This window comes from Dunckerocampus dactyliophorus, chromosome 16, assembly GCF_027744805.1.
Source record: "Dunckerocampus dactyliophorus isolate RoL2022-P2 chromosome 16, RoL_Ddac_1.1, whole genome shotgun sequence".
Classification (NCBI taxonomy): domain Eukaryota; kingdom Metazoa; phylum Chordata; class Actinopteri; order Syngnathiformes; family Syngnathidae; genus Dunckerocampus; species Dunckerocampus dactyliophorus.
The window spans coordinates 22,067,814-22,211,992 of NC_072834.1; the positions used below are offsets into that span (position 1 = coordinate 22,067,814).

The 144,179-nt window shown below is 41.9% G+C and overlaps 5 protein-coding genes and 1 pseudogene across 7 annotated transcripts; 1 reads left to right on the forward strand and 5 right to left on the reverse strand.

Moving 5' to 3' along the window:
• Nucleotides 1-4,544: 4,544 nt before the first annotated feature.
• On the reverse strand, nt 4,545-18,587 carry LOC129169184 (potassium channel subfamily K member 4). Its single transcript, XM_054755343.1, has 7 exons — nt 18,468-18,587; nt 17,987-18,263; nt 9,712-9,826; nt 9,483-9,643; nt 9,208-9,394; nt 7,639-7,781; nt 4,545-7,203 (listed from the first exon to the last, which is right to left on the reverse strand). The coding sequence occupies exons 2-7, from the start codon at nt 18,173-18,175 to the stop codon at nt 6,622-6,624; spliced, it is 1,377 nt and encodes a 458-aa protein (XP_054611318.1). The 5' UTR covers nt 18,176-18,263; nt 18,468-18,587; the 3' UTR covers nt 4,545-6,621.
• An 8,358-nt stretch (nt 18,588-26,945) lies between these two features.
• adssl (adenylosuccinate synthase, like) lies at nt 26,946-33,010 on the reverse strand. The gene is made up of 13 exons (XM_054756043.1): nt 32,717-33,010; nt 32,228-32,330; nt 32,094-32,162; nt 31,974-32,024; nt 31,831-31,897; nt 31,601-31,708; nt 30,011-30,092; nt 29,556-29,682; nt 29,314-29,468; nt 29,064-29,188; nt 28,899-28,996; nt 27,529-27,678; nt 26,946-27,460 (listed from the first exon to the last, which is right to left on the reverse strand). The coding sequence occupies exons 1-13, from the start codon at nt 32,936-32,938 to the stop codon at nt 27,408-27,410; spliced, it is 1,410 nt and encodes a 469-aa protein (XP_054612018.1). The 5' UTR covers nt 32,939-33,010; the 3' UTR covers nt 26,946-27,407.
• A 9,742-nt stretch (nt 33,011-42,752) lies between these two features.
• On the reverse strand, nt 42,753-63,078 carry kif4 (kinesin family member 4). 3 transcript variants are annotated; one of them, XM_054755045.1, is made up of 31 exons: nt 62,937-63,078; nt 62,020-62,167; nt 61,757-61,871; nt 59,965-60,155; nt 59,768-59,857; nt 58,508-58,674; nt 58,300-58,394; nt 58,060-58,179; nt 57,584-57,759; nt 56,486-56,547; nt 56,263-56,395; nt 56,132-56,190; nt 55,913-56,018; nt 53,720-53,827; nt 53,181-53,363; nt 52,957-53,060; nt 52,688-52,832; nt 50,454-50,564; nt 50,279-50,362; nt 50,066-50,179; nt 48,406-48,561; nt 48,222-48,319; nt 47,931-48,060; nt 47,645-47,815; nt 46,518-46,637; nt 46,355-46,432; nt 45,590-45,703; nt 44,553-44,720; nt 44,294-44,410; nt 44,035-44,148; nt 42,753-43,966 (listed from the first exon to the last, which is right to left on the reverse strand). In XM_054755045.1, exons 2-31 carry the CDS (start codon nt 62,140-62,142, stop codon nt 43,763-43,765), a joined length of 3,756 nt encoding a protein of 1,251 aa, XP_054611020.1. In that variant the 5' UTR covers nt 62,143-62,167; nt 62,937-63,078; the 3' UTR covers nt 42,753-43,762. The 3 variants fall into 3 exon arrangements, with proteins under 3 accessions (XP_054611020.1, XP_054611021.1, XP_054611019.1); XM_054755046.1 differs by lacking the exon at nt 62,937-63,078 and adding an exon at nt 62,745-62,930 and having other exon boundaries at nt 52,957-53,048; XM_054755044.1 differs by lacking the exon at nt 62,937-63,078 and adding an exon at nt 62,745-62,930.
• A 5,567-nt stretch (nt 63,079-68,645) lies between these two features.
• Nucleotides 68,646-71,254, reverse strand: LOC129169407 (uncharacterized; annotated as a pseudogene).
• A 2,056-nt stretch (nt 71,255-73,310) lies between these two features.
• Nucleotides 73,311-93,403, forward strand: ammecr1 (AMMECR nuclear protein 1). Its single transcript, XM_054754029.1, has 6 exons — nt 73,311-74,717; nt 80,195-80,305; nt 81,449-81,563; nt 84,781-84,871; nt 85,863-85,959; nt 88,879-93,403. Exons 1-6 carry the CDS (start codon nt 74,236-74,238, stop codon nt 88,991-88,993), a joined length of 1,011 nt encoding a protein of 336 aa, XP_054610004.1. The 5' UTR covers nt 73,311-74,235; the 3' UTR covers nt 88,994-93,403.
• Nucleotides 93,404-100,452: 7,049 nt separating this feature from the next.
• On the reverse strand, nt 100,453-118,472 carry LOC129168607 (transmembrane protein 164). The gene is made up of 6 exons (XM_054754030.1): nt 117,665-118,472; nt 108,429-108,478; nt 106,102-106,168; nt 104,130-104,208; nt 102,141-102,241; nt 100,453-100,782 (listed from the first exon to the last, which is right to left on the reverse strand). Exons 1-6 carry the CDS (start codon nt 118,100-118,102, stop codon nt 100,576-100,578), a joined length of 942 nt encoding a protein of 313 aa, XP_054610005.1. The 5' UTR covers nt 118,103-118,472; the 3' UTR covers nt 100,453-100,575.
• Between the last annotated feature and the right edge of the window lie 25,707 nt (nt 118,473-144,179).

Below are 144,179 nucleotides of genomic sequence, written 5' to 3' on the forward strand. Positions count from 1 at the left end.
GTCAAGTTGAAGTTGCACATGCCCTCGCACTATCACAAAACCTTAATTTATGCATAACTACATAAGCATAAGTCCGCTTTCTTATTCAAACGCATTATAATTTAAATAATATTGTGCTTTTTCTGTGATTTAAATGAGCCTAAGCGATATTGGAGTGCTGCAGAGAGAAAGCAAGAGCGTGCACCTCTATGGAAAATGTATGTCATGCTTATGGTCTTGTGACTGCGGCCCACCTCACCTCAGTGAGTGAGAGATGGGACACACCATGTAACACTAACCCCAAAATGCAACCCATCTCTGCTGTATTACGGCCAATGACGTCATGACAGTCGTGTCCATTTTAAGAACAACACAACAAATATTTCTTTCCAAAGACACATCTATCTATCTATTTGTTTATATTTAGCCCACAGCGCGTCACTGACCGAACCCCCTCCTTGTAAAGCTGCTTTAAAAAGGTGCGCCTCTCTGTGGTCACGCGCGAAGCGGTGCTGTGGGCGCAGGATGGTCGGGAGGAAAAACTGACGGCAGTGTCACTGCGACCTTGAAGCAAGGTCACTGAGTCTCTGCTGCAGACGCTGCAATTCTGCGGGACTGCGTCGCGCTGGTGCAGTGTGCATGAGCAACCTGGCTTTGCAGGCCTGAGAACGACTTTGAATTTGCATATAAATCAAACAATGTGATTTACTGTTACACGCTTTTTAGTGCATTCCAAGATTGGACATGTCATAAAGGACGTGCTTGAACTAACTATATTGAATGGGGGGAGGGGTTAAAAACATACCGTGAATGCCAGCTGGGCTCTTTGGACGGCTTCTTAAAGCAGGCCTTGACCTTAGACAGGTGTCAGCTGATAGACTACATATAAATAAGAGGCCTTTGTGCTTGCTGTACATGCAGGAAAAGCACATTACCGCATCAATGAGTCATACTTAACACACTTAACACACTTTCTGCTCTATACATCGTCGTGATTTTGACGGGAAAACGAACTATTACTATGTTAGCAGGGTGCACCAGTGCAGGTTTACGGCGTTCCCGGCTGTATAACGAAGATGAATGGAAACAGAAGATAAGCAATGTGAATGCAATGCGACTGACAAGGCGATATGTTTGAGATTGTTGCAAACTGCGGATTTGCTGCAGTCAGAAAGTTTCATTCATAACAGAAATGTGACAAAGTAACTGCAACTGGAGTCCTATGGTAGAAATAAGAGTCACAATCCTCCCTCTGGTGGCAGCAGTAGGAAAAGAGCAGCAGCCGTCTTCATGACATTCTAGCAGCTGAGTGTTTGTCAGCGTGTGTGCGTGTGTGTGTCTGTGTGTGTGTGTCCTCCAGTAAAAGGTCACTCACTGCCAGCGCACATCATCACAGCCTGCTGACTTCCTGATTGTCATGCCAGAAGGCTGCCTGTCATCTTTATACATGCTACAGTAAACTGTCCATTTGCCAGGGGATGGGGCTGGGGGGGCTTTTAATACTCACTTGGTTTGTACTACTCGTCATGCATGCATACATGTGACATCCCGCCTCATTTGCAAATGCAGGTCAAAGTGTGCAGACCTGAGATGTGTTTGAGACAGGGGTGTCCAAAGTCCAGCCCGGGCGCCATTTGCGGGCCGCGGCTCATCTTTTATAGCAAAATACAGTTCCAATCCGCCTGTTTGCGATTCGCAAGTCTACAGCCACGCTCCTCATACATTCAAGAGAACCCCACATGAACAAACACAAAACTCCCTCAAGGGAAGAAACCTCGAACAGAACCCAAAATACAGTTGTCCCTCGCTATATTGCGGTTCCAATATTGCTCCTTCACTAGATTGCGTTTTTTTTAAATAATGAATGAATGATTAGGTGATGACTAGTTATATGTAGTATTGTGGCAGCAGTAATGTTATGAGAGATGGTGTTAGATTACATTACCCTTCACACTGCATGCAGACTGGCTACAGAGCCAGCACAGCACAGAAAAAAAGGTTCTTCTCTCATTCCGTGTGGAAGTGGTAAGTTTTTGGCTTCTTTGTCCTTCTTACCCAGTCCGTTTGAAACACTTTCTTAAATTTAGAATAAGTAAACTGGAGAGGCTAAGAAGTTAGCTCAGTAGTTTGCTATGCGAGCAGCGGCCGTCTGTTATGACCCTGCAGTGATCGGGAAGCCTGCGCAATGTGATGTAAACAAAGAATAACTGGAGTGTAAAAGTGACTATTGGGGCTGTGGTTGTGTTAATGTTAAAACCCGTATTTAGAAAGAAAAGTCTGAAAATATTCAGTTTATTAATATTAAATCCTACTTTGCGGAAATTCATTTCAATTAACCGAGATAAAGGAGGGACAGCTGTACATTTTATTTGTGGGAAAACCTGCGCATTTGTGCTTTTTCTCTACAAAAATAGGCATTCCCATTCACCCCTTGATTGGTAATAATTTATAATAAATACAGGGGAACCTCGGTTAGCGTCATTAATCCGCTCCAGAAGGTCCGACCCAAACCGATACATACTGTCACCAAAATCAATTTATCCTATAAGAAATCAGGAAAATGTTTTACATTTGTTGCGTAATTTTAATTTCTTTTTTTTTGAATGTGTTACCCATTGCAGAAACCTGACTTCCTGTCATTGTGTATCACCTGTCTGCAGTCATCATCGCACCTCTTGTGTATATTTAGTATGTTTAATCCAGCTTCCATGTGCCACTCATCTCTCATGTACTCTCATGTACTATGTGTTTAAGACATGTCTTCTTTTAGCTTTTCTGTCTTGTTTGCTTGTTTCTGGCTGCCTGACAGTGCCAACCTGTTTCATATGAAATGGTATTCTGATTTCTACCGCATAGTCTTTTGAGTCCACCAAGGCATGAGTGGTTCTTGTCAGCATGCGTGCTATTCCAGACTTGCAGCCTGAGCTTAATTTGTCCTCACCAGCATACACGATGTAGACAGATGTATTGGGACACCTGGCCATCCATACTAAGCGATAATGAAAGAAAATATGGATTTACTGCTATAAAGGCTTCCACTGTACCGGGAAGACTTTCTGCAAGTTTTGCAGCATGTGGGAATGTCACTGACGCCAGTTCATCCCCAAGGTGTTAGATGGGGTTGAGGTCAGGGCTCTTCTTCCATACCAAATTCATCCAAACATGCCTTTTGGGGACCAAGAACTGGGGAACAAAAAAAGTCCCCCCTTCCCTTGCACTTTTTCAAAAGGCCATTTTGTTCCCCTGCACTTTTTATTGTCCAAAAACTATATTCAATGGAAACTGGTCAAGCACTAGGACCAAGCAGAGAATGGCCACTGAAGCGGAAGCCTGTTTCCCTTTAGACAGCCCACAAGCTCATCGGTTGGCCCTGCCTTTTCTTGCTCACGTGTGATTGGCCGTCCCTAATTTTTCTCCCCTACTGTGATCTTCCTGGGTCAGTGTGACCCGCCCACCACTGGGTGGTGCTGGATAGGGGTCCATTTGGAAATTGATTCATTTCATTTTCATGTATACAGTCATCCCTTTTTTGTTATGTTTTTTGATTAATTATATTTAATTAACATTTGATGTAATTAATTATTAAATTAATTCATGGTCTAATTGTATTTTAATGCTTTATTTATATATTTATTTATCAATGATAATATATGCTAAGTAGTTAAACACATGTTGATAATTATTATTGTGAGTGTGGTTCAAATATTCAATAGATAAGCTTTTTCTGTTTTCAATATGGCGCTAATCCTCTTTCATACGATTTCATGTTTAATTTTATGAATATAATACTCCCTCCGGGCCAATAAAAACTGAGCTGTGTCACCGAAATGTACTTATCACTGTCTAGAACTGATTAACCGAGATAAACCAGTGATGACTGCACTACCAGTCCCAATGCTAACACGTATGAGTCCATACCATGTGTTATTTATGTCTTATATGTGTTATTTTCTCCTATTATGTCTATTATATTGGGTAATACGGATGTAAAGGTGAATATAGGGTTGTTATTTCATGCTCTAAGAACGTTTAAAACTGTATTCAGAAGGTCGTAAACGTGTTTTCTGTGCTCTAACTATGAAAATATGGGATTTATAAATAAGGAATCCTATTTGAAACTTCTGTCTGTGAAATTTGTATTTAAAGCCTCCAGGTCGTAGTTTGACACATATTTTGACCTTGTGTTGCTTTGAGGTGTAGGGCAGGTGTCAAGGCACGGTTCAAGCAGTTCAAGGCGGTTATTTGTAATGGTTGCAGTCTCAACTGGTCCAGTACTCGCAGCCCGGATGACATGAATCAGCAATGTCATCATGCACTTTGTTTACATAGTAAACAGTGGACAACACAGTGCTTGCATTTCATTTCTTTATTTTATATATACAGTATATATATACAGTATATGTGGTCCGGTAAGATTACTGCACAAGTCAATCAAAATGCAGCTATTGTCATTCATCATCATATAAAAAGTTGTGTTAAACACCAAAAAAAGTACAAGTTTGACTATTCAAAGATTTGTTGGCAGGCAATTATGTACCAAAACAGCAGCGGTATCATTTCTCCTTTCTGTTTTTTTTTTTATTTTTATTTTTGCATGATCTGGGATGACTAAATGATAATTAAATTAGGGCTGTTAAATGATTAAAAGTTGTAATCATATTAATCAGTTTTCCAATTAATTAATCATAATTAATGTCTGAAGTATGCCCTTTTTTACTGTGTTTTATGAACAGAAAGATAAATGACAGGACACCATTTTATATATTTGTTTGCATTTTTTTCGCATTTTTGTCACACTTAAATGTTTCAGATGATCAAACAAATTGAAATTTTAGTCCGTGACACATCTGAGCACAAAAAGCACTTTTTAAATGAAACTTTTATTATTAACGGAGAAAAAAAATCCAAAGTTACATGTCCCTGTGTGAAAAAGTGATTGCCCCCTAAACCTAATAACTGGTTGGGTCCCCCTTAGCAGCAAAAACTGCAATCAAGCGTTTGTGATAACTTGCAATGAGTCTCTTACAGCGCTGGGGGGGAATTTTGGCCCACTCATCTTTGCAGAATTGTTGTCATTCAGCCACATTGGAGGCTTTTCCAGCATGAAGGCCCTTTTTAAGGTCATGCAACAGCATCTCAATAGGATTCAGGTCAGGACTTTGACTAGACCACTCCAAAGTCTTCAGCCATTCAGAGGTGGACTTGCTGGTGTGTTTTGGATCATTGTCCTGCTGCAGAACCCAAGTTGGTTTCAGCTTGAGGTCACCAACAGATGGCCGGACATTCTCATTCAGCAGAATTCATGGTTCATTTATCACAGCAAGTCTTCCAGGTCCTGAAGCAGCAAAACAGCCCCAGACCATCACACTACCACCACCATATTTTACTGTTGGTATGATGTTCTTTTTCTAATATGCGCCGTTACTTTTACACCAGATGTAATGGGACACACACCTTCCAAAACGTTCAACTTTTGTCTCGTCAGACCACAGAGTATTTTCCCAAAGGTCTTGGGGATCATCAAGATGTTTTCTGGCAAAATTGAGACGAGCCTTAATGTTCTTTTTGTTCAGCAGTGGTTTTGGTCTTGGAACTCTGCAATGCAGGCCGTTTTTGCCCAGTGTCTTTTTTATGGTGGAGTCATGAACACTGACCTTAACTGGGGCAAGTGAGGCCTGCAGTTCTTTGGATGTTGTTGTGGGGTCTTTTGTGACCTCTTGGATGAGCCGTCGCTGCGCCCTTGGGGTCATTTTGGTTGGCCGGTGACTTCTGGGAAGGTTCTCCACTGTTCCATGTTTTCGCCATTTGTGGATAATGGCTCTCACTGTGGTTGGCTGGAGTCCCAAAGCTTTTGAAATGGCTTTATAACCTTTTCCACACTGATAGATCTCAATTAATCTCACTTAAGTTATGTTTTAACGGGGTGGGGGGGGGGCATCACTTTTTCACACATGTAGGTTTAGATTTTTTTCCTCCGTTAGTAATAAAAAGCTTCATTTAAAAACTGTATTTTGTGTTGTCATTGACATTTAAATTAGTTTGATGATCTGAAACATTTAAGTGTGGAAAAACATGCAAAAAAAAGAAATCAGGAAGGGGGCAAACACTTTTTCACACCACTGCATGATGTTGGAAATGCACTGCTGTTGATGTGTTCAGGTCAGAATGAAGTGATAAACGAGTGCCAGACTCTGTGTGACTCTGTGGGGAGGCTACTGTGCCCCCGTCTGCTGTCACATGCTTCAATTACGCTCAAAACCTTCAAATAATTAATGAAATGAATTGGTTACCTCCGATCACGTGTTATTTTTAACAGGCCTAAATTAGAGATACATAATCAAATGTGACGATTCTCTCTCAGTCCAGCAGAGAGCAGCAATTCCTTAGACAGTAAGAGAAGCATAGAAGGCAACACAGAACAGTACCGTCACTACATTAAGGCATACGTGCTAAATTAAAATCATCATCTGCAAAGGCCAACACTTGTGCAACATTTCCATTCCATGTGCCTGCAAATATACAATTCATTCACACAAATACGTTGCTACATTAATCATTCCTGTCAGATAATCCGCTATTTGTCCAGCGGAGGGGGCTTAGTTTTGTTGAGTCATTTCCTGTGCTAACACTGTGGATTTTCTCTCAAACTTGAGGATTCAGCAGTACATTCGGAACCGGATGTGGTGTTCCGTTGTGCTCCTGTTTGCCGGTGCCGGACCCGGACCGTTTGATTCTGTCACTTTTGGGGCTTCTTCGCGGGACAGGCTTCCTATGGCGCCTCCGCTTGTGTGAATGGGTGCGTTTAGGACTCGGTTGGGTTGGATCCAGTTGAGGATCAACGTGTAGTTTAGCACTCTGAGCATCCGAGGACTCGTCGATGAAGGCCAGGTTCTCCCCAAAATAGTCCAGAGGTTGCGAAAGGTGGGGGTCCTTCTTTTCTTCAGGCACCTGCTCTGTTTGGGTGGTTTCTGACTCCGATCCGGACTCCGATCCACTGGAGGAGGTGTAAGAGGAATACGATTCTGAATCAGTTTCACTCTCGTTTTGCTCCCCTTCCCCCTCACGGGCTCCGGGAGCTGAGCCCCCATGGCCGTGCTTGCGAGCACCACGGCGCCGTCTTCGCCGACGCCGTCTGAAGGGATCATCAATTTTTCCCGAGATCCGAAAATCCATATTCTGGATGTTCTGAGTCCAGTCCGTAGCGTGGGCTCGCAGCTCCTCCATCTAGTAGAGAAAGATCAAATCAGCATTCCATCCATCCCTCCATCCGTCTACCGCTTATCGGTCGGGTCGCAGGAGTAGCAGCCTGAGCAGGGTAGCCCAGACTTCCCTCTCCCTGGCTACCTCGTCCAGCTGCTCCCGGTGGATCTCCAGGCGTTCCCAGGCCAGTTGAGAGACATAGTCTCTCCAATGTGTCCTGGGTCTTCCCCGTTCGGGCGTGCCCTGAACACCTCCCCAGGGAGGCGTCCGGGAGGCAGATGCCCGAGCCACCTCGTCTGGCTGCTCTCAATACAGAGCAGCGGTTCACCTCAGTTTCTCCCAGATGACAGTGCTTCTCACCTTATCGCTAAGGGAGAGCCCAGCCACCCAAAGGAGAAAGCTCATTTCGATTCATTCAGCAATGAAGTAATAAAAATGACAGCAAGGGAGAAGAAGTACCTCAGCTCTTGTCTTCTTCGATAAAACTCGAAGCCAGTTCCCAATCATTGACAGGATGGATGCAAAGTAGGCAAGACCCAGCAAGATCCAGAACCACACCAAAGGCTTGTACCAGTGGTCACTGCCCTCCAGTCCTGAATCCCCTTAAGGAGCATGAGTATGTAATGTCAACACTTCCATAGTCCAAATTTAAGACCGAGGGCACCGATCGAGCAGCTGTAACAATCAATGCTTTATCTCTCATACAAAAAAATCATGAATAATTTACTGGGAAAATGAAAACCATCGGAGCGAAGTGAAAGAAAGGCCTGCATGTTTATAGCTGACTTGTTAAGATTTTTACCAGCACATTAGCCTCCAATCAATAATGGATGGATGAAAACATGCAAACTAACAGCTAAAGCAGCCTGCTTTGATCACAGCTAGTTAGTTAGGATTTCGCAAAAAAACGTTAAACTCATTCAGTCTATCTTATTTATTGACACTTTTTGCTGTTACAGTCCACTTACATTGGGGCCAAGCGAGGCTGTGACCAACCTGATCCAGCAGAGGGAGCTGCAGTGAATTACAGTGGTACCTTGGTTAGCGTACGCCCCAGTTAGCGTTGTTTTCTGTCAACATGGAAAATTGACGGCTAAAATTTTGCCTCGGTTTGCGTTCATTTTCCGGTTAGCATACAATATGGCACATGTCATGTCATGCTATTAATTAGTGAGTTAGTGAGTCCAACTGCGTTCTTAATGTGTTTTTATTAGAAGCCTATTGTACGGTGGAACCTCGATTAGCATACGCCCCGGTTAGCATGTTTTTTGGTTAATGTCAAAAATGTACGCCAACCTCTTCTGGTTAGCACACAATATGGCGGGCATCTTGTTATGTTATTAATACACTGCGTGAGTCCAATTGTGTTCTTCATGTGTTTTTATCACAAAACATTGGTTACAATGGCTGGCAGAGATGGCAGAGATGGCAGAGATGGCAGAGACGAAGGCAAAAATGTTGAAAAAGGTATTTCATGGTAACAAAAGGTGCTGACAGAGGAGGAAAAACAAACTGCAACAAAAGTCGTCGGCATACTGTATGCTAACTGGAAAATGTACGCACACCAAGGCAACATTTTAGTGTAAATATTTGACTGAAAACCATGCTAACCGAGCTTCTACTGTATTAGCAAGCTAATAGGCTGCTAACACGGATGTTTTGTGACAAAAACACATTAAGAACACAGTTGCACTCATGTAGTGTATTATTAAACACGACAAGATGTGTGCCAGATTGTACGCTAACCAGAAAATGTACGCAAACAAAATTTGGGGGTACATTTTTTATGTTAACCGTTAAAACACACTAATTGAGGCTCCACTGTAATTGTAAAACTCGTGTTAATGTTTTGGACTTTCTGGAACGGATTCATTGGAGTTACATTTTCTCTTTTGGGAAAAATGCGTTCGGTTAGAGTACGAGTCGGTTAAAGTCGGAACCTGTGGAACGGATTAATGACCATGCTCAACCAAGATTCCACTGTACTGTGTAATGCTCATTACTGCCATCTACGGGACTGGAGTTTACCTGCAACATAGTCACCAAACCCCACTGTGGTCAGGGTGATGACTACAAAGTACGCAGACTCCAGCATGGTCCAGCCTTCTACCTTTTGGAAAACCAGGATGGGCACTGCAACAAACAGCAGGCACCCCAGCAGGATGGACAAGACGGCTGAGATCACACGCACAATGGTGGGACTAACACGCCATTTCTGTAAGTAGAGAGGAAACCACAGTAACACTGGCGCGTCAAGGAAAGCCAACACACAACATTAGCCGAGCTATGTTTGGAACTCTAACCAGGAACAGAGTTTCTATTTTGGCCACCGTTTTCCTCAACCCGGTACCTAGATGGTCTCCAACTCCAGCAAGCAGGATACCAAACAGTGGAATTCCAACCAAGGCGTAGAAAATACAGAACAACTGACCACCTTCCGTCTTGGGGGAGATGTTTCCAAAACCTGCAGAATCAGAGCGAAGAAAGTGTAGCCACGCAGGATGCGCGTACAAGTTGTACTAGCGTACCCACCGATGGTTGTGATGATGGTTCCGGAGAAAAAAAAGGCACTGGCTAGATCCCACTGGCTGACGTATGTGGCGTTACTGTTGGGATCCACACCTGCGCCAATGGCCTCTGCCACCTCCTGGGATGGAATGATGGTAGAATTTAGTACAAGAAAACAGAAATTCATTATGTTTATGTTCCATTCTGAGTAAATGAACAGAAATAAAGGCAATGCCTGACCTAATTATATGTTTTGGGTGACCAAACGTTCTCTTTGCATGTGACGTGATACCTGGGAGGCTGCCGTGTTTGAATTAAGGGTTCCCAAAAAGCCAAAGTAAAAGCAAAGCGTATGCACGGAGTTAATCCTCCGATTCGCCAATTCGAAGTCTCGTAAAATTGGTGACGTCATGCAAAATTCCCAAGTTCTTGCTGCTTTAGAGGGCACATTTTTCCCGAAAATAGTGGTTACCTTCCACAACTTAACAAGTGAGCCGTTTTTAGAATCGTTTTCATGCCATTTTTTTAAACATTTCTGAACGTTCTTCCTGTCGAATTTGTGTTTGGTTATAGGCAGTATTTTGTAACCTTAGCTTTTGTTATGAATTTGTTCCAAAAGGTCAGACCAAAACCAAAACATGAAAATGGAGGCAATTTTTCTCATAGGAGATAATATAAATCCAATCAATCTGTTCTAGACATCCAAAATATTAACAAAATATATTTCATAGAGAACAATGACAGTTTTACATGCAGAAAACAATGCAAAATGATTATAAATGAGGCATGGATGGAACTTATTGTTGATGCGGGCTTCCCAATGACGTTTCTCACCTTTTTTTATCAAATTGCTGGCACTCGCAACTCACTTTGGTCCCTTGGCGGGTTATTTAGAAATTGCTCTTAATGAAAAAATGCACGGACGGTTATTCAGCAATGCGTAGCGTGCTTTGTTTAGGCTAGGGGTGTCCACATTTTTTCCACTGAGGGCCATATACTGAAAAATGAAAGGATGCACGGGCCACTCATATATTTTGTGAAGCAACACATGTCGACACGTGCTAAAAAGTTAGATATATTTCAAGGAAAAACTGCATCTCAGCTTTGTGGTGTAGGTGAAAGAGCCTATTATTAGTATCAGCTTTGCTCTTTGCTATTTTTTAACCCCCATCTATTTTTTTCCCAAATGTTTCAACTTTCCATTTACACAATCTTCTTAAATGTTCTTTTTGTCATATTTTGACTTTATGCCCGTTATATAACTTTTTCCACCAATGTAATTTTCCAGAAATTACAACTTTATTTTGTTTTGTTTCTCATAATGTTAGGACTTTAAACAAATCATCTTTTTTCTTGAATATTTCAACTTTATGCTATACTAAAATTCCGTCATTTCCCCTCATAATACTACAATGTTATTCTCTTAAAACCATTAAATTACATCTTTTTCTTGTTAGATTACAACCTTTTTCCTAATATTTTGACATTATTCTTGTAAAATTACTGCTGATTTTTCAATTTATTTTATTTTATTTATTTTATTTTTTCACTATTTCAACTTTCATATATATTATGGCTATAATATTTTTACTTAATGTGTCTAATATTATAATGTTTCCCCAGGCCTAATTTTCCAAAAATGACAACTTTATTATGTTTTGTTCTTTTAATATTACGACTTTAAACATTGTCGTTTTTCTTTAATATTTCAACTTTATGCTTTATGACGTTATTTCCCCTCATAATATTAGAATGTTATTCTCGTAAAACTATGACTTTTTCTTGTTATGGTACAACTTTTTTTCATATTTTCATATTTTTTTTTTTTTAATTAGGGCTGTATTATGTTTCGTTAGTTTAAAAGAAGTCTTTTTTTTAATATTTCAACTTTTTGCTACTAAAATTATATAATTTTTCCACATAATATTACAATGTTATTGACGTAAAACTTTTTCTGCTGATTTTTCCATTTTTGCTGTTGTATTTTTTTGTAGTTTTCGTATTAAATAATATTTTTAGAATGTGCCACGGGCTGATAAAAACAAAAAAAAATCACAAATGGCCCCTGGGCCTCACTTTGGACACCCCTGGTTTAGGCGCTGGATTTCACGGAGCAAAACATTACAAGGCAAACGGACTAGTTTGTTCTGTGCAATGTTGTACGAAAGCCAAGACAGTGCAGGAAAGCAATACTTTAGCAAAGGTTCTCGACAAAAAGCGAATCATATGCACGAAAACCAAGGCTTTTTTAATCCATACGGCTGAGAGTCCTGGTTTTCTGTAATGAAAATATGGTCATCCTAAGTTGACGAAACACTCATACTCTGAAATCATTACTTGTAATGAACAAGGGGTTTCTCATTACAGCGTGTGAGTGTGTGTTATTGATTCTGACGGTTGTGCTGACTCTACTCTCATGGTGCAAAGTGCTGAAGAGGTTCTCCTGGCACACCGTCACTGCTCGTGTGTATATTCAGAACCGTTCCTGTCTTAGAGAGAGCAGTTGGAAAGAAATCATGTGATAAAATAGCTGTTAACGTCGATGAAGACTATGTACTAATCTAATGGAATGAATACGGCACTGTCCACACAATCACTGCCGGGGGATTTGCAGGCTCTACACATGCAATGGCATGACACTTCTCACGTTACTCAAAGACGAGAAGACCTGTTGAAACCTCAGCTGACACTGTTTGCTGAAACCCAACCCCACAATGCACAGAATAACTGAGGAATGACTTCAGCGGCTGCCCGGCTCACTTGTGAGGTGGACGGCTTCATTTCTGAAGTCAAAGAAATCACTTGATGTGTACATCTTTGTCCAACCTTGTTGGACCGGACTCACTTCAGTACTTAAGTGCTGCTGCAGATGACTTTGCAAGCTGATACAATAATGACAGTAGCATAAATGACAAAGTGCATGTTGGACCACAAGTTGGCCCATAACATTCCGCTTCCTCATGACGGATCACTTTACACGACACTCTTTACACGGCCTTGCATACAGTACATAATTCCGCTGACAGCACATCGTTACTGCGCTGCGCCATACTTAGTACAATAACAGTACAAAGTGTACTGTTTGTACCTCACCAGAAGGCAGGCTCTGTCGCTGGCACTGAGCTGGACAGCCTGACATCTGTGGCAGAGCAAAGGACACTGAGGAGGCTCCCTTCCATCATGGACAACCAGCATCATCCAATGCACAGCTTCATCTCCCGACAGAAGAGCCGTTTTGCTGGCGGATTACTATCACTGTCCTGCTCCAATGAAAGACTGAGCAGATCATTCCTACCCCACGCCATGCGGCTTTTCAACACAACACGGGGAGCGATAAAAACACACACAGGACTGGACTTATTACCTTATTAAGTATTATTATTATGTATTATTATTATTTATTATGTGTTATTGCCTGCAAATTTGACATGATCTGTTCTGTATTTATTTATTCTTATTATATTTTCTTATTTTTCTTATCCCTCCTGTCTTGCCTTGGTTGTTTTATTTTGTGATCGATTAAGTTTATTATGACATTTTTGCAGAGCTGCTGGAAATGTGAATTTCTCTTGGAGATGAATAAAGTATCTATCTATATCTATCAGTCATACGCTGTAAGTAATGTGTCAAATTGTGTTTTCAATCTACAAATTATGTTGATTCATATCGTCAGATATGTTGAAACACTTCTAGTCTAAAACGTTTTCAAATGAATGAAATGAACTATGATTTGCAATGTGCCCATTTTTACTGTACAGTTGTGCCTCGCAATATCTCGGTTCAATTATCGCTCCCTCGCTATATCGCGTTTTTTCAGAAATTAATGAATTAATAAATGATGGCTGTTTCATGGTAGACAAGTAATGTGGTCTTCGGGTCACTAGCCGGCAGCAGTGACACAAAACATTGAGACATTAGCTTACATCAGATTCGAAAAAAAGATTCCTCCCATCCCGTGTGGAAGTGTTATGTTTTTGGCTTTTTACGTTTACAGGAAATAAATTCAACACTAACTGGTTAGTTTGCTAGCTTGCTATAGCGGCTGTCTCGAGTCCCTTCCGCATAACAGTTGCAATGTGGTGTAAACAATGAGCAATCGGAGTGTAAAGGTGCCTAAAGGGGTGTTATTTCATGTCCACAGAGCTCCAATAATGTTAAAAACCATATTTAGACAGTCATAAACAGGTTTTCTATGCTCTAACTACAAAAATATTCAATTTATTAATATTGCATCCCATATCGTAGAAATGTATTTAGTGTGAATGGGTCTGGGAACCAACTAACTGCTATAAACTTTATTTCCAGAACAATAGGTCAGGGTTTTATACATTTGTATGTATTAACAGCTCCAAATCACCTGAAATTTTAAATCAAGCTAAAAGACACACCACACATGTCTATAAATTCATTTGCCCAACACTACTGTCTGTAATACGTAGTAGCATAACATTTGAATCACACATTAAACTGAGCAATGATGGGTTGCGTTCAAAGAAACCACGTCGTTAGAGTGAAGTTCATTTGAGTGTGTTTTCTGGGAGCATACATAAACGCAACAAATTGTACTTCTTCATTAAGAATTACAAAGTGAGTGATAAGAATATTTAATCGTTGTTGTTTTTTTTGTCTTTCTCTTTATTTAGACCAAATAAATATGTTGTTTTGATGGTCGGATTTTGGAGTGACCATGAATACACCTCGCGCCACTGCTGAGAAAATGAGGAAGTGTTGTTGCTACAACGAGGAGAATAGAGACGTGTTTGTAGGTTGTAGGTACACATCTAGTGTTGGAATTGTGCTGCTGTCGATGTGTTCAGGTAAGAATAAGGTTATAAGAGAGTGTCAGAATCTGTGTGGCTGTGTGGGAAGCTACTCTGTACTTATATAAATTAGTTATTGTATTGTGTTATTGCATTATAATAAATTAGTTAACGCTCTCATATACAGTATACAGTCAATCCTCGTTTATAACAGTTAATTGGTTCTTTATAAATGGAATATGTTCGTAGTTAGAACATAAAAAAACTGTTTACAATCTTCTATATACGCTTTTTAACATTATTAGAGCCCTCTAGACATGGAATAACAGCCCTATAGTAACCTTTACACTTGTATTGCCCAATACAGTAGACATAATAACAGAAAATAAGACATACTAGACATAAATAAGACACAACATAGACTTACATGCTAGTATTGGGAGAGTTTATTGGGTTTTTTTTTGAAGGCATGAAATTTGAACCGCAAAGTGCCGAAGGACGACTGTATAGGGATATCCAATAATATTGGCTGACCAATGCTATTGTCAGACATTGGCACTAAAATAAGATATCGGTATCGGTTTTTATTAGGGGTGCATGATAATTATCAGACTAATAATTATAATAATTATTATAATTATGAGGGAATTATGATGTCCCATAACGTTAAAAATAGCTCCGATAACCAATCATTTAAAAAAATGCTCCAGTGAGGCGAGATAACCTGTACTGTGCAGGTGAGCAAATCAAGTGCTCCTTTTTTCTCCTGCCTGTGACATTAACAGGCTGTCGTAATTTCCCATGACCTCACTTGTTTGGTTTGGTTTGGTTTGGTTTAGTTTATTTGAACATGAAGGTTCCAATGGAATACATCTCATGAATCATTCTTTCACGGTTCCACGTGTCCAAAAGGAGTAGGAAGAGGCATAGCTTATTTAATCCTAAACCCCATCCATTCCACATCTAATACAACACTTGTTATTCACTTCCTGCATTCCATGTCATGTTTTCTGTGATAATCAGGATACTAATACATAAAAGATGATGACTAAATCTGCAAATGTTAATACAGTATGTGTGATTTTAAAAATAGAGGGTTTGTGTGTTGTCTATACTTGGCATTATGAACGATCCTCACCATCTTTTTTGTAGTACAGTGAGTGAGTGAAGATTGCTTTTGTAATTATTACCCAATAATATCACACAATACATTAAATATGCTAATACTAAGGAACAGTACAGGTGCGGAGTGATTTTTGATCAAGAACATATTTTGCTTTATTCAATATAGATATATTTCTCGCCACCTTTTGTTGTATATTTTTAATATGAGATTTCCAACTCATTTTTTCGTCTATTATGACCCCCAGGAATTTATATTCTTCTACTATTTCAATGTCCACTCCGTTAATTTGTATTTGGTCGTACATATCCTTTCTGCTATTTCCAAATAGCATTATTTTGGTTTTACTTAAGTTCAATGATAATCTGTTCCTGTCAAACCATGACTCTAATATGACCTTTTCATCCTTGACCTTTTTAATGAGTTCATGTGTGCTGTCGCCAGAACAAAAGGCAGTGGTATCATCCGCAAATAAGACCAACTTTGTCCTTTGTCACTTTACAAATGTCGTTTATATACAAATTGAACAGTTTTGGTCCCAGTATGGACCCCTGGGGTACTCCACACGTGGTGTATAAACTCCCAGATGTATATTCTCCTAGCTTTACAAATTGTTTCCTCTTTGCTAGATAACTTTTAACCCAATTCAAAACTAATCCTCTAATTCCGTACCTTTCTAATTTTGAAAATAAGATATTGTGGTTAATTGTATCGATATTGTATGGTTAATTTGTCAGATCCATGAATACAGCTGCTGCACATCTTCTATTGTCTATAGCAGTAGTGATTTCCTCCGTGATATCGATTAGTGCCATAGAAGTTGAAATGTTGGCTCTGTAACCATATTGACTGCTTGCAAATAATTCATTCTTATTAATAAATTTGTCCAACCTATTATTAAACAACTTCTCCACAATTTTAGAGAATTGAGGTAACAAGAAAACTGGTCGATATTTAGTAAATTGATGTTTGTCTCCTTTTTTAAAAATTGGAACCACCTTGGCTGTTTTCATTTTGCTTGGAAATATTCCAGTCTGAAAAGATAAGATACTGATATATGTTAACGGGTCTGCGATCTCATTGATGACCCTCTTAATTGTTTCCATTTCGATTCCATGACCATCAGTTGATGTCTTGCCTTAAAATGTTTAACAATATCAGTGATCTCCTTTTTGGTTACAGCAGTGAGAAACATTGAATTCAGATTCGTGTCAATAATATCTTTCCAGTCATCCATTGTGTCTTGTTTTGGAATTTCTTCTTCCAGTTTCGGTCCGATATTTACAGAATAATCGTTGAACTGTAGTTTGTTGGATGATGAATGTCCTGTATAAAGTGTTCTTCTTCTTACAGGCGTTTTTTAGTCCTTTTGTCATCCATGGCTGCTTGTTTTTCTTTTGCTTCTTGGACTTTTCTTGCCAGGGACAGTTCTTATCGTAGAGCTCCATATAAGTACCAAGGAAGCTGTCATATGCTTCATCCACATCTGTTGCACTGTAGACCCTCTCCCAGCTTTGTTCTTCTAGATCTTTCCTGAAGGCACAGATGCTGTCCTCTGTACGCAGTCTTTGAAATGTCTTTTTTTCCTCCACCTGTCTTTTAAGGTTTGACCTATGTCTGTAAACGTTGTCTTAATCCAATCCAATCCTCAAAGATTCCAATCTTTGACTTGTAAACAAACACTTTTCGAGGAAGACACTTCGCCTGCAAATTGTACAAATGCTCCGCGATGAGGGCAAAAAAAAATTTGCGCACTCAAAAAACCTGATCAGCCACCTGAAGTGCCGGCGCCACTGTGTGTGAAAAGGGCAAAAGGTTTGCCATCAACCTCCATGGCGCCACACCGAAGGCTCAGAGCATGTGCCCGAATACAGTGCACCTTGCTGGGCTGCGCCAGGTGGCTCCTCCCACTCTACACTGCGGTTCTTCTGGTAGTAGTGAGGTGGTAGTAGTAATGCCATGGTATTTGATTAGGACAAACCAACAGGTACGGTTTGTCAAATCCTAATTTGTTCCAGTCCTTCTTACCTACAGGTGTTAAATCTCAATAAAAAAAGGTTTAGGTATAAAAAAAGTTAGCGGTTATCGGTACCATATTGGTCTTGAGAAGCAGAAAGTTGTATGTACCGGTTTGAAAAAAAAAAGATATCGTGCATCTGTAGTTTTTATATCAGTGCACGAGTGATGACGTCGTGTTCCGCACAAAAACAAGCTTGCGAGCTCGCTATGTCCGTAATCTGGAATTATTTCCAAATTTTGCCTTTGGGTTGTAAATACCGTATTTTCTGGACTATAAATCACTGTGGAGTATAATTTTGCGGATTGTATTAGTCCAGATTTCCATACTTTGCACTTTACTTGATGTGCCACAAAGAAAAGTGCAGAAATGTGAACAAGGTGAGAACACCTGCCGTACCTCTATGAGAGCTTGCAGGTTGTCGGGGCTGACGCAAGTGAAGTTCATCAGAAAGTCGCGACACGTGCCCTGCAGCTGCATGTGCTTGCCTTCTTCTCGCTGCGCCTCCAAGGCCCGGAACACCACGGCGCCCAGCACCAGGTACAAAAGCACCCCGGTGAGGATGGCGAGTAGGGTGGAGCAGCGCATGGCCGCACCTCCGCTCACTTCAAATGTGGGCGGCTGTTTTGTTCTGACGACGTCCGTGCTGTCGTGGCCCGGATCCCAGCTGCTGCGGCTGAAACACCCCGGAAAACACAAATGTGTCACGCACGCACATGTGCACAAACTACACACAAGGCATTATACACCACACAGGCCACACCGCACTGCTGACACACAACATGGAGGCAACAATATCAAACCCATTTGTCATCTGAAAGAGCACAGTCATGCTCAATAACATGCAAACAAGGACAGGTGCCGTTGCAGCTGCACAAACCTGCTCTTGCGGCCACGCCTTCGCCTTTTCCAGTCTTTTTTTTCACCAGGTGTGAGGATGGAGTCCCTGGATCCGTAACCACTGGGGAGCCCATCCACATCACACTCTGTAGGAGGTGACACTGCAGACAGACAGGGATGGGTTTATGCTTCATTAGGCGCATCTCTCGTGAGACCCGATTCAACAGCTGTACCCCAGAAATCTTAGGAGAAAGGTAGTAATGCTCTCAATGCTTTTTCAACGCTTTTTCATCCATTCATATACCGCTACTTCTTCTTATTCCACCTTATTTGTTGTCTGCGAACTCCGCCCAAATTCGATTCCAGCCAATCCAACGTCAACATGTTCCGCTCGTTCAGGACACGTTGGCTATTTAACAGGAAAAAAAATCACACTATTGCTGTAATTTCATATTTTCTGTAGCAATTTTCCAATTGAAAATGAATGACCAATTTGTTTGGGGCCCCCTACTGGTGGAAAATAGTTTTGTATTTTGCATAACTGTAACATTCGGCTCATCCTACAGCGGGGATGGCCAAACTTTTTCCGCCGAGGGACACACAGTGAAAAATGAAAAAGTGAAACTTTGCCACTTTGATATTTTGTAAAGCAACACATGTCGTTAAGCTAAGAAGTTACGTATATTTCAAGAAAAAAGTGCATCTTAGCAATGTAGGATAGGCGAAAAAGCGTATTAGCATCAACTTCTCTCTTTTGCTCTTTTTCCCCCCATTTTTGCTGTTGTTTTTAAAATTTTCCAAATATTTCAACTTTCTTCTTAAATATTCTTCATAAATGTTCTTTTTGTATTCTCATGTTTTAACTTTTCCCCCACCAAATTTTCTAAAAATTACAACTTTATTTTGTTTTGTTTCTTTCTCATCATATTACGACTTTTTTTTAAATAACTTTTTTTTAATATTTCAACTCTACGCTACTAAAATTACATTACTTTTCCTCATAATATTACAAGTTTGTTCTTGTAAAATTTCGACTTTTTTTCTAGTTAGAATATGACTTTTTCTCATAATACTTTGACGTTATACTAAATTACAACAGTTTTTTTCCAACTAATTAAATTTTCTTTTTGTAAATTTTCTTCTCGTAATTAAAAAATGTATTCCTATAATATTTTTACTTTATTCCCGTAATATTATAACTTTTCCATAACCTAATTTTCCAAAAATTACAACTTTATCCCTTTTTTGTTGTTTTTTATAATATTCCGACTTTTAAAAAATACCATCTTTTTATAATATTTTTTACATTTTAACTTTATGCTTCTAAAATGACATTTGTCTTTTTAATACAACATTATTCTTGTAAAATTGTGACTTTTTCTCTTTAGAGTACAACTTGTTTTTGTATTTTAACTTTTACTATTTTTGTAAAATTCCTGCAGATTTTTTTTCTTGATAAATTATATATATATTCTATGTATATTATATAAACAGTTTATGTCTTTACATGTCGTGGGACAAATGGAGGTTCAGGAAGTAAATTGGTTGTCTCCCAACCCGATGTTTGCTGGTTCAATCCTCAGTCCTCACTACTTCAACATATTTATATATTTTAACATTTTGACATTCCAGCATTTCAAATTCTGCCGTTTGTTGTCCGCTAACTGCTTCAACATCAAAATGTTAGCTCACTGAGGACATGTGGGCTGTCTGTCAGGACTTTTCTACAAATTCCCACATTTTCCATCATTGAAAATTTTCCGGGCCATTTCTCCCATTGAAAATGAATGGACAATTGGTGGAATTGCTTCCTGTTTTTATGACATTTCATGTAACGTTCTGCTTTTTCAGAGCACACTGGCATGGCTCAGGTCGTACAGACGTCGTCCCAAAATGATGGTTCGATTCTCAGTCGTTGAGTAGATTTCGTCACGTTCCGGGGATATGTCTACATTTCAAAATTGCTTCATCTAGTTGTAGTTTGTATTGGTGTAGAACTCATCTTTCAGTGTTCTAGAATGCTACTTTCTATACTTAACTGTTCACTGAGTGAGAGGCAAGACTAGAAACTGCAACTATAATAATAAGGGTATTCTTTAAGAGGTCCTATCCTGCTCATTTCAGGGGTTTTTGAAATGATATTGGACCCCGATGGGGCACGATAGTAAGGTTTACTCCATAAGTGTCAAGTTGCGTGCAGGGTAGATCTGCATTCTTCTCCTCTTGGCCGACATGCTCGGCTTCCTCAAACCTCCTCCGCAACTACGCCTACTCTGCTGTGATCGGCCAGGTTGGATATTTGATGTAACTGAATGAATGTTGAAGAATCCGGAGTCAAACTGTGCTTTGATCGTGAGGTAGGTCTCTAGCTCCCCTGAAAACAGCAACAACAAAAAACGTCCATTTGCTGCCTTACTCCGGTGTAGATACGCAATTCTTGCATTCGATAAAAACACTTTCTGGCTGCAATTTTCAGGAAACTTGGGACAAACTGTACTGAGTAGTGCCCGCTTTGCAAATTTTCATGGCCAGACGATTCATGAGATTAAGAAGCGGCATAAAAATGAAACCCGGGATAACATGAAAACCCCCCAACTCATGATATGGCACTTCCACGTCATGTGAAACAAGAGGGCAACAATTTAAACATACACGTACATAAGTTTGAAAAGTTGGTAATGTCGGACGAGGCTCCTTTAAATGAATTTATACAGCAGTGTAGTATTCTAGTTGCCTCCCACCAAAAAGCAGCAGCACTAGAAATCAACTGAACACACACTACAGCCCGATAGTGGACAGACTACGACAATCACACACCAAATAAACGCACGCTCAAACACAGCAAATGCAACGCAGCATCACTACACGCCCCTCCACAACGCAGAGGACCATGTGGCTTGCATTGTGAGCCACTGCAGATGTTGCTGATGCAGCTGCAATCACGCACGGTGGTAGTAATCGTCTCATAATACCTGGGCGGGGGCGTCTGCGGTGTAAGGAGCGTGCTCTTACCTTCAAAAATGAAGAATAACAAGAAACCAGAGTTGCAGTCGCCTCATGCAGTGTGGAGTTCAGGCAGTCACATATGGGGAGTGTGCCTCAGCAGACAGCGTGTGCGTGCGTGTGTGTGTGTGTGTGTGTGTGTGTGTGTGCATTGTGGGTGAGGAGGGAGGCCGTTGCTGAACACACAAGGGAGGAGAAAATCCTCAATCAAGCTAACTTGATGAGGGCACTGAGAGAGAAGGAAGCCAAGCAGCACACGTACTGTGTGCCGGCGCTGTCTGCATGGTTATCAGTGCAAGTGTTTGCGTGGGATCGATGCATGACTTCATTGAGGTCTGATCAGCTCAGCCTCCCTGCTCGCATTCTGCTTGACAGAAGTGCTGCAGCTCCCTTGCTGCCTGTGCATGTGCGTGTGTGTGTTTGTGTGTGTAGACTACACTACTGTGCATTACTACTAGTGGGTGGAGACCAACCATAAATCAGTTCTAAAAAAAAAACAGCTGATCAGTTTAGTGGCGCATTATGTGTGCAACGTCACTAATGGCATTTTTATATGACAAATGATGATGAACCATGAGCACTTGTTGCCAGGCAGCACCTTAGGACAAAAAAAATAAAAAATAAAAACGTACCAAGCCGCCCCTCCCTACAAGCAGAACACGAGCTGTGCATAGGACCCCACAGTCAATGCAGGACCCTATTTTTTGCTTAAGGGGGCTTATTGCCTGCAAATGCAAAGTAGCCCGAGGCAGGGGAGGGGGAAAAAACAGTAATCTGACACTGGCCTCCTTGCCACAATGATTGCCATTGGTGTAATGGTACAGCTGCCGCCTTCCAAAGCAGAGGGTGCCTGTTCAAGCCCAACCCTAATTTATTTTGCACTAAAACAATTTATTGAACAAGTTGTTTCCCCTATATTCATATTAGTCCAAAACATGCATCAAACTAAATTCAGGTTAAAGTCAAACAGTATAAAAATAGCTTTTAAGGGGTCAGTTAAGTCCGAGAGATGTGCTGACCACAGCTGCCCGGGTGTGGGGCGGGCAACGTGACTTTTTTCCTCGCGGTGCCCCTTTTTGTGATGCAGTGGGGGTCATTTTGGCCCCAGTTTGTCGGGGAGCGACCGTGTATATGTACAGTATATGCCAGCCACGCCCAGTCTGCAATCGGAATGGCAGTTAAGGGAACATTTCCGGAAAATCAGGGACATTTTGGTGGAAAGACCAGAATTTTTCATGATTTATTTTCGTGAAAATTAAAATACAGGAAACTATTAAACTATTTGAAAATAAGGGACCATTTCCAGAAAATAAGGGAAAAAATTTTGGTGCAAAGACCGGAATTTTCCATTATTTTTTTTCAAGAAAGTTAAAATACAGGGGACTATTAAACTATTTGAAAATTTCTGGAAAATCAGGGACATTTTGATGGAATGACCAGAATTTTCCATGAATTTTTTGTTCGTGAAAAATGAAATACGGGGAACTATTAAAACACGAAGGAACCAAGAAAGAAGGGCAAAGTACGGGAGTTCCTTGAGGAAAACTGGAGGGTTGACCAGTATGCTCGGGTGGGCTAACAGTGAGGGTCCCCCAGAGCAAAGCAGTAAGAAGAAATCATACAGAAACGCTCTAATTACTCCTGAGACGGGATTATTTGTACACGTATTCTGTATTAAATATAAAAGACATATCAGAAAAAGCCCCAGTGCTTGCTGCAACTTCGCTAATTGCTCCAAAGCATTTATTTGAAGAATACATTTCAGCGTGTTGCGGTGCAGCCTCACACCGGGACACACCCTGGATTGATCACCCGTCAATCACAGGTCGATAGTGAATGGGATATTGACTTCTATTGAGCTCGGGGAGGGGGCTACGTCAACTACTGCACTGCTAAGGACCCACATTGCAAACTGCAACCACAATAATGAATGTATTTTTAAAAGGATACGTCTCAAATTGAGCGTTTTTTGCAAAGCTCATTAGTTTGTACAGCTGTACCTGATATTTGTGCAAATGCATTATTAAGTATTTCAAATAGCATGCATCCATAAGTGAACAGCATGTTATTGGTGCTGAGTGTCAATGTAACGCGTCCTTGTCTCCACAGTACTTACTTTCAATTGGATTTATTCCATGCACTCAGCAGATCAAGTGCTAGCAAATACATTTACCTCCGTCAGTTCAGTCTGAGCGTGAGTGACTGTCTGGATGTTCTCACCATGACTGGCACGGTCCACCCGCAGTGAAACAGCCAGACAGGCTCCATGCAGATTTACCAACTATTCACTCGCCTCCTCAAATGCAAACAGCAAGACATCACACACGTTATTCAAACGAGACAAATTCCTTACTTTTTGCTCATTTGCAGCTTTTCGTTCCACACGCTCACGTCCGCCCAGTGAATAAAAGCAGCAATGCTGAGCAAAGAACACCTTTGAAGGAGCCAGACTGGCATCAAAACCTCCAATTGATGACCCCCGAGCATTAATGTGTTGACATTTACAAAGGAGGATGGTGGTAAATAAAAGAGAGGTAGAGGGAGGGCCGGGCGGCCGTGCAATTATGAGCACTTTATTTTCAATTAAGACGTCATGCGTCTACTGTAAGCTCTGCTTTCTGACATTTTTGATGATGCAGACTTCTTGGACTGGAAATTGATTGGTTAGCAAACGTGTGCATCTTTGCTTATTTAAGTGAAGGTGCACTTTTAGCGAGTAGTGAAGAGACGAAAAACACAGGGAAGATCTGGTTTTCCTTACGGTGTTGTGTTACAACTAACATAATCAGAACTTTTAGCTCTTGGCAAGTCACGTTTCATACCAATTCTACTTGGTTTTATGTGTGAAATGAAAAAAAATCGGAATTATTGGTATATAACATTTGGCACATCTAAAATAAATAATTCAGTTCGGTTTTGATTCCAGACAAGTAGTTGGATGTGCTCAGCACACATACCACCATTCTGTTCATTTCATTCATTTTGTTCCCTTTTATTGTATTGTATATTTATGTTTTATATTTCTTTCTTTTCTTTTTTTATTTCATTTTATTTCACTGTATTGTGTTTAATTTTATTTTTTCATTTAATTTTATTTTCTGTTATTTTTTTTCAATTTTATTGTTTCATTTTATTTTAATTTTTCATTTTATTTTTTTTTATTGAATTTTATTTCACTGTATTTTATTGTTCCATTTTATTGTATTTTGTTTTTTCTTTCCATGTTATTTTTCCATTTAATTAATTTTTTTCATTTTATTTATTTTTTTTAACATAATTTTGTCCATTTTATGTTTTTTTATTTAATTTTATTACACTGTATTTTACTGTTCGATTTTATTGTATTTAAATGTTTGATCATGTTATTTTTCCATTCTATTTCATTTTATTTTGTTTTTTCATTTTGTTTCATGTTTATTGATTTTTTAAATTTAATTTTGTTCTATCTCACTTAATTTTTTCCCATTTTGTTTTATGTTTTCATTTAATTTTTGCATGTTATTTTATTTTTGTCATTTTATTTTAATTTAATGTTGTTTTTTTTTAATCAAATTTGTTATCAAAGAAAAAATACTACCGTTTCCCATCAGCTAATTCTTTTGTGACACAAAATAAGTGGGGACCACTGCTGCACTGTGATATTTCATGATACAGTATCTACAGTATATACAATTGATACTGTCAATGCATCACAGTTTATTACAATACAATATAAATATTTAGAATAATATAATAAAGGTATAATTTATATATCGTGTCACGTTGTGATTCCCACCTCTAGTCTATGAGTCTATGACAAAAAGCAGCGAAGGAGAAGGTAATACTATTAGTTCATTACTATAATTTTGGTCGACAAAATAAGTACAAAATAAGTTAAGTGTGTGTTGGGCCGTGATTGGACTACATTACACCTCGGCATCGATCTCCAGAGGAAAGCACTTTACGATTTAATCTAATTCCTCCAAGCCCTGAAAAGCTTTTACACAAGAGAGACGTTTCACATGATGAGTGAGTGTGTGTGGGTGGGGGGTGTAGGGGTGGGTGTTGCCCGAGGCCGACCCGTTCCAGAGCTTTCTCACGATGATATGATAACGGGCAAAACAGTGACTTTGAAGATGAAATGTGCTGCTTTTTTCCTGATGAATGCAATCACAGTACAACCCAAACAAAGGCAGTAAACCAGAAGTTAGACGGGTCTTTTTCCAAGTTTCCATTTATTCATCCAGTAACAAGTCAAATCATTTGCACCGACTAAAGGAATAAAACATCGGGAACCTGTTGAGATGGACTACTGGTTGTTTATTTTACATTTTGAATCAAAAGTTGTGCTCTATGTTGAGTTATTATATCATTTCGTTTATTTGGAGGATTTCCAAAAGCACAACATTCATTGCAACAATTACTTAGTAAATATTTCTACTAAAAAACGCATAACGATGCGTTTTTACATAATTCGTTTTTGAAACTAAAGCAAAAAAAGGTATTATACACCTATTAATTCAATAATGGATAATAAGCGTGTACTGTGTTGATTTTTGCGATTCCATTTGGGACGCCGAGTCACCCGGAAGTAGTTTTAAGTGGACTTGGGTGTGCCGGTAAACGTTGAACAAGGAGACAGGAGGACCGGGAGACTTACGAATTCACTAAATGGCAAGTTTGGAGGCTTTTGCTGACACAATTACACGTTGTTTTGAAAGCAGCAACACATACGCGGAAATACAAAATATGCACGAGCGTTAGCGACGCATGCTCCCTTGTGAATTCAATGTCTCAACCGCCCTTTTTTCAGTTCATTTGCCAAAAGCAACAAATGAAAAACATTTTGTTTTTCTTATTTCTTATAACATCTGTTAATTACATCAAATATGAAGATAGATGGACAGTAACCGTATAGTTGCACGTGGCCTTGGGTGTGCATGTAAACATACGTAGAAGACGACAGAAGGGGGAATTAAGAATACACAAATGGCAAGTTTGGAGGATGTTGCGTACATAATTGCACGTTGTTTTGAAAGTGGCCAAACGAACTTCGAAATGTAGAATATAGTTATGCAATCGCGTCACAGCGCCAGTTTAAGCAACGCAGGCTGGCTCCTCCCCCCTCAAACCTCTTCTGGACTGATGGGAAACCTGACTCCTTTTACTGACTCGAGTTCTTTTGAGTCACTCAATGAAGTGAATCGGGTATTCGATTAATTCCATTTACCAGTCACAGAGCGCACGAACATAACTCGCACGTTCACACCAAGTTGTCAACCGGGTACTCTATGCACTCGAGTCACCTGTCAGAGTAACAAGTTCCACCCCTACCCCGACTAACGTAGACGAGTACCCAGGAGTCCTGAATTTGAATTAAACTTGCGAGTTTTGAACGATTCGTTCTTGACTCTTCTGGGTGAACTCAGTTTATCAAACAGAATCGCATTTGCTCATTTGATTTAGTTTTAAACAACTATTATGGAAAAAACAACATTTTTTTTAGCATCTGTTTCAAAAGAAACAACAAATGAACGACTGATACACAGATTCAGATGTATTGGTGGATTTAAAATTGTACATGAAAAGTTTCATCATTAATGGCTCCCTCTGCATAGCAAAGCTAGTCAAATATTTCTCTGTTACGACCTTCTAATCAAGAAGGCTGCTTCTTTTAACGACTTTGCAAAAATGTTCAGTGGCACGCAGATTTCTGTAAAGCTTCAAATTCTTAAAAAAAAAAAAAGATAAAAGTGTGCTTCACCGGAATGAGCCCATTTAAAAACCTCACACCCTAAAAATACAGGAAATGTGGAAAAGCTGGAATGCATAAATTAGACTGATTGGCGACTGCGAGGTACAACCAGCGACGACGTTTCACAAAAGATCCTTGCTGGTGAAACATTTCCTTTGAGATGGACTTGACGTGTGACATAACGGGGAGGTGACATCGTGGTCTCGGCCGTGCAGCCTGGAAGACGGCGGCTCTGCTCGCTGCTCAGTACAGTTTGATCATGCTCTCTCTGGACTTGCCCACTCCCACCCACTTCACTGAAAACAAAGCCGGCAGAAAGAGTCAAACGTGACAAAAGAGCAACGCAGAATGTGAATCTACGCACCTGGAACCTGCAGGAAGTCCTCGATGAAGCGGATGTAGCTCTGCGCCTGCGGGGGCAGCTCTGTGAAGCTGCGGGCTGACTCGGTGCTGCGGCACCACCCGGGCAAAGTCTTGTACTCCACCTTGACGCGCGTCAGAATGTCCATGTTTGCTGCAAGACAAAAAAAATATATATATTACAAGCTCGTACTGCGACCCTAGGGACCTTGACATGGGATTGCCAACCTCATGACTTAACGAGTAATCAGAGTCTTCTAGATACACTCGTCCCTCGCCACTGTGAATTTTGCGTTTTTTCAAAATATATGAATAAATCATGGTTGTTTTGTGGTTGACTATAGCCTACTAGTCAAAATGCACATTTTTTTATGTACTTTGTTGTTTAAAGTAAGCATTTTCAAGCATAAAAATGGCCAAATGAACTAAAATACAAAATATAAGGCATTCAAAAGAGATGATATGTAGTATTCTACACTGGTCACTAGGTGTCAGTAGCGTTACACTGATGAGACAATAGCCACTGCAGGAAGTACTGTACAGAACAGAACAACAACAACAAAGAACTATCCCAATGCTAATATGTGTGAGTCTATATTACATCTTATTTTCTCTTATTACATCCACTATATTGGGGAATACGAGTGGAAAGGTGACTAAGGGGGTGTTATTCATTTGCTCTAATCTTGAAAACCAACCAGTCCAGGGTGTACCCCGCCTCTCGTCTGAAGCCAGCTGGGATAGGCTCCAACATACCCCCGCGACCCTAATGAGGATAAGCGGCACAGGAAATGGATGGATGGAATGTTAAAAAGGAAAAAAAGAAATTGACTTCCGGTAGGGTCAGGAACTGATTAACCGCGAGATGACTGCACTCTTTCAAAAAAATCTAGTTAGGAGACTCACAGGCGTCTTTTTTTTTTTACTTTTGTCTAAATCCTCTAGTGACCATCCTCATTTTAACATAATAATGTGATTCTACACTTTTGGTATATGGCTTACAGTATGTCAAGAGCGGGACTTTATGTGGCTTTCTGGAAAAACTTGTGAAAAAAAATGTCTTGGCCAATGGCGAAAGGCCACATTTCCACCACAGATAGATTGTAGTCCTGTGGCCAACACTGCTATATGTTCATGTCTAACATGAAATGCACACACACATCATACTTTGCGGCTGGTAAAATGACAGATTCACATTTCAGATGCTAATCATGCCAAGTAATTGATTGTTTGCACTTAAATCTTAATTTGGACACATCACAGAGTTGCCAGATTATGGTAATATGCCAGAAAGGTCGTTTTCCCACTTTCACAGCTATAACGATGCATCGGCGCGCTAACATCGTATCGCACGTTTCTCGCCCCATCACTTACCAGGGAAACTTGGCAGAGGCTCCCCGTCAACCTTATAGGCCACGCCCACTTTAATCTCCGGCAGTGTGTCCAGAATGTCCAGTTTGGTGAGTGCAATGCTGCAAAACACGAGTCAATCAGTTTCGCTGCGAGGATAAAGAGTGCTCGATTACTTTCGCCACTTACGCCGAGAAGCCGTTGACCATGTGAGCGTATCTGACCAGTATCAAGTCCAGCCAACCGCAACGCCGCTTTCGGCCCGTTGTCACGCCGACCTCTCGACCCCGCGACTGTAACAGGGCCCCCGTCTCCTGCGACACCACACGCACTTGGTAAGGACGTGAGTGACAACGCTTGTTAAGTAACAATTGCGTATAAAACCTGAGGACACGTCGCTGTAAGTCACACACAAACACTTCCTTGCATCATTACTCACGTTGTCCTGTTCCGTGGGGAAAGCGCCGACGCCGACCCGGGTAGTGTACGCTTTGACGACGCCGTACACTCGGCCGACGTGAGACGGAGGCACACCGAGGCCGGTGCACACACCTCCCACGGTGCAGTTTGACGAAGTCACAAAGGGATACGTGCCTGAGCAGAAACATTGTCTATTAGCCGGAGGAGTCAGACGCATCCATCAGTCGGTGAGATTAAATCCCCTGCCCTCTTGGGACTCACCGAAGTCAATATCCAGCAGCGCAGCGTTGGCTCCCTCCACAAGGATTTTCTTGCTGGGTCCAGTGAGAGCTTTGTGCATGAAGTACACACCGTCTGTCACCAGAGGGCGTAGTCGCTCTGCATATCCCTGCAGATAATCACACAAAACACTGACCCAACAGGGACGGGATATAGTAAATCCCTCACCGCTTCCTGCTTTGAATTTCATGTGGTCAACAACAGCCTATTGTTAGTCGAAAAATATGCACATTTAACTCTCCCAATGCACGTGTGAGCCTATATTAGGTCTTATTATGTCTACTATATTAGGTAATACGGGTGTAAAGGTGACTATAGGGGTGTTATTTCATGTCTAGAGGGCTCTAATAATGTTAATAACTGCATGCCACTACAAAAATAATCCATTTACAAATAAGGAATCCTACTTCACGGAATGCGATTGAATCGGCTCTCACCTTCAACTGCTCCAGTTCGCCATCGATGTCCACATTGAGGTTGGGATACATGGCCAGGAAATGATCTGCCAACATGCGAAACCTACAAGAAATGCAAAGCCGTCACCATTAAATAGGCGCTTCATTCATCATGACGCTGGTGAACGTACCCGTCGCAATATATGAACCTCGTGGCCTCGCCAAAGTAGCATTTTGTGAAATCCAGTACTGTATTTTGCGGCATATGAGTCGCAATTTTTTTAATCGTTTGGCTGGTCCTGCAACTTATAGTTAAAGTGGGGGTGGTGGTTCGTTTCGTTTGGTGACACCTAGTGGCTGCAATAATTCATTGAGTTGAGTTTGTTGTGACATAGTTGGGCACACAAATTGAATGAACAGAGCCTGCCAAAAACTTTGAATCTTTTCTAACTTTGCTTCTGCCTTAGAGACCGTGTCTGTAAGTAATGTGCAACTATACTGTGTGGATTAACAAATGTGGTATTTAATAAAGCAGTGTTTAATTAGGACACTAATTCATGTCTAAGTTGGAGACTGTAGCTGCTGTGGCAGCCGTTCACAAACTAAATACACAGGTATTATTTTAATTCATTTGTGATTTCAAAAATGAAGTTTTGGTGCTAAAATACGTCCGTTTCTACGCACCGGGATGAGTCCAGGTGTTATGTCACGAGGACTTTCTGACAATTCTTAACTAATTCAATACCAAAGATGTATTTATATGTTTCTTTTTAAGCCGAACTCTCGCTCCCAGACATTTCTATATGAAAAAAGAAGTGATGACGCAAGTGCGCAGTAAAAGAGGCGACTTTTGAAGCAGTTTTAAGCCAGAAAAACTGCCCACAAGGTGGCAGAAGTGCATTTGAGAAGAGCTGGCATGGATCTTTTGCATGTATTACAGCAAAGCGGAAGTGAGAGCGTGGTGGAGTATAGCATGCAGAAGGTTACGCATTGTAGGGAAATGTTAAAGCACGCACGCGTGCACACACACACACAGTTTAGTTCCAAATGTGAAAACTGTAAATAGTGCATGGTGTTATATTTGAAAAGAAAGTTATTTTGATGTAAAACAACCCTTTTTTGTGTTGTGGAGCAGTTGTTTACATATTTGAGTTGTCACAAAAGCAAAGAATTTGTGTCAAACTTTACACAAAAAGCTGTTTTTCTCCCTCTTTTTTTTTTTTTGTTAACTGATATTTTCCTGAAACTTGCCTCTGTTCTACTGCCGATTACTAAAGAACTGAAAAAAGTAGAAAGGCGAGAGCCATAGAACACATCTAGAACACATCTGTGTGCCTTGAAAAATCAGTCAACATGGTATAAATGGCGGGTACTGAAGGGGTTGTCTTTTGAAAAAAGGCTGGGATTGAATGAGTTAAACAGGTGTGTTTTTATTGTGTCGGTATACTTCTGAAAAAAATCGACTTATTTCACCTTCTGTAGCTTTACTTTGTCTCCTTTAGCGACTTAGATATGATTTTTCCGTCTTCATGATGCATTTTTTTGACTGATGCGACTTATGCTCCGGTGCGACCTACAGCCTGGAAAATACGGTAATGACATTTAGAGGACGCAAATTTCAAACAAACTCACTTGTCCTCAAAAACTTTGAAGTCTGAGACGAGATCGCAGACTCGCAGACCATTCCGAGCAGCTTTGGAGGAGTAGGCGGGTCCGATGCCCTTTTTGGTGGTTCCCAAACTGCAGCAAAGATACAACACGTGAAGTTAAACACAAACAATAAAGAGAATTTGAAAGACCCTTTCAGCAGACGTGACACACACCAATACGCCAGTGCTTTAAAATAATCGGAGCAAAATTACTTTTTCCCTTCTTGCTGCTGCCGCTGCTGCTCCTGGATGCCATCGACAGCTTGATGGAAGTTGAACACTAGGGGTGGACCGAGGCACTCTCAATAAGACATGTTCACAACAAAGACTTCCAAAGACAAGAAAAATACACTCACCGATGTGAGCACGGTCGGAAATCTTTAGTCTCTCTTCCCATCCTTGCAATCCTACACGAAAAAACTTGTTAGTGTTTGGAGAAAAAAAGCATATTTACATAAATGGCCTGTAAAAAATACCTTTGCCTTTCGTCAGGTTGGATTCTGCCTCTGTAAACAGCCCTGGGAGGTGTACGACCACCCCGTTGCCTGTTATGCAAAAGCAATGTTTTCATCTTGACACCAAATCCATTAGAGAACCGGTACACCATTACCTATAAAAGAGATTGCCTTCTTGTTGAGGACACCGCTGGGCAGCAGGTGAAAGTCATACTCTACTGAGTCCACAACCACAGTGTGACCAGCATTGTTGCCACCCTGCAAACAGCAAAATTAAAGATAGTATAAAATTCCGAGGGTACCTGCGTACCTGCGCTACGCAGCATTCCACAACCCCCCCAAGCGAGTTAAAACACGGCAAGATAACCACATTTCATGATATCACGAAGTAAAACAAGACATTTCCCGAAGGCATGACAACGTCAATCGACCGAGGAACACATGTTAGCAAACACGGCTAGCTTCAATGTAGCTTTTCCACATCCGGGACGCCGGAAGTAGGTCGTGAATATTTAACCGCTGCTCAGCTGAAACGACTTTTCTGTGACCTCTACCATTTAGTGCCTATCAAAGCAAAGCACACATCGGCACCGAAATGAGATGAACGTCTTAGCTGCAACGTAGAGTGTGAGCGTAGCTGCTACCTGACACCTGCACACGATATCCGCGTCCATGGCGAGCAGGTCCACAACTTTCCCTTTGCCTTCGTCCCCCCACTGAGCTCCAAGCACCACGGTCACTTTGTTCACAGGCTCCTTCGAAGAACACAGGGGAGACTCCGGCGGGACGTTCTCCCGTGGCCGCTTAACCACCGGCTCCCCGTTCTCTCGTCCATTCACATTAGCCATGTTGCTGTCGGATGCCATGCTGCCTGCCGCCCTGCTGGAAACCCGAATAGCGTTTTGCCGCGTTTCTTTTTTTACGGGAAGTGCTAGTCTTACGCGCCACCGCTAGATGTCAGCGTTTCCTATTTGTCAGGACTAACGAGACCAAAGATTTTATTCAAGGAAGAGTGGATAGTCGATGCGGCGTGGAACTAAATATGCCTGTTGTCTGCCATTAGCAGGAGCTACGCTTCGAATACCCTTATGGAAGTTGGAATCACTTATTTTTAGAAAAATATGAACTGACTAACATAATCACAGCGTTGGTGTGGGTGATATATGGCCAACTGCATTCACCAGTACCCCAAGTTCTACCAGAAAGTACAATCTCTACCGTTGTAGAATATTTCCGTGACAACTTCCTCTAACGTGATTGTTCTGCTTGTTTAGACGATGTCGTGTTATTATTTGAACATATTAGAAACTAACATACTATCAGATAAAAGGCTCGTTACTCAACTGGAGGGGTTCCTTTAAGTCACTACCTGCCTCACGTTAATGACGTTTGTCTGACGTCACAGCTCACTTTTGACATAATTTACATAACATTATTTGCCATCCAAGTAAACGGGTGGGAAGAGTACTAAAATTCTACACGCGTAAAAGTTTCTTTGCTGAAATTTTACTTTCAAAGTACAGATCTAAAAAAATCAACTCTAGTGCAAGTAGTAAAAATAATTTAAAAATTTCAAAAAGTGACTTATTTTTATGGAGGCGTTTTTGTGCCAAAATTAAATGACAATAAAGCCAAATAAATAATCGTTTTTAATAATAAATTCAAATGTGACATAAGTTTATAGTATAGTTTGTAATTGTTCATTAAAAAAAATATGAAAATATCTTAAAGATATTGAACCTATTTAATAACCGTTTATTTCCTCACCAATACATTTATGCCCTTTTTAATTATTGAATGAAATTTTAATGATTTAATATGTATTAGATCATTTTTGCAGGGGCCTTTCAATGCACTGCAGCATCATTTCACTAAAGCCACTAAATAAAAATAAAATAAATACATAAACAAATATTAATAAATAATAAATACAAATGTCATCATATAATTAAACATTCTATTCAATGAATAACAATGACAAATGATTAAAAATGACATTAAATATACTGTACAGGTCACAAAAGAAATTATTATTAGATAATATTATAATTAACATTTCTTCACAATTGAAACACTGAATGGACAATTGAAAAGACATTTCATATTTTGTTAGATTATTTTACATCAGTGATTTATTTACATTTATTTAATTTTGTCGCATAAAACCTTCCATTCTTGTGCACTAAAATAAGGAAAAGGTGGTGAAAGTCTCAGACCAGGTGTTCTTTAATCAATCAACATCTTCAGGACTTAAAAGTGCAAAAATACACCAAATCTTCATCTTCCTCTGAATTTACCACCAAATATTGTTTGCATATTGTTTTTCTACTTAGTAATGGGTACATTTTAGTATTAGGACCACATTGAAGAAAAAAATCTGGGATTTTCAAAATAAAGCTGTAAATTTACGAGAATAAAGTCGTATTATTACGTGTCAAAATGAAAATAGAAGGAAGGAAGGAAGGAAACTTTCCTCTTGCTTCAGGCAAGCTTTCATTTATAACGTGGCGGCAAAACAGAGCAGTTGAGCACAAACAGATTAGCATAGCTAGCTAGCCCTTCTCACTTCCGCCTTCCTCACCCTGCCCTCGCCACATGCCCAAGGCCAAAGGTCACATAAGTCCCTCCTTTTCATAGCTGTCTCAGGCAACGCCTGTAACATAAAGTTACAACTTTTTGCTCGTAAATTTACGACTTCATCCTCGAAATCTCCGATTTTTTTCTTCAGTGAGGCCCTAATACTCTGTGGTCAAATTTAAACTGTTGTGAAGCACACAAAAAAACAAGTCCATTGCAGTAAGTGATTATATAAGTCATACAGAATTAAAAGCACGCATGCACGACTTCAACGCTTCATTTTGACCTAAAATATGATCATGAAGTTAAGTTCATCACCCCTGTTTGCGTTTTGCAGCCATTTTTCCTTCAAGACATAGACTAAACCTAACAGACACACACGTCGTGTTAGACTTTATTCAGGTGTCATTCGTAAACAGGAAAATGTTAAACCGTCCTCACATGGCAAACTACTTCCTGTATGTTCTGAGGGACAAACACAGCAGTGGCCTACAGAAGTGACAGGCAGACGTTACCACCACTGGCTGTCAATTCATAGGTCATCACCTTGTGCCCCATTGCTCTTCTTCCACGAATCGACACCCACGTTTTCCTGCAGTTGGCGGCGACTCTCTGCAAGTAACAGCACCTCCACTGGAAGTCGATGCAGCTTCCACATGGAGTTGCTGTTACAGCCAGCGAGCGCCCAAAGGCTCATTGACAGGCGAAGCGCTCCTTCCCGCTGTGGCCCGCACACCTGAAGTGAGGGGGCGACAAGAGAGCACACAAAGCTTGAGGATGAAGTCAGCATTCGGGTCTCCAGCAAGCGACTTTGACCTGCTAATTTCCTCCTCCCAGTTTTACTGCCTCGAGTCGACAACATCACCAGATAGCGAGCGTTTTATGGCGGCAATCAACACGAGGGCGCCTGTCATTATGTGACTACACGGGCGTGGCTGACCCGTGTACCTGCACTTCCCGCTTATGTCTACTGCCGTCAATCACTCGTATTTTAAATTCTCTGGCATGTTCTTTGTCATGCTTCTCCCTCCCCCCCTTCGCTCGATATATCTGTTGACTCACTCGCGTATCCGCCTACGTTTTTCAGGAAGAAAAGACGTTTTCCTCAGCGTCCTTGAGCATTAAAAGCTGTTCAAATCAAGTATAATATTGTAGTTTTTAAGAAGAGATACGGTCGTCCTGTGCATTATTTATCCATTAATTGTGCTGTACTCACCTGCAGGCGCAACACGAGGCCAACGTCTGGAGTTGAAGCAGAGAAGCGGGAAGGAACTGAACAGGTGAGCTCAGGGCAGAAGAGGCTGACACAGGCGGAGAGCCCAGAGACCCATTTTTGATGTCAGAGTCGTGGCAGAGAGGGAATGGCAGCCAGGCCGAGCCGCCAGCTTAAGAGATCAGGGGTTGGCGGGGGTTAATGATTACACGGGTGGTCAATATTTAACAGGCGCCGTGCCCTGCCCCTCTCCGACATCCTGATTCCACGCCGACTGACACAGGGAAGGGCCGGCGTCAAATGCATCTCCTTTGTCCCGGCCGGGAAAATACAGTATGCATTGAACGCCCCTCGCAACTGCGCCCTCTGCAGTCAGATGATGCCGGTTGATTTTAACGCAAGTAAAAATCGTTGAATTCGCATATTTCCAGATCAAATACAGAGCAGAAACCTAAGATGAGGCTGCTGTGAGTGTCTCCTCCTGCACTGAGGTGGATCGTGGCGCCTTTCACGACATCGTTATTCTTGCTAATCGGACAATATATTACAGAGAAATGTCCTACGGGTGGCGCTTGCAGTACTCGCCTCATCCTGAAGGGGCGGGGGCGTGAGTGAGCTAGAAGGTGCTTGTTGTCACTGCCGTTCTTCCAAAGAGAGAAAAAGCCAGCGGTGTTTTTTACAGCAGCAGCACCAGCTGGAGAGCAGCAAGTCAAATGCATGAAAGCTATTTTTAGGCACTGCTGAATGAATTTAATGAATTTGACGGCCAAGATGAGGATTACATATCCAAACACACCAGAAGATGATCAAAAAGTTCAGATAAATTAATCAATAAAGAAGAAATAAAGAAAGAAAAATAAATAAATGGGATTTGAAAGACATTGTTGTAACCAAAGTGAATGATTCTCTTCTTTATTGTTATCTTAATGAGCAACGTGTATCAACATAAAAAAACCTCCACAAGGAGACCTTCCCCCGCTGTGCACGCAGATTTGATGGTGCCGTCACACCTCAGACGTTCCTTCTCTGCTTTTTGCAGGCCGAGTCAGCACGTGAGCTCGCTTTATGACGCACATTTGTGCTGCGTTCAGGTTTCATGAACACCGACCCTTACTGGAAAAGGGCAGGCGTTAAAGTCGTTGTTGAGGTTGATTCCATTTGCAGTTTCCTCTCTTCAGGGAAGGACTCGTTACATCAGGGGTGTCCAAAATGCGGCCCGGGGCCATTTTCGGCCCGCAGCTCTTCATTTTGAGCTACAAACATCATGGAGGTTCTCGCACAGGGCAGCACTGAAGCTACAAACACGATGGGGGGGTCTCGCACAGGGCGCCACTGAAGCTACAAACACAATGGGGGGGTCTCGCACAGGGCGCCACTGAAGCTACAAACACAATGGGGGGGTCTCGCACAGGGCGCCACTGAAGCTACAAACACAATGGGGGGGTCTCGCACAGGGCGCCACTGAAGCTACAAACACAAAGGGGGGGTCTCGCACAAGGCACCACTGAAGCTACAAACACGATCGGGGGTCTCACACAAGGCGCCACTGAAGCTACAAACACAATGGGGGGGTCTCGCACAGGGCGCCACTGAAGCTACAAACGCGATGGGGGGTCTCGCACAGGGCGCCACTGAAGCTACAAACACTATGGGGGGGGTCTCGCACAGGGCGCCACTGAAGCTACAAACGCGATGGGGGGTCTCGCACAGGGTGCCACTGAAGCTACAAACACTATGGGGGGGTCTCGCATAGGGTGCCACAGAAGCTACAAATGCCATGGGGGTCTCACACAGGGAGCCATTGAAACGACAGATGTCATGGGGGTCTCGCACAGGGTGCCACTGAAGCTACAAACGTGATGGGGGGTCTCGCACAGGGTGCCACTGAAGCTACAAATGCCATTGGGGAGTTTGCACTGGGTGCCAATGAAGCTACAAATGGCATGGGAGTCTCGCACTGGGCGCCATTGATGCTACCAATGTCAAGAGGGTCTCCCACGGGGCGCCACTGAAGCTACGAACGGCATGGAGGATCTTGCACTGGGCGCCACTGACCACTGAAGCTACAAATGTCATGGGGGTTTCATATAGGGCGCCCCTGAAGCTACAAACACAATGGGTGGTCTCGCCCATGGCGCCATCGAAGCCACAAACGCCATGGGCGTTCTTTGGCCCCATGGCGGGTTATTTAGCAACGAGTAGAGTGCATTGTTTGGGGAATCCATTTCGCTGAACGATCCAGTGTACGAAAACAGAGGCAAAACTTTCGACTCCAACTGAATGGTACGAAAACCGAGGCTTGACTGCATGAAGCAAGTATCGAGCGGTCGCACGTGGCACCACGCCTACCAGGTATCGAATGAGTTCCCCGAAAAGATGACCCAGATGCTATCTGACGATATGCCACGTCAAACGTTTCCAACATGTTCAAAATGAGACAGAATGTAACGCAGACGGAAACGGTGCTTCCACAGCTCCTTTCATCGCTCCCCAACGCACAACAGCGGCACCGCCGTCGTTAATGTAGCCAAACACGAGTGAAACATCAATGCTTTCCTCCAAAGTAAAGGCATATTTACACGCTGTGGGTTCATTCATGGACTTGGGTTATCTTATCTGGAGGTTCAAGGCACGTCTGTGCTGGAGGCCAGAGTCCAATGTCTTGAAGAGAGGGAATATGTGCACAGCAATAATGTGCCACACTGATAAATCACCGTCTTTCACCTTTGGATTGATTGGTCATCATTTCAGATGCAATTTACGGCAGATAACAACAAGGCCACACGCAGCTCCACTCCATGCATGAGCTCATTTATCACAAGGAAGGAATGAAGTCACACGTTATTCCAGGCATCCGCTCTTCCTAGTAGGATCCAATGCAAGCATGCTGCCCGCACTGTTGTTTTTTTTCATGGACATTGTCAGTAAATATAACGTTTAACTGTAAGGGATGGGAAGGGTGCATGACTGAGGTCCCAGAACAGTGGTTCTCAACCGGTGGGTCAGGACCCAATAGCGGGTCGCGGATGCATTCTGGGTGGGGCGCAGACAGCGCGTCAAAAATGACATTAAAATATGTAATATACAACTGATGCCTGACTCATTTTAAGTGAAACATCTGATTTTGTGGTCTTGATGATATTTGATTTTAATTTATGCGTTATTTGTGTGTTCATGCAGTTATCAGGTTCTTCCTCATTTGATGAAACGTCCTCATAAATTCCTCTAAAATGCACATTGACATGTAATTATGTATATCAGTGTTTCAAAATATGACAGGTGATTTTGAAAAATAAATACATTTGCTTGGTTTGACTTAAATAAAAGTATTATAACATTATAGTAATATTATAATATATTATATTTCTTATTTAATCATTAATAATTTTATTGCTCAGTAAAAATAATAAATGAGGGAATAGATGAAAGTGCAAAAATAATAAAAAATAAAGAAAAATCAATGACTTAAATAAAAGTGTAAAAAAAAATAATGAAATTAACATGACTTAAAAGTAGGGAAAAATAAAATTAAAATGACTTAAAAGTGAAAATTATATATTTTTTTAAAAACATAACAGTAAAAATGACTTAAATAAAACTGGGAAAAAAATACATAATGACTTACATACAATTGTAAAAAAAAAAAAAAAAATTAAATGACCTAAATAAAAGTGTAAAAAAAAAAATCAATCACTAAATAAAAATGCCTTAAATAAACGGGTAAAAAAAATGATAAAACCGAATCATGACAAATAAAATTGGGTGATGACTTCATGACCGATAGAAAATGTGGGTCCCAAGTTGAGACCATTTGAGAACCTCTGCCCGAAGGAGCATACTCTGGTGATTTGTGATGTTTTTGTCACGTTATTATGTGAACATTGATTCTGTACTGCTCCAGATGATATTGTAGTGTAGAGCCTTGACCTTGTGTCTGACGCTTGGTACTTTTAGCCGGGCGCTAAATTTACAGGCAGCTACGTTACGCTCGAAGTTACTCGCGTAAATGTAACTCAGGCATGTCAGCGACAATGTATGGGAAGATGAAGGCCTAACTGGGTTTTCTGCTTTATCCCCAATACGCAAAACGTCTCTCTGCAACAGCACGCCTTGTAATAATATTGCGGTATGCTTTGTATAATTGGGGCGTGACAGTGGTGGTATTAAGAGGTGGCTTACAGCAAGTCGCCACTGAAGGCCCGGGCACCAAATGCACGGCCCGCCACTGGTACATGCGCACTATACGGCTCTCACTTCACTTGCTGTGCTCACCCTTCGCACTCGCCCATAAATACTTATCACTGCAGTGCAATAAACCCAATTTAGCTATTGTTTTATTAGATTCTTTGCTAGATTTGCACTGTTTATATTTGACGACAGATGCAGTTAGATTACATCTAGAAGTGTGTGGAAAAGAATGCGTAAGCCTTTCCCTCCTCCGAACCGCGAGGGGGCGACTGTGGTCATCATTTAGTATTGTGGATAGAGGAAGAGAACGCTAAATGGCTGTTGTCGTTACGCGATCCGTACTGGAAACGCGATTGGTTGTACGCCATCTGGTCGGCCTATTTTTTTCCGGCAGTCACACGTTAGGCAAGCCAAGTTGTACTACGCATGTGTAGTGTTTGGTGCATCATCCGTCCCTATGTCACGGCGGTCACAAATCGTAAACGTCATGCAACACGATCTCTACTAGGCACGTGCAATATACAAGCATCTGCTAGCAAGATATGCTTGGATGGATGGTATTTTTGCGTTTACAAAAAGAACTAGCCGGGCCGCAGGGCGGCCTAGTGGTTAGCATGTTGGCCACACGGTCAGGAGATCGAGAAGGCCTGGGTTTGAATCTCCATTGGACATCTCTGTGTGGAGTTTGCATGCTCTCCCCCGTTCGTGCGGTTTCCTCCCACATTCCAAAAACATGCATGTTAGGTTCACTGGCGATGAATGTGAGAGTGAATGGTTGGTTGTCTGGAATTGGCTAGCGACCAGTCCAGGGCGTACCCCGCCTCCCACCCGAAGCCAGCTGGGATAGGCTCCAGCATACCCGCGACCTTAGTGAGGCTAAGCGGAATAGTAGATGGATGGGGAAAAAAAACAACTATCTGAAGCCATTATTGCATTCTGTTTACATTCAAATATCACAGTATTTTATTGCATGTTTCGTTTTCTATGGTTGATTGTATTTGTATTTATTCATGTGTATTACGCATGACCGGATATGACGTTTACATCTGTCGCGCAGCTGCGCACGATAGTCAAATCTTTTGAAAAGCCACTCAGAAAATTACGAGTATTAGGGCCACATTGACAAAATAATCTGGGATTTCGTGAATTAAGTCGTAAATTTACGAGGAAAAAAAGATGTAAATTTACGAGAAAAAAGTTGTAATATTGCAAAAAAATAAAAGTCGTAAATTTACAAGAATAAGGTCGTAAAAATTGTGTTTAATTTTAAAGTGTGGGTGTTAAATAACGTCTGATATGACGATGTCCACCCGGAAGCGTTCAGGCGTCATCTCACGTATTAAAAGTCTTCTTCGTGAACATTCTTGCACTTATTAAAGCACACAGGTTTTATACGGTATCCATACACACACAAATATTGGCTTACTTAATCTTCTTGTCTTTAATGTGTCTTCTTGTGGAAGTAAACACTGCCCCCCCCCACGTCGTCTTCTTCGCTTGGGAATTTAATGTTAAGAGCGGCGCCATCGGAGACTGGCGCATGCGTAGAAAGCGACTATCGCGAGCCAAAGCCCAAAAAGCCAAACAGTCTCAACACTGCAAACCATTGAGCACATGTTAGCTGTGTCACATGACCAAGTCAAATGAAGGCATATTGACAGCAGTTCTAAATAAGAAAGGCATTTGCAGCGTCCAAAACCAACCTTCTCGGTGTCACCAAAAGCAGCGTGGAGTTGGGACGTTTCGAAGTTGCAGCACCTCCGTCGCTAAAGTGACATTTCCTCCTAAAATCACCACACGCGTTCATATCGGTGGCATGACTGACTTGAGATGAGGAACTTTGCTGCTTCTTCTTTCCGTGCTTATGAATCATCACACGCGCACACAACCACAGTCTAACTAGCTGTGCAAAGACAAGAGAACCGATGTAGACTTGCGTTCAAAAGGTGTATACAAATAATACAACGTAGTCACATCTGAGGCTTTATAAGTCTTCAAGGCAGAAGCTCAGGGATCACAAATTGTGTATATGTGATCTTTAGCTCCACCTAGGTGTGACTAGAACACATTACACGGCACTACCCTGAGCGTTAGGAGTGAAGGGATTCATTTAAGAGTAGGTTTGTTTATGGCAGCGATGGAGAAAGGCTGGCCCTGCATCATATTTTCTTCACTTCTATGTACTTTACACATCTCCAAGTACACGTGTACACAGAAAACCCTGCAACCACTAGAACAGAATTGTGTCACTATACACGTATCTTTGGGTGTGTTACTCCATAGGAAATGATTTTTCCTAAGAAGGCTGCAACTAGCGATTATCTTCTGTCGTTTCGATCAATTGGTAAGGCCCAAGATGGACCAAATCAATATAAAGCGAACACCAGATGGTTTGTTTGGTCTGCAAAACATATCAGAAAAGAGGCAAACATGTCCATCAGTGTTTTCCCAAGTTAAAGCCCACGTGTGTGAATATCTTGTTTTTGCCTAAAACACAAAGATGACATGTCTGCTGTCGTGGATGACATTTACAAATATTCACATTTTTTGAGGCTGAAATCAGAGGATATTTACATTTCGAATACCAAAACTGTGGTCGATTAATTGGATAATGTATTAATCATTGCTTATTTGTTGCAGGGCTTTTTTTTTTGTAAGAAGAACTCAAATTTGGATTTGAGCAACTGTACCTGTTGAGTTTTTTAATCAAATATGACATTAAGGTGCACTGTATTCGGACACACACTCCGAGCAGCCGGTGTCACGCCATGGAGGTCTCTGGCAAACCTTTTGCAATTCAGGTGGCTAAGGTTTTTTTTGTGCTCGATGGGGGGGGATGGGGGAGTTTCCCTCCAACGCCCCTCATTGCAGAACATTTGGTACAACTTGCACGTGAAATGTCTCCCTCAGAAAGTGAATGTTTGTTTACAAGTGCGCTCAGGGGAAGTTACGACAGGCCGTTAACGTCACAGGCAGGAGAAAAAAGGAGTGCTTGATCTGCTCACCTGCATAGTACAGGTAATCTCGCCTCATTGGAGCGTTTTTTTTTTTTTATTATTATCGGATATTTGGTCTTGTTGATTTGGGCCTAAAATTGCAAAAAAAAAAAAAAAAAAAAAAAAGTGGAAAAAATATGAATTACTTTTGATTTTGTAGCAGTAACTTTTTTGTGCTCTTTGAAGTTCCGGCTTTTTGCGTAATGTTTTGTTTTTGTTGTGTTGCTTCACTATAAATACTGTAGTTGGAAATGGACAAATAATACACACAATCAGATTGGACCATCCTTTCTAAGTGAGATGGCTCTTTTTGTGTTTGATCATGTGCTTCTTGAAAAATCTGGGAGGAGCCATTTGGGAGCAGAAAGAGTTGGCTCTTTTTTTTTTTTTTTTTTTAGGGAGCAGAGCCAAAAGAACCGGCTCTCTTGCTTCCCGCCACCAGAACGACGACTTATTTTGTTGATGTAAAGGACACACGGCTTGAGAGTAACCGCAGATTGATTTTTGTGGCGTAAACCCAAATTTATTTAATGAAGTTTAGTTTTTAGGCTAAGAAAAAACAAATCATCAAATCAACGAGGAAGTTTTAAAATCGATGCGAGTCAAATCCAAAAAGCACAAAGTCGTGAGTAAATTATAAACAAAACAAGCGGTCAGTTAGACACTAAAGAACTCCAAACCTGAAAGGAGTTTGACTAAGTCTACTGCAAAACAGTCTAAGGTTCCTCTCCGATTGGAGCACAGCCAGAGAAGAAACTGTCCTGAAAACTTGTGAGGAGTCGTTTCTTCTTCTTGAGGATGTTCACTGTGATTCGGTCTTCCCCCTGGTACACGTCCCCATCTTCCTCTTCCTGGACGGGCTTACACGCCGACTCGAGGTCTCCCGGGCTGTGTCCTATGTCTCCGATTTCCTCCAGCACCTGAGGAAAAACAAGTTTGGTGTGGCACTCAGCGAGCAGTCATTTGCTTGAGAGCGGGAAGCGCTTACCTTCTTGGTCGGCGTGCACGACGGTGGCCTGAAGAATGTGGCGTCCGGGCTGGCAGTCGTCGCATCTTGAAGAGACACAGAGTCCCTGGAAACGTTTTCTATTGGACTCGCATTCTGAAACGAGTAGAAGAGGAACTATTTGCACACGTTCCAATTACAGTAAGATCAATAACCACGGAGGACGCAGCTCTTACGATAGATGAGCGCAGGTGTACCTAATGCTGTGACTAAGTAAGTGGGAGTTATGAAACCGACCGACCTCCTGGTTGTCCATGTTCCGACATTTGTCATGGTCACACTGGCAGTTCTCCCCACACGTCATCTTGCCTTTACGACAGCGGCACTGCTTGTTGCCACAGCGACCTTTACACGAACACTGCATGCAAAAAAAACAAAACAAAACAGAAACCCCCCCCATTCCATATTTTCATCTTTTTGATGTGTTGTGTTCTTTGCTGATTGCACAGACATGCATCGTAACGTAGTCTCTGTAAAATCAACACGTCTGCTCTTTTTACCCCAGCGGCTCTTGGCTTCTTCGAGGCTCGGCGTCCTTTCTCCAGTTTCTCAGGACGCCACTCGTCCTCTTCCTCGTCCTTCTCGTCTTCGCTGGGAGACCACAGGTCTTCAATGTAGATCGCCGTGTTTAGCTGCGCTTTAGCTGTGGTGAAGCGCTTCCCTTTAGGCTTCAGAACACAAGCATGAAGGAAACGTGAATATTCCCTTTCACCCGGCGCATTCTACTCTCGAGGCGTTGGATCGACTGCAACTGGATGCTTGAGGTTGTCTTACAAAACGCTTTGCCTGTCATCCGAGCAGGCTTCATCAGTTCATGCTCAAAGACTAGATAGGACAGCTCTAATCCTATCCAGCTGGCTTCATCAGTTCATGCTCAATGACTAGATAGGAAACCTCTAGTGCGCCATCAGTTCATGCTCAAAGACTAGATGGGACAACTCTAGTGTTTAATCTGTCCATGCTCAAGGACTAGATAGGACAGCCCTAGTGCTTAACCAGTTCAAGCTTGAAGACTAGATAGGACAGCTCAAATCCCATCTAGCAGGCTTAATCGGTTCATGCTCAGACTAGATAGGATAGTGCTAGTGCTTAGTCAGTTAATGCTCAAAGACTATATAGGACAGCTGTGGTCTAGCACGCTTCATCTATTACTGCTCCAAGACAGTTTGGATCCTATCTAGCAGGCTTCATCTTTTCCTGCCCAAAGACTAGATAGGCCAGCTTGAGTGCATAATCAGTTCATGCACAAGAGACTAGGTAGGACAGATTTAATGCTTAATCACTTCATGCCCAGACTAGGTAGGGCAGCTCGAATCCTGCCTAGCAGGCTTCATCGATTCATGCCCAAAGACTCGATAGGACATCTTGAGTGCTTCATCAGTTTGTGCTCAAAGACTAACTAGGACGGCTCTAATCATGCAATGAGTCGTGAGACATTTGAGAGAAGACAATGTCCCCTACGCTTTGGTTATTCAAGGCTGGTTGGTAACGTGAGGCAGCCTGGTATTGAATGATGCCTCTGAGAAACATCTGGTACCTTTGGAGGAATGTACTCAAAGGAATCATACGGGCTCTTGTCCTTGTCCTTGTCATTGTCGCTGCTCGGCATGAGGACTTTCTTTCCTGATGCCAGATGGAGCAGTGAGAGTTTCTGTGGGGAAAAAAAGGCAAAAAGACCAAGTCATCATTGCAGATAAATGGAACACTTTCTGCACGCGCTTCACGGCAACTGACAATTCCGGCCAGGGAATCCTTTAATCGTCTTTATTATGTGTGTGTGTGTGTGCCGTATTTCTTCATAGAACACACACACAACAATGAACAATTCTGTATCTGTCTCCTACCTTCCTCTTAGTGCATCATGCGCCGTACGCTGATGAGGTGTTCAAGCGCACTGCGTATTTCTGAGTTTGAGAAGAATCTGTGCTTCCCCCCTTTATTTTTTTAAAAATACGTTTGCAAAAAAAAAAAGTTGCAAGTGATGAAGAAGGAGAAAAACACTCCAGAAAGAACGCGTAGCAACGTACAAAATGTAGCATCTGTTATGATAGGATTGGAATGTAAGGGCAGGAACCTTTAACACAGGTTGCAGAGGGAACGGTTTCAGGGAGACACTGGGCCGTGTGTGTCATGATGATTGAACCTGCTGCTGAAGTTTACAATAAAGTTCAAGTGAGCAAGTATGCAGCTCTGACTGTCCACTCTTTAAAGTTACGTTTGTTACCGACTGGAGTGAAACAGCGTCTGAGTGGCTCTTCCGTCCCAACCCCCGATCCCATATGCCCCCCCCCCGTGCACTTACCTGTCTGTACTGTTCATTCTGTTCCACCAGTTTGTGGTTCTGCTCACTTAAATCGCGCAATTTCTCCAGCTCCTCCTCCTAATAGGGGAGTGAGAAGCACCTCGTCACTGAGGAGTAGTTGCGTATTCTGATTTTAGCCCTTTTGAGTTGTGCAGAAACTAACCTGAACTTTGAGGCGCTGCAGGAGCTCCTTCTCTTTTGGACTCTCCTCATCTTCCTGTATTGTTTCATCTGACCCCCCACAAATTGGTTTGTTCTGGAGCTGGTTGAGGAGATAAAGAACCTGCGGGGGCGGGGAGAAATAAATCAAATATTACACAGTTAACGTCCAAAATTTATTTTTGCTTTGGTGTGCGTTTGCCCGCCTGGTTAGCGTGTATGTGGCGCATGTATCAATCTGTTGTATTTGCGCTGGGTTTGTTTACAGTTTGAATTCTGGATAAACAACCCCGCGGTAAGACGCAAACACCTTTTTCAATATTTTAAGCCACTCGTTTGTGTAGAAAACGTCACTTGCTGGACAGCGTCAAATCACACCATGAACTCTATTTCGGAAATGTGCTTTCCCCCCCCCCCCCCCCCCCCCATTTACGTGTTTGTTGATTTATTACTTCACGACTCATCGAAACGTGTTGTCATTGGCTTAAGCTTTTGTTGCGTTACCTTGATTTCGGCTGTATTGTTTTCTTGATAACTGCCTCCATTTATTGTATATTAGTAATGGTTGCTGGACACAATGCTAACCAGTGGTAGAACTCTGTATATGATGAACGCCACGTAGTCTGATAGACTGAAACGCTACTGAATCTATCAAGACAATTATGAATAAATTATGTGTAATGATCTTTATTGCCAATTATTACACTTGTTTGAACTGGATTCCTTCACGATTTCTTTAGTGTATGGATGATGGAACAAGAAAAAAAAATGCCCTGCAAGCATAATCTCCTCGCCTCCTCCCTCTGAAAAACGCCTGTCTTGCTGGTTGTTGTTTGCAAAAAGAGTTAAATCAAGGTACACGTGATGTTAAATGTTGTTTTGTCCATTCATTTGTCACTTGTAATTATTTTTGCAAAACTTTCTGCATGTAAAACTAGAATTATTGTCCATAAAACGTCTTTTGGGTTAAAAATTTTTGTTTTCTGGAACGGATTAATTAGATTTACATTGTTTTCTTGGTTAGAGTCCGTTTTGGTTCTGGAACAAATTAATGACGCTAACCAAGGCACCACTGTAGTGTAAAGAAAAAAAAAAGCCATGTATGCCCTTTAAATGAAGCTTATTGGCTACCTTCTCTTGATGCCTCTGCTCTAACTCCACTAGCTGCTGCTGGTGCTCCATATCCATGGTGGACATTACGTTCCTCTCGTCAGCCAACATTTTCCGCAAGTCTTGTCCGTTTCCTTTCTCCTGCTGGAGTTCACTCTCTAGCTTGGCTGCGGCCGTCGTTGCAGACACCAGCTGGATAAAAAGAGATCAAATGTGCACACGTTAAAAAACCCCACCAACATTGGTTAAAATTTCTAGGACTAGAAAAGACTGAATGTTAAAATGTGACTTTTAATAAAAACCTCACCTCAGCTACCAGGACCCTGACCGCACACTTGGCATCGACAATGTTTCTGATGCCGTCTATACGCTGTTTCAAACGTCCCTCACCGTCTGCAGCAAGGACCTTCTGCTGAAGGTCCGCAATCTGTGCATTCCTGTTGAAAGGAGGGTCACTCAGTGTTGATAGAAAAAGGTGTGGTGTATGGTGAGAAGTTACAAACACATTACGTTGTTAAATCGGGTTAGTATCTGTTAACATTGAGAAGACTGGTGCTGATCCAGTAGTGTGGTTCACTGCCTGACTACGCCGACTCACCTGAGTTCCAGCTCTGTCTTCAAGTTTTCCAACTGTTTGGTCAGAGGGGTCTCTAGCGCCCCCTGGGTCTCCAACTCAGACAGGATCAGTGTCCGACGCTTCATGGAACGACAGCACCCGATGAGAACAACATTATTTGAAAAAAAAAAACAGTCAGTTTTAAATTGTAAAATGCTCGACTCACCCTGATTTTGGCAGCAGGTCGCTCCCCTGCGTCAACCTGCTGCTTGAGGTGGATTATCTCCTGAGCCAAAGTTTTCCTGTCTTCCAGGAGGTCGTTGAGGTGGCGCCGGGCCTCCTCTGTGCTCACCATCACCTCCACTTCATTGAGAAGCCAACTCTGATCACATGACGACAAACTAAATTCAGTTGGGCTGAGTTTTTGATGTTTGTGGGAAACATCAATACAGTCGTCCCTCGCTACATTGCCGTTTTTCGAAAAATAATAAATGATTGCTGCTTCATGGTTGACCGTGGCCTATTATGAGCCAAAAACTATTGAGAGATGAGTTACATGTAGTATTCTGATTACATACATACTGCATGGAGACTGGCTGCTGACCAGCAGAGCCCAGCTGACTTGCCCTGGCTGGGAGAGTGAAATAAACGGCTCGCCTCTCATTCCGTGTGGAAGTGGTAAGTTTTTGGCTTCTTTGTCCGTCTTCCCAACTTTGTTTGAAACACTTTTTTCCAACTGTACATAAAAAAAAATACTTCTCATCCACAATCCTTATGTAAGACATGAACACACGTCTCTCTTTTCTGTGCATTCTAAAAAATAGAAAAACAGCTAAAAAGAGGCACATAATTCATGCACGTAATGGGACACACCTATTCCGCTTGGAAAGCCCGCTATTAAACACCCCAAAAACCTCCAACAAGGTTTTCTATCCATGCTGTGAGCATATAGTAGCAGGTACATTCATGATAACATGGAATACTTACGGTATTTTGGCCGTATTTTGGTCATTTTAAGCATTAGCCGAACTTCCTTCCTGGGCACATTGATTTCACATAGCAACATAGAAAGGAACGCTACACCTAGCGTGAACTTTTCCAAACTCAAAAACAAAAACACAGCAGCAGTGGCGGCAGCTCCGATATGTAGCGTTACCTTTCGCTAGTGGCCTGATGCATTGTGTGATGAAGCGAGTTGCTAGCCACTGTGGTGTGGCAAGGTGTCACTACGCCAGTAGCGTAGTTCTTGGGTGTAACTTTTTATAATTTTATTGTAATTTTAATAACAGTAACAATAATAATGTGGCTGTAGCTTGGTTAACATGCAGGTCACATTATGTAAATGAAGCGTTGTTGGTGCTTTTTGGAGTTTTTTTCAGAAGGCTTTATGGACAGAATAACTGCATCCCATTGTGTGCACTCTTAACTGTCTCTTTTTAGCTGTTTTTAAATCTTTAGGAAGCACAGAAAAGAGAAAGACGTTCATGCCTCACATAAGGATTGTGGCTGATGGGTGAAATTCCAGTGCACTTTTCCTTTAAGTTGAGAATAAGTAAAGTGGAGAGGCTAACTAGTTGCTTGCTATGCTAGCGGCAGTCCCTGCAGTGATACCGTAGCCTGCTCAATGTGACGTAAACAAAGAATAATAGGAGTGTAAAATGACTATAGGGGTGTAATTTCATACCTACGGGGCTCTAATAATGTTAAAAAGTATATTTAAAAGGTCAACAACAGGTTTTCTATGGTCCAACTACAAAAATATTCAGTTTATTAATATTGAATCCTACTTTGTGCAAATTCACTTCGCGGTCGAGCCTGGAGCTAATTAACTGCGATAAACGAGGAATGACTGTGTTATATATGTTCTGTGGTAGAAAAAGTACTACCTTCACTCTTGCAGCCGCTCCCTCCGTCCCTCGGTTTGGACAATCTTTGCGCTTCTCTGCTGCGTCACTTCTCCTCTGCAGAGCATCTTTCAGTCGCTTATTTGCAGCTGCAGCCTGTCGTAACAAATATTCCCGCCCATTTCAGAATGACAAACACTGAAGTTGTGCTTGTACGCATGAACGTGCGTGGAAGAATGAAAGAGGAAGCCTGACCTCCTCGGTTTTCCGACGCAGGACGTTGGCCTGCTTCTGGAAATCCCGCTCGAGTTTAAGCAACTCATACTGACGCTTGCGATCCTGTAAAAAGTGGACATTTATGTAAAAAATTTATTAATTAAAATGCCTGGCAAGCAGCAATTTTCCTGGCAGTGTCTGGAAGTCCACAAACCTTCTCTTTGAGTTGCAGCACTTCTCGATCCTTCTGACCTTTCCAGTGTCTAAATTTCTCAGAGTCCTCCCTCATCTGCCTCATCAGCTGCGTCCGCTGGCTTTTCATTGCCTGCAAATACAATGGCTTTCCTGTTAGACTCCAAGACCATGAACACAAACCATGCAGTCCTTTCCCCAGCACGTTGCACTGGCAGAAAAACAGAATTACTCAGAAGCACTTGAGACTGAACTCTACACCTTGAATCTAAACCACAGGAAGCAATTTCAGTACAAATTGTGTGTGAATGCTGAAATGAAATGTAGAATGAATGTTGAGATATCCTAGAAATGTGCTGAAATCTATTCACCGACATAGGATCGAACTAGCAACGACCTGAGCCGTGCTGCCGTGCACAGAACAAGCAGAATGTTACAACCTTCCATTTTTCTCGAGGATCGAGGAGCAGTTACACCATTTCCTTCAAAACAATCATCTACTTGAGGCCTTTCAATCAGGATTTAGGATGCACCACAGCACATCTATATGTGCCCTGCGATTGACTGGCGAGCAGTCCAGGGTGTACTCTGCCTCTCGCCCGAAGTCAGCTGGGATAGGCTCCCGCATACCCCCGCAATCTGAGTGAAGACAAGCGGCATAGAAAATGGATGGATGGATAGACCTTACAGCAGCATTCCACACAACTCACCACCAAATTCTAATACAGAGATTAGAACACAAGGAACTGCATTAAAACTCTTCCAGTCAGTCACGGCATCCCACAGGGCTCTGTGCTAGGACCTTAGAAAACACTGCATTAACTTCCATTGCTGTGCAGATGACACACAACTCTATTTAACAACGAAACCCAACAAAACTAATCAGCTGTCCAAACTCCAGGCGTGTCTTAAAGACACCTCGAGCTGGATGACCTCAAACCTTTCACTATTAAACTCAGATAAAACTGAAATCATAGTCCTTGGTTCCCAGCACCTCAGAGACAAGATTAAAAATGATGGCCTTGAACTCACCCCCCAACAGAACAGGCAGAACCCTTGGTGTCATCTCTGACCAGGACCTTTCCTTAAGCTCCCAAATACGCCAAGTGTCAAGAGAATCCTAGTTCAATAGACGGAACATTTGATGGATTATTGTAACGCTCTGTTAATGGGTTGGCCTAAGAAATCTTTACAGTAAAGACCCCTCAGTTGGTCCAAAATACTGCCGCATGAGTCTTAACCGGAACCAGAAGAAGCCACCATATTTCACCCGTATTAGCCCCACTGCACCGGTTTACATGTAAAATTTTGAATCGAGTTCAAACTACTTCTTCCATATAAAGCACTACCACGGTCTGGCACCGGAACATCTTGAAGAGCTCCTAGTACCAATCAAGCCAGTAGAACACTGTGCTCCTACCCCCTCCCCCATTTATGAGTGTTCCCTTCATGTGTAAAGTGCCGTGAGATACCTGTTGCTGTGATTTGGTGCTATACCAATAAGATGAATGGAATTCATGAAATAATGATTGAAATAATTAAATAAATAAATTTTCCATTCATTTCCAATGGGGAAAAATGCAGTCTCATTTGTGGACCCGTCACACTGCTGAACTTGACGACCTAAAGCATAACTCCCACATTGCTTGATTTTGATTTGATTTTTTTTCTTCTAACCAACCAAACTCTACTTAACAGAGGCATCTGAAACAGAATAGGTTTTCCATGATCACAAAGAAAAACTACAGTTCAGTGCTAAATACTGCAGTATTTATTAGAGGTGCCACAGGATCTCCAGAGATTCAAACATGACAAGATAAAAAAAAACAGTCTCGTGGGCACAAAAAGAAATAAACGAATGAATCAAACAATAAATGAAAATGAACTGAATCATTTTGCCGGGCTCGACACACTGCCTTGTGCATGCGTGCCTGTTTTCCTCGTCTCCCGCCTTTAAAAACAGGCAGGAACAACGACAGGTAAGTCCCACACGGCAGCCATGCTTGCTTTGGCTTTGTGGAGGGAAAGTGGGCGGGAGACGGTCGCTATAGCCGATCGGCTTTATCAAGCAAGTATCTGAATAAGCCTGTACCGTGCTTATTCACGGATATCGGCCGATACCAATGGGAGCACCCCCAGTTGTCACATTTTTTTTCATTGTACTTTTCTTAAAAGTAATATTAAAATCTTGTCCTCGTGGACCCGATCTTGTGTGTCGTCGCGTCTGGTGACACCCCCAGTAAATAAAAAACATACCTGTATTTCTTGCATGAGCTTGCTGACTTTGTGAACAGAAGACTCTTTGAGTTTGAGTAGTTTGGACTGCTCAAGAAGTTTCTTCTTCATGTCGCCCAGCTGGCTCTCCAGCTTCTGCAGGCGCTTCCTCCGCTGCTCGCTCAGGCTAGAGGAGAAGGGCGCACATGCAATAAAGACAAGGTCACTTTTTAGGATGCAATGTAAAACGCATTTAATGTTCACGTGGGCGTTGGCAGGAGTCATCTTGAAAGACATCTACGAGAGCGTACTTAGCCTGGTTGGTTTCTTTCTTTGCAGACTGGAGTGCCAAAACAAGCTCCTCTTTCTCCTTTTGCAGCGAATCCACCGCAGACTGGAGAGACTGTACATTATTCTGTAGGATTACACTCCAAATGTCAAATTATGTTGTCCCAGTGCGATTATTTATGAACAACAAGCTCCATCAAACCGGTTTGTGTCCTGCGCTTCACTACACCAGGTAAACTTTTCTCACCCAATGCTCCGACTGCATGGACTCCAGCTGGCTGTCATTCTGGCACATCTTCTTGACAAATGCCTCCTTCAAACTCAACACTTTGTTGAGCTCAATCAGCTCCTTGGAGAGCTGGGCCTGTCGCAGTGCATGGTGGGCTGTAAAGCCATCTGGTGTATCCTTGCCAGCAGCTGCATTGGCATGCTAATGTGCAAGAGAGGGGAGAGCGCTTTCACATTAGAAGACACTGAAAAACGTAGCTAAACCATTGGCTTTGTGGTGCAAGCACGTGAATATCCATCCATTTTCTCAACTGCTTGTCCTCATTTGGGTGGCAGGTGAGCTGGGGCCTACCCAGGTACCCTGGACTGGTCGGCACACACTCACAGGCACACTTATGCACAATTTACATGTTGCAGCCTAGCTTGACTAGCATGTTTTTGGGATGTGAGAGGAAGCCAGAATATATATATATATATATATATATAAACATGCTGGCACAGGGCAAAACATGCAAATAACACACAGGAATTTCAACTGGAAAATAAAAGTCAACCTACTGATGGGGACTCATCTGCTTCATTTTTACTGCCATTGCCCGATCCATCTGGCACGTCCACTCCTGCAGCCATGGCATCAATGGAGGCAGCAATACCCTCGCTCTCGCTCTTAGGAAAAAACATATGTATATTTGGAAGCCTTCACTGATCAGAATTAATGTAACACCACATTTGTGCCTTTACAAAGATAATAAATCACATGATCATATTTAACAATACAGTGGAACCTCGGCTTTCGTGTGGCAAAACATCTACGTGTTGGTGACTGCGAAGCGAGTTTAGCGGTTTAATGAGCTGTGTTGAGTGGAAAGCCGGATTTTTTAAACTGCTGTATCACCATGGTAACTTAGACTGAACTCATGACCTGGTCCCAACCAGGCTTGCATCTTAAAATCGGCTATGAAAGTGCCACTGTTTCACTGTTTAGCTAATTCGGAGATGGCATCACCGTTTATTTACAACCTACGTAGCCTTCCGAGTGGACCTCCAGAAAATAAAATCGGAAAAAGAAGAAAAGAAAAGAGCATTCCCTGATGAGTTATCCATCTAAAAGCGAGATAGATTTTCATCCAAAGGAATACGCTAGACACGCTCACAGGAGCACCAGGAATAAAATGCAATATGAAATAGTCATAATTAGGCAAAAGTTAACAGAAGTAAATGTCACAGCAGTCCTTTGAGTACTCACGTCAACACTGCCATCTAGTGGTCACAACGAGATTCAACAAGAAGACGTACCGTCTTTCAAGATGAAAAAAACAAGTTGTTGCTCCAATTTATTTATTTATTTATTTTTTAATGGATGAGTGTTAAAATGTCAAAGTTTTGCAATTTTGAGCGTTGATGAATGAAAAGACGAGTAGGGTGTAGTTCGGGGGTCACCAACGTGGTGCCCACGGGCACCAGGTAGCCCCCCACGACCACATGAGGTGCCCGCAAGCCTGCTTTTCATTCAGGTTTTCAGTTAATAATGTGAGAACACTAGAAAGAAAAGTATTCTGAAACATAAAATGTGAGTTGTGGATACCAGCATTCTGTGAATGTTTTGGTAAAACAAGCATATTTGATTTGTTTGGGTTGAAATAAGGTATGAAAATCATTTCTACAAAAATGGGTAGCTCGTGGCCATTTTCATTTTCTAAAAGTAGCTCTCGCAAGAAAAAACGTTGGTGACCCCTGGTGTAGTTAGTATAATAAATCAGTGTTAACTTGCCCGTTACATGCTCAGCGTTATGTTGTTAGCGGTCTTCTCTCGCTCTGTTGGCGGCGACAGTGCTGCTTTTAGCAGTCAGAATCTTTTAGGAACTCCTCATAAAGCTCCATAATTATTACTTACTTACTCATTATTTTGTTAAAAACACACCAGCCGGGATAGCTACATGTTTGAGCCGGAGTAGAATAATATGATGTCAAACAGCCCGTTATGTGAACGCTCACTCCGCACAAAGCCGAAAACGGGACATGACAAAGTTAGTTGAGAACAACTGTTGCAGTAGCGTTTAAATCTGTTTGGGGAAGTTAGCTTTTGTTGAGCTGCATCTTGTGCCTGTTATGTGGTCATTCTAAGCCTGTCGTTCCGGCAATCAAGTCTGGTGCTTGTGCGTCTTACCCAACATTACAGTAACATCACTGACACCTAGTGGCCAGTGTAGAATACCACATCTCATCACAACGTCTTTGAATGAGGCTTCTGAATGCCTTATATTTGTACTTAAGTTCATTTCGCTATTTTTATGCTTGAAAAAAATTGCATAGGTCTTGGCCTGTCACGGTAACACAATTTGCTAGTCGATAATAGTGCTACAAATTATCGGCGATAATTGATATTATAGACAACATTTTTGGAGAGACAGAGACATGCAGATGAATCACACACGCATACATGCACATGTCAATTTATTGAAGGTGCCATAATTATCGACCTGTTTTTTTTTCTTAATCGTTTGATTAGTCGATTTACCTGCATGTAAAACTAGAATTCCTCCCAATAAAATGTTTTTAGTTCATATTTCAGGGTGTCTAGGATTGATTCGCTGGATTTACATTATTTTCTATGGAAAAGAATGCTTCGGTTTTCATACGTTCAGACCTTTTAAAACAGATGAATGACCATAACCAAGGTTCTACTGTATGTTAAATGCACCCTACTGGAAGACCTGTGGACCCGTTCCAACTTCAATTGCCTTTCTTTACCTTGAGCTCCAAGATAACGTCCTGCAGGTTTTTCATCACCTCCACGTTCTCCTTCAACTCCTGATCTTCAAGTGTCACCAACATCTTCTCAAGATTCAAGGTGCAACTGAAATAAAGCCCACACACGTGTCCTTGAGATCCATAAAACGTGCCGACGTGTACATTTCTATGGCAAAAAACGACTAGCACATGAAAAACATAAGTCTCGTCAAAACTTACGCCGCATGGTGCTGCAGTTGTTCCAGTTTGTTTTGCAGTTTGTCATTGGTTTGTTCAGTCTACAATGAAAACAATACACAACATGGACGAAAATGTAACAAATGAAAACGCCCAAGATCAACACAACTCACCATAATGATCTTCTCAAACATGAAGGCGGTTTGCACGGCTGCCTCGCTCAGCTCCTTGCTCAATTTGTTGTTCTCATCCTGCAGAATACGGTTCTGTTTAAGCAGCTTGTTCACATTCTCTTCAGATTCGGGCCTGTGAAGGAAAAATAAATAAATAAATAAAACGTATTTAATGTCCATACTGACTCCATTGATCATAAATCCTGCATGAAACGTGTCTTACCCAGACAGCACTGGTGCAACTCCTCCACATGCATGAAGCAGCATCACCTGCAGCTCCTGAACCTGAGGACAAAAAGGCACGTTCCCGGCCACATTAGATACACCTGCACAATGAAACGATATCCCGGCTCCACGACATCATCAGCTGCTCTCTCCCTTCCAGCTCCTCTCCTCCAGATCATTAAAAGCTTGAACCAACATACTGTTGTGCTGACAGCTTGAATGCTAACCACCTTTTGGATACATTGTGATATCATGGGAACATATCTTGCTCCAATAGATGGTTGGTCAAGTACAAAATCTAATTTTAACACCTAGCAAGATAGTATCAAGTACCCGAAGTGCACCTGTGTCGTGAGTTTGCATAATGCCATGTAAATGTGTGCAATTTACCAAAAAGATATCGGCTAAAATACTAACATGCAAACAGTTATCATGCTAGCACTTGGCAACATAGCGCCAAATACAGAACATGCCAAGGCATTTTTACAGTGTACATACATCGGGCCATGCATTTTGACACGGGCAAAATTGCTAAAACACTACCATGCTAGCGGTTAGCATGTTAAGTAGAAAAAGTTCCAAGGCAGTTCTATAGTCCCTACATCATCCCACGTATATATTTGCCTTTAGACATGAGTAAAATAGATTAAATAATAACATGCTAACAGTTAGCATATTAAGTACAAAACATTCCAAGGCAGTTCCAAGCCATGTATGTATTTGCATTTAGACACGATTAAATAGCTAAAATGCTAACCTTAGCTTGCTAGCGCCTGGCAAGACCGGTTGCTAAGTACCAAAAGTGCCAAGGCAGTTCTTGAGTGTCCTTACATCACGCTATGTATATATTTGCATTTAGACAAGAGTAAAATAGTTACCGGTACTATGCTATCATGCTAACAGTTAGCATTTTATGTTATATTTAAAATTAGAAAATATAACATAAAATAAAATTTTATGTTATATATTTAAAATTTAGACATGAGTAAAATGCTAAAATGCTAACAGTTAGCATGTTAGCACCTTGCAAGATAGCCAAAGCAGTTGTTTCCTAATGCAAATGAAGACAGAGCAAGTTTTGTTGCTTTCCATGTACCTGTTGCTTCAAACGGCTCATTTCTGCCGCTCTGGGGTCAACGTTGACGACGGGCTTGTTTTTTATCTTGCGAGCTCGGTCAGCGTATCGCAGCGTGTTGATGGTCTCCTCCATGTTGGAGTCTGCAGGACTGACGCACGCAATCATCAGCGTGTGGCTGTTGCCTCCCAAGGAATCTGATGAAAATACACACACACACAAAAAAAACAGAGTGTTCACTTTTACCGCTTTTCCTGTTCACAGGAACCACATTGCCATCATGCCACCTACTGTATCTCAAATGCAAGTTAATCATAAAACTTTTTCTTTGTTGCTTGAAAACTGATTAAAGAAGATGAAATACGACTTTAATCTACGAAAGACGACAAGCAGTATGCACAATGTTTGGCTGCAAATATTATACGCCCGCAGATGTGAAGGTCCTCAAAGGGACGATGCATCTGGGACTGCTGACCTCAAAATAAATCAAAGCCTACCTTGTAACAGGCGAGTGAGTTTGGAGTCTCTGTAAGGGACAAAGGCATTTTTCTTGCTTTCATCCCCCAGGGCACTGATCACATTACCCAAAGACAAAAGGCCTCGATTGATGCTGATGCCTGAGGATGAAAATGTTATTGGGGACACCGTGAGAGGGCACAGGAAGTTTGCGCAGCATACATCATGAGCTGAATGTCTAATTCAAGGTTACGCTGAGCAGAGGCTTCGAGGTGCCGCACCTTCTTTTAGACGATCACCCTCCGCTTTGGTTTTCTTCTGCCTCTCGGAACCGGCTAGATCCACGAGGTGTAGTTTGGAAACGATGGAGTCAACTCTGCAAAAGACAAAAAGGTGTGCCTCGTATTTGTATGTTTTACTCTGATTCCATGCAGACAAATGAATACATATAACATAATGATGCCTGAACAGACTGAAAAACACACTGACTTGTCGTTCCCTTTGCGCTGCTCCAGGGTGATGGTGAAGATGGCGTGCGAGCGTGACGACGCGGCGTTCATGGCTGTGGAGCCAACAGTGCGAGCAGAGTTTCCGAGCTCCAGGCAGCCCACCATCTCCTGGGCAGAGACCACCTGCTTCTCGGTTAACCCCACAATCTGGAAAAATAGACATGAGGTAGAAAGTTCAACTACTGTGCCACAGGTGGCCAAAGTGCGTCCTGGGGACAAATTTTGATTTGACCAACTGTACCTGTTGATTTGTCCTAAACAAATATCAAGACATCACTACTAGCAGGAGAACCAGAGTATAGAGCGGCAGGAGACAGAGAGCTAGCAATTTTTACAATTTCTACAATTTTGTTGACTTTATGGTTAGGGGTGTCAAATTAAAGCAATATTTAATATGTTATTTTTTTTAACTCGCGTGAACCAAATTTTTAATCTCCAACTTTACTGCATCTGCATGAGCGTTGTCTTTTTCTAAAATCCATTTTATGCGTTGGGCTCCTGTTTGAGTTTCTGGGAGGTGGAAAACAATGGTCAGACACAGCCTGAAGTGGACACTGATTGGCTGTCATTGTGGTTAGGCTCGTTTAGCATTGTAGTCGGGAAGGCAAGGTGAGGAGCGGCGAGTAGCGTGACAACAGAGGAGCGTGTGAGAGCTGTCGGTCCCATCAATGGAGAAATGTACATTTCTAAATGCCAAAATCATGCAGCTGTGCGACGATGAAAATAAAAAACAAACTTCAGATTTTGGTGGAGGATTCGTCCAACTGTGTTGCTGGAGCTGGAAGATGACTGGACCTCATCTGGCTCAGTGTTTGCATTTCTCAGAAAAGTGTTCGGTTTTTTGATGTGTCGACGTCAGTGCTTTTTATGGACCTGATGTTTTAGTTTGTTTTTATTTTCTAATTATATGGCAATTGAACACAGCAATATTCCCACCGCGGCACGAGGGACTGGTCTCAAACACTGGAACGTAAATACCTAGGACTGCATCTGTTCAAGTCTGTTAAAAACTATATAATTACTTTATACAGGGCGTTACACAGCAATATTGTAATCTGCCACAATAATGTCATGAATTTTAATTTTTTTAAAAAATCTCAAGGTGAGAGCTTTTCTTAGCAATTTTTAGGTGAGATTTTAAAAAAGATTAATTGGATCAATTAATTACAGATCATAATTATTAATAATTAATCTCTCAGCACTATTTATGGTAAAGTTGTTTCATATTTTGGTCACTTACCTTAATACCATCTTTGGGGTCTTCCCGAATGCTGATAGCAGGTTTATCCTTAGAGGTAGATAACAAATCCAAGACGTCCTCGTTGTAGATCTATGATTTTGAAAAACAAACAAAAAAAAGAAAGAACTTGTGAGTAAAAAGTAAAAAAGATGTGAAAAACATCTTCTAAATCGAGTCGAACTCAAATGTCACCTAACCTCCAGATATGACACTCCCAGGCAGAATTCAGAGTCGGCCCTCTTTTCCTTTTCGTCAAAGATCCTCCTGATAACTCGTGGAATAACACCGACAGATGGCTCATTCTCTTGAGCAGACGTGTACGCGCCCCCCATGGAGAAGGTCTTTCCAGAACCGGTCTGTCCATACGCAAGCACTGTAGCGTGGTACCCTATAAAACAGCAAACCCTTTCTGAGCATCTCTGCCAATTTAGGTATACTTTTTTTTTCCAAAGATAGGGTTTTTTCAGACATTTGTTTGTTTGTGGCGGCCCACCACAATTACATTTGGATCGCCACAGACGTAGACACAGCCGCGCTGATTGGGAGTTAAGTCGTGTGTGTCTACCATGCATGGAATAAAACTAACACCCGTAAGTCGCTAACTTCACGTTCTGTTATTAAATAAGGTTTGCGCCCTGTTATCGTAAGGCAACCCAGTGCCACAGATACATTGCAGCCCTGTAGGGAAGAATCGAACGTACAGTAGTCCCTTGATTATCGAGGTTAATTGGCTCCAAACCTGACCGTGATAAGTGAATTTACGCAAAGTAGCATTGTTTATAAATGGACTATATACAGAAAACCTGTTCAGAACCTTCTAAATATGTTTTTTTACATTAGAGCCCTCCAGACATGAAATAACACCCATATGGGCACCTTTACAGTGCTATTACCCAATATACTAGACATAAATAAGACTTGTGCTCGTGTGTGTTGCTATAAATGTGTTCCAGGGCTGGGAGAGCAGAGTGGCAGGTGGACAGGAAGTGACATCCGGGGTTCGGAGTTGAGTTTTACCTCAGCGTAGGTTACAACCGAAACAGTAGCCCCTGTTTTTAATTAGGGATTATTGTGCCTGTTGTGAGATAATTCAAAGCCTATGATAAAGTCTGGCGCTCGGGTGTGACCAGTGTAGAATACTACATATCCTTCACAGCGTCTTTGAATGCCTTATACTGTACATTTCAATTTTAGTTCAATTAGCCCTTGTTACGATTATAAATGCTTAATTAAGGCAAAAATACAAAGAATTGGCGTCAATATGCATTTTTTTTTTATTAATAATCGGCCGTATTTAACCACAAAACCGCATATATGAATTGGCTCCAGACCTTATCGTGGTAAGTGAATTTCCGCAAAGTAGGATTCAGTATTTATAAAACAGAATATTTTCGTAGTTAGAGCATAGAAAACCTGTTTATGAGTTTCTAAATACGGGCTTTAACATTGGTAGAGCCCTGTGGACATGAAATAACACCCCTGCAGTCACTGCACTCCTATTATTCTTTGTTTACATCACATTGCGCAGGCTACGGGATCACTGCAGGGACATAACAGACGGCCACTGCTAACTAGCTAACTGGTTAGCCTCACCAATTTACTCATTCTAAAATTAAGAAAGTGTCTGAAACGGAGTGGGGAAGACTGACAAAAAAGCCAAAAACGTACCACTTCCACACTGATTGAGAGGAGCACCTCGATCTCAGCCATGGCATGTCGGCTGGGCTCTGCTGGCTCACTATCCAGTCTCCATGCAGTGTGAAAGGTAATGTCATCTAACGTCATGTCTCATAGCATTACTGATGCCTCGTAACCACAAGATTTCAACATTTTTTGACTAGTAATATAGGTCATAGTCAACCACCAAGCAGCGACCATTTATTCATTTTTTTCATAGTCGAACCGGGATATAGCGAGGGATGACTGTAATAAACTAATTAACGTATTTTTGAAAATTTGAAGCGCAATGTGCGAGGGACGACCGTCTACCTTTAAAGAGCCCGCACAATAAGGGGGACACGGCAGTACTGAAGACTTCTTCTTGCTCTGCAGTGGGATCAAATACATAATCATACGTGAACGCCTTCTCTGTGCCAACGACCACCTGAAAAAAAAGCGAAGAATATAACTATAGCACTGTAGTTTTCCTTTTAGAGTCTTCTGAAGGCTCTTGATTTTGTATGGTTACTGTCCTAACTGGAGTGAAGAAAAAAATAATGCGAGTACAATTGACTTTGGCGTCGAATACAGACCTGTGGCTCCCCAGGCACAAAAGTGAGGCAGCATTGACATCCCTCATTGATTTCTTTTGGCACTAAAGGGCGACATCTCAAGGCGACCCGCACCGGTATCACTTTTTCCTCCTCGGTGGTCATGGTGTTCGATTCCAGTCTAGGGAGGCTTTTGCGTGGACAGTAGGAAAGAAGTTAGGACTGACTTTTAGCGCTGATCTCAATGACAGAAGGTGATACTGTGAATAAACGCACATAATACTAAATGAAACAGAAAGGCAGTGATACACAGAAGGATGCTATGCTAGTATCTCGCAAGACCACGATGGGAAAAGTGTATGAATGCTCTTATTGTGGTGTTAAGCATTCAATGAATACGTGCATGTCAAAAACTGAAAACACGATCTTGCTGCAAGCGTTAGTTTGGACACAGCATAAAGTTCTACTGTACAAACAAAACAGGAGAGGAAAACTATCTGGGATAGTAAAGTTACATGTGTAGCCCACTGACATTAACCAGTGACATTAACGCCAGACACTGGGCAGTCGTATGACTGGATCGTCATCATTGTCGTTAACTAGTTCGGGAAATGCTGTACATTCTCCGTTTAAAGGCCTTTCTGCTTAAGTGCATTTTCTTAAATGAAAAGTGTGTGTGCGAGTGTAGAAAATCCAAACCGTTTCCAGCCTAGTTTTGCGTAGGGTTAGCTTAGTGCTGTTATTAGCGTAAATATAACTCGACTTACCTCTCGGCTTTTTTTTGTTTTTTTGGAACGACAACGTTTATATTTCACAGGAACGGGTCCAGTACACGCGGCTGATATTCAACCAACAACCACATTAGTCATTCCGAATCGAAAGCGCACCATGAAATCATTTTTATCCAACGTTATAAACCCATGTCAAGACAATACGGATGATAATCGTGTAAATCCTACTTTCTGCCCGCGACTTTCAAACATCCAGCTCCGCCCTCTTCTTCTTCTTCTTCTTCTTCTTTTTCTTCTTCTTCTTCGTCGTCGACGGCACTCACATGTAAGTTCCGGCTCACTACTGACACTAACAGGTCGACAGGAGGAATACCGTACGGCAGGAGCAGTGATGTGCGATGCCACTGGTTACGAATCCGATCCGATACAGAGCAAAATTCAGGCTGGTATTGGCGATACTGAACCATTGCCGATACTTTGTATAAAATAACGTAATGTATCTGGTAAATTTAAAAAAAGTACTGCATTTCAAAATAATAATAAAATAAATAATAAATGATAAAAGAAAAAAATAACACAAATGATTCCCTGAGAGGGAGTGTGTGTGTGTATCTGACTCCTATAATAATTTAATTATTATTTATATATTATATATTATATATTTATTATTTAGATTATTAAATTTAGTTTTTTTCATTTAAAACCCTGTATTGAGGTAGCGGGGTGATTTACATCATTGCCAAGTTAATATACCACAACAGAAAAAAACAAAATCCTATAAAATATGTGACATTTTTATTTTAAAGAGTAAAAAAAGAAAATAAGTAAATATTAAAATAAATGATTAATTATTAAGAGGTACTTTAAGAATGAAAACTTTATTCACAATTGACACATGGCGCCGTTTATGATCGACCAACGTCTTATCAGACAAGCTTTTCAGACAAACATCACCTCAAATGACTGAAGTCTCGACATTTGGATTTGATAAAACATTTCAGAGCATAAAGAGCTGAAATGTGGTGTATTGAAAGTATCAATATTTCAGTATCGATCCGCACATCACTAGTCGAGACGATGCCTTCACAGATTTTGCTCTTTTTGTGTTTGGTCATTTTAATTTAAGATTATTGTCCATTGAGAATATAAGACAGTAGAGAACCAGCGTTAAATCTAAAATTACTATGTCGGGCCACAAATAGTTGCTCTATAATGCTGTAAAATATCCCATCTTAAGGCAAATACCCCTCAGGTCTACAGTAGTGCCCTTGTTCCATGGGTTGCAGCATCTTTCTCATGCATGTGTTTTGGGGGTTTGTGTGCGTTTTGTGGGATTTGCACCATGTGTGTTATGAGTTATTTATTGAATTCAGTAGTGTGTCTCACCGCAAGTCTCTGCTTTTTTTTTGGTCACAGCTGAAAAATAACCCAAAATGGAGCCAAAGAAAGTCGCAAGTGGCAGCATCATGATAAAGCAGGTGAGGAGCACTACTGAATTCAAGAAGTAACTCGTGGTGAAACACGAAGGTGGTGTCTGTGTGTCGCTCTCGCTGCACACATTGTGTCTTTGTCAACAATCACGTCTTCAGTGAAGCTAAAAGTAACCTTAAATGTTCATTTATTCTTGTCATTCGTCATTTATGTGCATTTAGAATTCTTATACATGTAAAACCTTAAAAACACGTTTTGTATCAACATTTTTGAGACAAATTATGTTATTTAGCACCGAACTACAGAGTCAACCACTGATGACATCATAGACAGGCGACAGAGTTGACTTCTGCCTCCTGTTTCCACGTGTTAGTGAGCTGCTAAGAAGGGCGTTTTGTGACAAAATTGCATTAAGAACACAATTGCACTCACACAGTCTCTATGCGAGTTTCCTTTTTCTGAAATCCATTTTTATGCATTGGGCTTCTTGTCCTTCAGTTGTTGGAAGGTGGAAAACAATGGTCAGACACACCCTGAAGTGGACATTGATTGGTTGTCATCGTGTTTGGGCTTGTTGAGCATCAGCTGCCATTGTAGTTGGGAGGGCAAGGTGAGGAGCAGAGAGAAGACATGAAAATGGGAGCGCACGTGAGAGTTGTCAATCCAATGAATGTGATATGCCAAAATCATGTAGCAGTGCCACGGCGAAAAGATGTTTTTGGTGGAGGATTCACCCGACTGGGTTATTTGATGTGTTAACTTCAGTGCTTTCTATGGACCAGATGTTTTCTTATATTTTCATGTTCTTATTATTTGGAGATTGACAAAACAACAACGCAATATTCCCCCTTGGTGTTCGAAACTAAAGGAACAGAACTTGGGACTAGCCTTAAATACAGTGGACCGTAAACCGAGGTAAAATTTTGGCACAAATGTTTTCTTCGTTAACCGAAAATCATGCTAACTGGAGCGTATGCTAACTAAGGTTCTGATGTAATTATATCAAAGGTACGTTTTTTCCTGATTTTTTTTGGCATCCCCTGAAGGCCACAGCGCTCATGAATCAATAAGCGTCCTGAACACCACAAGAAAACATGTTTTCAGGATTCATCAATTTAATGCTTAGGCTCCCATTGTAGTTGGGAGGGCAAGGTGAGGAGCGGAGAGGAGATGTGAAAATGGAAGCGCATGTGAGAGTTTCTGGTCCAATGAATGTGGAAATGCACATTTCCATATGCTAAAATCACGATGGCAAAAAGAAAAACAAACTTATGATTTTGGTGGAGGATTCACCCAATATCACGCCCCCCGGTGTTTGAGACTAAAGGTAGCAGGCATCACTTGGTACTAGTCTCAAATACAGTGGAATGTGAACCGCGGTAAAATTTTGGGGCGTACGCTAACCAAGTTTTGATGTAATTATATATATATTAAAAGGTACATTTTCTCAGGATTTTTTGGCACCCCCTGGAGGCCACAGCACCCATAGCATCGGTGCTCATGAATCAATCAAGTGTCCTGAACACTTGTTTTCAGGATTAATCAATTTAATGTTTAGGCTCCCATTGCAGTTGGGAGGGCAAGGTGAGGAGCGGTGAGGAGATGTGAAAATGGAAGAACCTCTGAGAGTTTCTGGTCCAATGAATGTGGAAATTTACATTTTCATATCCTAAAATCACAACAGTGAAAAGAAAAACAAGCTTGGTACTACAAGTAGTCTCAAATACAGTGGAATGTAAACAGAGGTAAAAACAAAACACGCTAACCGGGGGCGTACGCTAACTGACGTTCCAATGTACTTATAGAAAGGCACATTTTTTACCCGATTTTTGGAGGCCACAGCGCTCTTAGCATCGGCTCTCATGAGTCAATAAGCGTCCCGAACACCACAAGAAAACATGTTTTCAGGATTAAGCAGTTTATGCTTATACATTTTGAAGCAATAGGAGAATAGTCATAAAAACCCATGAGTGAGGAAGAATACCCCGGATGGAGGCCGTGATAGTCAATCCAGGCGACATTTACCCGCCTTAAGATAGATGTGCTCAGAAAAGAAATATCGCCTGGGATATATATAAGTGCAAACAGAGGAGAAAGATATGGTAGAAAGTAAGTGGGTGACAAATCATCCTTCTTGATGAAATGGCTTTTCAGCCTAGCGTGAAAAATGGGCAGCGACTCTCTCTGTTCTGCCTGGAAGAAAAAGGTCATTACACTGGGAGCCAGAGGGGAAAACAGCTGAGTCCGGTTAAACTGACGACAAAGTCTCTGCGCAGAAACAGTCGTCACAGACTAGTTTTATTTATCTGACCTTATATTTATCCTTCTGTCTTTCGACGCATCAACACGGCGCTCTTTGTGTGTTTGCTTTACTCCTGATCCGTACGCGATATTCTCATTCCACCGCACGGTTGTGACATTGTGTAGGGAACTTGACTGACTCTAAATGCAGACATCTGGCTCTTCTTCTGTGAGAGATATTTTGAGCTCCACCTAGCAAGCGATGAAATCACATTTCCGCGTGGTGTGAGTGATGGCAGCGCATATGCATTAGTGATTCTTCAGGGACATGCCTTATATGATGCGTTAAACCCTGTAATGAAATAATGCGGCACGCTGCAGAGCACCTGACACTGTAGAGGTCACGCACTGAAAATGTGTCACGGCAGCAGGCCCCTTAATTGTCATGGAAGGAGATGATGAAACAACTCATTTTTAGAAATGACCGTGATTGATTAGATGCATTTTTGGAGGTGAAAAAGTACATTGTTTAATATGACGGAATGACATGGTGGAACTTACTGTTGATGCCGAATTCAATCAAGTTTCTCACCATCTTCATCAACTTGCTGGCATTTGCCACTTTCTTGGCCCCGTGGCGGGTTATTTAGCAGTCGCACTCAATAAAAAAAAAGTGCACTGACAGTGAATCGGTGCCTTTTTTGGCCACTCGATTACAAACCGACTAGTTTGTTAAGTGCCAGGGGTGTCCAAACTTTTTCCATCGAAGGCCTGATAGTGAAAAATGAAATGCTTTGTGATACAGGTGACAAAGCCTATTATTAGTTTCAACTTCAGTCTTTGCTTTTTTTTTTTTTTTTTTACATTTCCAAATATTTCAATTTTCTTCTTAAAAAAGCCTGGTACATTTTCTTCTTGTAATACAGTGTTCCCTCGCTACATCGGAGTTGCTGTTTTCGCTGATTTTTCCAAGTGCAATATTGCATATATTTTTTTTAACGGCATATGTACACGCATTGTGTTGTGGTGTATTAGAGCGATGGGTGCTCTGTTGTACTGTATGTGTCTGTTATTGTATTTACTACTGCTGCCAGTAGAGGGTGTTGTATACTCATGTGCGTCCTGATTGGCTGTAGACCATCGCCAATCAATCTCCTTCGTGCCGTTTCCTGTTGTGGTCAATAGTCTCTAGCAAACTAGCTAACTGTGTGAGCTGCTTGCTAACCGTCAATAAACAACAGAAGAAGAAGAGGAAGAAACTAACCGGCTAAATGAATCTGCGGTTCAAGGAGTAGGACGAGGAGGAGGACGACGTCAGGAGCAATATGTTTTAACAAGGACATAAACATGCTCCAGCTCGGTCAGAGGAGTAAAATACGCTTGAGTCACTCAATAATTTCTTGTGTCCAACCTACTAGCTTGATCATTAAGATTCAAACGAAATTTGAACTTTAGAGTGTTGAAAAAACAGAGAAATGTAAGAAAATGTCAATGCCTGTCTGAGAAAAGTGTATAAAGTCTATGGTGATGGGTTTTACAGCTTTAAAACATATATAATAATTGTAAACCAATCAAGTCGGCTACTTCGGATTTCACTTATTGCGGGGTATTTTTGGAACCTATCCCCCGCAATAAACGAGGGAACACTGTATTATGACTTTATTCCCATAGTATTTTGACTTGATTCCCGTAATATCATTTTCCACGACCCAGTTTTCCAAAAATGTCAGCTTTATTTTCTTTTGTTTCTCATAATATCTCTCCCTCTAATATTTCAACTTTGCTACTAAAATGACATTATTTTTCCAGTGTATTCTTGTAAAATTGAGCCTTTTTTTCGCTTAACATTTTGACTTTATAATTGCAACTGTTTCTTCCATTTCTTCTGCTTTTTAAATGTTTATTATTATTATTATTATTTTAATCATTATTATTTTATAAAACTATTTATACTATGTTCTTGTAAATTTTCTCCTTATACTATGACTTTATTCTCGTCACATAACATTTTCCACATCCAAATTTTGCAGAAATGTAAGATTTATGTGTTGTATTGTTTCTCATAATAATACATAATAATACATAATAATAAATTTCTCAAGTTTTCTTGTTAAATGATATTTATAGAATACATACATTCTATGAATGAAAGATACATCGTGAGATGCACTGGGACACATCATCAGTGATGTTCCTGAGTTCATCGGGCGTTTCGGGTCTTTCAACATCATACGCCCTCACTCAGGTGACCCAGCCTAGGGTTGATCATTCCCCGGTTTGTGTCCCAGTAGCATGGGCCCACAGATCGCTCCTCCTGATCCACAGCCACCTGGAGGCTCTCTCTGCTGCCTCCATGGTGGACTTAATGGCTTTCCATTTTGCAGCCCCGGTGATGCCAAGTAGTGTGAAAACCTTGCACAATGAGCGGCCAGCAAAGCCCCTGCACCCTACTTCAATGGGCTCGCATCGTGCCTTCCACCCTGCTCTTAGACATTGCTCAACCAACTCCTGGTACTTTGACCACTTCCGCTCGTTTGCCTCCTCTATACGATCCTCCCAGGGAACTGTCAGTTCTAACAGAAGCACCTGCCTTGAAGAGACTGACGCTAGCACGATGTCTGGCCTCAGGGAAGTTGCTGTGATGTGGTCTGGGAACTTGAGCTGCTTATCTAGGTCGACTCGGAGATCCCAGTCCACTGCTGAGGTGAGATAGCCAGCTGGTTTGGGCTGTGGTAGTGGTTGCTCTCCAGCCCTCACAAAGGCAATGTTCCTCTTGCCAAGCTGTTGCTTGTGGCTGATGTTTTTGGCCACGGCCTTGGAGATGGTTTCAGCAACAGTCTTCAGCACCTGGTCGTGCCTCCAACGGTAACGACCCTCCCCGAGGGCTTTTGAGCAGCTGCTTAGGATGTGCTCCAGAGAGCCTTTCCTGGAGCACAGGGCACATGCTGGAGAGTCACTCATGCCCCAGAGATGGAGATTGGCTGGGCTGGGCAGGACATCATAAACAGCACGGACCATGAACCCGATGCGCTGGGGTTCTGCCTTCCAGATCTCAGACCAGGTCACCTTCCTCTCCAGCACCCCCTCCCACTTTGTCCATGCTCCCTGCTGCTGCATGCCCACCATCCTGCTGGTCCGTTCCTCCTCGACCCCTGCCCGCACCTCCTTCAGGACTAGCTCTCGTTTGTCCTTTCCATGTGCCTTCTCATAGCAAGGTTGAGGAATCGCACCCAGCCCAGATCGACCCATTGCCACTGTGCCCACCAGAGCCCTGTGTCTCAGCCGGGACTCAGCCACCACCAGACCATCTTGAGCCCTCCATTTCCTGCCAGTTCGCACCACGATGCCCGCTGATGCTACTTTAGAGTCCTTGGAGTTGCGATAGAGCAAGGCCTCACTTGTGCGAGAGACCCTGAACTCCTCATCAAGGCTGCCGAAAGGGAGCTGTAGTTTGTTGGTCCTCCCATACAGTGCTACACTGCATAGGCTGCGTGGGAAGCCCATCCATCTACGGAGGTAAGTGCTGATCCTCCTCTCCAGAGTCTCTACAGTCGACAGGGGCACCTCGTACACCAACAGAGGCCAAAGTACCCGGGGTAGGACGCCATGCTGGTAAATCCACGCCTTAAACCTGCCAGGTAAGCCAGACTTGTCAACTGCCGACAGCCACGTCTCAAGCTCCTTGATGGTGATTTGGATTGATGCAGAATCCCTGAGACTGCAGTCGAAGATCTTGCCCAGGCTCTTGACTGGTTTCTTGGTGATAGATGGGATTGCCGTGCCATCCACAAAGAAGCGAAACTTTCTACCACTTTTCCCTTCTTCAACACCATTGCCCTGGATTTAATTGGTTTGAAGCTCATTCTTGCCCAGGATATGAGCTTTTCCAGGCCCTGGAGTATCCATCTCCCACCAGGCACAGATGTCGTGGTGACGGTGAGATCGTCCATAAAGGCTCTGATGGGTGGTTGCCGAATGCCAGACTTGGACAGAGGACCTCTGCACTCCCTTTCGGCTGCCTTGACTACCATGTTCCTGGCCAGGGCAAAAAGGCTAACTGAGATCGTACACCCAGTTATAATGCCCTTTTCGAGCCTGTGCCAGTCAGATGTTGTGCTCCCAGAAGTGACTCTGAGTCTGAAGTTCCCGTAGTAATTCAGAATGAGGTCCTTGATCTTCCTGGGTACATGGTGACGGTCCAGGGTAGTCTCCACAAGCTTGTGGGGTATGGAGCCGAAGGCATTGGCCAGGTCAAGCCAGAGCACGACGAGGTCTCCCTTGCCCTCCCGCGCCTCCCTGATTAGCTGGGTGACTACTCCAGTGTGTTCTAGGCATCCTGACACACCAGGGATACCACCTTTCTGGACAGCGGTATCAATGTAGGCATTCTTGAGGAGAAGGTCTGTCAACCTTCTGGAAAGGATGCTGAAGAAGATCTTCCCCTCAACGCTAAGAAGCGAGATGGTTCTGAATTGCTCCAGCTTGGTGGAATTCTCTTCCTTGGGTATCCAGACACCCTCCGCAAGCCTCCACTGATCTGCCACAGCTCCTCTGTGCCAAATCACACGCAGGGTCTTCCAGAGGATTCTAAGGAGTCCAGGGCAGCGCTTGTACACCTTGTACGGTACTCCACTGGGTCCTGGAGCTGATCTGGATTTGGCAGCAGCAACCACATCCTGGATTTCCTTCCAGGTGGGCTCGCCGGTGTTGAAATCGACAGTGGGAGATGGTATGTCCAATAAGGCACTGAGGGGCCCTAGGTCTTGCTCTCTTTCGGGGTCACTCAAGTTGTTTTTCAGGAAGTAGTCTACCTCCTCCTTGGAGCAGGCTAGATGCCCACTGCGCTTTTGCCCCAAAAGCTGTTTGGATGTCATACATTCTATAAATATCATTTAACAAGAAAACTATATATTCTATAAATATAGTATACTATATAATAGAATGTGTCGCGGGCCCATAAAAAAACAGCCGTGAGCTGCAAATGCCCCCGGGCCGCACTTTGGACACCCCTGTATTACACATATACTGTATGTAGTACGTATGTCTGTCCATTTTAAAGCCATGCAGCACCTCAATTAAACCTGCCATCACGCTTTCTTTCCCTACTAGAAAATGAAACAAGTTAAACACAGGAAGTGAACAGAATACATAATAATAATAATAATTATTAATATTTAATAAATCATGCTGTTTCGTGGTTGAATTGGCCTATTTAAGCAAATTTTTACTTTTTTGCCTAATGTGAGCATTTTCAAGCATAAAATGGCTAAATGAACCTACAGTAATACAAATATAAGGCATTCAGAAGACACATTCAAAGGCGTTGTGATGAATATTAATATATATGTAATATTCTACATCAGTCACTAGGTGTCACTAATGTTACTGTAATGTTCGGTGAGACACACAAGCACCAGACTTGATCACCGCAACAACAGGCTTTTATTGCAGGTTGGAATTATCTCCCAAGGGTACGAGTCTTGTTATGTCTACTATATTGGGGAATTCAAGTGTAATGGTGGCTACAGGGGTGTTAGTTCATGTCTAGAATAAGAATCTCAGACACAGCTCTTAGATCAGGGCTGCTGAGGTCTGCATAAAGAAAAACTAAAGGATGCGGGGGCCACTTTGATACATTTTGTACATTCAAGATGCTAAAACCAATCCAATATAGGTCAATATTAAGCGATCTGAAGAAATGCAGTGTAATATCTAGATGGCTGTCAAAAATAGCACGTTAATGGCCGTAACTAATTTATGTCATTAATTACATTAAAACTTTGAGTGTAATTAACTCATGCACACCATGTCAAGCCACACCTCACTGTTATGTCATGTCGTTGTCACTGGGTGACAGGGAGGTGAATTCTGGGGCACTCCGAATGTCACAGTAACTTCTTTATTATGCGTGTACGTGTGGTCCAAATAAACCTAAAGACAAAGAAAAACAGTTTGTGGATATTCTTATCACTCTTACTGCAGAAGCGCTGCTTGCTGCATTTAGGTATACTCGGACATCCCAGAAAATACATCTACGCTCAAAAGAGTGACTTCAACTTCAAAAAATGACATGTTGTCTTCCAACACAACTTCTCAAGGCTCATGATAACACGGTTGAAGTGCGATTCACATGTTCTGCTAGTATGTGTGGTGTCTTTTAGCATGATATAAAGTTCCAGTTCATTTAGAGCTGTTAATACATACAAATATATAAGACTGTGTCGTGTCATTTAGCTTTATGTTCATAAAATACAGTAAAAATGGCATATTTCACACAAAGTTGCCAACGGTGATTAATCATGATGAATTAACTTGAAAACTGTGATTAATTTGATTACATTTTGTAATCACTTGACAGCCGTACTAATAATATACCTCATTAATAATGAATTATTATTACAATATGCCAAGGGCCAATAAAAAACAAGCTGCAGGATGAAAATGGTCCCCAAGCTGCACTTTGGACACCTGTGTCTTACATTGTGTTATTTCTTTGCACCTCGCTGCCAGTGTCGGATAATTGAGCGATTTTGTCATTTTTCCTTCAATTTTTTGATCACTTAAATGCAGGATAAAACACAGGGCACAGATTTTGGGCAAAAACAAACAAAAAATTCTTATCAACAAACCTTTTTGTGTTCACTTTGACAATACATAAATACAACAATGCCAACAAAACGATGAAATTATTACCTTAATTACATATTGCTTGAGGAAATACATCAATAGTGAACGCTAACTAAACAAGAGCAAAAACTACTACAGTATTGGTGCCCACTCTCCATCCGATAGAGTTACTATACTCGGTATCGATACTATCGATGTTTGGATCAATCCCCCCATGCGCGAACGTCATGAGAAGTCGCGCACTAGCTGTTTGGAGGAACGCATTTGCAAATTCTGCCCCCCCCACCCCCCAAAACTTTGCGCATTATACGTAGCGAGGAGACGCAACGTATTTTCCTGAATCTGGTTCCGACGTGGCAACGGCACACACATCGAGCACAGGGCTCTCCTACCCGAACGGTAGCAGCTGAGAGACGGGTGTGCGGGGCGGAAGATTTCTCACGGCTCACGGACGAGAACGCGCTTCGTTATGCACCCACTCCTACGGATGGCAGCCTCTCAACAAAGATTTACCGCAAACTTTCCGCTCGGCGTTTGACGCGGGTGTGTGTGTCTTGTGTGTGTTGTTATTGTGGTTCTACCGAGTCAGGTCCAAGAGCAGCGACCGTGATGCAGGTGCAGACTGTGGGCTAAATGTTCCTGAAATGTCTCGCTGTGCGCCGACGCGGTCCATTGTGCCACGGCAGCCCCGCATTGACAGATGCCATTTTAAGCCTGCGTGGTCCCGCCGTCTGGAATCGCAGCAAAGTGTTGTGTAATTACAAGTTGTACCAAAACAAGCTGGTGGAATGGGAATGAGCGTCCATGACACTTTATGGGTCCGGCGTACTTGAGGCTTACAGTTGAAGAGGTGTGCTGCGGGGCGACAGCTTCACATCTGGACCGCCCGGTTCCTGGCTACCGCGGCCTGGTTGGGCCGCGCACCCCATTAACTTATATGTTTGCTGGCAACTGATTTGATTGACAGTCTCGGAGGGTGTCGAGTTAGCCCAGGCAGAGCATAAAAATGGTTGTGTCAGCTATGGCTCTCGCTTAGTGAAGTCACGCTTATTAAAGCAACGCTAGCGTGACTCTGCAGTCTTCATTCCACATCGCCCACGTCGACGTTCGGGGGAGAAAAAAAAAACAATAGTGAAAGTGGAGTATTGTCCGCCATACGTGTCAACGCAGTGGGATTTCTACGTGTGGTCGGCGTTCCCCCCACCCCACCCTTCCCGCGGTGACGGTTATGGGTCGGAAGCGGTGTGTAGGTGCAGATTGTTCCAAGATGGCGGCCGGGTGCTGCGGGGTGAAGAAGCAGAAGCTGTCGGGATCGCCCGGGTCGGGGGGTCCCGGCGGGGTGGGGGCGGGAAGCGGGGTGACAGGAACCGGACATTGTGGATCGGAGTTGGGGATTGGTTCCTCCGCGACGGTTGCTGGAGCGGCCAACGTGAGCAGGGCGAACGGCCTGGGGGGACCCGGGGGTAACGTTAGCGGCGGTGGTGGTAGTAATAGTGGTGGCAGCAGCGGACCGAGCACTCTGTCTCCAGCCCCGGCCGGCTACACTTCATCCGGTCTCTCCCCGAATCTCAGCCCAGGACCTGGATCGGGAAGTGGAGGCAGAAAAATGGTTGTATCAGCGGAGATGTGCTGCTTCTGCTTTGACGTCCTTTATTGCCATCTATACGGATACCAACCTCCGAGAACACCCAGGTTTACAAATGATCCCTAGTAAGTAAGAACTTATTGTCTTGTTGTATTTTTGCTGCATGTTCAAAGATGAAGGAACGCCTCTAGCGACAGACTTCATAGCTTTGCCACGCTAGAGTTGAGATGACAAACTGTCACAATTCACTATTTTTTTGTCTAACCATTTTAATGTGAAAATCTCTCCATTGTGACTTAATTTGGCTAGTTGGAATTCGGGGCCTTGTCAGAGATAACCGTACTAACCGCACTGGCCTCACAGTACATTAAAGTAACCGTCATATGAAACAATTGGACGTGTACTTAAAAGCCTACAAGTTAAAGACCGCCTTGCGTCTTTTATTTTGATTATTTTCACCTCTCGGGAGTAATGTACAATATTAACATTTTATCGCAGGAGATCGGTGGCTAACGTTAGCTAAGCCGTGCCTGCTACCTAGCTGTTAGCTTGCCTCCACAAAAAGGGTGGAACAAGCAAGATCACAATTTATTCGCTTTTACACGAACAACCTTTCAGCACGAGCACATGAAATATACATTGATCTAATAAGTTAGGGTACATCTGCTGTTAGCTTTCGTGCTCATTAATCCTGTTAGGTCTGCACTCAATGAACTCCATATTGAAAGCTTGGCTAGCTCGGTGCTAACATTAACCTGGTGAAAGGACTGGCAACTTTTTTTTTTTAACATTCAGTGTATTAAAACAAACATTCAATGTGTTAAAGGTCCCATGCACCATACGCATAGTACCTATGTTTTTCAAACTAATAACGTTAGCACCGGCCAACAAAGATGGTTCTTGTCCAGCTATCTCCATTTAAAAATGATATGCTTGTACAAATGCTGTTTTTTTTCCCCAACGAACCAGACATAGCCATATATGCGGTGTTAAACGTTTGTTGTACAGCAATTAATCGTCATGGGGCTTTTAAGATAAGCACAAGCATTGTACATTTTTTTTGTCCATCAGCAGTTTGACCCCACCTCATACAAAGATTGTAATCTGATATGTTGAAGATTATTTGCATCTGCTTTCAAGCACGCAGCCGACCAGAAACGCACGGACAGGAACATAAATATGTCCGAGGCAGGGCCTAATGTCGAATTAGTGGCTTTCCACGGTCTTGTTGTTGTTCCCCTATCCCTTTGTGTTCTTTGTCAGATACAGCTCAATGTCATACACATTAAAGGGTGATGGGCCTACACAAGTAGTGTGTTTTATTTATTTATATATATATATACACATATATGTATATATATATATGTGTGTGTGTGTGTGTGTGTGTGTGTATATATATATATATATATATGTATATGTATATATATGTGTGTGTGCATGCATATATATATATATATATATATACACACACACACACACATGCACTGTATGTGTATCCTATTAATGACCTATTACTGTATATTGCTGTAAAATGCACTAAATGAGTGATTGTGTCCACAAACATTAGTTTGATTGATGTTTTTGTACTGAACCATGTCAGCTCTAGACCAGTGATTCTTAACGGGTGGATCGCGAATTTTATGAAATCCAAAAATGTTATTCTATGTTTTTGCAGCGGGGTGTCATTTTGTAATACTCCTATAGGTGGCGACCAAGGTCTGTAGTGCCGTCATAGAAGAAGACTGAGCACTGCCACTAAGATGTTGACTTTGTCGGTCCTATCTCTTGTTGAGCCTTGAAGAGTGTTTGCCTGCTTGTGATATATCAGCACTTTAAGCGGAAAGTACATCTCAATTGTTTATTTTAGTCTTATTTGGAGGTGTTTGAAATTGCAATGTAAAATCGCTCATGCTAAGCGCTCTATATGGGATTTTCAGTGTAAATTAGCATTGAGGTAGCGCATTTGTTTAGGTGCATCTAAACAAAATTTTAAAATGCATCTGGGGCAACAGTGGCTCAGTTTCACGTTTCCGCCAGACTACCCCAGGGCAGCTTATTACCACCACCAGTGTGTGACAAGAGTGAATGAATCATGGGTTCACTTCATTGTGAAGCGCTTTGGGTGCCTTGAAAAGCACTATAAAATTAAATCCATTATTATTAAACAAATGTGCTACCTCACTGCTAATTTACATTGAAAATCCCATGTAAAAGCATTAGCGATTTTTAAACACCTCCAAGTATGAATAGCGCATTTGTTTAGATGCATTTCCTTCATAGCTTATAATTGGCGTGCTTTATTTTTGTATGTTTAGTTTTAACAGTGCTTCAAAGATGGCTCCTGCAGCCAAACCGGTTGAGAACCTCCGCTCCTGACCACATGCCGCCATAAAATTGTCTAAACAAACAATGGGAGCTGCCACTAAATATTTTTCCACATTCCTTGCGAAAATACTTCTCACAACCTTGCCAGCGTGACTCATTTTACCTTTTCATAACAGGAAAATCTGTCGACTCCACGCAAATGAAAGACTCTGCAGAACAAAAGCGGCCATGTGCCGGTAGTTGTGCTATAGTTGAAACCATTTGCCCTCCTAGTCCCAACCAACCTTCAAATGGAACATAATGTCCTCTGTGTAATCATGTTAAGTGCGTCATTGCATGACAATGTTTGAGCTGGAATGGTTGAATTCCATGCTGCCAATGTGAATACCGTCTGTTACCAGTCAAGTGAATACACTCACATGGATACGCTTATGTGTCTTCAGTATCATAACATGATGGACTAGCAGTGATTTCTTTTCCCAGAAACTGCTTTGACTAACCCTGGTATTTTTTCCATAGATCCTCTGCTGGGAATTCGACTTGGCTGCGGTTGGTTTTATGTGTAAACTTCAGGGATTAAAGTTCTCTGTTGCTCCCAATGTCAGTCGGAAAAAATGAGTGAAAGAATAAACAATTTAAATTTTAAAATGAGAAACCACCCTTTTATTGTCTGCTTGCGCGCTTGTGTGCCATGCTAGTCCAGTGCGTCTCCCGTAAACTATGAAGCAGGACGCAAACTCAATACATCAAACAGCGCTCGCATAACATAACCTCATGCATGCATAATGACATTTTCATTTTTCCCCTTTGTGACTTCACCGAAAACCACTCATTAGTTGGTGACGCGGTTAATCAGCAAAAACATTTCAGTCCCACAGTGGGGGTGTGACAAAGTAATTGAGAGCCACTACCCCAGCCTATGGTTTTTCATTTAATTCACTTACTGCACACTTTTATAGTAAGGAAATACTTATGTGCTGTACATTATAATTACACACGCATACACAGTTCTTACACACAGCCACTGCTGTGAAAATACTGCAACTTCTGCGATGATGACAATGCTATGTTAGCATCAGGTCTCATGAGAGAAACAAGCCCAAAACAGGGAACTTGGGAATTTGACACGTGTTTTTGATCACGTGTGCACTGTACGTCTTCTGAATGCCTTGTATTTGTACTGTAGTTCATTAAGCCAATTTTATGTGTGAAAATGCTTAATTTAGGCCAAAAGCACCTACAATTTGCTTTCTGACCAATTGTAGGTCGTAGTCTACCGCAAAACAGCGAGAAACCGCGGCATGTTTTTTTTTTTTTTCAATGAATATATTTGGAAAAAACGTGACAGGGTGAGCTTGTGAAAGTCGAAGTTGCGAGGGACGACCGTATATACATTTGTGTCCATGCGTCAATAACCCAAAGACGCGACAGTTTTAATGCATTTTGCTGCAGGCGTTACCTGCATGGAGCACGGACACAGACGAACAATGTGCAGACTTTGTGCATACAAGCACATATAAGTACAGTGGAACCTCTGTTTTCGTAGGTCTTGGTTTTCGTATGATTCAATTTTCGCTGACAATTATCGTAAAAAAGTCTGTGTGTTTTCTTAGATTGTCTCTGTTATTCTACGGCCAAACTAGTCCACGGAATCGAGTTCCCAAACAAAGCATCCACACGTTGGGGAGTGTGTCTCTGAGTTGTCTCTACTGTGTTTTGTAACAGTTGGCGTGTGCATTTTAGGGTGAATTGGCAGTCTTGTAAGTCATAGGGCATTTCCCAGCTGTTGTCAATCAACAGACAGTCATTTGCTGAATGTCAACAGCTATTTGTTATTGGTTGCTTGAGCAATTTCCTACACTTGTTTTGTAGACGCCACATAACCAAATACAAACTTATTCTTGAAGGTTGAAATTTTGAATTATGCCAATTCTGCAATTTTGAAGTCTGCTCTTCTGTTTTGAGAGAAAGGTAGTAAACGTTGGACAATCAAGATTCAAGAGTTTTATTGTCATATGCACAGTAAAACAGGTAGTTCTGCTATGCAATGAAATTCTTGTTCTGTTCATTCTCCCAAAAAAGAAAGAAAACAAGAAAATGAATAAGAACATAAACATTAATACCAATAAATTAAGCAACAACAACAGAAGAGATATGAATACCAATGACTGAATGAATAAAGAAATAAATCTTTGGGTGATGTAAACATTTACAACACAAACTAGCAGATGGCCAAGTGGAAGAAAGCCTTTTTTTTTTCGCAATTCTCAGTATAGAAGCGTGTGAGTGGCTCGTTGGGTTCCCTGATGTGTTTTAATTGGGAGGCAATCTGTGGGAGCAGACAGTAAAAAGTATGCTGACTTTCAAATTGAGGAGGGGTGATGTACTTTGATTTGGCCATTGCCTCATTTTGTGGAAAATTGCATTTGCAGCCAAGTATGACACACAAGCGCCTTTGGTAATTCAAATTTCCAAGTGCCAGTAAATCCTACAGCGCAAATTTAAATTGGGTGTGCCATTTACGGGGTCCCCGCTGGTCCTTAAAAAGTCTTAACTGCAACTTTTGGCTAAATTGTCTGGAATATGGGACCTAGTGAGTCAGATGTTGCCATCTGGTTTCCATTATTTATTTATTTATTTATTTATTTTTTTACATACCTTGGGTGTCATCTGCATTCTGTAGAACAGGGGTTGCCAACCCGTCCATCGCCAGCGATTGGGGCTTTACCAGTAGAGCTTGAAAATATTAAGAAAAATAAAAGCAGTATCACATCAGTGTCCTCCCATCCTGGAGAGCGACCAAAAGACCTACTAGGCGCGCCCTTAGGCATTGCCCCGTCCCCGAAACCCGGCGGAACAGCTTTTTAAAATTGTTTTTTTAAATATGGGTCATTTTTAAACCTTATTTTTGTGTTGGTTTCATTTAGTGCAGAGTTACGATGCCATCTACTGTACGGAGTTGTAACGACAAGCAACACAGACAGTCCCATTCTAATGTGTTTGTGAACGAGGGTAGTGCTAATTCTGTGGCAGTCCAAATGATTTTATTTCATCAACATACAGTCTTGCAACATATTTAGCCCCTTTTTCTGTATTTAATTGGTTTCAATTTCCTTTCATCCACGGACAGCTACTCAGCCCAGAGATGGGTTGTTTATCGCTGTCTATTTTTGTATGATCACCTTGTTTTCACCAGGCTTGTGTCCAGGACAGTCATCTGTTCCACTGTCCAAAAAGGTGTAAAATCCCCCTGAAGTAGCGCTCTTTTGTTTTTCAGCCCGCTGTTTGTCACATGGAAAATCGGCAGAGACAAGCGGTTGAGGGGTTGTATAGGTACATTTTCTGCCATGAATCTGCACTCAGGACTCAGGGAGTACACCCTTACCAGGTGAGCAACGCCACATAAAGCTGCTGGGTTTCTTTCCCTTTTGTCCGCTGTTCATCAAATGCAGATTGTTTTCATTGTTATATGGTAAGTAAACTAATCATACCGTGTTATACACTGGTGCGTATCATTTAGCAATATGATCACCGTTCCAGGTTGCTGCTTTTATTTAACACAGCATGCAGTACATTGTGTTTTTGCTGTAAAACTGCGCCATTTTCCACCATTTGTGATGTATTTTGCAATGACCTTGTATCCCGAGGTGTCCAAAGTGTGGCCTGGGGACCACTGTGTCCTGTGGCTGTAAATTTAAAGTAATTTTACAGGAATAAAGGGAAAACTATTAAGAGGAAAATAATACGTAACATGAAGTTGAAATATTAAAGAAAAAATATATTTTTTTAAGGTTGTAATATGGGAATATGGGAAACAAACGAAACAACGAATAAAGTTGTAATTTTGACAAAATTAGGTTTGGGGGCTAAAGTATAATTATGATTTAAAAAAAAAAAAGTCATAAGAAGTTTACGAGAATAGAGTGTAAATCTGGAGAAAAAGTCAATTGTATGAGAATAAACTCTCAATATTATGAGGAAAAATAATATTATGTACATACACACGCACACAAGTGGCCTTTGCATCCTTTCATTTTTCAGCATGTGGCCCTCAGTGGAAAAGGTTTGGACACCCCTGTCATATGGGATATATACTTTGTCGTTGTTTAGATTGTGTTTAACCAGCCTCTGCAACCTTTATCAACACAAGACAGACACATGCACACAAACTGACAGTGTCTGATTTGAATCGAGTGTCATGTGACAAGAAACGACCTCCCGAAAAGCGCTTTGCTTAACAAAATGGCGTATGCAGCTACATTTTTATTTGCCTGACTCTTTGTACTTGCAGTTCCTGACCAAGGTCAGACAGCTGATTTGTCAAATACACGTAAACACACACCACTCACGTCCCTGTGTCGGTTCGCTGGATGCAACTCTAAATGCCGTGCGACCGCACCCATCTATAGATTTTAGATAAGACGTTCATGGGAGGACAATGGCCAATGGTGATAGAAATGTGGAGTAGTGGTGTTTGTAGAAATGTGAGTCATGATATTAATGGGGTTTTCTTTGTGCCCTTTGGTTCCAGTGCCCTTAAAGACAGCCGCTTCCCCCCCATGACAAGGGATGAGCTGCCTCGCCTCTTCTGCTCAGTGTCTCTTCTCACCAACTTTGAAGACGTCGGTGATTACCTTGACTGGGAGGTGAGTGGCACAGACTGCCAATGTGTAGTATCTTTGTACACAAGTCCTCCCCCCACTTTTGAGGACTATTTTGTTTACATTCAAGGACCCCAATCTTGCATTTTCCTTTTACCCAGAATTAGAGATCTTTTTTATTTTTTCAAATGTATACCGATAGGCCTGTCACGATAAACTCTAAATCGAACGATTAAAAACAAAACAAAAAAAAACAGGTCTAATTATGGCTCCCTCGATAAATTGAAATGTGCATGTATGCGTGTGTGTTTCATCTGCTCGTCTCTCTCTCTAGTGAGTGGATACACAAATGACACGGATGGTCTTGTCAACTGGGAAAAAAAACTACCGATGGAGGTGCCTCGGGCAGCGGAGCCTTCGTCCTGACAGTCAACGCTTACTGAGGCGTTTGGCCGGCAAATATAAACAAAACAATGCAAAATGGTGGGCGCTCACAGACAGACAGACAGCTCGAAACATTCCTAAAGAAATGTAGCCATTCAGTACAGTTATATGCCATCAATTTTAAACATACACACAGGCAACTTCTGTGGCCAGCTGATGTGGCTCACACAGGTACACTATCCTTGAGTACCATCTAGTGGTTCAAATGTGAATTACCTCATGACAATAATAAAAAAAAATGGTCTAAAAAATGTTGTCGATAATATTGATTATCGACGATAATTTGTAGCACAATTATCAACCAGCAAAATTAGTTATCGTGACAGGCCTCGATACCGATAACTTTATGCTTCTCAAGACAGGTATGATGCTGATAACCAATAACTTTTTTGTATCTGCTTTTTGAAAATTTAGATTTAACTGTAGTTTGTGAACAGTTGGAGGTAAGAAGGACTGGAACAAATTAGGATTTGATCAACTATACCTGTTGATTAGTCATAATCAAATATCATGACACTACTACTACTACTACTACTACAACCCCTGGCAAAAATTATGGAATGACCAGTCTCGGATGATGTTCATTCAGTTGTTTAAATTTGTAGAAAAAAAGCAGATCACAGACATGACACAAAACTAAAGTCATTTCAAATGGCAACTTTCTGGCTTTCAGAAACACTAAAAGAAATCAAGAAAAAAAGATGTGGTAGTCGGTAACAGTTACTTTTTTAGACCAATCAGAGGGAAAAAATTACGGAATCACTCAATTCTGAGGAAAAAATTATGGGATCACCCTGTAAATTTCCATTCACAAAACTATCACCTGCATCAGATTAGATCTGCTCCTTAGTCTGCAGTTAAACAGGAGTGATCACACCTTGGAGAGCTGTTGCACCAAGTAGACTGACATGAATCATGGCTCCAACACAAGAGATGTCAATTGAAACAAAGGAGAGGATTATCAAACTTCTTAAAGAAGGTAAATCATCACGCAATGTTGTAAAAGATGTTGGTTGTTCACAGTCAGCTGTGTCTAAAATCTGGACCAAGTACAAACAACATGGGAAGGTTGTTAAAGGCAAGCATACTGGTAGATCAAGGAAGACATCAAAGCGTCAAGACAGAAAACTTAAAGCAATATGTCTTGAAAACAGAAAATGCACAGCAAAACAAATGAGGAACAAATGGGAGGAAGCTGGAGTCAACGTCTGTGACCGAACTGTAAGAAACCGCCTAAAGGAAATGGGATTTACATACAGGAAAGCTAAAGGAAAGCCATCATTAACACCTAAACAAAAAAAAAACAAGGTTACAATGGGCTAAGGAAAAGCAATCGTGGACTGTGGATGACTGGATGAAAGTCATATTCAGTGATGAATCGCGAATCTGCATTGGGCAAGGTGATGATGCTGGAACTTTTGTTTGGTGCCGTTCCAATGAGATTTATGAAGATGACTGCCTGAAGAAAACATGCAAATTTCCACAGTCATTGATGATATGGGGCTGCATGTCAGGTAAAGGCACTGGGGAGATGGCTGTCATTACATCTTCAATAAATGCACAAGTTTACGTTGACATTTTGGACACTTTCTTATCCCATCAATTGAAAGGGCGTTTGGGGATGATGAAATCATTTTTCAGGATGATAATGCATCTTGCCATAGAGCAAAAACCGTGAAAACATTCCTTGAAGAAAGACACATAAGGTCAATGTCATGGCCTGCAAATAGTCCGGATCTCAATCCAATTGAAAATCTGTGGTGGAAGTTGAAGAAAATGGTCCAACCTGCAAAGCTGATCTGGCAAAAGCAATCAGACAAAGTTGGAGCCAGATTGATGAAGAGTACTGTTTGTCACTCATTAAGTCCATGCCTCTGAGACTGCGAGCTGTTATAAAAGCCAGAGGTGGTGCAACAAAGTACTAGTGGTGTGTTGAAGTATTCTTTTGTTGTTGTTTTTTTCATGATTCCATAATTTTTTCCTCAGAATTGAGTGATTACATAATTTTTTTCCCTCTGATTGGTCTAAAAAAGTAACTGTTACTGACTACCACATCTTTTTTCTTGATTTCTTTGAGTGTTTCTTAAAGCCAGAAAGTTGCCATTTGAAATTACTTTAGTTTTGTGTCATGCTTTTTTTCTACAAAATTAAGCAACTGAATGAACATCCTCCGAGACTGGTGATTCCATAATTTTTGCCAGGGGTTGTATTACTACTAGTGTACATCACTACTATCAGGAGAACCAGAGTATAGAGAGGAGGGATCCACATGCTGTGGCCCAGAAAAGTGCACTATATTCAGACACATGCTCCCAGCAGCCGGTTTGATGCCACGGAGGTCTCTGGCAAACCTTTTTGTAAACGCCCCAAGCGATGTGGCGTTTCAGGTGGCTGATAAGGTTCTTTGTGTGCTCGAATGGGGTTCCCCTCTCCAATCACATAGCATTTGGTACAATTAGCACGCATGGTGTCTCTGAAACAGTGAACGTTTGTTTATAAGTGAGCTCAGGAGACGTTACGACAGGCCGTAACATCACAGGCAGGAGAAAAAAGGAGCGCTTAATTTGCTCACCCCGCACAGTACGGGTAATCGCCCCTCATTTTTTGAAATGATTGGTTATTGGAGATATTTTTTAATGTTATCGGATTTATCCGTTTGACGTGATAGTTCCCTCATATCGGCCCGCTAATTATCGTGCACCCCTGCCCTGTATACAAGGAACCCACAGGAATCATTTTAAAAGCCTCTGAAATGAGCAGTATAGGGTCCATTTTAATGAAAATAAAATAGTTCTAAGATCTGTCTTATCTTTTATAGGTGGGTGTTCACGGTATTAGGATAGAGTTTTTCAATGAGAAAGGATCAAAGCGCACCGCCACCTACCTGCCAGAGGTCGCAAAGGAGCAAGGTAAAGGATGTCCTTGTGTTCTTCTGTCATAAGAGCAGATGTATGCTGTGTTACTGGCTGGGAAGTCGTGTAACAGGGAAACTTGTTAAAGTCATAGTCTCTTTGTGGTGGCATTTTGGATGGACTTCCCACTACTGATTTGCCTTGAGTTTGGTTGCTGTATTCACACGTGACCAATTTAGCCGCCATGACCAATTCCAAAGCACCCAACATGTATTCTCAATGAACTACCTGACTGTATTTCTGCATAGATCTTAATTATGGGTCGTGATATCCCCATCCGATCTTCATGATCGGGATTGGATGACGATCCACTGTATTTTGAAGAGCGGATAAAATTGGCTTCCACCACAAGATCGGGCCAATCTGGTTGCCATGTAACGTTCGGAATTTTGGGTCTCCACCTGCAAGAAGAAGAAAACACAACACCATGCAGACATGTCGGCGGTGTACCGCGGTGAAGTTAGTTTCACGTTTGATATTGGGCTCCGTAGCTACTAAATCACACCACAAATTGATCTATAATCCTGTCAAATGAGTCCTACCCTAAAAGTATTTTGCACGCCCATTTCTTCCAATTTGATTTTTTTATTGGATGGACTTTTATTGGATTAGGGACCTGACGTACAGAGGTTCATTACAAAAGCCAAACAATATTGTAGGTCATGCTGTGTAATAAAAAAGTAAATTCAGCAGTACTTTGGTTCCATTATTTTTAATGCTTTGAAGAGCAATTTTCATAACCACATTCAATTCCACAAATTCATGTTTGTAACAAAAGCTTATTAGTTAAAAAAAACAAAAGATTGGTACGGGATCGGATCGGCAAGACTATAAAAAAGTGTGTGTGTGTGTGGGGGGGGGGGCGCACAAGCTCTTGCAAGATTAAAACGTGAGAAGATTTCACGTTCTTGTAGACCCAGTCTTGTGTGTGTGTTGACTTGTCTCTCATGACACCCTTAATATATTAACGCCCATCTTTTCTCTGTAGGTTGGGACCACATTCAAACCATAGATTCCTTACTACGAAAGGGAGGTTACAAAGCTCCCATCACAAATGATTTCAGGAAGACCATTAAGTTAACCAGGTAAGCTCACGCAAGGATGCTGTAAATACATCTACGAGCCACAACATTCGGTACGCCATCTCAGAGGGAGGCCTTCATTCATGACGCGTTGAACTCGGTTTTATTTGATTGTTTTATTATATTTTATGTAACTTGTCTAACATGTCAAGGCTTTTTCAGCTGTGGGTGTTAAAGTGCTGCATTAAGTTGATATGATATTCAACAGTGTCCCCACTGGAGTACCATGCAACGCACCACGCACAACGACATTGTTGTCTGCATGTTTTTCAGTATGACTTGCACTTTTAGCGTGAAGACATGCCATAACTGAAAAAAATCACACCGAGTGTGTAGATTGTACTGTGGAGGGCACAGGTCACTAACGAGAGGACGCCGTCCTATACGGACCCGTTCCTATAGTCAATAAATTGTTGAAATGTTACAAGTTTTGGCAGGGCGTTTCTATTTTGACTAGTGCAGCGTTACACATCTGGTTTATCTGATCAGGAAATCCCCTGACCAATTATTTTGTGTATATGACTCAGCCAATCAAATCTGTGCATTGGCGCTAAACATGGTGACCCTAAATACAACAGAGAAAGAGGAGCGAAGCAAGTGACACCGAAGAATGCTTGAGACATACAGGGAAAGGTGATAGATACGGATAAAGTGGACAGCGAAAAATGTGCGATGGAGGATAAAGTGGACAGCGAGACGAGTAGAAAGAAGAGAGGCATTGAGACTCTTAATACAGAGACAGATGAAAGAGGAGACAAGCGAAGGTAAAGATAGAAATGAATGATAAATTGACAGCGAAAAACAAGTGATAGATGGGGATAAAGTGAAGATGAGTGAAAGTCGAAGAGTGAGTCGGAGACAACAGAAAAATAAATGCTAGTACACATGGCACCCTCTAAGAAGAGGAAAGTGGACAGCAGCAGGGCTTTTAACCCAAAGTGAACAGATTCCTTTTTATGTTCATTCTTTCCCCTGGAAGTACAAAACCAGTCTGTCTCATACGCTCCGTGACACTCGTAAAAAGTGGTAACGTTGAACTATGACGTAAAGCACAAAGCCTTTGACGCAACATACTGAGCTAAAATGGCAGAAAATAAGCAGCCTCAGAGCCCAAAATGAACTTCTTCAATATAAAGTCAGGGCCAACATGTGGCCAGTGACTTCCATTTTGTGCTTTCATTGTTGTGATCTCCATGAAAATGGTTTTGTGTTGGTCATGATTGTATATGATGATGTTCCGGACCTTTGCTCTTGGACATTATCTCTAACTATGGGCTTTACAAGTGTTGCAGTTCCGGCTCTTGCACTAGAGCTCACCATGTATTCATCACACCTCAAAACTGGAGCTGATTTAATATTGGCTTTATACCGATATTGACCAGCACTTTACTACTGATGCCGATGTAGGCATCTGTCATGTAATGAACACATGATGCTTCTTTTACTGCCATGCCACTGGGTGCATTTCACCAGTAAACACTGTTTATGCAAATTAAGACAAATACCGCAATATGTAAGTTATAGAAAAGGTGCCCTATTTATTTTATATATTTTGTCTCGACAGAAAAGTCATTAAGCTATAAGAGCTATAAGAACAAAGTAAAGTGCATAGTATGAAACTCTGGTTATCGCGGTCAGTTGGTTCCAGACCCACAACGTGATAAGTGAATTCCTCAAACTAGGATTCCTTACTTTTATAAATTTAATATTTTCATAGTTACAGCATAGAAAACCTGTACAGCATTCTAAATAGATAGTAACATTATTAGAGCTTTCTAGACCTGAAATAACACCCCTATAGTCACTTTTACACTTGTATTAGCCAATATAGTAGACCTAGTATAGACTCACACATGGTAGCATTGGCAGAGTTTCTGGTTCTATTTTTTTTTTTTTTACTTCCTGTTCTCTACAGTACTTCCTCCAGTGGCTATTGTCTCATCAGTGTAACATTACTGACACCTAGTGACCAGTGTCGAACACTACAGGTAGATATCATCACAATGAATGCGTCTTCTGAATGCCTTCTAGGGTAATCCCTCTTTCATCGCATCGCGGTTACTTGGTTCGCTGACTGTGACACGTGAAGTTCCACAAAGTAGGATTCCGTATTTATTGATATTTATAGATATTTTTGTAGTTGGAGCATAGAAAACGTGTTTACGACCTTCTAAATATGGTTTTTAACATTATTAGAGCCCTGTAGACATGAAATAACACCCCTATAGTCACCTTCACGCTCGTATTACCCAATATAGTAGACATAACAAGACAAAATAAGACCTAAATAAATATAGACTCACACGCGTCAGCATGGGAGACTTCTTTGTTTTTCCTTTTTTTACTTCCAATTTCTGTACAGTATTTCCTGTGGTGGCTATTGTCTCATCAATGTAACATTACTGACACCTAGTGGCCAGTGTACAATACTACATCCCACGTCTTTGAATACGTCTTCTGAATGCCTTTATATTTTTATTTTAGTTCATTTAGCCATTTTTATGCTTGAAAGTGATACATTTAGACAAAAATACACACAGAAGATTTATTCATGTATTTTTTAAAAAAGTCGCGGAATTCGAAGCGCAAAGTGGCGAGGGATTACCGTGATACCAGCAGTGAAATTATGAAGTGGGCTCACGCAGCGCGTTATTATTGTGCTGCAGGTACGCTAGCTGTGTATGAGTCCGACTGATTCTTCCTGAGGTGTGAAATGAGATTAGATGTATTCAAGACTCCTTCCTCACCGCTCGCGGCGCTTTAGTTAGTCATTGCACGATGTCATCACTTGCACACTGATATGATCATCGGCAGATACCGATATGTGAACCGATGTCTCATTTTTACGCTGGTCGGCTGATATCACTGGACAAACAAGCATCTGACGTGACCTTACAACATGTCTCCGCCCCTCCCCCGTAGGTACCGTAGCGAGAAGATGACAATGGGCTATGCGGAGTACATAGCCCACCGCCAGCATCATCACTACCAGAATGGCATCGGGCACCCTCTTCCACCCTACAACCATTATTCCTGACAGCGAGCCGCATGACCAATCATTGGACCTCTCCGCGGACCTTTTCCCAGGAGAGCCCGCCCCCTCCTGGTCTAGCTATTTCTACTACTGTACCATTTTATGATGATAGTTTCCGTTGCCGTGCAAGCCGTCTCCCGAGACGTTGTTGACATGGCAACGGGCTGCTATCAAGCATCAAATCGAGAGAATCGCGTGAGATCCACCTTTTTTGTTTTTTGTTTTGTGGTTTTTGCAGCATACGTATATCTTTTAACCCCCTTCATATGTCTTGTATCTTTTACCATCAAGTCCACTCAGCAGCCTAATCAGGTGTTTGAGTCTGTGGATGGAAGGAAGTCTCTTCCAGTGGATGAACGCTGAAAACCCTGATTCTTCCTCTTTTTCTTGATTTCCCCCCCTCCACATCTTTTACCCAGACTTCATGTGTACCATGTAGCAGGTTCTCAAAGGCTGTGTGTCGTGTGTACTCTGATTCCTCTCAAAAAAAAAAAAACAAAAGGCTGTTGCTGAGGGTTGTCTTAGCTTGTAGCGTAGCAGGTGGGGCTATGTATTGGGAGGTGTATACTCCAAAATTGTGCATTCTAGGATTGTGATGCCCTCTTTATTATTTGAGGTCACAGCCGTGTGGTTTCTGTTTTTGCGTGTGAATTACTGACGCTCATAGAAATTGGATTTAAGATCGAGTTAGAGCATCGTGTTTTTTTTTTTTTTTTTTTAGTAGAGTAGTAGAGCGTTTCTGCTTGACCTGCCCCGTGTGCGTGTGTGTGTGTGTTTTTGTTGTGTGGTTCCAGCATCAAGGAAGCGACATCCCGGGATACGCTTGGTAATTTTAGATTTTGTGTCTTTTTAAAAACGGGGCAGCTGTGTTTGATTTCCTGGCATTTAGAAGAAAACTGCACTTTTTTTCCCCCCGAATTTTTCCCATCATTCAAAATCCTTATGTGAAACATGACCACACATCTTCCGAAGAGAGGAAAAACGGCTAGCATGTGGGAGCTAAAAATGCATGCAATGGGACACACCTATTTGACTAAAAAGCCCTAAACAAAAAAAGAAACAAGTCCTCCAAAAAACGCCAACAATGTTTTATTTACATAACTGACCCGTGTACATAACCCAAGGTGCAATGACCTTATTGTAGCAGCTAACGCAAAGAACTATTTTTCATGCCGTAGTGATGCAGTGCCTCGCGTCGTTACTGAGAGGTAGGATAGGACACCAATCTGTACCCATTGGGAAACCAGAACAAGCATATGAACAACTACGAATAGACAACCAACTGAACTGTAAAGTATTAGCCCACATTCCATGTTTGGCCAGATGAACTGTGTTGTGATACCATGTGCTCCATGTATCGCAGTGGCTGGTCTTGTGGCGCCTTTTCCAGTTGGTTTTGGGTAGGTGGAAAAAGGTTTCTACCACTGCAGGGTTTGTTAGCGCTAACCATTCTCCGTTCGTTGTGTCCTCCTCGCCATATACACGAAGCCTTTTCGTCGATGTTAACATTACGCTATTCAGTGCAGGAGAAAACATGCAATTTCTATCAGCATGGCTTGGCAAGCTTCACATTTACACCACCAAGTCATGCCGATGCTGACTTTGACGTTCCACTCGCTCTTCTTGCCCGCTCAGCTTCTAAAATCTGTAGCTCCTCTGCCGTATATTCAGGCTCAAAAGCATTTGTCCACAAGTAGTTACGGGCGACGGCTCTCACAAAGTCTGCCGTGATTAGCACAGTGGAGCCTTGGTTAACGTCATTAATCTGTTCCAGAAGGTCCAACTCAAACCAAAACGAACTCTAACCAAATCAAATTTCCCCATAGAAAATAATGTAAATCCAATTAATCCGATCCAGACACCCAAAAATGTTAACACAAAACATGTTTTTATACACAATTATACTTTTACATGCAGAAAATGATGCAAGCATAATGACAAATGAATGGACAACTGAACATGCTGTTTTTCCCTCTGTAGAAGGCACAGGAAAGGGAAAGACGTGTTTGTTTCACATCGGGATTGTGGATGATGGGCAACATTCCAAAAAAAGTGCAGATCCGGATGCCGCGTGCGTGGGTGCTGTCGTTTCCATTTCCTCTGAGCGTTACTTGGCAGGGAAACTTCTTAAAGCCATATTCTCTTTTTAGTCGCCGCGTTTTGGATGCCAGTGACCTCCCAGCGTATGGAACGCGTTCATTCTCATTGTCTCACCGTTCAGATGATAGCTAACCGTCGTCTAGCACGTGTCATTGTTTTTGTCAGCTGGACGTAACTGAGTTGACGTTTTGCGAGTCGGTTGACGGGAATTTTTTTTTTTTTGAGAGGTTCTCGTCACCCTTTTTTTTTGGGTAACAGCCTTTACAAACTGACAGGTTCTTTTAGTTTTTTCTTTATGCAAAAAAAAAAAAAACAAAACGTCAAGGGCTTTTGGCACTCCATCCACAGCTAACCCGAAATGACCCGCATTTTAAAGTTGTGTTGCCTTAAATGAATGATTTACCAAGAGGGGGGGAGGGGGGGATGATGCTCGGTTCCTGTTCTTCCTTCCCCGTGTTTGCGCTTACCGCGTACCCCCTCCCCCCCCCCTCCCCCACCCCCCACCACCATCCCATCGTCAAACTGCGGGAAGACCGCGTCTATCGAGCATCAATCTCCCGCTTCATTTTAATCACAGCACAACCAGAAATGATCTGCTGCAAAACCAAATCGACCATGCTCTTGAACATATATGTCTTTGTGTACACATGCAATGTGTCTAGTTGCATGTATGTATGAGTATGAGACCTATGGTTTTCTCCATGATATAGATATTATGCTTGATCTATGACTTGGACGCTCTTTAAGAGATTTAAATGACAAATATGGTGCTATCTGACCTCATATTGGGGTGGTCACGGCTCGTGACTGGTCATGCGGACTCATCGATCATATCATACTTAAAAAAAAAAAAAAGAAAAGATGTTACATGTAAGATTTTCTCTTTGGTGTAATTGCTGCGAAACGTGGCACATTTTTTTTAACACTGAAGGAAGAAACAAATGTAGCCCCTTGCTCTCATCAAATCCATTGTGGGTGAGTTCCCTATGGGAAAACTGATAATTCCTTCACATGTCATGAAGACGGACGGACGGACGAGTCCCGGCAGCGGACGCTACGGAATGTACTGTTTAGCAGTTACAATTCAAGACACGTGACGAGAGAATCTTACATGTCTTAACCTTTTTAAACTCTCCGATATATGCAGATCTGTTCAACAGGTGTTTTGTTTGTGTTCCACCCGTGCAGGTTTGAAAGGACAAGAAGTCACACGTTCACCTTTACTCCTTTTTACCCAGCCCTCACGGCCTAGTCTGTCCCGGTGTCGGCGGTCGTTTGCCTCTCCCGGCAGGTCGGATGTTGTGGTTTTTTTTACATTTTTAAATTTTATTTGTACATCCGTTATCCTCTAGCTGCTGAATCGTTCGACGGCGTGTTGGGGCCACGTTGAAAGAAAAAAAAAATCTGAGGTTTCGAGAAAGTCGTAAATTTCCGAGAAGAAAGTCGTAGATTTATGGGAAAAGTCGTAATATTACCTTTGCCCAAGGGCACGTAAGTCCCCCATTTTCATAGCTGCCCCAGGCAATGCCAGAAGATAATCTGAGATTTCGAGAATAAAGTTGGAAATTATGAGAATAAAATCGTAAATGTGCGATTAAAAAAATTATAAATTTACGGCTTCATTCACGTAAATATTACCTTGCTTATTATTATTATTATTATTGTTGTTGTTGTTGTTGCCTTTGCCGAAGGCCAAAGGTCACTAAAGTCGTAAACGGTCACATTAGTCGCCCATTTTCATAGCTGTCTCAGGCAATGCCCGACAACAATATTGAGATTTTGAGAATAAGGTTGGAAATTTGACGAGAATAAAATAGTAAATGTACGAGGAAAAAAAAGTTGCAAGTTTAGGACCTCATTCTCGTAAATATTACCTTGTTATTACTATCTTTGCTCAAGGCCAAAGGTTACACAAGTCGTAAACGGTCACATAAGTCCCTCACTTTCATAGCTGTCTCAGGCAATGGGAGTCATAAATGTACGAGAAAACAACTTGTAATATTACGAGAATAAAGTTGTCACTTTATTTTACAGGCATTGCCTTAGACAACTATTAAGGGGGGGCGGGACTTGTGTAACCGTAAGGCAAGGAAGGCGGACTAGAGAAGGGTCTAAAAGCTCAACTGCTCTGTTTTGCTGCTGCTACATTATAAATAAAAGCTTGCGGGAAGCAAGAGGAACGTTTCCTTCCTGAAGAGCTGTGCTCTTATTTTCCCTCGGACACGATGACACGTAATATTACGACTTTTTTCTCGTAAATTTATGACTTTATTCTCAATTTTTTTTTTTATTTTAATTTTTTGGTCAAAGTGGCCTTAACATGCTGTCATAGAATCTGACCTCCCGTGAAGCGGCAAAGTCCTGATGTTCAACCCGAGCAGAAGGTCTTGCATAGAACGTAGATGTGTTTCAAAGCAGCGATACCTCATGGGATATTGGACTTTTTTTGTCGTTTGTTGTAGCAGATAAGTGTTAATAGGGGAGGATCTGGTAGTTCAGCCTCAGCATTCCTCGCGGGGTCTTTCCTCGCATTTAGCGGCAATGCTCAAGCTGGTGTTAACTTGTCACGTTTGACTGAACCAAAGAAGACTCTAAGCGGCCGTGTCCAAAAATGCTGCTCTTCAGGCCTGGCTTCCTGTCCTTCCAAAAAAAAAAAAAAAACAACCAACAAGACACCCCTGCCGTCGACAAAAACCTTCATGTTTTGTGTGTCGATCTATTTGAAGCAACCCAATTTTTCAATGAAAAATCTCATCTGACGCCGTTCATGGCATCAAGGATGGTTTAAAAAGGTTGCAAATTTGTTACTTCTTTTGTTTATTGTTATTGTTATTATTGCTCTAATTCACAAAAAAAAGAAACTCCCATGGTGTGCCTCGTAGCTTTATGGGTTTAGAATTTTTTTTTGTTTTTTTTTTTCCCAGAAGACCAGCAGTTATACTTTGTATAAAAGATGGAATTTTTTTTCTTGTTTTTTATGCCATTAAAGATGAAAAAGCCTGTTTTCTTTACTCTGGACCCAGTAGCTGCACTGGTGTACAATCGCACTGATAGATGATAGAAAAATAATTTTAAAAAATCAATAATAATAATGATCATGACAAATGAAATAAGAACTACAATAAACTTGTGTTTGAGACTTTTATATTACAAAAGATGGGGAAAAAAGAAAGAAAATGACTGTTTTTGTACATTCAAAAGAATCTAGTTTCAAAATTATTTTAGTGGTTTTCTATGTTCTGAATTTTGGAGACACGGAGACGCGTGTCGCTGTACAAAATGATTTTTTTTTTCTTTTTATTTCCAAATGCAGTGGCCTGACGGGCTGGGAGGGTTGCCTGGTGTAACTCCTCATACCAACGTTCATTTTCTTGTCATTTTGATTTTTGGACTCTTGTTTTACTCTGCTTTAGTGACTTGAAAATGTTGATGGAAAAATATGAACTGGGAAAGCTGAAATCCCACCCCTGTAGAACTAGAACCTTCCTCCTCCTCCTTGAATTGCTGTTAGTGTGACAAGACTTGAAACGGGCATTTTTGTCAACATGTAAGACTCCCAACAGGAAAAAAAAAAGTTGAACATACACAAAATACAAAAAATAAAAAAAAAATGCAAATGAGTTGGGGTGGGGGTGAAAAGATATAAAAAGATATATATAGATGGGTTATCTTGAGTATGTAAGCAATGGATGTGAAGATAATGTAGTTTTAAACATTGTTATTACCTTTTCAAATCATTTATTCAATAAAAAAAAAAAGTCAATTCAAACCGTAATGGATTGTTTTCTTTCAACGCATTCACCCACAATTGCAAAAAAATATGAACTGGGAAAGCTAAAATCCCACCCCTGTAGGATGGGTTACATCCTACGCCGTGGTTACAGGATGTGTAGACGGTAGGTGAGGTTTTATATGGCACCCCGACGATCAGAGATTTGACTAAATGTTTTTTTTTTTTATCGTTAATATAAAACATGTCACCCACTTTACATAAATGACAAATAAGTACTCTTACCTCATAATAAAAACCTGTCAAGACAGATAACACACAATAGCTGACTACATTTACAATCTGCAATAACTATACAAAGACTAAATGATGTGACTATATATTTAATAAATATAATGTAATCGGTGAAAAACCCGTGTTCCGTAATTTTGCACTGATAACGAACAGCTGCTGTCCGCCGTCGGTTAGCTCTGAGAGATGTGGGGTTCGCGAACGAGTCGAGTCTTTTGGACCGCTCTGTAAGTGACGCCTAGAAGCGATTGTCAGATGCCGTTCTTACATTTTAAGAATCAGTTCTTGTTCTTCACGTATAGAGTAGTTTAAAGGACTCGATTCGTTGGAGAACATCCCATCTCTAAGATGCGGCGAGCCGCGTTGACCGCTGAATAGTACGTCGACGTCTCCGCCATGTCGGATGTGGCAAGAGCACACTGAGAGGACACCTCATTTCTCTGCGACAAGGATTTGCGGTCCAAACAAGATCTGATGGGATTACAATTCACGGGTAAGACTGAATCATACTTTTGCTTGTATTTAGCCGCTATAATTTTTACTTATGACGTTTTAATTTGTTATGGCCATGTTTCCCCAAATATGTTTGTGATTTGGTGGCTAAAAGGCATAAAGTCACTTTGTGGAAAGGCGCTTTATGACATTCTATCCATTTCCTTGCATGAGTTTCCCGGGCAAAACTGCCATATCCAATATGGCGGACACGCTGACGTAGTATAAAGCAACCACTGTTGAAAGGCGCTTTATGAAGTTCGGTCTATCTCAATGCGTGAAGTTTCCCTGGCATAGTTGCCACATCCAATAGGGCGGATACTGACGAATAAAAGCAACCGGCCAGCCCGCTCGTTTTTCATTTTTGATGGCCATATTTCCTAAGTATATTTCTGTGTGTGAATGGGTTAATAAAAGACATTAAGTCACTTTGTGGAAAGGCGCTCTATGAAGTTCTGTCCATTTCCTCGCATTAGTTTCCCGAGCAGAGCTGCCGCATCCAATATGGCGGACACTGACGTATCAAAGCAACAGACCAACCCACTCAAAGAGGGTTCTACGAGTAGATGTCAACGGTTCAACTAAAACAAGAGGCGTTTTCACAACGGAGCTACAGGTCCTACTTGAACGTCATTGGTGTAAAAGGTAAGATCGTTCATGTGAAGTGTACATTATAAATCCCAGAGCAAAATGTTTGTCCCCGTGCGTTGAGGGTAAGTAATGTCATGGAACGTCTCTCAACGCAACGACGCTAAATCCCAATGCATTCAGACATATTTGAAAGCGTCACCCCCCCCCAGTAACACAATAATTACTGTACTTGAAACTCAAGTTTGTTTTTCAAAATTGCCTTGAGTTCCAGAATGCCAACAATGTGCCTAATGCAAGAAACCTCAATACAGTGAAGCCTAAATGTATCTTTACCCAGGCCAAACTGAGTTAAAGTGAATTTCTTCTGGCTAGAAAACACACAAATTGACTAAAAATGACCACTGAATTCATCAGTTTGGGCGTAACTGTAAATATTTTATGTGAAGACTAAGATAAAGTTATGCTTTCAGTGTAAATTCCCAGAATAAGACCTTGACTTTGTGTAGAAAAGGAAGAAAATCCAGCAGCAGAGCTTTGGTGAACAGAAATAACTTTACTTAACCTACCGTACATATAATCCCTTAAGAGTAGAAAACGCATCCCTTTACCTTGGAGTACTGTACATACTGTATGTATAATATGCTACAATGACGCCCCCCCCCCCCCACACACACACACTGATATGATATGTAACATGACCAACACTTGTAAAATATTAACACTTCCTTGCTAAGATGCAGTCAATGAATGCCCCAAAGTGACCTCATGCTAATAATGTGGCGGCGGAGTGACTAAAAAATAAATAAATAAAAATTGCTGTGACGATCAACAAGTTCAAGTTTTATAACGCATGACTGCAGCTCTTTACTGGCAAACATTGTCAAAATATTACACAAAAGCCAAAAACGCCCTTGTCCCACTGCGATCTTCGTTCATCTCGACGACGACCCTGTTTGCGCAAGAAAATAGTAGGTGCCCGTACAAAAATAATGGGGGTGGGGGGCACTTTTTGTACAATTTCTCTACTAAATCTCTGCGAGAGCAGATTGCAGTAATACACACTTAACATTCTCACAACTGGAATGAAGCGAATGGCGGAAACAAACGTTTTCTTCCCTTCAGTGTGTGTGTGTGTGTGTGTGTGTGTGTGTCGGGGGGGGGGATACAAAAAAAAATCCCACTTTTCTATCAGGCACGTTGACAGCGTATTTCAGATGTCACACTTCTAACTTTAAACCAAATTCACAGTTACAGCGGATAGTGAAAAAATAAAAACACAATACAAATAAAATGTCAGTTACACTCCTTAAACATACACTACTCACAAAAAATGGAGAAATACACCCCGGCTAGCATCTAACCAAATACATTTTTCCCATAAGAAATCATGCCGTCCTCCCTCGTTAGCGTATAGCGTTTAATTGGGTCCACACCCGACGGCGATAAATTCATTTTGACTTCCTAAATCTGTTTTTTTTTTTACATTAGAGCCCTGTAGACATGGAGTAACACCCCTACAGTCACCTTTACACTCCTGTTATTCATTGCTGACAACTTGTTGTGCAGCTCTTATGCTGCAGGGACTTAAGATGACTGCTAGCTATCAAGCTATCCTTGAATTTATTGCTTCTAAACTTAGGAAGCCAATGACTTACGACCATACGGGATGGGAGAACCCCCCCCCCCCCTTATGTCGACATGCCACGGCTGACGTAATGCAGTGTTAAGGTAATGTAATGCAAGCTAATGTCTGTTTTTGTCATTACTGCCACCTAGTGACCAGAATGCAACATAACTTGTATTTCACTATGTTTAGACTAATAGTCTACCATGAAGCAGTCATCATTTATTCATCCATTTCTGAAAAACCTCTATCGCGAGGGATGGCTGTAAATCCAATGAATCCTTGCCAGAAAGCCAAAAACATTACTACAAAACACATTTTTATAGTTTTAAATGCAGACAGCAATTCTAAATGAGGAATTAAATGGATAAATGAACATTTAAGGTCACTTTTACCTTCACTGAAGACGTGATTGACGGGCACCACCTTCCTGTTTTGCCGTGAGTCATTTCTTGAATGTTTCTCACCTCAGGTCTCTGCTTTTCTTATTGATCATGGCTGCAAAATAACCCCCGATGGAGCCAAAAGAAGGTGAGAAACACAACCGAATTGGAGAAATAACCCACGGCAAAACAGGGAGGTGGTGTCCCGTGTTGATCTCGCTGCATCGTCTTTGGCAACAATCACGTCGTCAATGAAGGAAAAAGCAACCTTGAATGTTCATTTAATCCTTTCATTCCTCACTTATATGCATGTGGAAGCGTCTTCTGCATGTAAAACTATTAAAAACGAACTACAAAGTCAACTGCCGCTGAGGATATAGACGGGCGACAGAGCTGACTTCCAGTCCCTGTGTCCATGCATTAGCAAGCTAACAGGCTGCTACCAAGGACCTTTTGTGATTTAAAAAAAAAAAAAAAAAAATACTAGGGGTGTCCTGATCCAATACCGGGCCGATACAAGCAAAAAACCCCCCTCCCAAAAATCTGATGACATTCGTCTGCATCTAAAATCTCACTTTTGACACTGACTGTTGAAAATTTCGGCACTTTCTGCACAACTTGCCCCGAAATGTTATGAGTAGTGTATAATCTTGCACAGTTACATGTTAAAATTCAAAATAAAATAAAAAAAAGTGTGACAACAGCAGATCAGTCGAGCCTTTAGGCAACTCCTATTTTCTGTATGCTATTCACAGAGGAAAAAAAGCAGTATAAAAAAACGATGTCCTGCAGGTAGCCAGGCTTGAAGTGCTTCCATACGTGCATGCATGCAAGTAGTGCATGGAAGCCGTTACTAAAAACAGCACACGGGGATCACGAGGCGTACTCGCTGAGATAAACCCATGGTAAAATGCGTCTGTGTAGGCTCTCAGTCGTACAGGAGTTGTCCATCGAGGAAAAGGCTTCTTGAGACGTCATCTGTACTTCTGTGTAGAAGGTGTCGGACGTTTCGCTCCTCATCCGAAGAGCTTCGTCAGCAAACTAATAAGTGCTGGTAGCTTAGGCCTTAAATACAGTAAGAGTGGGCGGAATTGGTGTGCCAACACCCTCCTCCTATTGGTTCGTTACACTAAGCCTGCATTCCTCATCTTTACAGTGGTATAATCCTATCCTGTTATTCACACCTACGATAAAAGGGAAGTGTCGCTCCCTGAATTGGGTATGAACGACTCTGATACTGGCTTGTTAGCATCTATTGTTCTGGCTCGGCCCTGCCTTCACCTCATTTGCAAGACTAAGAGCTGTGGGTTTTGGTCTCAGTAACCTGCTGAACACAGGGTCCAAATTGAACCTCAAACCACCATTCCGATTCAATGATGGGTTCTGTTGTTTAACAAATGTCAAAAGAAGAGAGTAGGGAAAGAAACCCAAAAGCCCACAGAAGCTAAAAGGAGAGGAGTGGTAGTCCCTTATGTAGCGGGGGTCTCCGAAAAACTCCAGAGGATCTTATGGCAACACAAAATTCCTACCTATTTCAAACCAGTAAATACCCTGAGACAAAAATTAGTGCATCCTAAAGACAAGGCTCCAAACCAGAAACAGAGCAATGTGGTCTATTCCATCCACTGTAAAGATGAGGAATGCAAAGAGCACTACATTGGGGAAACTAAGCAAATGCTCCAAAAAAGGCTTTATCAACATCGCAGGGACAATGCTAGTGGTCCTCAATCAGCAGTACATCTACACCTGAAAGCTACCAATCACTCTTTTCAGGACAGCGAGGTAAAGATTTTGGCCAAAGAAAACAGATGGTTTGAAAGAGGAGTAAAGGAAGCTATTTTTGTCAAACAACAGAACCCATCATTGAATCGGAATGGTGGTTTGAGGTTCAATTTGGACCCTGTGTTCAGCAGGTTACTGAGACCAAAACCCACAGCTCTTAGTCTTGCAAATGAGGTGAAGGCAGGGCCGAGCCAGAACAATAGATGCTAACAAGCCAGTATCAGAGTCGTTCATACCCAATTCAGGGAGCGACACTTCCCTTTTATCGTAGGTGTGAATAACAGGATAGGATTATACCACTGTAAAGATGAGGAATGCAGGCTTAGTGTAACGAACCAATAGGAGGAGGGTGTTGGCACACCAATTCCGCCCACTCTTACTGTATTTAAGGCCTAAGCTACCAGCACTTATTAGTTTGCTGACGAAGCTCTTCGGATGAGGAGCGAAACGTCCGACACCTTCTACACAGAAGTACAGATGACGTCTCAAGAAGCCTTTTCCTCCATGGTAAAATGGCACACGTACAAAGACGGTGCGTGAAAGCAACATAAAAGAAGGCATTGAGAGTGAAAGGCTGGTCCGCGTGCATCCTTCAGTCCATTTTCTTGCTGCGCAGTCGGAGTGTATCCAGCAGGTATCGGCACGTGGGGCCCGTGTGCTGCGACAGCAGAGTCAGAACCTTCCCGTGGACCAGCGTCAGGAGGGTCTGGTGGCCCGCTGCCCACACGCGGTACCAAGGCCCATAAAATGGATCGGACACGGCCGGGCACAGCATGTTGTTGAGGTTCACCTCGGTCGCCTGTGGGGGAAACGGAGATGGGATGCTAACACGTAGCAGTTGGACGCTAACTGCACCACTGCTGGAAAGTTTGCCAGGATTTTTTGGGGGCCGTTTTAGCTGTCGTGTTGTATTTGTCACACTTTAACTGCAAATAAAACATGTTATTTCCATTCATGATAGAATTCAATGTCCGAAAAGGAGTAGGAAGAAGCAGAGCTGCTTTTTAATCCTAGCCCCTTTTTCCTTCCTGCCTGCAAATAAATACATAACTTTTTTTGTATTCTCTTAAATCAGGGGTCACCAACGTTTTTCCTTGTGAGAGCTACTTTTACAAAATGAAAATGGCCAAGAGCTACTCATTTTTGTAACATTTATTTTCAGAGCTTATTTTAAACCCAAACCAAGCAAATATGCTTGTTTTACCAGAACATGAACAAAATGCTGGTGTCCACAACTCACATTTTGTATTTCAGAATGCATTTCTTTCTACTGTTCTTTCATTATTAACTGAAAACCTGAATGAAAAGCAGGCTTGCGGGCACCTCATGTGGTCGTGGGGGGCTACCTGGTGCGCGCGGGCACCACGTTGGTGACCCCTGTCTTAAATATTGTTAATACAGTAATCCCTCGTTTATCACGTTAAATCGGTTCCAGACCTGAGCGTAATACGTGAATTTCCGTGAAGTAGGATTTCTTGTTAATAAACGGAATAGTTTCAGCATAGGAACCCTGTTTACGACCCTCTAAATATAGTTTTTAACATTATTAGAGCCCTCTAGATGTGCAATAACACCCCATAGTCACCGCTACACTCCTGTTACCAAATATAGCAGATAAAATATCGCATAAGACACTTCCTGTTCTTTACAATACTTCCAGCAGTGGCATCTGTCTCATCAATGTAACAATACTGACACCTAGTGACAAGTGTAGGATACTACACCACGTCTTTAAATGCCTTTTATGAATGCCTTATATTTGTATTTTACGTCATTTAGCCATTTTTGTCCTTAAAATGCTTAATTTAGGCCAAAAACTTGCTTGAAAAGGCATATTTTTGACTAATCGGCCACATTCAACCACGAAACCACACGATTTAATATTTTTTTGAAGAAAAAAAACGTGATAATGTGAAACGGCAAGGGATTGTTCTTCCCTTGTTAGTATTTAAGAATAACATCCTCTCTTTAACACATAAAAATAGTGTATATGCCGTATGAAGTAGGTGATTTCAAACAGTGCATTCTATTCTACAGTAACTCATCTTAGTTCCCCGAAGCTTGGGGTGGAAAGGGAACGAAACACTGGCGTGTAGAACTACTTTTAGAAGGAAATAATGAAATACCACGGCCGGCCAGCAGGGGTCTCTGTCTTACCAGGCCAAGAACTTGCAAGAAGACAAAGTGATACAGGAAGAGGATGCCCGTGGAGAGCAGCGCCCACCACATGTCCCCCAGGGGCTCGGGCTTGTACACGCCTACGGAGACAAACAGCAGTCAACACGTTTTCTATGTTTTTTGTTTTTTTATGGTGAAAAGAAAAGTATTTGGACTGTCAGGGCTTTTGTACAACAGAATGTGCATTCCTCCCATTTTGGAGGAGCTTTTCAACACTTGGTTGCAGCGAGAGGATGTGATGTCCAACGGGCGTTTCCTGTTTGCTCACTAGTGGCTTTTAAGGAGGGGGGAGTACCAAATATGTCTTTTTCCCCCTACTGGCTTCCAACAATACAGTGTGCTGCTCCAAGCACTGATAAACGAGACACCCGAGAGCGGCTTTGGTACTGCGACTGCACGTCTCCTGTTGCTCAATTAGGGAACCAAAATATTAGGGGACAGCTGTGGGTATGAGGCAGCGTGCCTTTTTTGGGGTGTTTTGCTCTGTTTTTCACATTTTTGCTGTTTTCTTTTGTTTTGTGTGCTGCTGCTCCATGCGTGTAGAGCACGTGCTCTGGAGGGAGGAGAAGGGGTGGGGGGACGGGGGTGGGGGGGGGTGGTCATTGTGCGTCACTGCCGTTAGGCCTTGAGCACCAAGTCAGCCTGAGGCAGGAGAGGGGGGGAAAACACCGTGTTTGTTGCCGCAGTGATTGACAGCACACAGCGGAGTAAAGAGAGGAAAAAAGGCAGGCTTCTGTCAGTCCCAGGTGGTGTAATGGTACAGCTGCTGCCCTTTAAAGGAAAACTCCACTACTTTTGGAATCTTGTCCATCATCCACAATCCTTATTAGACAAACACAAATCTTTCTCTTTTCTGTGCGTTCTAAAGATATAAAAACAGCTAAAAAAAAAAGAGGCCGCTAAGAATGCATGCACCTTTTTAATGTGACCTGCATATTTCCCAAGCTACAGCAACACTGTTATTAAGTTACACTGAAGAACTACCTTCCTGGCGTAGTGACGCCTCACCACACCACACCGGCTAGCGACTAGCTTCACCACACAATCGCTCACAATGCCTCAGGCCGCTAGCGAAAGGCATCGCCGGCGTTTTGAGTTTGGAAAGGTTAACGGTAGGTGTAGCGTTCCTTTCTATGTTGCTACGTGAAATCAATGCGCCTAGGAAGGAAGTTCCGCGAATGCGTAAAATGACCAAAATACTGCAAAATGCTGTAAGTATTGCATGTTACCATGAACGTACCTGTAACTACATGCTCCCAGCATGGATGGAAAACCATGAAACCTTGTTGGAGGTGTTTTAATAGCGAGCTTTCGAGGCGGAATAGGCGTGTTTATATCTTTAGAACACAGAGAAAAAAGGACACGTGTTCATGTCTCACATAAGGATTGTGGCTGATGGGCCAAAATTCCAAATAAGTGTACTTTTCCTTAAAGGCAGACAACGTGGCTTAGACTTCTATATTTTATTTTGTTTACTTCTGTTAGTTATTTTTCCGAGGGCCCCAATTTGGCCGGGATGCGCACTTTGGTGTAATTACCGCTGAAGCCAGAGAGTATATGTTGTTTTCTTTCCAACTCCTAAAAGACTTGCACTGAACAATCAAGTGAATAGTTTGCTCGTGCTCCCCGGTTGTGAAATTTCCCACTACCACTTCCGTCTTGCGATTAGGCGATACAAAGGGCTGCTATTATGCTAGCGCACAATTAGGCCCTGGCTCGATACGGACAGGCCTTCGCGTTGCTGGAGCCTCCCTAAAGTTTAATTACAAGAAAATAAAAGCAGCTGAGTGTAACCTTTGGTAGCCACACCCGCTGGACACGTGGAATATTGAATGATGTCTGAAAACCTTTTGCTTCTATGTAGAATGGGAACAGGTCAGAGGAGCCGACACAAAAGGACATGACGAGGGGCAAAGCGGGCATTGACGTCAGTGGAGAGGATGATGCAGATGGAAATCAGCACCTTACCTCCTTTCCTGAAAAGGTAAAGTGGAACCAGGTAGAGCATGGAGTGCTGGATGTAGTAGACCTCTTTCTCAAAGGGCAGCTGGGGATGCAACACACATCAAGATGAAGGCGGGGTTGTGTTTGTCTCATCGCGGCTCAGCCTTGCTGATGTTTGCAATTGTGATTATTTCAACTATTTGACTTCGACTGACTGGCGTTACTTAACAATGTGTCCGTCTGCAACATGTTTTCTTGCTATTTATTCAGTCAAAACCAAAAGTTGTGGAAACAAAAATAGGCTGGTCAAATAATTTACTCTCAATACCAGAGCTGCAACGATTATTCCATGATTAATCCACTATCCAATGAACTATTTTAGTCTATTTTAACTTATTTTTTTTGGGGGGGGGGCACTCATATCAGGGAATAATGACATCATATGGGGGGGACCCCAATCGAGCACACAAAAAGTTATCAGCCACCTGGAACGCTGCAGCGTTTGAGAAGTGCAAAAGGTTAGCCAGGGACCTCCATAGTGTCACACCGGTTGCTCCGAACCTGTGCCCGAATACAGTGCACCTTGCTGGGCCACAGCAGGTGGCTCCTCCTGCTCTATACTCTGGTTCTCCTGGTAGTAGTAATGTCATCATATTTGATTAGGACAAATCAACAGGTACATTTGGTCAAATCCTAATTTGTTCCAGTCCGCCTTACTTCCAGGTGTGTGCAAACTACACTTAAATCTAAAAAAAAAAAAAAAAAAAAAAAAAAAAGTCTAGTTCCGGTAGTTTGAATTAAAAAATGTAAATATCCTCTGATTTCAAATGTGAATATTTAATTCCCTTAATCATCCATGAAAGCAGACCTATTCATCTTTGGCAAAAGAAGATATTCATACACATATCAGCTTTGACTGTGGAAAACTCTCAGCTTTGTGATGCAAGTGGAAAAAGCCTATCAGTATGAACCCCCCCCATTTTCCAAATATTCAACTTTCTTCCTAAATAATGTGTACATTTTCTTTTTGTAATGTTGTGACTTTACTCCCCAACCTCATTTTCCAAAAATTATAACTTTATCTTGTTTTGTTTGTCATATTTTTGTCATATCTTTAATATTTTTAATATTTCAGCTCTGCAACTAAAATTACATTTTTCCTCATATTACAAGTTCATTGTCTTAATATTTTTACTTGTAAAATTACAGCTGTTTTTATTTTGTTCATTCTTTTCATTTTCCAACAATGTTAACTTCCTCCTTTTTTTTAAATGTATTTTTGTAATTACTCCTAATATTTTGACTTTATTCTCATAATTTTTTCTGCAACCTATTGTTCCAAAAATTTATAACTTTATTTATTGTTTTGTTTTGTCACAATATTATGACTTAAAAAAGGCATTAATATTTCATCTTTAAGGTACTAAAAGGCCATTATTTTCATATTCCGTTCTCATAAAATGTAGACTTTTTCTTCTTAATAGTTTCTTGGTTCTTTACTGTTGATTTTTTTTAAAATTTTTGCTGTTTTTTTGGTTTTAGTTTTCGTGTTAAATTCTATTTCTGGAACGTGCCAGGGGCCAATTAAAAAAAAAAAAATGCAAATGGTCCCCGGGCCACACTTTGGACACCCATGGTCTAGGGGCCTAACCCGCGACTTGATTCATCCAAAGTACTTGCAGCCTGACTAAGTACTACATTTTCTTTTTAGTTTCTATACTTAAAAGTAATTGTTAAACTATAAAAACATGAATTAATAATTAACTTACAATTACTAATAATTATAGAATCAGATTTGCATGATTTCTTCTAAATATTAATGTTTTGTTTTGCTTCACATGGCCAGTTTCTTAAAAAAAATACAAAATTGTTACATTTTCTACAAACACTGCAGGTGTACCTAATGTCTGGTACGACGCTACCCCACCAAATTAGTCCCATTCAACACTTGATGAACAAATAAGAGATCCCTGTGTCGGTCATACGGGGTACTGACCAGTCTGGTGTTGACCACGGGGAACATTAAAGCCAGCAGAGCACCATTCAACATGTGGACCTGCAGCCTGGAAACACACACAAGCATTCAACATAATCAGCTGATATCCTGAGGCCAACATTAGTGAACTTCACGCTTTTTACGCCAACAAGACCTCATCAAAGCAAAAACTGGAAGCTGGCTGAGCTCATCTAACATTTTCCACATTGAAAACTGAACTAAATCAATTTTCAGTCAGTCAATCGTTTTTTTGTTTTTTTTTTGAAGCAGTCAAACAGTTGTTTGCTTCACGGTGGTCTTACGTTCAGAAGGATCAGCATCAATCGATCAAGGAAATGAGTCGTTGTTGTCATTTGGCCTTTTAGCCAATAATTACGCCAAAAGATCGGGTGGAAAACTTTGCGAGATAGCGTGGGAGACCGGTGCCCATTATGTCAGTCGGTCGATCGCACGTGATACGCACGTCTGGACGTCACTTTGTGGAAGCGCCCCTCCTGATTGGCTGTTGCTCCTCGGCGGCAAAGATGAAGTGGTGAACAGACGTCATCTCAAACCACACACGGAAATGCAACTTTCATCTTTTATTATTTATTCAGATTACAGATAAACTAGCTAGGCGGTAAGATGCCTACACTGTAGAGTGGCCAAATGTCCTGTTTTCCCAGGACATGCCCTGTTATTTAAATGTATTTTCAGAAACTGATGATCCTGGTTTTCATTGGGCCACGAAATTGAGTGGCGTTACGGCACTCGGCTGCTTGTGACGTAAGCCCTGAGAGGCGGCCGTGTGGACGCGCTTTTTGAATTAGTAAGTAAAGTTGTTTTTGGAATGGAATTTCTGTGCTGGTTGCGTAACATTTTCATTTCAGTTTGTCAAATGAATGAGCCTGACAGGATGCCGTAGTATTGTGTAAACTGAGTATCGCAAGATTTGGCGTTGAGGGTGTGTGATCCAAGATGGCTGAATAAAGAAATACTAATACCACCACAAGATTCAAACGTGCCAAAGGGTCAAATTCAAGTTGCTATTGGCAATAATGTGCAATAACGGAGGCAACAATTTGACAAAAGCTGAATCATATGAAAACTGGGGCGTTTGAAAACCGAAGTTGCACTGTACAGTCGTCCCTCGTTTGTGGTTGCAATTTCGCGGCTTTACCCTTCTGGCTTTTTCAAACTAAATTCATAAAAGATCGCTTTTTCATGGTTGACTGTGGCTAAAAAGTATGCATATTTAAGCAAATTTGACATTCTTGGCCTAAAACAAGCATTTAAGCATAAAAATGGCTAAATGAACTTAAATACAACTGTAAGGCATTCAGAAGATGTGATGTGTAGTATTCCACACTGACCACTAGGTGTCAGTAATGTTACATTCAGGCAATAGCCACCGCAGGAAGTACTGCACAGGAAAAAAACAAGGAACTCTCCCAATGCTAACGTGTGAGTCTGGTATGTCTAAGTCTTATTTTCCCTTATTATGTCTACTATATTGGGTAATAGGAGTGTAAAGGTGACTATAGTGGTGCTATTTCATGTCTAGAGGATTCCAAGAATGTTAAAACCCGTATTTAGAAGGTTGTAAAAAGGTTTCCTATGTTCTAACTATGAACATTTATAAATAAGGAATCCTACTTTGTGGAAAATCACGGTGTGGGTCTAGAACCAATTAACCGCGATAAACGAGACATTACTGTATATTAAATGGAGAACACACTGGGTGACCAGAATAATAAAGCCAATAAGTGTTGGACAAAGCCTGAAAAAGCTGCTTGTTGTGGATCTCCTTCGGGCCAGAGGAGGAGGTGTCTAGGCTGCACATTGCTTATTGTTACCGTCTTGTTAAATGAGGAAAAGTAGGGGGAGGAGTGCGTAGCCATGTGACAGTTCAAGAGGGCAGACCAAACTTGGCTCTCATATCAGGTGTTTCACTTTTCATCATTGAAAACAGCAGGTCACATTTGGGTTTTAGTCTTGCTGCAGGGGATCAGCGAGTACCGACACATCTTGCGGTGAAGTGGGTGAGGAAGTGTGACACTTGCACGCGGCAGAGCTGACAAACACCAGCAATACCGTCAAGCCATGCAGGAGTGGGTGGTGGTGGTGGTGACGCTAGTCTTGTCAGCCGTAGTAGTCAGGAACAATTCAAAAATCTTACTGGAACAATAAATACTGTATAACGCCAACGTGATAAAAGTAGAGATTGCAATGTCCTCAAACAAGTCTTTATCTTTGTCAAGGCACAACATTCTTCAAGTGGATCTGGATTTTGCAGGTGTACCTAATGCTGTGGCCGGTGCATGTAACAGTCAGACACAGGAGCTCACCTAAACACAACCATTGCAGTTTTACAAGGCGGGCAGGCCAGCAGGAAGATCTGTGGAACACAAAAACACCAGGAATCATTGTTTTATCATCTACCGGGATGATGGAACAGATGCTAAACACAACATGCGCTTTACAAGATAATAAAACAAGAGCAGGATGGATGGATATAAAAGACATTTATGGTTATAAGCAACCATAAAAAAAGTCATCCCTCACTATATACTATACGGTTTTTCAAAAAATAGTGATGGCTGTTTTGTTGATGGCTATGGCCTATTAGTAGACAACAAATATTGAAAAAAGTTATATGTAGTATTGTGGTCGCTAATGTTATGAGACATGACGTTAGATGACATCACCTTTCACACTGCATGGAGACTGGCTGCTGAGCCAGCAGAACAGAGCGGGGAAAAATAGGTTCTCCTCTCATTCTGTGTGGAAGTGGTAAGCTTTTGGCTCCTTTGTCCTTCTTCCCCACTCCGTTTGAAAGACTTAAATTTAGAAAAAATTGTAAACTGGAGAGGCTAACTTGTTAACTTGCTATGCTAGCAGCGGCTAGGTCTGTTATGTCCCTAAGTAATCCCGTAGCCTGTGTAATGTGATGTAAACGAAGAATAATAGGAGTGTAAAAGTGGCTATTGGGGTGTTATTTCATGTCTGCAGGGCTCTAATGATGTTAAAACCCGTATTTAGAAAGTCAAAAAGATTTTCCACGTTCTAACTACAAAAATATTCAGTTTATTAATATTGAATCCTACGTTGCGGAAGTTCACTTAGCGCGGTCGGGTCTGGAAACAATTAAGATAAACAAGGGACTACGGTATTTGGAAACAGCAACACAGGTTGATGGTCATGGGAAGAGCAGAGAGCCAGATCGCCCGAGACTCACTTCTCCTGCCCTGTTTTGTTACAAACCTGTCCAGGGCGTTCAAATTTCAGTGGAGGTGTACTCGAAAGTTGCCCATTTTTACGGTGTTCAATCACCGCCATGTCATAAAGAACATGTAAAAAGATAACTGCACAATGTTACGTTCATGGAAATGATGGAAAATATAACCTAACAACTGTGATGATTGGACACCACATGATTTTTGGATATCAAAATGAACACGTTTTATTCACGTGGAGTCAGTTGGCGCCATAACTATAGCCTAGCTTCTTGCTTTGCAGCTGCTATGTCTTAAAGGCAAATAACAGAAGGCGTTCAAGGCACTTCCCACACAAATGAACGCACGTGACGGCGGCGGACACGAAAGGTAACGATCTGATTTCCAAAGTTCCTGTACTTGGTCAATATTATCTGTGGAGCGGAAATTGTGCGCGTCTTTTGCAAACAGCACATCAATCAATCAATAATGACTTCCAACGCAATCACTTTACAGGATGCAATTACACTTCATATCAGAGCCTCTCAATGAAACCATTACAGTCGTCCCTCGCCACTTCAACTCTATCGTGGTTTTTCCAAATATATTCATTTAAAAAAAACATGTCATGTCACAATAAATAAAAAAACATAGGCTAGAAGTGTGTGTGTGTGTGTGTGTGTCTCTATTATGAGTCTTTCTTACTCTTATGTCTACCATATTGGTAACAGGAGTGCAAATGTGACTATGGGGTTTTACTTCATTTCTGGAGGGCTCTAATGTTAAAATCCATACTTAGAAGTTAGTAAACACATTTCCTATGCGCTAACTACAAAAATATTCGAGGAATCCCACTTTGCGTAAATTCACTTTGCGGGAATTCACAGTGGTTGGGTCTGGAACTCATTAACGGCGATGAAAAAGGGCTGATTGTATAGTCCTGTCAGGTTTTTGTGTCCCTTTCTTTTCTCCCCAATATCCACGATGTCATCATCAGGAAAGACCAAACATTATCCAAGATTCATTTGATCATCACAACACCTCAACAATGTAACAATTACAACCATGGAATTTCCATTTCACCAACTAACAATTTCAAAACACACATAGAATAGCAGATCCTTGTAAAGATCTCTGCAGGTTCAGAGAACCTGTCATGTGTTCTGGCTCTACGGTTGCATCTCAAGATGCACCGATTTGACTGAATTGGAGTGAAAGAGGCTATATTTTGTTTCACCCAAAACATCCTGCATCAGTTAAAAGCACAACTCTTAAAATGAGGTAAGGCAACATTCAGCACACAACACCAATGGAAGTCTGGGCTCCTTCCACGACTTCATCTCTGCTGCTGTTCCCCCCCCCCGTCAAACGAGAGATTACGCTTGGAAATGGATTTCATGCAAATTACTCGGCGAGCTGCGTCTGTAAGGTCTTGACTGAGTGGGGATGTTTGCTCGTCCGCTCTGAAATGGACTCCTTAAAAGATTCATGTGTCACCGCTGACACATTTTATGGAAAACTTATGCGCCGTTTGAATGGATAGAATTTTTTTTTTTTTTGAGGACGAGGCTAATTGGTCTGTTCCAAAAGACGTGTGTCAAAGCCAGATTGAGATAATGTGATAAGTACTGTAGTATTAATCCCTGGCTGGACTGGTTATTGCAAAGTGAGAAGTGGAATCCAGCGCTGCTGAAGCTCCTCAGGATAACTGTTTTTGAGTCAAGCAAATGTTGAGACGACAAATTCAAGGGAGATTTACATGGAATCTCTTGTCAGTGTCTTGTCTCGCCAGTAAATTGACGTTGAGCATACAGTCATGGAAAAAAACGATTAGACATTCAGGCATTCAGGCATCCAGGCATTCAAATGGATCAATAAACTGAGGGTTCTCAGTTTATTGATCCATTTGAATGCCTGGTACAACTAAAAGTACATTTGTTTGGACAAATATAATAACAAATATAGCTCATAAGAGTTGAATTTAAGAGCTGATATCTAGCAACTTCCATGGTTTTCTTCATAACCAAAATCACTTATGTTCTTACATGAATAGCTATAGCATTGTACTGCCAAAAAATGTAACTCTTATGAGCTATTTTTGTTGTCGTTATTTGTCCAAACAAAAAGGTACCTTTAGTTGTATCAGGCATTAAAATGAACAAGAAACTGAAGAAACAAGGGTGGTCCAATCATTTTTCCCATGACTGTATTTGTTTCATTTGGATCATTGGATTAACTGCCAAACTATACGACGCTATCGTTTCATCAAGATCGAATGATGATGTGAACCTTTTAGTCATTTCCCAAAGCTTGTATTTCCCGTTTAGCCATGTAATAGCCAAACAGACAGTTCAGAGTCAAATGGAAAATCAAAGTGTGTGATGGATGCACAGCACGCAGCTTACAGGGAGTGGACAGGAATGATGTATTCGTATTTTTCGGTACGGAGCCTTTGGGTCAGTACAGAGGCGCATAGAATTCCCACGCAGTACGCACGGAAAGTGAAGGACACGAAGTGTTTCTTGCATCATGCGTTTACTTGGTAATCAAATACAGGCCGTCATGTCATGAAAGGCAAAGTATATCTGGGCATGCAGGCCCACCTCCACAAGCCCAGGTCGTGTGCATTACCACCGCCGTGAAACGTAGCTGGCGCTAATTATGTCATGACTAGCTATAGTGCTAAGAAGTCCGAGCTTGGAGACACTGTTTCGTCCTGCTGACACTTAATACGTAATACGTACGAAAGACATAAACCAGGGGTGTCTAAGTGTGGCCCGTGGGCCATTTTCTGACTACGGTTAGTTTTTTACGGGCCCGTGGCGCATTGCAGAAATAAAATGAACAAGTAAAACCTCTGTAAGACCGCACGTGTGAAAAAACAATGCCACGATGTAATGTCCCATTTCCCACACTGTACATCTCATGTGCAGGACAACAAGCCTAAAAGCGGACAAAAAGGCGAGGCATTCAGCGACAGTGCATCTCAGAGAGCATAGGCGACAAAAACTGCACGGGCCTGTCGATACGCAGAGACGACTCGGCGGATCTCCTCAGCTACGTGCCGACTGTGCCGCCTCCTGGACCTGACGTCGAGGTGCGGTGCACGTACTTTTGAACACTGCAGGTGCGTACGGAAACGAGCCCTAAAAACCGAGGGTACAGTGGGCTACCTGTACCGTTGCATGCCCAATATGTAGAACTTTTTAAAATCCATTTTACAAAGAAATACAAATATCAGAGTGGCCACCCGAATTCACTATGCAGCCCTGGGTGGAAAAGGTCAGAATAACCCTGATGTAAAAAGACGAGGTATAAGCCAAAAGCAATCAGCTAGCATTGCTCAGCTACAAGCTGGATCTATTAATGCTGCATTTCAGCCATATGGAACTAACAAGATCACATTGTCTCTGCACTGTTTCACTTGAAACTATGTACACACACAAAAGATATATAAAGCTTTTCTTTTATTAGTATTTTTTTGTCAACTTGGGTATATATTGTACTGGCGTTGTGGCAAACGTGTAAGTCATGTTCAGGACTCAGCCCGCATCTCAACAACCATCATCCACCTGCACCATGACGGTGCACAAATATCAGCAGCTCCCGTAAACAATCCGGCCCACATTATAGCCACAAGCGTGTGCATTGGCAAACTACCCATGACGTTTGCTGACGTAGCCTTAGAGACTTTTAACTGGCGCATCTACCTGTTCATTTTACATAAACGCATCAGTGGTTCTGGTATTTTATTTTCCTGGTGCTGCTGTGCATCTCACAATCTGAGATAAGACAAGACGAGATATATTGGTTTTGATACAAAGGCCAATATTTCACAACAGGCTGCGACTTTGAGGTTTTCATCCAAGGACACGCTGACATATGTAAATGATCAGCTATTGTGCCTCCTCTTGCAAAAGATTACAGAAAAAACACAGCAAATGTTGACTTATTGGTATGAGCTGTTTTTAATCCGTTACTGTTCATGTGAGTAAGTGCTACATGAACATCTAACTAAATAAAGATTTAATTATATACGAACACAATATTTAATACACTTCCTCCTAGGAACAAATGTGTGCTTCTGTATTTCTATTTTGTCCATCTTGATCTGCAGTGGCATAATGAAAAAGGTTAAAAACAGAACATGACATTACATAAACTCCATCTGCAGTTTCAACTTCACTTCCTTTTACCGACAATAAATGTTACACAATGAAAACCACTACACCCGGTGTTTCGCTCGCACCTGTACACCAATCTTTCGCTACCTTTACAAGTGGCATCATAAAAAGGATTGCGTTTACGTGCAATCAGCATAATCTAGATCTTGGGTGCCATTGCTATGACCGATAGTGTATACTGATATGGACTGATAATGCTGATACCGTGCTCACTTGTAGTGATACTGAATGAAGCCAGGTGACAATATCATAACAACATGCTCTAGTCTCCATACTCGCATCAAATGCTTGAAACAAAGAAGCACACAAAGACTTACGAGTAATGAGTTCTAGGGGAGAAAAGTCATGTCTTTACCGCAAAGTGGAACTTTTATTCATACTTTGGCTGGTCCTGTGACTTGTATATTAAAATATACGTATCGTTTATCATGTGTTGCCTTCAAGGTAAAATGGGGTACTGTTTTTTTTGTTTTGTTTGTTTTTTGGCGAGTGGCGGCAATAATTCACTGGGTTGAGCTTGTGACGCAGTTAGGCACACAGACAGAGATACAGAGCATACCGGACACTTTTTGTCATGCAACACTTTCTCATACGCTGTCTGTAAGTAATGTGTAATTTGTGCTTCAAATTGTGTAGTTGCACTCAAGCATAAGAGTTGCTAAATCAACTAAAATACAAAAATATATAAGGCATTCAAAAGTCGCATTCGACATTGATGAAATGTAGTATTTACACTGGTCACTAGGTGTCAGTAATTCTACTGTAATGTTGGATGTTGACTACCGAAACAACAGGCTTTTATTGCAGGTTTGAACTACCTCACAACAGGCGCAATAATCACTAATAAAAATCAAATAATACGGGCTACTGTTGCAGCCATTACTTACCCATGCACCTCTAACCCGCCCCTTACTCAGGTCAATGAGGGAACACATTTATGGTAACATACAGGAGCACAAGTCTTATTTTCTCTTATGTCTACTATATTGGGTAATAGGAGTGTAAAGGTGACTATAGGGGGGTTAATTCATGTCTAGAGGGCTCTAATAATGTTAAAAAAAGTGTTTAAAAAGGTCATAAACAGTCTTTCTATGCTCTGAAAACATTCAATTTATACCTGTGTTGGTTAATCAGCACACGACACACACAGACTAACTAAATATGCACAATGACTTTCAGTCTATTTTAATTTGTTTGTGAATACAAAAATTAAGTTTTTGTGTTTAAAATATGGCTGCTCGATACATTTCTACACGCCAGTATGCGTCCTTGCATGTCACGTGTTAAGTGTCTTCTTCGAGACCCTCTCGTTCACCGGGGATGTCTCCAACACAGAGGCACCGAGCCGGGGGGCTATTGATAAGCTCACACCAACTCGCCGCCTCTCCCCTGAAGAAACCCCAGAGTAGAGAGTAAGTCCAGCCCCCCCTCGAGAAATTTGGTTCAAGAACCCGAACTGTGGGTCGAGGTGAGTCCGTTGTCTCAACCTCTCGCACAAGCCCAGGCTCCTTCCCCAGGGGGAGAAAAGAGTAAAATATGTGCTTGCAGAAGGGAAGCATCTCGTCGAGCAAGACTCTTCAAGCCGCTTTGGGAGTTTTTCACCTAAGTGACGTTTGCCTTGGTTCAGACTTGCAGGACTTTTGGGTCACGGTACTGTGGTTAACAACACCTCTTCCATGCATTGCGATTTCTAATGTTACTGTATACCAGGGGTGGGCAAACTGTGGCCCACGGCCCACATCAGGCCTGCCAGGCGCCTTAACCCGGCCCACAGGACATTTTCCAAATTTCTTTTCTTTTCTTTTTTTTTTTTTAAAACCTTTTAACACGGAAAGAGTAGCCGGCAAAATAGTCCGATGCAAGCTGTAGCTTGTACAAAAAAATCCATCCAAACGGCACAACACACACGACACACAAAGTAACCTACCTTCTGCACCATGTGAACATATCTACACGCAATACCCACGCCAAAAAAAAAACACCTATATATTCCTGCCACAAGGGATGCTGGGTAGCTTGTGCTACTCTTTCTCACAAATGTGTTTGTCGCATTTTTGCTACAAACACATTTGGGTCGTCAGAGAACAAGAAGGAGTTTACATACTGCTGATATCCAACGTTTTATTGTTCATAGTTCATATTGTTGTTGCAGCTGGACTACCCAGCATGCCTTGCGGGCATTTGGAAATAACAGTTTTACGTTGTGTTATGTTTAGAGCTTAGTTGTTTTATGTGATGCGCTAACTTGCTACGGTTATGTTGTTTTTCGTTTTGTTGGGCCATGAGCAAGTATGTTGTTCTGCTTGATGCCACTTGCATATAAACTGTCCCGCCTCCAAATTTTATAACTCAATGTGGCCTGCAAGTCAAAACATTTGCCCACCAAGGTCCATCTCATCCAACCACTATTTCAATATACTCACCACAAAGGGGGTCACTTGGTGTGAGACACACGCACATGCACGTCAACAACATGGCAGTTTTTACAGGGAGTGAAATTGGTGAAAGGGTTATATAAACAGTCAATGAACAACTGAAAGACGTTACTTAATGCAATGTGATGTCCAGTAGTGCCACTGCAATGCCAGCCAGAGGTGATGCGACAAGTGGGGAATGACGACTGCAGGGCTGAAGAGACTGAAGTCCTGGCAGTAAGCTTAACCAACGGCTACGAGTGTCACTTTAATTCCATCAATTACCGCAAACTATTCATCAGTCCCATCTCAATCAATCAGTCCAGCAACAGTATTTGGCATATTATATGTTCAAGACCACGAGTCTGCTGCGACTTGAACTTGAACCTGCGGCATGCAATCATCTACCGGGAAGGTCAGTGAAGTGTCAACGACACACATTCTGTGGCAAAAGCGTATATGGGCTTAAGAACCAGCCTTTTCCGTGCTACCTAAATCTGTACACCCGATGCACAATCCTTCTGTGGAGCATTTACATGTACAGGGACTTGTTGGTACACACCTGAATTGTCCTACAAATCATTTCTATCTTCTTTATAGGACATCACCGGCTTTGGACTCGATTTGTTTTACACCCATAGTGTGGTCGGAATGTCGACAAAACGGTTGAGAGGTTACAGTAAGTGGAAAGGAAGTGGAGGGGGGAAAAAAAGGGACAAATTGCAAAATAGCATCATGGTGTCAATGAGTGTTTGCCAACACTGTCAGCGTAGCTCATGACAAGGACTACAGTGCATCGCCGCACATTTGCCATTCAGCATTCATGGCTCCGCAAATTCAGAGGTTTTTGGTCAAAAAAAATAAATTCTCTCAGAAAAACACAGAAAACACATGTTTGTTTCTTACATTACACTTTTGCTGTTTTTAAAAAAAAATATTTTACAACTATTTCAACTTTCTTCTTGTACATTTTTTTGTACTATTATGACTATTCTAAAATGTTGATTTTATTATCGTAATAACTTTTATTTTTAAGCAAATTTGTCCTAAAATTCTTTTCTCATGTTATGACTTTTTCCCTCCCTTTTAATTTTTCAACTTTACACAATTTTTTCCTGTTGTTACTTCACTCTCAATATTTATTCTGGTAAAACTGCATTTTTACTGTTTTAGTTTTGTTAAATCTGATTTTTAGAACGTGCCGAGGGCCAATTTAAAACAAACAAACAAAAAACTTCTACACTTTAGATTCAGATTAATCCATTTAAGAAAATAATCCTAAATGGGAGCCCTCCTGATCATCTTTTTTTCCATCAAGCGTTGCGATTTCGCACTTTGTTCAGTGGCCCTTGAACGCACCATAGTTGCTGTGAGACGCAAAAGGGAAAATAATATAACTTGTACATTTGGGACTCTGATTCCATCTGTTCATCCATCATCTCTGGTTATCATTCATTCATTAATACCAGTACATTTTATACTTTCAAATGTGATCATAAAGTCTGTGAGGCATATTGAGGAGATACGGGGGAGGGTTCTGGAGTCTGAATCTAATCCAGGGGTGAGCAAACTTTTTGACTGGTGGGCTGCATTGAGTTAAAAACATTTGGAGGGGGGCCAGACGATATAGATTTGATACACACACACACTATTTACAGTCCACCTGGTCAATGTGAGTGCATGTGCTTTCCTGTTTGCACATAAAAACTAATAATATCTGAACCATGACACCCCCCACCCCCCCGCCTCCCACACACCTGTCACCCCTTACCTGAATCATGGTCACCACGTGGCAGGGATTCAGCAAGTAGATGACAGTCTTGGTGGCGAATTTGAACCCCACCTCCACCCCAAACGTCATGCAGAGTGCAACAAGCAACAGGTTCTTGCCGAGACTATCCTCTTTTGCCCTTGTGCACTCTTTCCCCACCACTTTCAGCTCTTTGGAGATGTTTATTTTCTTCAGCGCCACGCCAATCTCCACTATGGAGACGAGCAGTACCACCAGACTTTCACTGATGCGCTGCTGGGGCGCGAGGAAGGCGGCGCACTCTGGGCCCCCGTTGCCCTCAAACTTCGGGTCCACCCCGCCGTACACCCAGTCTAACAGGCTGTATATGTTATACCTGGACATGTTCCTCTTCTCGTGGTGGAACAGATACGAACAAGACGGAATGAAAGACGTCACACTGACTTCTTGGCGAAACATGAACTGCAAAATGTCCCTTTAGCAGTAGGTGGAGAGGAAGACATGTACAAGCCGCCTTGCCCTGTCGCAGCTTGCTAATTAGCCAAACCTCCTCCTCCTCCTCCTCCTACTCCTCAGGCGGATGAGAAACTTCCAGTTAGCTGCAGGAGGCGGCCAGTAAACCGTCTGGACGAAACAATTGCACCGCCGGGCTAACGGAAAAGCTTCTCTCCGCATTCACCCCCACTCAACTGGAGTCGACATTTTTTGGAAGCAAGCACGCATAGGCGCTCTTTGTAATTGAATACACAACCCGAGTTAGCAACAGCATCGGCACCGGGCAGCTAGCTGGCTAGCTTAGCTACCAAGCATACCTCACTTCTACATTTCAACCCCCGAATTTGGTTTTTCAGACTGAGCAGCAATTCCATTGGCCTTGGCGTGCTGTGTTGCATTCAAGGCACCTTTGGTCATTTGACTTTCGCAGTTTCAAAATAAGCTAGGCGGTGGTCTTTGTGCGCGTATGGTGTTATCAATATCATACTTGTTATCAATTATCTGCCCACAATTAAATGTCTGCTTTTTTATTTGAGTTTAAGATTGTCCGTCTCAGCGACTCACTGAACATAAGAAACGAGGCTTCTTGCCTAACGGACAAAACTAAGGGCAAATTCGTATCCAACACACGCAATGGGTGGTGCGTTAGGATTTTCCGGAAATCTGATGATCTGCAAAAGGACAAACAATTTAACCTTGAATTAAATTACACGCATTCATTGATTAGCACGTCATGAATATAGCATGCAATGCAAAACACATTTCAGATGTAGTGCAAGTTTCACTTTACATGTAACATTTGTTATTACCGTTACAGATGGATGATAGAGATCCCAAATGTCCAAATGAGTGTCTTAATACCATCTGGTGGCCTCCCTACAAACCAGTAAGGCCAGGAAATTAAAACAATGTGGACAAGTCATTTTCAAAGTGGTCAAAGTATCACCTGGGAAAAAAATGTACACGTGTGTGCCTTTTTTTTCCCCCTTTTATAACATGTCGTTTAAGAGCCAAACATTTTTTAGTCAGTACTTTGAATGCTGTAAATGACTAATAAATACATTGTCGCCAATGTCACAGACAATATGTGTAAGCCAATGGAAACATGGCGACCCTTGCTGTGAAAAGTTATGCCGATGTAATTGGGCAGAAATGAACATGGGAAATAACTGCCATTCCATTTATAGGGCAATGGAATACATCAGATGAGTTTGAAGGGGAATGGGCCGGGGGAGGGAGGACGACATCGGAGTGAAAAACCTTTGGGATGCATGTAATGTGGGGGGAAACGATACCGATGATGCCAATATCGGGCCGTTAATTAACGGTGGCCGATATTATTGGACATCCTCAAAATGAATTAATGGGTGAAAAAAATCAGCAGCTACACTCTGAAATGCACAATGGTGATAGTTTGGCCGTAGAACAAATACATTCACTTTACATACTCTATATACAGTGGGACTTTGGTTAGCGTGCGCCACGGTTAGCGGGTTTTTCAGTTAACGTCAAAAAATTGATGCCAAAATTTTGCCTCGGTTTGTGTACGTTTTCCTGTTGGCGTACAATATGGCACGCGTCACACGCGTAGATAAAGAAGTTCAATATATTTAAAAAAAACCCTGAATATCAGCTTAGTGATATAGGTGAAAAAGCGTATTATTAGTATTAACTTTTTTCCCATTTTTGCTGTTTTTTAAAAAATGGTTCCAAATCTTTCAACTTTCTTCTTAAATAACCTTTTTCTCATAATATTATGACTTTATTCTTATAATATTTGGATGTTATTACCATAATGTTAAGTTTTTCCCCAACATAATAAAAACAATAATTACACTAGACACCACCTCGGTGTTTTAGTTATTTCTTGAATCCAGTTGTTTCTCACCTTCTTTATGAAAATACTGGCTCCATTTATGGTCATTTTGCAGCCGTTACTGAAAGAAAAGCAGAGACTTGATGTGAGAAACACTATTGAAGTCAAGAAATAACTCACGGCCAAACATAAAGGTGGTCTACGTGTTTCTCTCGCTACGACGTCGTGTCTTTGGCAACAATCAGGTCTTCAGTGAAGATAAAAGTAACTTTAAATGTTCGTTTATCCCTTTCATTCTTCACTTATATGCATTTGGAATTGAAAAAACTATAAAAACGTTTTTTGTGTTAACATTTTTGGCTTTGTGGAATTATTTGTTATGGGAAAAATTGATAAATATGTTTTGGTTTGAGTCAGACCTTCTGGGCAGGATTAATGAAACTAAGCAAGGTTCCACTGTCATGGAAAAAAATGTTTTGAAATGAGAACAGCTTGAGTTGGGAGGATCCGCTGTATTTAGTGCAAAATGTTTCAGATTATTTTCAGTTTGATCCTCTGAACATGTTCTTTCATGAGCTTACTCAAATTCTACTAATTACATCCTTAGTTCAGGCGCTGTCATCGCGACGCGACATCGACCTTCCATCTATGAAATACCGCTGCCAATATTAGGTCAGCCTCTCCACACAGGACGGAAAATGCCGCGCCTGCATTACAAAAGTCTCGTCTTCTCTTCTTTCCACCCAGAAAAGATAGATCCTATATTCAAGACTCTTTTAAGAGACAAAAACAGAATGTTCTCAAAGTGTCACGTGGGGAAAACACACGTTAAAAGCAATTGTTGGCTCAGGTCCAGACTTCGCTTTTAGGAGCTCGGAATCAAATGGTGTCCGTGCACTTCTACTGTCCAAAAAAAGGTGCTGCTTGATGTGCCAAAACATGTTTTACTCCTCAGCAAAAATCAGATAATAAAGTTCAATTTAGGATTGAGGGATATTTACATACTATTGATAGATTGATCATAATTATGTTTGACTTTGATGGATTTGTATGAAAGCAAAATACCAGAATAAATAAAAGTGTCAGTGACAGCAGTTTGGTCAGAAATGAGACCCAAATGCACACAGATGTGAAAGTCCTTTCATGACAACATGAAGCCTCAAGGTCCCACAGTGTGGGGGGCGGGAAAGGCTAAAAAAGAAAAAAGGAACACTCGGATAAAGGTTGGGGCGCACAACAACAATGACCTGGCAACATGAGGCAGAAAAAACAGACTCTTTAAATACGGTTGGGGGGGGGGGAAGATGACAATTGAGACCAAGTGTGACGCATTAGGGAAGGAGGAGGTAATTAGGGCGACAGGAAGGAATGGAGACGCGAGGAATACAGTCACTCGCAAAGCTCAAACTTGATAAGTTAGCCCTTAAACTCTATCAACTCATTCCAGAACCCACATTTGCATCTCTTTTTTTTTTAACCCCTGTCCTGTCCAGCCTTTAAAGCCGGTAGAATTGTAGATCTAAATGCCGTCAAGTGCTCAACAGATTTACTCTGCCAGGTAGAAGTGTGATATACAATTCCCCTGTTATACAGAATTTATTTGACTTTGATGCTTGTTATTAAGCAAATTTGGAGCGACCGGACCGGAGCAGGAGGGGACAGAGAAGAAGAGAAAAGAAAACGGGGGGGTTATGTTATGTTATGTGTTATGACTCTCGTAGATTTTTCATGCTGGGCTCTAAGCCACACTATTTTCCGCGCTCTCGGGTGGATACCAGCCCTGGATTAACCTGTGTTTTGTCACATTTCCGCTTTTAACTAACCTCAACAGTCTCAGAGCATTTGAGACACAACGGTTTGGCGCTGGCTTCTGGAAGAATGAACGTATGTCGGTCCGTACATTCACTTTGAAATGTTGGCTTTTCTCGATCTACTGTTTGCGAGGGTACTGTACCACTTTATGCAGACGGAGGTCGTACGTACTCCAGAACTTGGAACACCTGTAGGAATTAGTTGCACCAACTGCCAAGACTCGATCAACCTTCATTTCTGTGTTATGGGTAACCTTACCTTACCTTTTTTTTAACCTTTGGCACTTCACCACTAACTTACCTTTGTACCATTTCAAGCTATTCATTGGACTTGAACGACTTGAATTTCAATAAATAACTTAAAAATTGGGGTGTTCCCAAACTTTTGACCCCATTCGCTTTAATTGGCCACGGGTCCATAAAGGGCTATTGCTGTGTCGGGATGCGGACTGAGGTCCGGCATTTGGTGATGACTGCTTTAAAGGATGGATATGCCCGGTAAAAGTCCTCACGGCGGAGCCCACAGACATCGAGTTAATTTCTCTTCATGTGTTCATGAGGAATGTATTATTGTATATTTTTTATGTGGAATGCATTCATTCAATTGACATTGTTTGGGCAATTTTTCTATCAATAAAGATTGCCCACAGAAACCAAGCTGTCTTTGTCTATTTTATTTCCAAAGCTTTGGAGGGTACAATTGAAGAGAGGCCCTTTGCCATCTATCCAAGAGCGCAAGGGAAAAAGGACACAAACGGCATATATGATCAGTGTGGGAGGGTACAGGAGGCAGGACCTTTTTCTTTTTTCTTCTAAAAGGGAGTAGACACTCCCGCTATTCAAAAGAAACCAGCTGTAAGATAGCACGGACGGGCCGACCTGAACCCATCTAGCCTGATGAAACGAGTGAGAGGTGAAGAGTTCACACAAATAATTGGATCAAAACAGAGCAAAAGTTCATACACTGGAAATAGTCATTTTGCCAATACATTTTATTAATTTTTCAAGACTTTGGGTTAGTGTGACATGTGAAATCTGCTCTGCTGTTAAATGACCCTGACTCCCACCCTATGTCATGCGTGCTGCTTATGAAAATATCAATTGTTTTCATCCATCCACCCATTTTCTGTGCGGCTTATCGTCATTAGGGCCACGGGTGACGTGTACGTGGTAATACGTGGGCAGCTGGGCCGCAGGAGACGACATCCAAATTGACAAGAAATGACGTATTTTGCACAAGGAGGTATATGTTTGTCAGAATTGTGTGAAAATCAGTGTAACCTTCAGGGGGTTTACGATGTAATGATAGGCTACCCTCTTCCACGCAAAGGAGGACTCAGTGGAGGACATGAATCTAAGCATCAGTCATGCATGGGGAGCACCCCAGGAGGAGAATAAGCTTGCTCATCCGTGTATCACTCTGGAGAAGGAGGTGGGCGGAGGGTGGAGGAAGGGAGCTGAATGGCTAAGTATGTCATTGTATCAACGAGGAGATGTGGTGTGGGCTCGTTTTGGTGCAAAGACGATCAATCCGAAGCAGGGAGGTTGGCAATATTGCAAATTCATTATTCCACTCATAACTTATGGGAAGTGTTTCACATGATCGCTCTAAGAACACTGCGATTGGCTGGCGACCAGTCCAGGGTGTACCCCGCCTGTCGCCCGAAGTCAGCTGGGATAGGGTCCAGCATGCCCCCGCGACCCTAATGAGGAAGAAGCGGTATAGAAAATGGATGGATGGATGGCTCTAAGAACAAAAACTCCACACAGAGCTAAGAAATTGTGAGCATTCACCACCACCCCAAGTTGGTCATCATTTATAAATACGTGATGTAAGTGTATGGCATGTACCACAGTTAAGCCTTTACGCTTAACTGATTATGTTTTGTGTCAAGCGTCGAGATTTCGCACTTTGTTCGGTAGTTCTTGAACGCAAAAGTGGAACTTATATAGTTGTCCCTCGTTTATAGCTGTTAAGGTGTCCCAGACCCGACCGCGATAAATGAAATGTGTTCGTAGTTACGAGCATAGAAAACCTGTTTATGACTTTCTAAGTAGGTTTTTTTAACATTATTGGAGCCCTGTAGACATGAAATAACACGCCTAGAGCCACTTACACGCCTGCTATTCTTTGTTTACATACTTTGTTTACACTGCAGGGATATAACAGAGCAAGCTACTTCTCCAACTTACTTTTTCTAAACCTAAAATGTTACAAATGGAGTGGGGAAGAAGAACAAAAAAGCCAAAAAAAGCCACTTCCACACAGAATGAGAGGATAACCTGCTGGAGCATAGAAAACCTGCTCATGACATTCTAAATATGGTTTTTAACATTATTAGAGCCCTGTACACATGAAATAACATGCCTAGAGCCACCTTTACACTCCTACTATTCATTGTTTACGTCACATTGCACAGCTCTTATGCTGCAGGGACTTGAGATGGCTGCTAGCTAACGACCTAACAAGCTAGAGAGCTAACCAGTTAGCCTCAAATTTATTTCTTCTAAACTTAAGTCAAAATCTACCACTTCCACACTGAATTGTGAATTTCTTTTGGAGATAAAGTATCTATCTAATGGGAGGATAGGCTTTTTTCACTCTCATGTTGGACATGCCATGGCTGACTTGGTGCAGTGTTAAGGTAATGTCGTGTAAGCTAATGTCTCAATGTTTTGTGTCATTACTGCCGCCTACACATCACTTGTATTTCAATATGTTTTGAATAATATTAGACAATAGTCTACCACCAAACAGCCATCATTTATCAAATATTTTCTGAAAAAACACGATATGGTGAGGGAGCGATAATGGAATCATGATATCATAAGTCCGATTCCATCTGTTCGTTCATCATCCATCTTTATTTATTTATTTATTCTCGTAACAAATTTTTTCCGCAACCTAATTTTCCAAAAAATAGAAGTTTAACTTGTTTTGTTTTTCATAATATTACAGCTTTTAAAAATGAATGTCTTCCATATCATCTAATTTTCCACATAATATTAAGTTATTCTTGTAATATTACAACTTTTTCCAATTTAATATTTTGACTTGATTCTTGTCAGATGAATGCTGATTTTTCCACTTTTGCTGTTGTTCTTTTGTTTTAGTTTTTCCCGTTAAATTATATTTCAGAATGCGCTGTGGGCCACAATTGGCCTCCAGGCCGCACTTTGAACACCCCGGCTCTAGTGAGTGAAAGTTAAGTTTGTGTAGAAGTTAGACCAACGCGTCTCTTGTGTGTCTCCCAGTATTTGTTCAAAGCGTTGCGCAACTCTGATTGTGCTATGTGAGTGTGTGTGTGTTTGTGTCAAGTAGGCCTTCTATTAAGACTGAACGTGCAACGGAGCTGCTAGCCTGACTCTAAAGGTGTCATAATAATATCTAGCAGGTTTCCAGCCATGCTTCTGTAAACACTGCAGTGCAGCAGCACCTTTCACAATATGCACCAGAAAAAGATTTGCAATATGGGAAAAAGTCAGCAGTGTGCAGAAGTGAGAGGCGCTTTATGTCAGTTAACCGACTTGTTTGTGTCTGTCTTGAAAGCCTTTCTTCTCACGATTGAAAAGCTTTTCAAATTGTATTTAAAAACAAGAGCATTACTGCCAGCATTTCATCTTTTTCTGGTTACATTACGCTTTTTGAGCTATTGTTCTCATTTTCGCTTTCTCCAATAAAAAAAAGAGCCACGTGCCGCACTTTGGAGCCCCCCCGCTTTTATAGCCCTTCATCAGAGTGAAGTGCAATGCGTTACGACAGCCTTTTTTATTGCAAATGTAGACCTGAAATCGGAGGACAAGGCTTTTGCGGAGGTGGACCGTAGGCCCTCTGAACGAGTCGGATGCACACAGGAAATACTGTACTACAAGCCGACCAATCAGAGCCTTTACTGTCTTTTAGCATCCCGTGTGATTGTGCCGCTGCTTGTGTGGTCGCTCTGTGTTTTTCTAAGCTTAGCATTTTTTCCATTTTTGACATTTTTGACACTTTGCCCAGCCACAAACAATCATATCTGCCGAGTCGCTACAGCTGAGCACACGCTTGTGTGTGTGTGTGTCCTGCAACGGGCTCGCGTCTTTCTCATCCAATCCACCTGTGACCCTCCTCCTTTATCTGAGAGCCACCGTACACCAGGCTGGGCTCCACACCCGTCATTCTTCACGCTGCACGGTTGCCTCGGGCCACCTACTGTACAGGTAGTTCCCTCCCTTGAACCATTCTTTGTTCACACATTGGACTCATACTAGAATATTACAAGTGTATTAAATCAATACGTCAGGATTCCTGTGAGGGGTTTATTGTTTATTCTTACGTGTTACTATTATTCCCCTTGTCTCTGCAGTCATTTGTCATGGTAAACACACTTAATTGCTAACATTATTTATTGTTCCATTCTGTTCAGGGTTACAGTACATCACTACCACTGAGCCAGCACGCTGGTCTACCATTTATTACCACATGTCAAAATGTGGGCTGTGCAACACATGTATGGATGTTATTTGAGGCCGGGTGTTGGTGTGTGGGGGCCCTGTCCCCTGCACTTTTTCAAAAGGCCGCACGGTGGCCTAGTGGTTAGCACGTTGGCCACTCTGTGTGGAGTTTGCATGTTCTCCCCGTGTGTGCGTGGGTTTTCTCCGGGTACTCCGGTTTCCTCCCACATTCCAAAAACATGCATGTTAGGTTGATTGGTGACTCTAAATTGTCCATAGGTATGAATGTGAGTGGTTGTTTGTCTATATGTGCCCTGCGATTGACAGGCGACCGGTCAGCTGGGATAGGCTCCAGCATACCCGCGACCCTAGTGAGGATAGGGGGCATAGAAGATGAATGGATGGATTTTTCATTTTTAAAATTTGTTTTAACCCTTTAATTTAAAATTTTTGTTTACATTTTTATGTAAAAAATAAGTCATTCTTATTGTTATTTATTTATTTTTTTAAGTCATTTTCATTCTTATTTTTTACACTTTTGTTTAAGTCATTTTTATTTCTTTTTATTATTTATTATTTTATTATTATTTATTATTATTTTTTAATATTTAAAATTGTAATTTTTGCTTATTTTTTTTTTTACCCATATTACAGTCATTTAAAAACAAATTTTTTGTTATTTTTTAGTAAAGTTTTCCTCATTTATCGTGGGGTATAGGTTTCCTCAATAAGTGAAATCCGCAAAGTAGCCAAGTTATTTTTATTGTTTTACAACGATTGTATATGTTTTAAGGCTGTAAAACCCCTCACCATACACTTTATACACATTTCCTCATTTTCTCATTAACATTTTCTCATATTTCTCTCTTACCTCCAGGTCACACGCAGGAAATGAAGTCACTCACACGTATTTCATTCCCGTGCCTTCTCGTCCTGGCGCCGTTCTGCTGTACTGTAGCGTTTTTGTGTCCTTGTTAAAACATATTGCTGCAGTACTCTTCCTGTTGCAGTCCTCCTCCGAACCGACGATTAATTTACAAGCTAGCAAGCAAGCTAGCTTGTGATGACACTGGAGACACGGCAGAGCGGCACAAAGGAGATTGATTGACAATGGTCTACAGCCAATCAGGACGCAGAAAACAATGGGCGGTGCAGACAGGTGAGGTGAGAGAGGGAAGAGAGAGACGCTCAACTTCCCACAATGCAATTCTTCTTAAATCCACGAAAGGTGAACGGCGATAGAGCGGGGAAACACTGTATTTTTTCTTTTGTTTTTTTTTGTTTAGTTTAATTTTATTATTTTTTTAACGTTTTATTTAAGTCATTTTTATTGATACATTTTTTTACACTTTCATTTAGGTCATTTTTTTGTACTTTATTATTTCTTTTTACAATTTTCTTGTGGTCATTTGATTTATTTTGATTTATTTTAATATTTTTGTGACATAACATCCCCACCCGATGCTTTTGCACTTCAATAATTGAGGCCACAGGATGGCTACATTTCTGATGCTGGTCTCCAGTTGCTATGGCAACCCTGGCTGCATAATGCAAACACTATTTCATCTTTCTATTATGTAGGATTTATTGAACACAATCCCACGATTCTGCTTTTGACTGTTGAATGAGGACGGACCGCCACAGTGCACCAAAGTCCCTGGGCAGAAATGAACAACATTCCAATCCACACAGTACGCATTAAAAAAGCCGTAGAAGCTCATCAAAGTATGGTATTATATTTACAGTACGCAGTAAGAGTTACTGTATGCGCTGGCCACTTCATTAGGTACCGCTTGCAAAACGGCACGAGCACCGAACCTTGACAAAGATAATAAAGCTCAGTTTGACCAGTTTTGTCAGATAGGAATCACACGTTTTACAGTAGATGCTGCTCAGTCACCATTCATGGATTTTTGGTCCAAAATTTGTTTTTGTTCTCCCAAAATAGGTTGTTTTTTTCAAAGAAAACACATTTCATTCACCAGAAGTGGGTAATGCTTTATAAATAGGTAAAGCATTTATCTAATCCTGGTAATCCTTAACGAGGCCGCACGGTGGTCTAGTGCAGGGGCGGCCATTACGTCGATGGCGAGCTACCGGTAGATCGCCGAGGTAGTTTGGGTCGATGGCGTAAACGTCACTTTGTAGTTGTCATATGACATCAGTCAGCTGACATTAAGCTTCCCTCCTGATTGGCGCTTGCTCCCCCGAAGCGTTTCAAGCTACACACGAAGACGCAACTTTCATCTTTATGATTGTGATGATGGATGAACTAACTCTGCGGTAAGATGTCTATGATGTCTATATCTATAACTAAAGCTATCTGTTCACTTGTAGCGGCTAGCTACGTAGTAAAAGTGTATTGTTTACTGGCTTTGCTTGGCGTCATGAACTCTACTAGAGAAATCAGTGTTTTCTACACGTTGGCTTCTTAAACTATTATTTCATGATTAAATTAAAAATGTGCCCATTGGTGAAACCTTTTCAATATGTTGCCTTGACTTGGGCTGCATTGTCTTTTGCATCATCATTTTACATTCTTGTATGTGGCTAATGTTTGCTAGCAAATGCTAACTGGATGTAATACATGAAGTGTGTGTCCTAATGAACGCTACATAGCTAATGTGACTGACATATCACCAGTACTCACTCACTAGTACACAACTATTTAGGACTTATGTGGAATCTTTATTTCCATATTCAAGTGAATTATGATAGCAACTACTTTGATGACCTGGAATCTTTGAAAATGTGAATGTGAAATACTAATCATGAATATTTACAATAGAATTTCAGAGTTTCCTGGTTACATTTTGTATATGTTCTATGTTTTATAGAAAGAGGTGGATCATTTGCACTTGTACTTGCATGCTGAGAAAGTGCGTGCACTCCTGATGTACATACCGTACATACTCAGATTTTTAAAAAATAAATATAGTAAATATAGATACTTTCTATACACTAGGTCCCCAACTTACGAACATCCGACTTGCGAACATTCGCGGGTACGAACACAAGCCAACTGGTCTATATTTGATTTTATTTTGCCTTCTAGTCGCTCCATCAGTATTTATACTGCTACTGTACATGAGTTGTAGATGTGTACAAGTTGTAGTTGTATGATACAACCCGGACAGAGCGTGTGATTAAAGTTTATGAAGAGTTAATAGGCCTGCTTAATTCTACACCACCCACAGAACACTACCTCTTTTAGAAGAGTCTAACCACGACCATTTGTCCTTTTTCAATAACTCCCCCTCCTCCACCACCACGACGACGTATGCTCGACCACTCCTCTTCAAAGGTAAATAACATTTATCATTACGTATTATATCACTTCTATTATTGTTTTTTTCATTAATTATCCTGGTTTAATATTACGACTGCATCCAAACTCATATTTACATACATACACATATACTGTATATGTATACACGTACATGTAGTACCTATATCATTGGTAATATTACCGTTTCCCCTACTTAAGAACAATTTGACTTCAGAACGGTCGTCTGGAACCAATTGTGTTCGTAAGTTGGGGACCTAGTATATTTATAGAAGCAGGTAGATCTTTGGGACTTGGTCATTTTAAAAGTAGCTTGCAGGCCAAAAAAGTGAGCACCCCTGGTGTAGTGGTGAGCATGTTGGCCACACAGTCACAGTCTGGAGATGGGAATCGGGTTCGAATCTCCGTTGGGCGTCTCTGTGTGGAGTTTGCATGTTCTCCCCGTGCGTAGATTTTCTCCGGGTTTCCTCCTCCCTTCCAAAAACATGCAGGTGAGGTTAATTGGTGACTCTAAATTGTCCATAGGTATGAATGTGAGTGTGAATGCTTGTTTGTCTATATGTGCCCTGCCATTGGCTGGCGACCAGTCCAGGGTGTACCCCACCTGTCGCCCAAAGTCAGCTGGAATAGGCTCCAGCATTCCCGCATGATCCTCGTGAGGATGAGCGGCATAGAAAATGGATGGATGGATAATACTTAACCACTTTGACGGCTTCACTCTATTGCCGTTTTCCAAAAATATATGAATTAATGATTTTTAAATAACCCATTTTTCATGTTTATTATTTTTAGCCTTTTACTGAAGCTATTTTGAATTTGAATTAGAATGTATGTTATTTTTTTATTCCTTTTTACACTTTTATTTAGGTCATTTAAATTTTTATTATTTTTATAGACGTTTTTAAAGTATAAAAATATTTTTCACTTCAGTCATTTTTACTTGTATTATTATGTACACTTTTATCTAAGTCATTTTTCTTTTTTTTTTTTTACCCTTTTGTGGAAGCTTTTTGAATTGGAATGTATTTTTTTTTAATTCCTTTTTACACCTTTATTTAGGTCATTTTTATTTTCATTTTTATTATTTTTATACACATTTTTATTTTTTATGTATTATATTTTACAATTAAGTCATTTGTATTTGTATTATTTTTTTTTTACACTTTTACTGAACTCACTTCATTTTTATTATTTTGCTATTTTGAGTTGCAATATATTTTTTATTACTTTTTACACTTTTATTTAGTTCATTTTTATTTTCATTTTTATTTTATCCATATTTATTTAAGGCTTTTTAATTTTTTTTAACCTTTTTATTTAAGGTATTTTGAATTTGATTGTATTTTTTAGTACTTTTTACACTTAGGTCATTTTTATTTTTATGTGTTTTTATTATAATTTTTCACAAGACACTTAAGTTTATTTTTTTTTACACTTTTATTGAAGTCATTATTTATTTTTCGAGGAAAAGGCTTCTTGAGACGTCATCTGTACTTCTGTGTAGAAGGTGTCGGACGTTTCGCTCCTCATCCGAAGAGCTTCGTCAGCAAACTAATAAGTGCTGGTAGCTTAGGCCTTAAATACAGTAAGAGTGGGCGGAATTGGTGTGCCAACACCCTCCTCCTATTGGTTCGTTACACTAAGCCTGGGCGGAGCAGTGGTATAATCCTATCCAAAATTCCTACCTATTTCAAACCAGTAAATACCCTGAGACAAAAATTGGTGCATCCTAAAGACAAGGCTCCAAACCAGAAACAGAGCAATGTGGTCTATTCCATCCACTGTAAAGATGAGGAATGCAAAGAGCACTACATTGGGGAAACTCAGCAAATGCTCCAAAAAAGGCTTTATCAACATCGCAGGGACAATGCTAGTGGTCCTCAATCAGCAGTACATCTACACCTGAAAGCTACCAATCACTCTTCTCAGGACAGCGAGGTTAAGATTTTGGCCAAAGAAAACAGATGGTTTGAAAGAGGAGTAAAGGAAGCTATTTTTGTCAAACAACAGAACCCATCATTGAATCGGAATGGTGGTTTGAGGTTTAATTTGGACCCTGTGTTCAGCAGGTTACTGAGACCAAAACCCACAGCTCTTAGTCTTGCAAATGAGGTGAAGGCAGGGCCGAGCCAGAACAATAGATGCTAACAAGCCAGTATCAGAGTCGTTCATACCCAATTCAGGGAGCGACACTTCCCTTTTATCGTAGGTGTGAATAACAGGATAGGATTATACCACTGCTCCGCCCAGGCTTAGTGTAACGAACCAATAGGAGGAGGGTGTTGGCACACCAATTCCGCCCACTCTTACTGTATTTAAGGCCTAAGCTACCAGCACTTATTAGTTTGCTGACGAAGCTCTTCGGATGAGGAGCGAAACGTCCGACACCTTCTACACAGAAGTACAGATGACGTCTCAAGAAGCCTTTTCCTCGATGGACAACTCCTGTACGACTGAGAGCCTACACAGACGCATTATTTATTTTTATTATTTTTATTTTATTATTTAAAAATATTTATTATTTTATCCATTTTTCTTTCTCTTTTATTTTAGTTTATTTTTAAATAAAGTATCAACATGTCAACTTTTCTTTCTTTCCATTGTGCTCTTTTGCTGTATTCTCCTGAGCCACGTCACCGTGTGGACTAAGCAGAAATGTTAGTCATGGAAATTGTAACGTTATTTTTCACCAGCAGGGGGCGCCAGATAACTTGCTCATTTATTTACAATGGGAAAACTGTCACAGAAAGTATGGAATTACAGTAAAGTCGGTTGAGGAAGGGGGAGAAATTGCTTCTCAGCATTCACACAAATATTATAATTTATAATTTTAACTGTATTTTTCACCATTGAAATGTAATTATTATATAATATAACTTATATTTGATATTATTTTAGGCATAATAAAACATATTGGGATCCATATTTTAAATATACTGAAATTCTATCCACTTTTATTCCCCACAACGACGAGGCATTTTCCTTGCGAAGGCCGGATGAATAATGTGCACACCTTGTGGGTATTTTACACGTGTTATGTGAAATTGTCGTAAATATTGTAAGACGCATATTGCTCATGCAAAATTGAAAAGAAATGTTGTGTTTGCTTTGTTCCCTGTAGGAAGCCTTCACACCACGCCACGCCACGCCACGCCACGCCATGCTGGTTTCCATCATTAAGCCGTGTGAGTGTTCCAAAATGCCTGCTACGCACAGACCAAACCACGGCACCCACAAATATGTTCATTCATAAATCATGCTGTTTTGTGGTTGATTACGGCCTGTTAGTCGCCAAAAAGTATTCATTTTGAAGCAATTTTTTTGTCTAAATGAAGCATTTTCAAGCATCAAAATGGTTAAATGAAGTAAAATACTAATATGTAAGGCATTCAAAGACGGGATGATATGTAGTATTCTACAATGGTCACTAGGTGTCAGTAAGGTTCTATTGCAGGTTGGAATGATCTCACTACAGGCACAATCATCCCAACTAACAGGGACCCACGCCAAGATATACAGTGAGTCAACTCTGAACCCCCGACGTCACTCCCCAGCACTGGAACACTTGTGCAGCAACTATTTTCTCTTATGTGTACTATATTGGGTAATAGCAGTGTAAAGATGACTATAGGGGTGTTATTTCATGTCTAGAGGGCTCTAATAATGATAAAAAACGTATTTAAAAGGTTCAAAACATTCTTTAATGCTCCAACTATGATAATAATCCATTTATAAATAAGGTAATCTATGGAAGCCCATTTCCACCACTGAAAGAAAATCAATATCCCAACGGTAAATCATAGGTATGAGATTAAAAAAAAATCCAAATTATGAGATAGAAAAGTCATTGTCATAAGATAAAAAGTTATAATTATGAGATAAAAAGTAGATGCGCAGTTTGTATCTCGTACTTGACACTTTTGATCTCACAATTATGACCTTTTATCTGGTACCTTTGACTTTTTATCACATAATTATGACTTTCTATCTCCTAATTACGGATATTTATCTCATAATTAGGACTTTTTATCTGGTAACTTGGACTTTTTATCTTATGATTGTGACTTTCCTAGCTCTGCTGACTTTATTTCGTCATTTGTACTTTTTATCTCATCATTGTGACTTTCTTACCTCATAATGACTTGTAGCTCGTAATTACGACTTTTCTGTATCTCATGACTTATCTCAGAAATTTGACTTTTTAATCTCACGATTCTGACTTTTTATCACACAATTTGTCAGGCTCAGGGAGCCGTGTTACTTGGATCCCGAAATGCAGACACAGGGGTTAGTCCAAAAGTTCAAAATATATTTAACGAACAACAGAGGAGGCAAAAAACAGGAACTCAGGGCGACGGTGCAAAAAACTAAGGAGGGCACCGTGGGCAGAAAACAAGAACAGCTATGAACAAAAGATTGCTGGAGCTACCACTTGAGCTGGACGGAGGTCTGGTGCAGCAGATGGACTTGGAGTAGCGAGAAGAACTGCAACAGGAGAATAAAGGTAAGCAGGAGAAGTGCACATGGTCTGTGTTACGGCGAACAGCTGTTTTGCCAGCTGATGCGCGAGCACGTGACTGCGGCGGCCCTGTGACGCGCTCGGCAACAGGCGGAACCCTGTTTAGATTATTGCAGGTTTCTTTAAGAGAGCACTTGGTAGCGCACATCCACTCCCGTATTCAACCAGGTTACTAAAGAGGGGTTTTATATAATTCGGCATTAGTTCGGCCAGTCAAGTCACATGATCAAAGCCAATTTAGTTTCATGGAAAGTTACAGCGGTGAGCGCTCCTGTCTCATCGGCTGGTGCGCGAGCGCGCTAATTACGCAGCTGTGTCAAATTAGGCAGAGTAAAGAGACGCCACTACATAGCAGAGCAAAGGGTTTAGTTCCTCCACAGAGCTGTGAGAATACTACCAACATAGAACTAAACGGACAGCCGGTAAGATCACTTTTTATTTTCTTTGTGGATGTGCGGCACTTGTTGCGCTGCTTGCTGGGGCATTGGAATGTGGGGCAAGGTGCTTTGTGTAATGTTGGCTGGGTAAATGGTTGCTTATGGGGGAAACGAGTCACTTGGTTCACTGCTAGATAATCATTTTATATCGGATATGGATTGTAAATATGTGCCTGTAAAATTTGTGGTTAATTAATTCGGTATTTATTAAGTTGTGTTGGATTTAACCTGTTCCATTAATTCATTGTTTCCCATGGTTAAAAATGTATTTTTATGCAGTCACACTGAAATAATTCATTTAAAAATCTGTTTTAACTTAAAAGGAGAGAATTAATCTATTTCCATGTACTTGTGTAATGGTTAATATTTAAGGGTTTGATAATTAATTGTTGTATTAATTGTTAATTATTATGGGTTTTGATAATTATTTGATTTGTGAGTATTTGGGTATTAAATGGTAATCATGTGTTTGTCATTTTAAGGTTTTTCACCTACCGAAAAATAAAAGGAAAAAAAAACAGTCTGGGTTTGTTGAGTGAAGTCCTGCTCAATTGTTCAGCGTTGGTACACCCCTTCAAGTGTGGGGAGCGCACAAAAAACCAAAACACTTGACAGTCTGGAAGCACCAACATGGAGAATAATCCAGCACTGGCTGGCTGCAGCTGAGGAGACTAAAAAGGTGGCTGATTGAACACAGCTGCAGGGATCCGGTAGCTCCGCCCAGCTCAGGAGGTGTCACAGTCTGAGCAAGTAAACAGAGGAGAGGTCAGCAATAACATACAACACAATGGAAAACAGCACAAAACTAAAACAGGCGACAAATGTCACCGTAGCGCGTGACAGTATTCCCCCCTCCCAATAAAAATCAGTGATAAGGGACGGGTCGAGAATGAGAGACCGAGAGGCCCATGAGCGGTTCCCGGGACCGTAACCCTCCCAATCAATGAGGTACTGAACACCCCTACCCCGCCTCCTGACGTCCAGGATAGCCTTGGCGTTTAAAGCGGGGTGACCCTTGATCACCCGCGGAGGAGGAGGAGGCGCTGGTGGAGGGCAGAGTTCACAGGGTGTGACTGGCTTAAGCCGAGACACATGGTAAACCGGGTGGGACTTGAGGGAGGGAGGGATCTTTAACCGGGCCGAAACAGGGTTCACCATACGTTCCACCTCATATGGGCCAACGAATCTGGGCATGAGTTTCCTTGATTCCACTAGTAGGGGCAGGTCCCGGGAGGACAACCACACCTTCTGCCCTGGCTTGTAGTCCGGGGCGGCAGTCCGATGGCGTTTGGCCAGCTTCTGATTGCGGCAAGCGGTGCGGGTCAGGGCGGCCTGAGTGTTGCGCCAAACGCGGTGGACGCGGCGTAAATGGGCTGCGACGGAAGGAACCGTGCACTCGGGTTCCTGGGAGGGAAAACTGGAGGCTGGAAGACGTAGACCACATGATAAGGGGACATTCCAGTGGAGGAACACACCAGCGTGTTATGTGCATATTCCACCCACGGGAGGAAGAGGGACCACGAGGTGGGGTCTTGGTGACAAACACACCGAAGGGAGGCCTCCAGGTCTTGATTGACTCGTTCAGTTTGCTCGTTGGATTGGGGGTGGTACCCTGAAGAGAGACTGGCCGTGGCCCCCAGAGCCTTACAGAATGCCTTCCAGGTGGCAGAGGAAAATTGCGGACCCCTGTCGGATACCACGTCACTGGGAATGCCATGGGGGCGGACCACATGTTGGACTAGCAGCTTGGTGGTCTGGAGGGCAGAAGGGAGTTTGCGGAGAGGAACGAAGTGAGCAAATTTGGAGAACCTGTCTACAATGGAAAGAACGGCTGTAAAGCCTCTCGAGGTGGGGAGTCCAGTAACAAAATCCAGGGAAATGTGTGACCAAGGGCGGGACGGAATGGGAAGTGGCCGCAGGAAACCAGCTGGAGCCCAGTGGGAGGACTTGCTTCTGGCACAAATGGAACAGGCCGCCACAAAGCTCTTGGAATCTGCGTGAAGAGTAGGCCACCAGAAACGTTGCGAAATGAGAAAGGCCGTCCGCCTAGCCCCAGGGTGACAGGCGAGCTTGGAGCTGTGGGCCCACATTAATACCTCAGAGCGGAGGGCACGAGGAACAAATAGTCGCCCAGCGGGGCATCCAGTGGGTGGGGGTGTACCTTTTCCGGCCTCCATCACACGCTTCTCCACTTGCCATTGGATAGCACCGAGGATCTGGGACTGGGGAAGGATGGTCTCTGGGCAGGGGTCCTCCACAGTAGGGGCGAACATCCGGGACAGCGCATCCGGCTTCCCGTTGCGCGACCCAGGACGGTAGGTGAGAGTGAAATTGAACCTAGTCAGGAACAACGACCACCGTGCCTGACGAGGGTTGAGGCGTTGGGCGGAGTGGATGTATGACAGGTTCCTGTGGTCTGCGTAGATTGTGAATGGATGAGCTGCTTTTTCCAACCAGTGCCTCCACTCCTGAAGGGCCAGGACTACCGCCAACAACTCCCTGTTGCCAACATCATAGTTACGCTCAGCGGGCAACAGACGCCTGGAGAAAAAGGCGCAGGGGTGCAGCTTCTTGTCGGAGCTGGATCACTGGGAGAGTACGGCCGCGACTCCTGTGTCGGACGCGTCAACCTCGACAACAAAAGGGGGAGAGAGGGATTAAGATGGGTAAGGACCGGAGCGGAAGAAAAAAACTTCTTAAGGAGACGAAAGGCTAGGTCGGCCTCGGGTGTCCAGAAAAAGGGTACTTTTAGAAGATGTTAGCTTGTTCAGAGGTTCGGCATCTTTACTAAAATTCCGAATAAAGCGCCGGTAAAAGTTAGCAAACCCTAGGAACCTCTGCAAAAGCTTTCTAGATATAGGAGTGGGCCATTCGACCACTGCTTGGACCTTAGCAAGGTCTGGTCTGATCGGTACCCTTTTTAGGCTTTATTGTGGAGAAGGGGCAGAAGACGTGTGGAAGGAACGTTTTTGAGCTTTAAAAATAAGCGATTCTCTAATAATCTCTGAAGCACGAGCTGAACGTGCAGACGGTGGAGCTGTAAGGAAGGTGAAAAAATGAGTATGTCGTCCAAGTAAACAAAAACAAACCTACCTAACATGTCCCGAAGGGCGTCATTAATAAGGCACTGAAATATAGCTGGAGCATTGGTGAGACCAAAGGGCATGACACAATACTCAAAATGGCCAAGAGGTGTACTGAAAGCCGTTTTCCACTCATCTCCTTCACGCACTCTAATAAGGTGATATGCGCTGCGAAGGTCCAATTTGGTGAAAATAACTGCTTCATGCAGAGAAGTGAATGCCGCGTTGAGGAACGGGAGGGGATATTTATTGCGAACAGTGATCATATTGAGTGCGCGAAAGTCAATACATGGCCGCAAGGTGCCATCTTTTTTTTTTTAACAAAGAAAAAACCCGCCGCCAAAGGGGAGGAAGAAGGTCTAATGTGCCCCGCGGCCAGAGAGGAGGAAATGTATTCCTCTAGGGACCTCTGCTCGGGATGGGAAATGTTGTACAGCCGTGCAGAGGGCAGCGGCGCACCCGGTAAAAGATCGATAGCTCAATCGTAAGGGCGGTGGGGGGGGGGAAGTGTCAGAACACCTCACTAAGGGAGTGATATTCCTCGGGAACCAGCGAGAGGTCGGGAGGAACGTGTGTGGAAGGCTTAGTGAGAGTGACGGGGGAGAGGCGGAGCGCAGGCAATGATAATGACAAAATGTGCTCCAACTAGTGATCTTAAGTGTGGACCAGTTAATAACTGGGCTGTGGCGTTGACGCCAGGGAAGACCTAACACGACGGGAGCCGAACGAGAAGGCATAACAAAAAAAAAATAGATTCGTGGTGATTACCGGAGAGAGAGAGAGAGAAGTAGTGTGTGTCTGATGCGTAATGTTAGCGAGGAGGCGTCCATCAAGATAACGAACATTTTGACACTTATCCGCAAGTTCAACAGGGATACTACATTGTTCCACCAGCACGCTGTCAATAAAGTTTTCATCCGCACCCGAGTCTATAAGAGCACAAATGTGATGACCACCTCCCTCCCCCCAGGACAACAGGTGCCGTCTGACCGTCTGAAGTGGTGCTCCTGGCTGGAGAAGGTCGTCGAGGACGGTTGGGACAGCGGGAGATGGAGTGGTCCGCTGCGCCACAGTACAGGCACAGCCGCAGCAGGATGCGACGCCTCCTCTCTGCGGCCGACAGTCGGTTGGCTCCCAGCTGCATAGGCACCACCTCCTCCGTGAGGTCCGTCGAGGGTCCAGACGAAGGCGGGGAGTAGGGCGGCAGAAGCGGAAGCATCTCCTGGCGGCGTGATGATGGCGCCGTCACGGGAGGTGGAAGCCCCCCCCGCTGCCGGGCGCGCTCTCGCATACGGCTATCCAGTCTTATGGAGAGGGAGATGAGCTCCTCGAGCGTGCGGGTCTCATCGCGTGCGGCCAGTTCGTCCTGCATACGAGAACTGAGGCTGGCCAAGAACACGCAGCGCAGGGCTTTCTCATCCCAGCTGCTTTCCACTGCCAGGATGCGGAAAGATATGGAGTGTTCTGCCACTGAACTAGAGGTCTGGCGCAAAGACAGGAGGTGTAGGCCAGCCTCCCGCTCCCTCATAGGGTGGTCGAACACGCTCCTGATCTCCTCCATAAAATTAGGCAGACTGGTGAGAAGTTCCGGTTTGCGCTCACAAACTACCATGGCCCAGTTGGCGGCTCGTCCTGACAGCAAGCCCACAATATACGCCACCTTGGCAGGGTCTGAGGAAAAAGTCTGAGGCTGCTGATTAAAAACCAGAAGGCAGTGATGCAGAAAAAGTCTGCACCCCCCAAAGTCCCCTGCATACCTGACAGGGTGTGGCAAATTGGGTTCCCGTGGGAAGTGGTTGGAGGACGGGAGGGCCGGTGAGCCTGAGGACAGCGAGGAAGGAGTGTCTGGTGCTGCTGCCAACGACTGCTCTGTCAAGTGGGCATGCATGTCCCTTACGAGCGTTGAGAGGTCCTCCAGTGTCTGCTCATGGCGACTGAGCACTTGGCCTTGTGTTTTCAGAGCAAACTGGAGACGCTCCTGTTCTGCGGGATCCATAATATGGCTGGATTATTCTGTTACTTGGATCCCGAAATGCAGACACAGGGGTTAGTCCAAAAGTTCAAAATATATTTAATGAACAACAGAGGAGGCAAAAAACAGGAACTCAGGGCGACGGTGCAAAAAACTAAGGAGGGCACCGTGGGCAGAAAACAAGAACAGCTATGAACAAAAGATTGCTGGAGCTACCACTTGAGCTGGACGGAGGTCTGGTGCAGCAGGTGGACTTAGCTGGTTGGAGTAGCGAGAAGAACTACAACAGGAGAATACAGGTAAGCAGGAGAAGTGCACATAGTCTGGAAGCACCAACATGGAGAATAATCCAGCACTGGCTGGCTGCAGGTGAGGAGACTAAAAAGGTGGCTGATTGAACACAGCTGCAGGGATCCGGTAGCTCCGCCCAGCTCAGGAGGTGTCACAGTCTGAGCAAGTAAACAGAGGAGAGGTCAGCAATAACATACAACACAATGGAAAACAGCACAAAACTAAAACAGGCGACAAGTGTCACTGTAGCGTGTGACACAATTATTACTTATCTCCTAATTTTGATTTTTGACACAGCAGACAGCAGACGTTGTCTTATTACAAGAGACTCACATGTCCAAGTCAGCTGTCCATACACTTCACTCACCACAGTTCCCACACACATATTTAGCAAGTTACAACTCCAAACAGAGAGGGGTAGCTATTTTAATTAACAGGAGGGTGAATTTTACACTCCACAACACTATTACAGACACAGAAGGGAGATATATAATAATGAACATACAGTATCTGTTGATAATGTACATTTCTGCATTGCCAACATATATGGTCCAAATGTTGACGACCCCTCCTTCTTTCACACCTTCTTTTCCTCTCTCGCTGCACATTTTGATACAAGTATGATCTTGGGAGGGGACCTCAACTTAGTATTTAACCCAGAAGTGGACAGGTCTAGCCCAGCTGGGAGACATCGTGAGTCTCAATCAACATCGATACAGAAGAAATACATGAATGATTTTGGTCTTTGTGATGTTTGGCGCTCTTATCACCCTACTCACAGGGAATATACTTATTTCTCACCAGTGCACCACACCTACTCTCGTATTGACTACTTTTTGACAAGCAACTCAGTCATATCTGACATTTCAAACATTCACATACACCCTATCACCATTAGTGATCACGCCCCAGTCTCTCTTTTTCTCACTAACCAAACAATGAGCACTCTACTAGATGCTGGAGATTAAATACATCATTACTAAAAGACTCCGACTTCCTAAAATACTTTGAAAGAGAGTGGACAATGTTTTTAGACTTCAATGACCAACCCGGTGTCTCGGCTAGTATTCTGTGGGAGGCAGCAAAAGCAGTAATGCGCGGAAAAACCATTTCATATTCATCATATAAGAAAAAGAAAGAGAGATTACTAGAATCAGAGTTGGAGAAAAAAATCCAAATCCTCGAAGCAGCTCATGCTGACTCACAAGATGAGCATATTCTAAGTAACCTAAGAAAACTGAAATTAGACTTAAAAGAAATTACTGACAAGAAATTCAGTTCCAACTGCAGAGACTACGTTTGGAAAAGTTTGAGCATGCCAATAAACACGGAAAATACTTAGCTAACCAACTAAAAGTCAATAAAGAAAAAAGCTCTATCTCCTCCATTAGAAACGCAGGAGGTCACATCACTCACCTCCTGGAAGAAATTAATTCCGTCTTTAGGAGCTTTTATAAAAATCTATATACACCTCAGATCAAACCATCTCTCCCAGATATCGAAACATTTCTCAACACCATAGAATTACCAAAATTAAATGACGAACAGGTGACAAACTTAGATGTGCCCATTTCATTAATAGAACTCCATAACGCTCTACACCGGTTGCCGAATAACAAAGCACCAGGACCTAACGGTTTCCCTGCCGAGTTTTATAAAACATTCTGGTCATTACTATCTCCAATATTTCTTAGAATGGTTTTGGAAATTAAAGACAGTTCGTGCTTGCCTCCAAACATGAACTCAGCTACAATCAGTCTCCTGCTGAAACCGGATAAGGACCCAACACTACCTTCCAGTTATCGTCCAATTTCACTGATTAATGCAGATCTTAAAATAATATGCAAAGCGTTAGCTATAAGGCTGGAAAAATTACCCCTCATATAATACACCCTGATCAATCAGGATTTATCAAGGGGAGAAACTCAACTAGCAACGTACGCCGTCTAATCAATCTGATTGATTACTCTATCATCCATAATTTAGAAACCACAATTGTCTCATTGGATGCTGAAAAAGCATTTGACAGAGTAAACTGGAAATTTCTCTTTGCAACACTACAAAAATTTGGCTTTGGAGATTCATTTAGAACATGGATTAAAATACTATACAACACCCCGAAGGCCTCTGTTCGGACCAACAATCACATCTCTCTAGAATTTACTTTACAAAGAGGTACTAGGCAAGGGTGTCCACTCTCTCCCTCACTATTTGCTATCTTTATCGAACCTCTTGCAGCTGCAATTCGACAACATATAAATATTAAAGGAATCCACACCACAAATGTTCATCATAAGATAAGCCTTTATGCTGATGATGTATTACTCTTCCTAGATAATTCACATTCTTCACTTCGCGAATCTATCTCACTCATTAACAATTATAGCACCTTCTCAGATTACTCCATTAACTGGTCTAAATCCACAGTACTGCCCATTAACTTTGGTTTCCAGAGCACCCCCTCTATACCACTGTGTTCAGGGAACATTAAGTATTTGGGTATTAACATTTCCTCCAACCTGTCAGACCTGATCCGCTTGAATTATACTCCACTATTGAAGTCAATAGAGGATGATCTTGCACGTTGGAGAACCTTGCCCATCTCACTTACAGGTAGTGTCCACCGTGAAAATGATGATTTTACCAAAGGTTAATTATCTATTTTCCATGATCCCCACCAAACCATCTGTAATCTGGTTCAAGTCATTAGATTCATATATAAATAAATTTCTTTGGAAAAATAAGCCAGCACGAATAAGCCTCAAAACGTTACAAAAATCTAAAGAATATGGGGGCTTGGAACTCCCAAACTTCCCCAACTACTTCCTTGCAAACAGGTTACAGTATATCTTAAAATGGATCAAACCTAACCCATTGGATTATTTATGGCTAGACATCGAACAATCACTTAGCCACGAAATCCCAATTTGTAACCTGCCCTTCATTAGCCAAATCTTCCGGAAAAATAATTGTTTTAAAAGTATAAATATAAGGACCACTCTGACAGCTTGGTGGGAATTTCTAAAAATAACAAAATTCTCACTCACTCCTTGCCAATACACTCCCGTCTGGAATAATCCTGACATCTTGCTTAAAAAAAACCCCATTAAATTTCCCAACATGGCACGAAAAAGGAATAAGTTGCATGAAAAATATAATTATAGGAAACAACTTTATCTCATTTAATGACCTTGTTACACAGTATGGAATAAATCATAACAAATTTCTTGAATACATACAAACTAAATCTATATTTAAAGCAAGTTTCAGGACTATATCATGGGAAAGCAATTCCACTATTGACCAATTTTTTAAAATATCTGCCCCTAAAACATTATCTAAATTATATGTTCTACTTTCCAAAAATGACAACACAATCTGAGTACCAATCTCCAAATGGAGCTCAGATTTATCTACCAGCTGTGACCCTGAATTCTGGAAGCAAATATGTCTTAATGTTTCCCGGTTAATCAAAAATCCCAACCTACAGCTGATTCAGTTTAAAATCCTTCATAGAGTACACTACACAGGACATAGAATGTTTAGAATGGGCTTAACTGACATCTGTACACACTGCTCAGACCATAGAATAGATGACTACTTACACTCCATGTGGACCTGTGCTCCCATTAAAATTTCTTGGCACAGAGTGTGTGAGTACCTATCTCTGGCACTTGGGTTCTCCATTCCTACCTCCCCTTTACTATGCCTGCTGGGCGATCTCTCCACAATTGATGAAGAAACAAACCAAACACAGCTTCTCATCACTGCATTAAGCATCGCCAAGAAAACCAGGAGGGGTCCGGGTCGGGTGATGGGGCGGGGGCGGGGCTCCCGCCCTCCCGCTCGGCTGGTGGCGCTGGCTCTCCCTCGCCTCCTTTGCCTCTGGGGGTGGGGGGTCTGCCCTGGGCCCTCCCGCTCGGCTGCCGCGTGAGGTCGTCCGGTGTGGGGTGTGGGGGCCGGCCTCTTCCCCTGGTGGGGGCGCGGGTGCCCGAGCCCAGCTGCTCCCGCGGAGCTCTCTCCCCTGGGTGGGAGGGTGGTTTGGGTTGCCCCTTGTTATTTATTTATTTTATTTTATTGTATTTTTTAAATTTAATTTTATTTATTTATTTGATTTTATTTTATTTTATCTTACCGATTTATGTGTGTGGTGTATGTGTGACAGTTGGGAGCTGCTTGTTGTCCTCCGGCACCTGTGGCTGTCCCCCGGGTGACTGGGGGCGCGGAGGTGGGGGTCGTGGATGTGCGGTTTGGGCTCGGGTGGGGGGTGCGTGGTGCTGGGGTTGGGGGCATCCCTTGCTTTCTCCCTTCTGGGACGGGGCCGCTGTGGCTTGGTGGGCGGGGGGTGTGGGGTCCGTGAGCGGGTGGGTGCGCATTGGGGCGGGTGGCGTG

Coding starts and splice junctions, on each gene's coding strand:
- LOC129169184 (XM_054755343.1), bottom strand. CDS start 18,175: ATGCGCTGCTCCACCCTACTCGCCATCCTCACCGGGGTGCTTTTGTAC. Junction 9,827..17,986: donor ACCTGCAAGCTCTCATAGAG/GTACGGCAGGTG, acceptor ATTCCATCCCAG/GAGGTGGCAGAGGCCATTGG. Junction 7,204..7,638: donor CGAAGAAGACAAGAGCTGAG/GTACTTCTTCTC, acceptor TTTCTCTACTAG/ATGGAGGAGCTGCGAGCCCA.
- adssl (XM_054756043.1), bottom strand. CDS start 32,938: ATGGCATCCGACAGCAACATGGCTAATGTGAATGGACGAGAGAACGGG. Junction 29,683..30,010: donor GCGAACTGGAGCAGTTGAAG/GTGAGAGCCGAT, acceptor GATTATCTGCAG/GGATATGCAGAGCGACTACG. Junction 29,469..29,555: donor GCTGCTGGATATTGACTTCG/GTGAGTCCCAAG, acceptor GTTTCTGCTCAG/GCACGTATCCCTTTGTGACT.
- kif4 (XM_054755045.1), bottom strand. CDS start 62,142: ATGACCACCGAGGAGGAAAAAGTGATACCGGTGCGGGTCGCCTTGAGA. Junction 57,760..58,059: donor ACTCACTCGCCTGTTACAAG/GTAGGCTTTGAT, acceptor TATTTTCATCAG/ATTCCTTGGGAGGCAACAGC. Junction 45,704..46,354: donor AGAATGAACAGTACAGACAG/GTAAGTGCACGG, acceptor TTTTCCCCACAG/AAACTCTCACTGCTCCATCT.
- ammecr1 (XM_054754029.1), top strand. CDS start 74,236: ATGGGTCGGAAGCGGTGTGTAGGTGCAGATTGTTCCAAGATGGCGGCC. Junction 80,306..81,448: donor AGGGAGTACACCCTTACCAG/GTGAGCAACGCC, acceptor CTTTGGTTCCAG/TGCCCTTAAAGACAGCCGCT. Junction 85,960..88,878: donor AAGACCATTAAGTTAACCAG/GTAAGCTCACGC, acceptor CCTCCCCCGTAG/GTACCGTAGCGAGAAGATGA.
- LOC129168607 (XM_054754030.1), bottom strand. CDS start 118,102: ATGTTTCGCCAAGAAGTCAGTGTGACGTCTTTCATTCCGTCTTGTTCG. Junction 106,169..108,428: donor ACTGCAATGGTTGTGTTTAG/GTGAGCTCCTGT, acceptor GTGTGTTTCCAG/GCTGCAGGTCCACATGTTGA. Junction 104,209..106,101: donor CCGTGGTCAACACCAGACTG/GTCAGTACCCCG, acceptor TTGCATCCCCAG/CTGCCCTTTGAGAAAGAGGT.